The 144179-nt window shown below is 35.3% G+C and overlaps 8 protein-coding genes, 4 non-coding genes and 5 pseudogenes across 16 annotated transcripts; 9 read left to right on the top strand and 8 right to left on the bottom strand.

The window, feature by feature from the left end:
• Window positions 1–3037, bottom strand: part of LOC146947017 (uncharacterized) — a 5231-nt pseudogene extending 2194 nt beyond the window's left edge.
• Window positions 3038–4162: 1125 nt separating this feature from the next.
• On the top strand, window positions 4163–8247 carry LOC146947016 (uncharacterized). The gene is made up of 8 exons (XM_085748357.1): window positions 4163–4538; window positions 4656–4877; window positions 4927–5084; window positions 5167–5261; window positions 5374–6059; window positions 6110–6406; window positions 6767–7462; window positions 7820–8247. Exons 1-8 carry the CDS (start codon window positions 4163–4165, stop codon window positions 8245–8247), a joined length of 2958 nt encoding a protein of 985 aa, XP_085604483.1.
• Window positions 8248–17842: 9595 nt separating this feature from the next.
• LOC146947015 (transcription factor bHLH18-like) lies at window positions 17843–20917 on the top strand. The gene is made up of 4 exons (XM_085744758.1): window positions 17843–17973; window positions 19215–19781; window positions 19936–20304; window positions 20519–20917. Exons 1-4 carry the CDS (start codon window positions 17911–17913, stop codon window positions 20597–20599), a joined length of 1080 nt encoding a protein of 359 aa, XP_085600884.1. The 5' UTR covers window positions 17843–17910; the 3' UTR covers window positions 20600–20917.
• Window positions 20918–38467: 17550 nt separating this feature from the next.
• On the bottom strand, window positions 38468–39271 carry LOC146947014 (uncharacterized). Its single transcript, XM_085748356.1, has 2 exons — window positions 38970–39271; window positions 38468–38864 (listed from the first exon to the last, which is right to left on the bottom strand). Exons 1-2 carry the CDS (start codon window positions 39269–39271, stop codon window positions 38468–38470), a joined length of 699 nt encoding a protein of 232 aa, XP_085604482.1.
• Window positions 39272–43027: 3756 nt separating this feature from the next.
• On the top strand, window positions 43028–46055 carry LOC146947013 (2-alkenal reductase (NADP(+)-dependent)-like). Its single transcript, XM_085744757.1, has 5 exons — window positions 43028–43311; window positions 44541–44718; window positions 44908–45074; window positions 45162–45244; window positions 45597–46055. The coding sequence occupies exons 1-5, from the start codon at window positions 43078–43080 to the stop codon at window positions 45973–45975; spliced, it is 1041 nt and encodes a 346-aa protein (XP_085600883.1). The 5' UTR covers window positions 43028–43077; the 3' UTR covers window positions 45976–46055.
• A 3771-nt stretch (window positions 46056–49826) lies between these two features.
• LOC146947012 (pentatricopeptide repeat-containing protein At5g66520 pseudogene) lies at window positions 49827–54138 on the top strand (annotated as a pseudogene). 2 transcript variants are annotated; one of them, XR_015026886.1, is made up of 3 exons: window positions 49827–51500; window positions 51922–52476; window positions 53521–54138. The product of XR_015026886.1 is annotated as a pentatricopeptide repeat-containing protein At5g66520 pseudogene, transcript variant X2 (transcript). The 2 variants fall into 2 exon arrangements; XR_015026885.1 differs by lacking the exon at window positions 53521–54138 and having other exon boundaries at window positions 51922–52779.
• A 644-nt stretch (window positions 54139–54782) lies between these two features.
• Window positions 54783–56391, top strand: LOC146947011 (putative sugar phosphate/phosphate translocator At4g32390 pseudogene; annotated as a pseudogene).
• A 3000-nt stretch (window positions 56392–59391) lies between these two features.
• LOC146947010 (uncharacterized) lies at window positions 59392–63390 on the bottom strand. The gene is made up of 5 exons (XM_085744753.1): window positions 63325–63390; window positions 63109–63229; window positions 62846–62949; window positions 59765–59896; window positions 59392–59671 (listed from the first exon to the last, which is right to left on the bottom strand). The coding sequence occupies exons 1-5, from the start codon at window positions 63325–63327 to the stop codon at window positions 59645–59647; spliced, it is 387 nt and encodes a 128-aa protein (XP_085600879.1). The 5' UTR covers window positions 63328–63390; the 3' UTR covers window positions 59392–59644.
• Window positions 63391–79091: 15701 nt separating this feature from the next.
• LOC146947009 (uncharacterized) lies at window positions 79092–83770 on the top strand. 2 transcript variants are annotated; one of them, XM_085744756.1, is made up of 9 exons: window positions 79092–79367; window positions 79483–79595; window positions 80160–80231; window positions 81403–81438; window positions 81873–81918; window positions 82184–82271; window positions 83147–83204; window positions 83402–83439; window positions 83581–83770. In XM_085744756.1, exons 1-9 carry the CDS (start codon window positions 79289–79291, stop codon window positions 83588–83590), a joined length of 540 nt encoding a protein of 179 aa, XP_085600882.1. In that variant the 5' UTR covers window positions 79092–79288; the 3' UTR covers window positions 83591–83770. The 2 variants fall into 2 exon arrangements, with proteins under 2 accessions (XP_085600882.1, XP_085600880.1); XM_085744754.1 differs by lacking the exon at window positions 83402–83439.
• A 3767-nt stretch (window positions 83771–87537) lies between these two features.
• On the bottom strand, window positions 87538–89037 carry LOC146947008 (chaperone protein dnaJ 49 pseudogene; annotated as a pseudogene). Its single transcript, XR_015026884.1, has 2 exons — window positions 88914–89037; window positions 87538–88793 (listed from the first exon to the last, which is right to left on the bottom strand). The product of XR_015026884.1 is annotated as a chaperone protein dnaJ 49 pseudogene (transcript).
• A 1059-nt stretch (window positions 89038–90096) lies between these two features.
• On the bottom strand, window positions 90097–90708 carry LOC146947007 (uncharacterized; annotated as a pseudogene).
• A 5900-nt stretch (window positions 90709–96608) lies between these two features.
• Window positions 96609–97648, bottom strand: LOC146947005 (uncharacterized). Its single transcript, XM_085748354.1, has 2 exons — window positions 97316–97648; window positions 96609–97082 (listed from the first exon to the last, which is right to left on the bottom strand). The coding sequence occupies exons 1-2, from the start codon at window positions 97646–97648 to the stop codon at window positions 96609–96611; spliced, it is 807 nt and encodes a 268-aa protein (XP_085604480.1).
• Window positions 97180–97286, top strand: LOC146947006 (small nucleolar RNA R71). The gene has a single exon (XR_015029451.1). It is a non-coding gene; the product is annotated as a small nucleolar RNA R71 (small nucleolar RNA).
• A 2286-nt stretch (window positions 97649–99934) lies between the features above and the next one.
• LOC146947004 (small nucleolar RNA R71) lies at window positions 99935–100041 on the bottom strand. The gene has a single exon (XR_015029448.1). It is a non-coding gene; the product is annotated as a small nucleolar RNA R71 (small nucleolar RNA).
• Window positions 100042–107347: 7306 nt separating this feature from the next.
• LOC146947003 (small nucleolar RNA R71) lies at window positions 107348–107454 on the top strand. The gene has a single exon (XR_015029455.1). It is a non-coding gene; the product is annotated as a small nucleolar RNA R71 (small nucleolar RNA).
• Window positions 107455–110107: 2653 nt separating this feature from the next.
• LOC146947002 (small nucleolar RNA R71) lies at window positions 110108–110214 on the bottom strand. The gene has a single exon (XR_015029446.1). It is a non-coding gene; the product is annotated as a small nucleolar RNA R71 (small nucleolar RNA).
• Window positions 110215–139602: 29388 nt separating this feature from the next.
• Window positions 139603–141114, top strand: LOC146947001 (uncharacterized). The gene has a single exon (XM_085748353.1). The coding sequence runs from the start codon at window positions 139603–139605 to the stop codon at window positions 141112–141114; it is 1512 nt and encodes a 503-aa protein (XP_085604479.1).
• The last annotated feature ends 3065 nt before the right edge of the window (window positions 141115–144179 follow it).

Below are 144179 nucleotides of genomic sequence, written 5' to 3'. Positions count from 1 at the left end.
ATTCTTAATCTTCATCTTGAGCCTCCATGGTTTTTCTTCTTTTGTGATGTGTGTTTGTTATCATCAAAACTCAGCCAAGTCTAAGAAGGAAATCTTCTTCACAATCTCCCCCTTTTTGATGATGACAAACCATATCCTTTTGACAATGTTTGCTCAATGAAACTCTCCCTATCTTGTATATCTCCCCCTTTGTTTTGCAATTGGATAACCTGAAACAATTTAAACACAAAACACAAACATACACTTTCTCCCCCTTTTGACATCATCAAAAAGAAGAAAAAGGGTAAATTCCACAGGGTCGAAATAAAAGGAAAAAAAAAATTATGTACAAATAACTTATCTTCTTCACAATGAGCATTCAATCTTTAACATAGATTTTGCATATATGATATGAAATCGATAATAGTAATTGTATACAGATTTTCATGATATGCAATCAGTTAGTATTGGTTTCATGAAGCGTACTGAAACTTTGTCAATTGCACGTAAGTAGTACGATTATTTATTTGAGTATCTTTCATACAATTAATTGCTATACATGGTTACTAAAACCTCAACCAATTAATCACAAGTAAATGCATTTTTCCTACTATAATTTCATTGTATTGAACAACAACAAAGATAAGCAAAACATAGGAATTCTAAATGAAAAATTTCAACCATGGATTACGTGGATTTACAAGGTAACCATGAAAGAAAACAAATTCATCTAATCATGCACTAAAAAAAATCATAATATTTCTCAACTTTTTATTCATGGTATGCATCAAACAAAAATGACATAAATGCATAGGTTCTCTATGTTTGAAAATTTTAATAATGACATTTAATTTGGAAATTTTTTCTGATCTTCGGAAACTTTACTAGATGCAATATGTCATAGAGGCAATCACGTTACCAAACTAATTAAAAACAATCATAATTTCAAATCAACAACCACATGAAATATGCAACAAAATAAGTTTGATAAAAATTTGTCACTATACCATGATCATTAATCATGACGAAAATATGAAGCACATTTCATAAGCATGTCATATTTTTATCCAAATAAATCGTGTACCTTACACCGTAGTCATGAATAAATATGAACATGATAGAGTTCACATAAATTCCAAAGCATCATCAAAGCGTCAATCTTTCTCAAACCATCTTAATACTATCATATCATATGGTCTTGCATTTTGAAGAACCCAATTTAAATATGACAATTTTAGCCTATGGTCTTCAAATGCCTACAAAACAATTAATAGTACTTTCTAGGTACCCATTGTGATTTGGGTCCTTGTGGGTTAATACCTTTCTTTACCCAAATAAATTCACCATAAGGAACACCGAAGTTTCTTATGTAACAAGTATTTGGAGTATGACCTTTTATGTTGCAATAGAAACATGTTAAATTATGAACATGATGTGAATCAAAATTATTTCCTCTGGAGAAATTATTCTTAATATTTGAATTATTTTTCTTAAAGGAATTGTTAGAATAATTTCTTCCTTTAGAATTAATTCTTTGATTCACATTCTTGAAAGAATTAACAGCATGCATTTTCTTGGTTTCAATGTTGTTGGGATTTGTACTTGCTTTAACAAAAACCGTTTTATTGGTGTTTAGTTTATCAAATTTAGAAAAACCAAGCCCGGATTTGTTGTTTGAATATCTTTGTTTACTAAGCACTTCTTCCAAACCATTGTGACCTTTTTCAAAATTCTTGATCACTTGATTTAATTCAACAATTTTTGTTTCATTTTCTTTACATTTATTACATGAAGAAATTTTAACCTTTTCTAATTCTACTTGTGCATCAAAAGCTTTTCTTTCAGGAGATACAATTTGTTTCTTTTGCTTTGCACAAGTTTTAGAAAGATTAATGCATTCTTCATACAATTCATTAAATGCATTTTGCAATTCTTCATAAGAATATTTATCATTATTTTCAGAATCACTAACCTCATTTTCTTCATCATCAGAATGATGAGACGCCATTAGTGTCATGTTTGCACTTTCTTCATTTTCTGATTTTGAAGACGAACTTATATCGTTGTCCTCCCATGCAATGTAGGCCCTTCTTGGCTTGAATTCTTTCTTTCCTGTGTGGTTGTTCTTCTTTGCAAGGATCGGACAATCTGCCTTCATGTGACCTTCATTTCCTCATTCGAAACGTGTGAAATTCTGTTTTGATGTAGAAGCATCATTATTCTTGTGAAATTTTCTTTTATTAATTTTAATTTCTTTATCTTTTTGTAGAAATTTTCCAATTTTTTTTAAAAGAATAGTGATGTCTTCATCTTCATCAGTGCTATCATCTTGTTGAACAACATTGGACTCCGCCTTCAAGGAAATGTTCTTATGTTTCTTTACTACTTCTTCATGTTGTTCCAGTCTTGCAAGTTCAATTTCATGCTCTTGTAATTTTCCGAAAAGTGCTGCCAACGACATGTTTGAAAGACTTTTCGTTTCAGATATGGATGTTACTTTTGGTTGCCATTCCCTTGTTAGTGACCTGAGAATCTTCAAGTTTATTTCATTGTTGGACAAGGTTTTTCCAAGGGCTGCAAGATGATTGATAAGATGTGAAAATCTCTTCTGCATGTCTAAAATCTTTTCTCCTGGTTGCATTCTAAACATCTCGTACTCTTGAGAGAGTGTATTCAATCTGGAACATTTTACATCATCCGTTCCTTCATGTGTTGTTTCCAAAGTGTCCCAAATTTCTTTGGCCGTTTTGCAATTAGAAATTCTGAAAAACTCATCCATCCCAAGAGAGGATTGAAGAATGTTCTTTGCCTTTTTGTCAAATAACACTTTTTTCCGGTCATCATCATCCCATGATGTTTGGGGTTTGATACTAGTCACACCATTTACAGTTGTAGTGGGAACATAAGGACCATTCTGGACAGCATCCCAAATTTCTTCACCTTGGGCTTCTAGATACGTTGTCATCCTAATTTTCCAGAAATCATAATGATCTCCGGTGAAACATGGTGGTCGGTTTGAATTAGGACCTTCTCCTAAAAATGGTTTAGCGGAAGCCATTTTCGGGATCAAAGAAGCAAGTTATCTTTAGTATTGCTCTGATGCCAATTGTAAGTTCAGATTGTAACCTAAGAGGGGGTGAATTAGGTTTCTAGGAATATTGGTTAATTTTTCAGAGTTTATCGTTGTTGATAATTTTTCCGGTAAATAATGATGAAGGTATGAATGCGGAAAAATAAAAGAGTAAGGGAAGAAGAAAAGACACAAGAGAGTTTATAGTGGTTCCCCTCTAAACCTTAGGGTCAGTCCACTCCCTTCACACCCCGCGAAGGAATACAATATGTTAGAATCTCTGTTACAAGCAATCTCACCCCAAGACCCCCTAACAATCTTTCTAACATAAACACAAGAAAGAAACCCTCTCTCTTGATTACAACACAAACACCAAACACTTTTGGTGGACTTTGAATCTTCCCGAATCAAAGAACCTTTTACAACAATCACAAGATAGCACCCCACTATCTTAAACAATAATTCTCACTAACAATGACAAGAAACTTTACAACAAAGTAATTGAAGAATAACAAATGTATGGCTGTATATCTTTATTAATATCACTCTAACAAATGGACTTAGTGCTCAGAAAACTTTTTTAATAAATGTAAAATTGTATGCAAAGTTTTCCAAAAAATTTGAATGAAAGTTTGAAAGCAAGTGATATTGAAAATGTCAATTGAGATAATGAAAGTTGTTGTGTTTAAATTGCTTTGATTCTCAATTGAATTTATAGAGGCTAAAAAGATGTTTATGAAATGATACTATTTTTCAAAAAGTTACCAATGAATAGAAACATATTTAAAATGGTACCTATTCATAAAAATGAGAATGAAAAATATTTGAACCAAAAAGTGGCTGTTGGCATATCAAAAATTCTGGCCGTTGGAAAATTTCTAAAACTAGCCGTTTTCTAACTAGCAAAAAATCAACTCATTATTTGATTAAAATGTTGTATGTATAAATGATATAAATTATTCCTATTTAGAAAGATAACAACGTGAGTATGAAAATATTCACAGTGAATGAAGGGGATGGCGTGGGAGACAACTTCATCTCAGTCCAAAACAATCCTTTATTTTCTGAAAATATTGTAATGGCGGAGGCTGAAAACCAGCCCCGCCAACAGCCATGAAAATCATTAGCTGGAATTGTAGGGGATTAGGGAGCCCACGTACAATTCCTAGTTTAAAGTACCTAGTCCGTGTTTATAAACCGGACATCCTCTTTCTTTGTGAAACTCTCTCTAATGCTAATAAAACTGAGGAATTAAAATATGTCTTGGACTATGATTGTTGTTTTTCTGTTGAGCGTCAAGGAAGAAGTGGTGGTCTTGCTTTATATTGGAAGTCTTCTATCAATTGTTCTATCCTTAATTATTCCAGCAATCATATAGATGCTGAAATTCTTGATGTCAGTAAAGGCAAATGGCGAATGACTGGTTACTATGGTTTTCCTTCACATGGGCGAAGAAGAGAGGCTTGGAATTTCCTCAGACAACTTGCAAGTTCTTCCAATTTACCATGGTGCATCCTAGGCGATTTCAACGACATTCTTTCACCAAATGAAAAGAAGGGGAATAATGAAAGAGCTAATTAGCTTATCAACGGTTTCTGTAATGCAGTTACTGATGCTGGTTTGACAGATGTATTCACTGAAGGGTATTTATACACTTGGTTTAAATGCCTTGGTACTGTCAGGGCTGTGGAAGAGAGGCTGGATCGTGCTCTTGCTTCTAATTCATGGCAAGGACAATTCCCTAATGCGGTTTTAGAAAATTTACCTGCACCTTCATCAGATCATTATCCAATTATGCTTCTTTGTGAACCAGGAGTGCGGCAACACCGTAATCATTCACGGTTCAAATTTGAAAAATGCCTGGTTGATGGATCCAGAATTCAAAACCTTTGTTAATAATAAGTGGTCATCGTATGGCAATTTCCCAATCACCGAAAAGCTTGAATTGTGTGCTGAGGATTTAACTAGCTGGAGCAGTGATAACTTTCAACATCTAAAGCGTGATATTGATGATTGCCGTAAACAACTTGAGCAGGTGCGTGTTCAGGTGGACAGCGACAACATCGATTGTTTTAACAACTTGCAAAACCGCATGAACAGATTGTTAATTCAGGAAGATGCTTTCTGGAGACAAAGAGCCAAAACACACTGGTTGCGGGATGGAGACCTTAACACCAAGTTCTTTCATGCAGCGGCATCCTCAAGAAGAAAGGTTAACAGAATTACAGCCTTAGTTGATGAAGATAATATTCGAGTTATAGATGAAACCAAGCTCTGTGATGTGGCAAAAATTATTTTGATAATCTATTTATGCCGCAATTCAGTGACACCGCTCCTGTTATTGAAGCTATTCATGAAACTATCACCTTGGAGGACAATAATTTACTCGCTGCACCTTTTGCCATCGAAGAGTTTAAAACTGCGGTGTTCTCGATGAAACCTGATAAGTGTGCAGGCCCTGACGGATTTAATCCGGGATTCTTTCAAAAGTTTTGGCCAACTTGTGGGGAAGAGCTATTTAATCAATGTTGTAGCTGGTTGACGTTAGGGACCTTCCCATCATCCTTAAATTCGACAAACATTGCCCTTATTCCGAAAGGGGAATCTCAGACAACAATGAAAGATTGGAGACCAATCGCTTTGTGCAATGTGATTTACAAGATAGTTGCAAAGGTTCTAGCCAACAGGTTGAAGATTGTACTGGATAAATGCATTTCTGTTACTCAGTCTGCTTTTGTCCCGGGGAGATCTATCTTGGATAATGCTATGGCTGCAATAGAAATCATACATCATATGAAGTCGAAAGTCAAAGGAAAGATTGGAGAAGTGGCTCTGAAACTGGATATAAGCAAGGCATACGACAGAATTGAGTGGAAATATCTTAGGGAGGTAATGATAAAGATGGGTTTCTCTCAGCAATGGATCAAATGGATTATGTTATGTATGGAAACCGTTGATTATTCTGTTCTTGTCAATGGTAATGTCACTGGTCCCATTATTCCTGGAAGAGGTCTGCGGCAAGTGACCCTTTGTCACCATATCTATTTATAATTTGTGCAGAAGGGCTGTCTGCTCTCATTCAGAAAGCAGAAACTAGAGGTGATATCAATGGAGTAAAGATTTGCAATAATGCACCGATCATTTCACATCTCCTCTTTGCAGATGATTGCTTCTTATTCTTTCGTGCAACCCAGACTCAAGCATTGAAAATGCGGGATATTCTTTCTGTTTATGAGAAGGCATCAGGACAAGCTATCAATCTTCAAAAGTCCGAGATATTTTGCCGTCGCAATGTTCCAACGGCTGACCATAATAACATTGCCAATATTCTAGGAGTGCAGGCGGTTCTGGGTACAGGCAAATATTTAGGCCTTCCGTCTATGATAAGACGGAGTAAGAAAGAAACCTTCAATTTCATTAAAGACTGAATCTGGAAGAAAATAAACTCATGGAGTAGTAAGTGTCTATCGAAGGCAGGAAGAGAGGTTTTGATTAAATCTGTTCTGCAATCCATCCCAACCTATTTTATGAGTTTATTCACACTCCCATCATCTTTATGTGATGAAATTGAAAAGATGGTGAATTCTTTTTGGTGGGGTCATTCTGGTTCTAACAAGCGAGGAATACACTGGATGTCTTGGGATAGATTAGCAATGCATAAAAATGATGGCGGTATGAGTTTTAAAAGTCTATGAACATTTAATCTTGCAATGTTAGGAAAGCAAGGTTGGAGAATTTTGACAAATCCTGCCACTCTTATTGCAAAAATGTATAAAGCAAGATATTTTCCGAGGTGCAATTTTCTGGAAGCAAGTATAGGGCACAACCCAAGTTTTGTTTGGAGGAGTTTATGCAATGCTAAGTTCATTCTCAAAGCTGGAAGCAGGTGGAAAATTGGTGATGGCACATCTATTCCGGTTTGGAACAACTATTGGATGAAGGATAATGTTACTCTTTATCCTCTTGAGGATGTGGCGTCCACTCTAGCCAACCTTCGTGTCTCAGACTGTCTATTGCTGAACCAGAAATCTTGGAATCTGCCCTTTCTGTGTTCAGTTTTCAATCAGCAGGTGGTGGAGCATGTTGTCAACACACCTTTGTATCCTTCAGTGCGCGAGGATTGCTTGGTTTGGAAAAAGGAAAACAACGGAGAATATTCAGTTCGGAGTGCTTATCGTTTATGTATGAACGAGCTGCTGGACACTTCACACTTTAAAATGCAAGGCGCATGGGATTTAATATGGAAGCTCAACGTGCCACCGAATATAAAAAATTTAGTTTGGCGTATTTGCAGGAATTGTCTTCCCACGCGATGCAGGCTTCGAGATAAAGGTGTTAATTGCATAGCTAGCTGCGCCTTATGCAATTCGAGTGAAGAAGATAGTTTGCACTTGTTGTTTCAGTGCTCTAACAGTATGCATATTTGGAATAGATGGAACATATTTCCTTCTGTCAGCGCTTTCTTCAGCCAAAATCAAGATGCAAGAGGCATTATTTTTAGTTCCCTACAGGTATTAACAAGAGAAGATGCAGCTGTATTTTGTTGTATTTTATGGAGCATTTGGAAACAACGTAATAACAAAATATGGAACGAAGTGACGGACACGCAGGCTTTGGTTTTTGATCGTGCAAAGGCATTGATACAAGACTGGAATTCAGCAAAATTAATACGAGGAGTTTCATCTACCCACCAACAATCAGAGCGTATTTCCTAATGGGTGAAACCGAGTCCAGGTCGTTTTAAGTGTAATATTGATGCATCCTTTTCAGAGGCTTCAAACATGGTTAGGATAGGAATGTGTATCAGGGATGAAAATGGCACTTTTGTTCTAGCTAAACAAGAATGCTTTAGTCCTATTTGTGAGGTGCATATTGGTGAAGCGTTAGGACTTTTGTCCGCATTAGATTGGGTGCATAATTTAAATCTAGGACCTGTAGATTTTGAGCTGGATGGTAAGAGAGTGGTTGATGGTTTCAATTCCCAAAATTGCGGTGTCACTGAATTTGGGAATATTATTGAACTTTGTAAATCTCTTTGTAGCAATTTTTATGTAAACTCATATGTCGAGTTTGTACGGAGACAAGCAAACGAGGTTGCCCATACCTTAGCAAAGGCGGCCTTGTTGTCAGCTAGTTCCCAGTTGGTGGTAGAAATACCATATTGTATTGAACACATTTTGATGAATGAAATGCTATAACTTTATTTCTCGCAAAAAAAAAAAACAACGTGAGTATGAAAGATTATTCCTTCCTATCTTAATTGATTATGCCTAAGAGAAACATGCAAGACTAAAATCTCATAATCATTATGTCCAAGTAAAATGGATGCTCAAAGATATATTAATGTCAAAATAAAATATGCAATTTCCAAAACCAATTCTTGTTTCTCATGTAAAAATATTTTAATGCAGAATCATATTTAAATAAAAATCATTGTGAGTGTCTGATTTATTTTCAAGAGATATTTAGGCATTGCTTCATATGCGGACTTAGAAAAATGTTAGCGATTATTTTCTGAGCATTCTAAGTTGTTCCATAAGTTAAGAATGATAAATCAAAAAATAATTGCCATACTTACAAAGTGTATAACCAAGAAGTCTAGACACTAATCTTCATTCTTAATCTTCATCTTGAGCCTCCATGGTTTTTCTTCTTTTGTGATGTGTGTTTGTTATCATCAAAACTCAGCCAAGTCTAAGAAGGAAATCTTCTTCACAATCTCCCCCTTTTTGATGATGACAAACCATATCCTTTTGACAATGTTTGCTCAATGAAACTCTCCCTATCTTGTATATCTCCCCCTTTGTTTTGCAATTGGATAACCTGAAACAATTTAAACACAAAACACAAACATACACTTTCTCCCCCTTTTGACATCATCAAAAAGAAGAAAAAGGGTAAAATCCACAGGGTCGAAATATAAGGAAAAAAAATTTATGTACAAATAACTTATCTTCTTCACAATGAGCATTCAATCTTTAACATAGATTTTGCATATATGATATGAAATCGATAATAGTAATTGTTCACAGATTTTCATGATATGCAATCAGTTAGTATTGGTTTCATGAAGCGTACTGAAACTTTGACAATTGCACATAAGTAGTACGAATATTTATTTGAGTATCTTTCATACAAGGGTGGTGTTAACTTGTGCCCTTAGGGCACATGTTAAGAAAACCAAAATAAGAAATATTCTCTAAAATTGCGTGCATTCAATTCATTAAAAAGTTAAAGATTAAATGAAATGCACACATTCCAATAAACTATTTCTACTTTTGATTCATTAACTTTTGTCTTAAGGGCACAAGTTCACATTTCCCTTCATACAATTAATTGCTATGCATGGTTACTAAAACCTCAACCAATTAATCACAAGTAAATGCATTTTTCCTACTATAATTTCATTGTATTGAACAACAACAAAGATAAGCAAAACATAGGAATTCTAAATGAAAAATTTCAACCATGGATTACGTGGATTTACAAGGTAACCATGAAAGAAAACAAATTCATCTAATCATGCACTAAAAAAAATCATAATATTTCTCAACTTTTTATTCATGGTATGCATCAAACAAAAATGACATAAATGCATAGGTTCTCTATGTTTGAAAATTTTAATAATGACATTTAATTTGGAAATTTTTTATGATCTTCAAAAACTTTACTAGATGCAATATGTCATAGAGGCAATCACGTTACCAAACTAATTAAAAACAATCACAATTTCAAATCAACAAACACATGAAATATGCAACAAAATAAGTTTGATAAAAATTTGTCACTATACCATGATCATTAATCATGACGAAAATATGAAGCACATTTCATAAGCATGTCATATTTTTATGCAAATAAATCGTGTACCTTACACCGTAGTCATGAATAAATATGAACATGATAGAGTTCACATAAATTCCAAAGCATCATCAAAGCGTCAATCTTTCTCAAACCATCTTAATACTATCATATCATATGGTCTTGCATTTTGAAGAACCCAATTTAAATATGACAATTTTAGCCTATGGTCTTCAAATACCTACAAAACAATTAATAGTACTTTCTAGGTACCCATTGTGATTTGGGTCCTTGTGGGTTAATACCTTTCTTTACCCAAATAAATTCACCATAAGGAACACCAAAGTTTCTAACTATGCCTTTTTAGAAAGATAACAAGCATTGCCAACGTGAGTATGAAAGATTATTCCTTCCTATCTTAATTGATTATGCCTAAGAGAAACATGCAAGATTAAAATCTCATAATCATTATGTCCAAGTAAAATGGATGCTCAAAGATATTTTAATGTCAAAATAAAATATGCAATTTCCAAAACCAATTCTTTTTTCTCATGTAAAGATATTTTAATGCAGAATCATATTTAAATAAAAATCATTGTGAGTGTCTGATTTATTTTCAAGAGATATTTAGGCATTGCTTCATATGCGGACTTATAAAAATGTTAGCGATTATTTTCTGAGCATTCTAAGTTGTTCCATAAGTTAAGAATGATAAATCAAAAAATAATTGCCATACTTACAAAGTGTATAACCAAGAAGTCTAGACACTAATCTTCATTCTTAATCTTCATCTTGAGCCTCCATGGCTTTTCTTCTTTTGTGATGTGTGTTTGTTATCATCAAAACTCAGCCAAGTCTAAGAAGGAAATCTTCTTCACAGGTCCTCCGGAAGAGCTTGCTGGTTCCTTACCACTTCTCCTTGAAGCCATTGTCCTTAACCTTGAGTTGACTTTGTGTGGTTTGGTGAAGGTTAGGGTTTGGAAAGAAATTTGGTGGAAAAGGTTGGTTTTGGTTTGGGTTTGATGTTTGAGTAAGGTTTAGGAGTTTAGTTGTGGAGTTTGGTGATGAATTTGATATAGCACACCCCTAAAAAAAAAAACATCATCTCTTCCAAATTATATTTCATTTTAGCGAAACAGATTTGTCTCAAATTATACGTCATTTTACATTAATACATTTGTCTTTTACCATATAATACATTTGTCCTTTGTCTTTTTACCTTCAACACGTATATCTTCCGTTAAAAAGTGTTGGAAAAAAAATCAATAAAATTCAACCCCATGTTTTGTTGTAAAACTAGTGTAACGCCCCGTGCCAAGCACGGGTTACATTTTATTTAAAATTCTTTAACATCATCTCTTCCAAATTATATTTCATTTTAGCGAAACAGATTTGTCTCAAATTATACGTCATTTTACATTAATACATTTGTCTTTTACCATATAATACATTTGTCCTTTGTCTTTTTACCTTCAACACGTATATCTTCCGTTAAAAAGTGTTGGAAAAAAAATCAATAAAATTCAACCCCATGTTTTGTTGTAAAACTAGTGTAACGCCCCGTGCCAAGCACGGGTTACATTTTATTTAAAATTCTTTAACGGGATTTACCCATAAATAAGTTTTTTTAAATATGATATGATTTTTTTAGTTTGATTTTATTTCAGGATTTTGACATTATGTAGTACTTTATTTTCATATTTAAAATTGAAACAATAGATCAGTGTTTATTGGGACCAAAAAAGTTAAATTTTACAAAGATACAACTATTTTTGTGAGTGATAAAATAGTGGACAAAAGTACAACTATCCTTAAAATATAAAAACACTATAAATAATTAATATATTCTTAAAAATATATCTAATTAATAAGAGGTATGATTACCTCTGTTTTAATCTACCACTATGAATAAAATTATTACTTTTTTTATCTAATCACAATACTCTCGGATTTCAATTATAAAAAAATCTCTAACTTCAAAAATTTACTTATATGCAATTAGTTTTCTCAAATAACATCAAATAGAGGATAAAAAAATACTTAAAATAAAATTTACATGAATTAAAATGTATATTAGGATAAATAACATCAAATAGAGTCAAAGTAAGTTATAATTGTTTTAATTTAAGATGAAAAATATATAATTATTTATTTTTTATATCTAAGATTGGAGAGAGTCTCTACAAAAATATTGGAGAGAGTATTTTTCTCGGAAGCAAATTATCTACGGTGTGAAAAAATTGAGAAAACAATTTTCTTTAATCTCCTCCCTTCTTTTTTTTAATTAGAGATCAAGAGTAAAAAATTAAAACATTCTAACCTAATTTCATTATATTTAGTGTAAATTATGATTTCGAATTCATTGTTTCTCATTTTTCCAAGCAAACACTTACTCCTTCTTAAAGTTCCAAACCGAAACCCACAAACTAAAACCTCCACCAAACATGGGGAAGAAAGAGGTAGGAGATCTATGTCAACCCACTCAATTACATGCAAGTTTTTCAACTCCTCAATGATGATCGTAGGAGTAAGGTTAAAAAAACTCTTCTAGTATGCTAATGCAGGATAGATCAGGCAACTAAAAATAAAGGTAATTTTCTTTTACCATTTATTAGAAAATTTATTTACTAAAAGGATTGTGAAAAAAAATCTCCTCCATCAAAATAAGCATACATTTTCCTTAGTTCTTTTTTGTCTCTATAATTTAACGGTTGAATTTGATCTTAGTTGATTGAAAATAATTTTGTAACATCACTTTTCAATCTATAAAGAAACAAATAAAATGGTTCAAGTAAATGAATAGATATGTATTTTTTAATAATATTAAATAATCAAGTCGATAGCTATAAATACTTACCTAGGAATAACTTAACGCTTGCTAAAAAAATTGTCAGTCGCCTTTTTAAATTCACCGAAAGATAGAAAAAGAGTACATTCAAACTGATATCTCTTCAAAATTAAATACCATAATGTATTATATATTAAAATTAAAAAAATAAAAACAAATCAAGTTCACCCATTCGAATTCAATTCAATGTTCTTGTAATGTATCTTTGTTCTTGTAATGTATCTTTGTATTCTCCTTCAATATCCAGCACAGTTGGTTTAATTTCTTTCATTCATCAAGGCTCACATAAGTAAAATTTACTTTATTGAATCCTTATTATTTTTAGTGTGGAAGGAGTGTGGAAGCTAGGAAAGTCAATTGGGTTAAGTGAGATAAGGTGTGTTTTGGTCGATATAGTTGTCACTTGGGGGTTTGTATAGTGTAGAATTTTCACTTATCTTTGTTAAGTGAATGGTTTTGGAGGCTAATATGGATCAATGACTTTGCATCTTAAAGTTTTAGCTTCTTAGAATAGGTTTGTAACATCCCAGACTGCTTTTAGGATTGCCGACTAACCCCACAAACCAACACGAGTCTTTTCAGCGTGTTTTGTCCTCACTTGCACGCTTATCGGGAAACTTCCCAGTAGGTCACCCATCCCAAAATTGCTCCAAGTCTAGCACGCTTAACTATGGAGTTCTTTAACTATGGAGTTCTTATGGAATGAGCTACCGAAAATAAGATGCATCTTGTTGATATGGGTAGTACCTAACAATTCTTATAAGCCTTCCTTCAACCATGTAGTCTCATACCTACACGGCCTCCGGATCCCTCTTATTTCGATGTGATTCGGTTCCTTTTATTAACGTGGGGTCATCCTTACGGATAGTGCCCGTTCCAACTGGCGGGAACCTTTCGTATCCAACTGGCGGGATATCGAAAACCACGTCGTGGGTGTTACATGCCCACCAGCTTCTGCCTGGTTCGTCCCTGAACCACACCGTACTGGGAGAGGTCTGCTCTGATACCATTTTTCCCTTCTCTAAAAAAACCAAAAATAAAATAATTGATATTGAATTTTTTTTTATATGCGGGGTATTACAAGGTTGGAGGGAGTTCATGTGAAGAGTAGAGACATTTAGGCGTATGTATGGTAAAAATACTTCCATTGTGTTAAAATAGGGGCGGATATGGGGATTAGAAACTGGTTTGATGACAACTTGATGATAGTGGAGGGTAATGAGAAAAATACACATTTTTGCCATGATTCGTGGTTGTAGAGCGGTCCTTTGTGTAATATATTTAGAAGAATTTTTGAGTTATCTCAAAATAACTCTATGTCGTTTAAGGAGATACGTAGGTTGGAGTTGGATGGGATGGAGACGATGTCATAAAAATTTTCTTAGAAGGAGGTGGAGGGGATATATTGTTGTCCTTTGTTGGACATTTTTTTTAAGGCTAGCGTCTTTGATAATTTTCTTTAAAGTTGATCATGGTGAAATGTACATTGACAAAGGGGTATATCATCTGATGATGCAGGTGGAGCATGATGAACATATGGCTCTAGAAAATCTCATTAAGAACAAATTAGACCCTCTAAATGTCTCTCTCTTTCCGTGGAGGCTCTTCAATAACTGAATTCTAACAAATGATAACTTAGCTTGATGGAGTATTTTAAATATGAACTCATTTTTATGTTCTGACGGATGTGAAAAAGAGAAAAATGATCTTTTATATTTTTACTGTGAATTCTTTGGTAGCATATGACATAATATTCTAAAGTGGTTGGATAATTGTTGTGTTCTTCCCATTAATTATTGCGAGGGTACTCTTTTCATTTCGGTGGTTCTCAATTGTTCAAAAAAAAAAGTTTGTTTTAGTTTTCAGTTGATTTTGTTGACTGGCATTTGTATTATTTGGATAGACAAAGATTCTTACATTTTTGTCACAAGAACCAGTTTATGGTGTTGTTAGATAAATTTACAATTCTCGTTTAGTGGTGGCAAAATGCTAAGAAATCAGGTACGTATTTTGAGTTGAAATGTTGGTGGAATAATCCTTCTACTCTTGTTTTGGCCATTCTACCTCATGATTTGGTTCTTTTGTATATGTGTATCTTGAACTTTGTATTTTTCTTTCTTGGAAACATCTTGTGCTTGAAGGGTTTTTAATATAATTGATTTGACGTCTTCATACAAACAAAATTCACCCCAATCAAGACACCAATTGCATCAATATATAATATATTAAATGTTAAGTAACTTAAAACTAAAATTTTCATGTTGTTAGAAAGGGATGGGGGTTCAAAATTAGTTTGATGATAAAAATATGATTCAATTATATATATATATATATATATATATATATATATATATATATATATATATAAACAAACAATCACGTTGCTAGTTATAAATTGTGACCTTGAAACAATTTAACTTTTGCAAACATAATGGCAACTACAACATTTTGAGATTCACCGGAAGATAGAAAAGAGTTCAACTCTTTAACATACTCTCTAAAAAGAGTACATTTAAAGCGATACCTATTTAAAATTGTCAAAGATTATACAAATATTGTTTAAATACCATAATATTGTTTAAAGTGATAGTCACTTACCAACCATGTAGTTGTTGTTGTAAGAATCATTGAAAATCTTAGATGCAGGTGTAAACTAAGACATGTATGTAGGGACCAAAACATATTTAGATATTTTGACTTTTATGCTGATTGTGAAATTCAGTTCGTATTCGTTGCGTGGTGGTCTATACAAACCACTATTGCAAGCAACATCAAATGAGGAAATTGTGAGCACCACTCCCTCTTGGAGCTACTCCTTGAACTAGTAGATCAATTTCTTCGTACAACGCACTAATTCGGTCACCCTATATAACAAAGATTAAAACATTACACTTTAAACAAAAAAATAACAAAAACTAAAATGATATGAAAGAAAAAAAATAAACCCTCACGTCCACGATTGTTTTCTTGGCGAAACATCAGTGATGAAGTCGTGTTTCGTAGACATTTTTCTTTGCAATAGAAAAAATTACAAAAATAACTTAGAATATAGATACCAGAGAAACAGAGAACAGAAAAATAAGAACTATATTTTGTTATTGTTTTGTACTCGTACCCAAAAGCGCTACTATTTATATAGAAAAATAGTACCATAACGGTTAATATCTATTAATTATTAATTTGACCGTTTTAAAATTAATATTATCAACGTCTTTAATATTATAAAATGTTCATTAAACGATTAGATTATATTTCATGTAACCTACAAAAAATTAACTTCATAACATTTGAAATTTAATAATATCTTATTAATATTAAGTAATATCATTTTGTAATGAATAAAAATTAATTATATAACCTTAAAAACTAATTACTACAATTAAATTTTTAATTAGTTGGTTACTGTCATAGTGTAACGGACCAAAATTCAAAATATAATTTATTCAAGTTATTTATTATAATTTTGTAACCTACCAAATTTTTAATGTACCATATAAACGTTAATCGAATACTAATTATATTAATAATTATTTGATTGTAATGTACCAATTTTTTAATGTAACATATAAATTTTAATCGAAACAATAATTATATTAATAATTATTTGATTGTAACGTACCAATTTTTAAATGTAACATATAAATTTTAATTGAAACAATAATTATATTAATAATTATTTGATTGTAACGTACCAATTTTTAAATGTAACATATAAATTTTAATCGAAACAATAATTATATTAATAATTATTTGATTGTAACCAACTATGTATTTTATGTACAATTTAATGTTAAATAAAAAACGGTTTTTAATAATAATTATAATTATTAAGCTTGTATTAAAAATTAGGAGAATTTTTTGGAACAATTGCCAAGTAGGATTATGATGATGTGGACATCTTTAGAGGAGAGGATTTTGAAATAGGCTATTTCTAAAAACTCTAAATTGTTAGTATAAAGATTATGAATAAATTAACTCTATAAATAATAATATCATATAAATAAACGTATAAAAAGAATAAACACGAGGGATAACAAGTAAACTTATCTTTCTTGAAATTGCGGTGATTTGAAGTTGGCGAAATCGAAGTAAACAAAGATGAAACCATGAAAGGAGATAACCTGCCTAACAATAATCCATTTTATAACATGAGGCGTGACAAAGTCACTGTCCTTAAGGATTTATCCGCCTCATAAGCGCATATCCTCCCAGGATACAACATGTTCTTCCCTGATATGAATCACATCAGAGGTGACAGAACAGCTTGAATCTATCTCAAAGATAAGATAGCAGGAGATGTACCCAAGAAACCTAAACCTAAACTTGATTTTCGAAGGAATATGCAATTGATTTTTATGGAGGTGAATACTTCTTCTAAAAACAAAATCCTATCCGATTTTGTGCTCCTCAAGAACTATATTTGTGCTACTCAAAGCTTCACAAAGTAACGGTTCAGCAACAAAGAATAATCACAAAGGGTGGCATTAAAGTTTTCCTAATTTTAAGCATTTAAGGCACAAAATTAGGATTGTACAACAAACAAGGACGTTACGTTAACAATTAGCCGTAATAACCTTTGACTAATAAAAACCAATGGTCAAATAAAGATTAAACAAGCTTTAATAATATATGACTCACGGTTACTCTTATTTTAAATAATTGAATTAAATAATTTCTACTAAAATATTTTCTAAATAAAATTGAGGGACAAAATATTTTGAAAACTTTTGAAATATAAATAAAATTTGGGAAATGCTAACCATTGCCCTTGGGGCAATGGATAAAGTACTAAAATAAATAAGTTTGTATTGAAAAGTGGTATAATTATTGCTAAGAAAGAAGTAAAGACTTGTATTTCTAAAACAAAATTTCTATTAATGGAATCCTTAACCATTGCCCTTAGGGCACTGGTTAGCAAGACCCTTAAAATTTACAACATGTTTTTCTCACATTCAACTACTAAATGACACGGCACATTAGTGTTCACTAAAAATAGCATGTTGCCACTTGCAAGTAAATGATAGAGCACACACCTTTCAAAAATAAATCATTAACAGTAGCATGTTGCCAATAAATGATACATACCTGATTTACTACACGTGCTTAAAATCTAGTCCTATAAAAAATCCAACATTTGGAACTCTAACTCAGCTCATAGTAGCATTGCTCTTCCTTGTTTTAAATTCAGTATATAAGTGTTACTGTTGAGACTATGGAGGAAATCAACAACACAGCTATGAACGTATCATCAAGCAGCAGCTGGTTATCTGATTTGGTAAGAAAATGGTTGATTATATCTAAATTATTTCCTTAACACTTGAAATTTCCTGCAAAATATTTCAAGTTGAGTGTCATCATTCATTTAATAATAAACCATTTTGTAGTATGTTTATAACAAAATTTAAAGAGAAATTATAATTAATGACCTCACATACAAATGCCTCTCCTAATACATAATATCCCTAAGTTGACCATCTCATATTTAGGTTCTCATGTACAATATTTAGGTTCTCATGTACAATATTTCTACAATTACTAAGAATATCGACAGGTAATGATTCAAATATTGATTTAAAGATATAATTTTAATAGAATCTAATATGTGAATGTTTTCTTCTGTACTTTTTACGGTAAACAATTCATTTTTAGGTTTATTAAATAATAAAAAATGTGAAGGTCATACTCTCTAAGACACTCCAAGTATAACACTAACATGTCATCAATCTTTTTAATTTGTTGTCCTGTTACCGGATCCATTTTAAAAAAGTCTAACTATTTATTTTATGATAAAAAATAAAAAAGACTTTTAGATCTAAGTTGTTTTTTCCCCAAATATTGTCATGGACAAACTAAGTTAAATATCTTTTGTAAACAATCACCAAAAGAATGTTTATACATGTTTTTCAATTACAAAACAAAAGAGAATGTCATTGTAGATGATGTTATGCTTCTGTATATGAACGGAAAAAACTTATGCAAAAGAGAATGCCCTTTTTAAATTGAATAAATACAACAACAAAAAATGGAACCTAGCGAAAATTAAAGATGGAAATAAATTTAATATGTCATAAGAAATGGAATCCCTATCTCTAAAACAGTATAGATTACTCGCGACCAAGCCATTGATGGACACCAGAGCTTTGAGATGAGACAGATCGATGGCGGCTAAAAAAATTGATTATATGATGTTGCTGATTATTATTGAAGTGTGTTAGAGGAATGTATAAAAAAGTGACCCTGGATATCTCTTAAATAACTGATGTATCTGATCTTTAATATAGACTAAATATATCAGTTATTAATGAATCTAAGAAGTGAATATTTCCTATAAAAAAACACTTTTGAGAGTATATAAATTTTGAGAGATATAATTTAATAACAACCTTTAATTTATTAACATGTGCAAATTTGCACATGAGAGACAAACTTGCTCTTAATTGTCGTAGTTAATCACAAATAAATGGTTGATTATAAATTAATTCTTTAATATATACTTAACAGTTCCTTTTTTCCCAGGAAATGGACGAACACAATTTATTTGTTGAGGAATGCAACCTGAATTTCCTTGATACTGGTGTGGAAGATTTTCTTTCACATGACATAGCTAATGTCTTCCAAGAACAAAATAAACAACAATGTTTAACTTCGGGGTCCACTTGCACAACTCTCAGCAACACATTTAGTGATGAAACAAAGTTGGATTGTTTTGACTTCGATATTGATAAGACAATTATGGAGATGAAAACTATTGATCATAGTGACAAAATCAATGAAACCTTTACACAAAAACTTTCTTCATCTTTCCAAGTTCAAATCCCATCTTTTGACAGCCCTCCAAATTCACCTACTACTAGTTCCCAACAATTTTCTGGATTTGACCCTACCTTAAACTCAAAACAAAATGAAACAGTTTCAGTGTCTCCAACTGAATTGGAAAATAAGAATCATTCAACAAAAACCTTAAAAAGCAAAAGGTCTCGTGCTAATAATGGTGAGGATCATATCATGGCAGAGAGAAAGCGAAGAGAGAAACTCACCCAAAGCTTCATTGCTCTTGCAGCTCTTGTTCCCAACCTTAAAAAGGTACAATAAGTAATTTTTATTTACCCTCATAGCTATTAACTAGCTCTTTTAATTGATCTTTAAAATTAATAATTAAATGAACTTATTTTTTTTTCCTATTTTTTTTTTCTTCATATTACACTGCTCACTGATGGTTTGTGTAAAATTATGTTAGATGGACAAGTTTTCTGTATTAGTGGACACTATCAAATACATGAAAGAGCTTAAAAAGCGTTTGGAAGTTTTAGAAGAACAAAACAAGAGAATAAAAACAGAGTCACATGTGGTTCTGACCAAACCAGACCTCTGCAGTGATGATGATTCCTCATCATTTGATGAGCGCAATGAAAGTGTTGTTGGTTCAATATTTCAAGTGGAAGCAAAAGTGTTGGGGAAATATATGTTGATTCGGATCCAATGTAAGGATCACAGGGGACTTCTAGTTAAAATTATGGTCGAGATTCAAAGATTTCAACTATGTGTTGTCAATAGTAGTGTTTTACCCTTTGGAGATTCCATCCTTGATATTACTATCATTGCTCAGGTAGTGATTGTCTCTCTACAACCCTACCTATCTTTAAAATTGCAACAAAATACTTTTTTCACCACTTTTTAACTTTTGGTATCATCAAAATTAAAGTATTTTATTCCAGGTTTTTTCCAATATATTTGCTTGATATATTCATTTTGTTGTCTTTGAATTTTGGTGTTTTTATTATTTATCATTGTATTTAATATTAATTTTAATTATTTTATAGTTGGGTGAAGGCTATAACTTGAGCATAAAGGAGCTTGTGAAGAACATACGCAAGGAAGCATTGAAGTTTATGTCATCATAATAACATGAACATGGTTGCTGATGTACCTCATTTTCGATAAATGATATCTTTGTTCCTATAAGAAGATGCAAACCTCTATTTCTTTTTTAATTCTTAATTAAAATAATACTATGTATATGGACAAATAACAATAATCTTATTTTCTTTTTTTGGTAATTAGTGTATCTACCCGTGCGATGCAGGGATAAATTATGTTTAGGATGATTATTTTTAGTTTATTATTTTAAAAAATGAAATGGAAAAAAAAAAAATGTTTCTCGCATATTCATTTGTATTCAATAATTGAGAAGTGATAAATATTAAAAGTGGTCCTCTCAATCATAAGTGACAATAAAATTCCAAATACTAGTAGTGATTGTTTGTTTGGATTGTTTGTTTGTATGCGGTTCAGGCATCTTCGAGTTTTATATTGCTTTTCTTAGCTTGATCAAAAGAAGAAAAAAAAAGTGACAATAAAATTTTAATCAATTTTATTACAGCATAAAATCTCTTTAAGTATTAATTAATTCTGAGACAACTACTAAGGTAGTTTAGGAAATCATTTGTACCCCATGTGGGTGAACATCTTTATTGCGAGGACGATGTATAGACAACTTTTTTTTTTTTTTGAAGGAACGATGTATAGACAATATTAGTGTGCAATTATTGGTGCCCAACATATTGCTTGGTAGAGGGAAATATCAAGGTTTCTGATCCAAATGATTGATCCATCTATTAATAGCCTTTTTTCATTCTTTTTTTTTTTTTTTTTTTTACGAAGCCTACTTTTTTTTTTGAAATATTTACGAAGCCTACTTGAATAATTCATTCTTTTTTTTACGAAGCCTACTTGACATTATCATTTAACGTATGTACTTGTTTATGCAAATGAAATTATGGAACGTACTCATTAAAATAAAGTATGAATATTACTACGAAAAAAAAAGTATGAATTATTGAAATACAGCTGGAAGTTTTAACATTAGGCGCTATGATCCTTTTGTACGTACCCATGATATTCCGATAAAGATGGTTTTTCATTGTTAGTTTTGTTGGAAATAAAAACAATTAAGAACACTAAAAGGGAATGGAATGTTATTGGCAATATGGGATAGCAATATCTTTTCAATGCAAAGAAAATCTATATCGGATCACGTTTTATGGTTGGAAGGAGAGTGGGGCGAGACAAAAAATTAGTCAATGTAGTGAATGTGTATGCTCCTTATGATGGAAGAAGACAACAGGCTTTATGTTCAGACTTACCGCAGAAAATTGCAGCAAAGAATGAAGAAAGATTATGTGTGTTGGGATTTTAATGCAATCAGGGATGATTCTGAGAGAAGAGGATCCAGTGAAAACATTCGAAGGGAGGAAATGGAAGCTTTTAATGATTTTATTGTTGGGTCAGAATTGTTAGACTTACTATTATGGCCCCAACTAATTTGAAGGGGGAGAGGAGGAAGCGGTGGTGTCATCCCTCGAATCATTCTACCATAGAGGTTTACTGCAAACAACGGTTGAACGGAGCTGTGTGTTAAAGATGGGATCTCTTTGAAAAGAAATGGAAAGATTTGTTTCGAGGTTCGATCCCCAATGGAGTTGTCACTGAATGGTCTTTGAGAGGGACACTTCTGTCAGCAACATCCTTCTTATCGATCACATGTGGCCTTTGGAAAATAGAGGTGGTGTACCTGGATGTGCTCCAACACTCAAGTTAGTAAGTGTCATGGAACGATAGGTGTATGTGGTGAAATTGATGTACCGGACCCATGTCTGTGAGATGGTATTTATAATGCAGGTTTAAGGATTTAGTCATTGTACCTTTACCTAGACATATGTTCATGAAAGACAATCATAGTCCTTTAAGGAGCAACTATGTGTACCTTGTTCGTGTTGGATTTGTGTCATGCCTCAATTGATTGTTCACCTTAGATCTAATGTGTGTTATGCCATGGACCCAATGGCTCCTTCTGTGAGAAGGTCTTTGGAAATTATGTCTGGTTGGGTGTCGGCCCATACCAGAAAAGTTCTCAAATGAGCATGTCTAACGGTGATCGAGGTACGTGTAAAAGACACACTTAGTAACTATAATCTAATGTAGATGCTCTCAGTAATGGTATGTGGCCGTGAGACCTTTCATCTGTGTAAACACCATAGCATGTGGGTGTCAATCCTCCTTGTACTCGTCTGAAAAAAGTTTGGCCCCAACTCTTTGGAAATATTGATATATACATGCCTGCATCAACATATACTAATCAGTAAAAAACATAGAATATAACATGTTTAGGAATTACGTAAATAACAATGTGTTTGTTTTATCTGAAATAGTGTAAGGTAACTGATGGTGATTTTAGTGAAATTGACAAGTGCACCAAATTGTACCAAGTAATAAAGTAGTAAGTTATCGTCTGCACAAGGATTGTCGTTCAACTTGGTAGTTAGCAGAATCTATTTAGAAAAGCAAATAAAAGTGAAAATATTTAAATTGGTTGCAGGGTTTTAAATTTAATTGTCCTGCCCAATGCGAGATTAGGTTTGGTTGATTTAGATGCTTAACGGAGATTACAGAATCCATGAATCCCCCCTTTGTCTTTGTTGGAAATTAAATTAAGAAAGCATTCATTTATAACTTTGTCTTATGTTGGATTTAAGAAAGTAGAACATAACCTTATGATGAATCTATGAACGTTTATTTTGATCCCCGCAATTCTCCCGTGCAAATTGTGAGGGTCCCTAAAGATGAGTTATAGCCCTAAATTCATACTTAGATTCAATTATATTATATTATAAACTAAGCAATTCACTACTGTCTTGTTAGAATGGAGGTGAGAGTTGTCAATCCAACTATTGATCCATCTAGGATTTTGATAAAAGCGGTCATATATGAATTAAATAAAACTTTAGATTATAAACTGAATAAAAATTTTATTAATGGAATTTAACAAATAAGAAGGGGTTCATCATGGAACCCTACTCGAAGAAGTGTAGTTGCTCATGGAAACCGACATCATTACAAAATAATTGAAAAACATACCCTAGAGAGAACAAGAATATAAAGATCCTCTGCCTTACAAGCGAGACCGAACTAGAAATCTCAGGACAATTTGTTTACCGGTGTTTTCGGCAAACTATGGGCTAGTTCTGATTATTACAAGCGAGACCTAACTAGAAATCTCAGGACATGTTGTGCAAAGGTTTTGATCGAAAACGATTTGAAAAAGGCCACGAAATGCACTCAGGTTACTTAGAGAGCAGGACGGGTTTTGGAATAAAAAAGGCACTGTCTGTCGACAGGTTTGAGATTGCAAGTAAAAGCAAGATAAAATTAAAGGAAAGGGTAAAAGTTTAAACGCATAAACTTAAAGGAAATGTAAAATGCATTGCATTAAAAGTAAAGTAGTCTGCAAATCAGTTTACATACATTCTGTATAACTCGTTTCCCTAGACATCGGTAGTTTGAGTGTTGTAGAATTTCTATAAATGATTTGCGACCCATTTTCCGACTAGGAAACTCTTATTTATACATAAAGAAAATAACTGGCAAAAACCCAATCCCATGATCAGCACTTCCTCCATCTTGGACAACCGGTTGTCTCCACGTTCTCATTAAGGAAACCGCCTTTGAGCTTGAAATCATGCCTTTCCCGCCTTGACTGGTTGACTTTGACGCAACCCCACTTTTAGCCTTGTTTTATCGAACTCTTGATCATGCACGTTAAGTTTGCTATCTTGTCGAAATCCTCACATTAGAATAAGAAAGTCTTCGATCGCTGCAAAGTTAAAAGTCAACTAAATGTTGACCACATTAAATGAGCCTGTCGAAATTACAAGCTAACAAAATGCCCCTCAAAGATGCCATTTTCGACGAAACATCGTCAAGAGAGGAGAAGATTGGCATTTTTTAAGACATTTTCCTCTTTCCACTATTCTGACGTCATAGTCATCATCAATTTGGTTTGGACTCCACTACTTCACGATTTTGTGGGTCGTTACCTCAAGAGTTAAAAAAGGGTTAGTGGTACTTTTCCTTCGGTCGCCACGTGTCCAAAAATTATTTGTCCTCGACTTTCGCACGGTTTTTCACTTCTGCCATCATGGCGTCCCTCACTCATCATGGCTCGTTTTTATCAGAACTATTCAATTTCACTACTCCATGAACTTACGTGATTCCTTGACAGTTAATATCATCAAGGAAGGCGAAAGGTTCCCGTCTGCTTCCTTTGTTTATAAAGAGTTTCCTAGTCGATTTTAAATATTTGTGGTATTTTTATTTTCACACAATAGGCTTATACTCTCCAGTACGTGCCTTTTACTTCGACATATTATCAAAAGGAACTCATTCCTTTGATAAATTGTGAATGGCAAAGATTTTCAATTTTCAAGGTAATAATTGTAACAGGCCGATTTTCGCTAGATTTATTTTATTTTTATTATGTGTGCTTGTTTGTGATTAATTGTCTCTGTGCGTATTTTATTTCGGGATTAGTGGATTTTGGCTTACGAAGGGTATTTTGTCATTTTAGATTTAGGGGCATTTCGGTCATTTTGTGAGCAAGGGTAAAATAATCTTTTGCTTACGACAATTATGTTAGTGTTTTAAGTGGGAACCATTATTTTTACTAAGTCAGTAGTGGGTTGCGGTAATTAATTAAGAGCCGGTAACTATTCGTTATTTTTATCCGTAGTGAGTAGAAACTTTGAGAATTAGTTAGTTAATGAGTACTTTGAGCCCATTAAGACATTTGAGGGTTAAGCCCAATTGTGTAGAGCCTATATAAACTAAAGTCTTTGAGGAAATTAGGTCACATAGACTCATTCATTCATTTCCACAAAACTTTTAGAGAGGTAGAGAGAGAAAGAGCAAGAACAAGGGTTAGAGAGAAGAAACTTGGGAGAAGAAGAGAAGAGTAGAGATTCAAGAGGGTGGAGCTAAAGTGAAGCCTAAGCTTAGTTTGTGCTCAATTGAGGTAAGGGGGATAGTGTTCATTCATAATCTTTTAGTATAATCTCTTTTCTACTTAAACCCATAAGTGCTTAATTGTGAAAAGTGATTATTGTGAATTTAATTGGTGAAATTTGTGCTCTTATTTTGATGCAATGTTTGGGTATGTGAATTTGATGATAATTAAGTTGTTGATGTTGAAATTACATGTTTAAGATGTATATATATGTATACTTGGTGTTTTACTCAAAATTGGTGAAGTATGATATTGTTGTTGTTGGATTGTTGATGAATTCAAGGTTAATTGATGTTGTTGTTGTTATGCGATTTTGTTGTTGATGATTGATACCATGGGTATTCATAATCATGGAGTTGTAGTGTGAATTGAATTGTTTTTGAAAGTTTTATGAAAAATGGGTGAATTGATGATTTGTGATGGAATGATGTTTTGATTTCAAGTTTTATATGGTTTTGATTGCCTTTTAAAGTTCATAAACATTTAGACAAACTTTGGGGACGAATTTGGGTGTTAGGGAATCAAAATTGGGGTTTTGGAGTGAAAATGGATGTTTTTCCCGAGAGCTGAGTTGCTGTGTGCTGTCAGAACTCGCCACGGCGAGTAACAGGTGGTCATGGCGAGTTGTGTCAGTCTGTCAAACTCGCTGTGGCGAGTTGCTCAGTACAGCAACTCATGTTTTGTCATTTTAGGGTTTTGGGGTCGATCCGGATCATTTCAAACTGATTCTTTTTATTTGATTAATTGTAATTAAGCTTTATAAACCTCTGTAAACATCAATTGAATTGATTTGAACTTGGTTTGATGAATCATACCTCAAACTTTTGAATAATGTCTAAGAACGTCGATCTTTTCCGAAACTCGTTTTTCTCAAGGGAAAGGGGTAAGGTTAAGGTTGTATATTGATCATATGATTTCTAAAAATGGTTGTGAGTGTTTTCAATGAGTTTTAACTTGTTTTGCTTTGAAAATGGCATTCTTGTGAAAAATGTAAAGAGAGACAAACTTTATAAATTTTATGACTTTATCGTATTTGGCCGGTGAAACGCACATGTGTACACCACTGCACTCATATGTGATTTATGTGTGTACATAGTTGAGGCAATTGAACTTATTTACTTGGTTGTGGAGATTTAACCGTAAGGGTGTGAGTTTTACCGAAATAGACGAACTTGGCATGAATTTGTGAAATCTTAGAATTGACCTAAGATACTCATATGCCTAAGCTACTATGAACATATGTGAGTAGTGCATGTGTTTTGTTGAGGCAATTGTGTTTGTTTACTTAGTTTTGGTTGAACTCCGTAAAAGTGACTTCCCTTGAAAATGTTAACTTTGATGACTATGTTAATAATGTTGAATGTAACACCTCGTTTTCCCGACATAAGAATTTCACATATAAATCAGAGTCATTCAAAATAAACGGAATGCTACACTTCTTAAAAATCATAAATGGAATAAATAACAATTTATCTTTCATAAATTGGTCAACATAAATATTCAAAACTTCGCAGCGGATTTTAATTCAACAACATAATTAGTCTTGGCACGAAGGTCTCATCAAACATCTTGTAACACCCCGTTTTCCCAACATAAAAATTTCATTTAAAATCAGAGTATTTTGATCACAACGGAATGTCACATACTTCATTTAAATCATAAAATGGATAATAATAATAATTATCCTTCAAATTCAACATCATAAAAAAATCTTAAACTATTGCAGCGGAAAATAGTTCAACATTTTAAAGTCTTGGCACGCAGGCCTTATTGGAAAATCTCATAAATTAGTTCATAAAAGAGACACGTAAGGAATAGAAGTAAAAGCAAGCCCCCATCCCGTTACGTATCAGAGCACCTAGACACCAACTGAGGAGTCCACTCACGAACGCCTCTAATCTTTATTACCTGCACATTACCCACGGTCGAGGCAACATATACGCAGAAGGGGTGAGATTTCATAATCAATACATTAAGCATATAATCCAATAAAATGCATTTAACTTAAACATTAATAACATGTCAACAATTAACAATCAGTATATTTTTCATTTCATAACAAATACAATCATCAAATATCATTACTAATTTTCATCACAAATCATAATCAACTTAACACTCAACTTGACGACACAACTCATCTTTGACCATGCAACTCTATCAACTCAACAACAACTTGACAACACAACTCATCTTAGACCATGCAACTCTATCAACTCAACAACAACTTGACAACTTAAACATCATGAAACTTCTTGATATGCAAATGCATGTGGTACCAATCAACAACAAATGAGCATAATAGGCTCTTCAACGTGTGAGCACAAAGGCTGCCGGGCCTAAAGCCCCCAACTTTAATGAGCACAAAGGCTGCCGGGCCTAAAGCCCCCAACTTTAATGAGTATGCAATGAACTCAACTTCCAACAACTTAGACAACGACGTGTACAACTCATACGACTCATAATCATGGACGACTTCTTAAATTCCAACAACATAGACCGACTCATGCAACCTCAAGACACTAACAGTCGACAACAGAAAACAGCAGCAACATGCAACAATTAACAACGCTTGAATGTGTTAACATTCACATAAAGAATTAATTACATCAATATAAATATCATAAAACATCATTATAGCATTCATGCAGCAACACTTCTAGTTTCAGTCACCATAACAGACTTCTGGAGCTTATGAAAGCATCCTAAACAGCTCTCTAACTTACTTCTAAGGTCATCTCAAGACTACACGTGCGAAAGGATCGCATCGGGACAATTTTGGGCAACTAACAGCCTAACTCGCAGTGGCGAGTAACTTCACTCGCAATGGCGAGCAAAGTGTGCATTCTGAGTTCCTACGTATTTACTCGCAGTGGCGAGTTATTCTGCTCGCGGTTGCGAGCTCACAGGTCACTCGCAGTTGCGAGTTGCATTGCTCGCAGTTGCGAGTTCTGGGTTCTAGCTCGCAGATGCGAGTGTTCTTGCTCGCAGGTGCGAGCGATGAATGTCAGTACGGCCAGAAACCTAAAAATCACAACTTTTCACCTATATTCACGATTCCTTCATCCAAATAGCATCTAATTATCATCTTAAGTCATATCTAAGGTCTGTACACTAATTTTGCATCAATCTAACATCTGTTCTTGATTCATTCATCAAAATTGATCCTAAACCTAATTCCCAATTCTCACCAAAACTTAACCTAGTCATGCTAAATTCATCCTATAGAATTATACCCTTAATAATATTGAAAATTAGTCTCACCCTTACCTTGTAATTGCAGAATCGATAGCCTCTCCCTCTGGTTCTCCTCTTCTGACTTTTCTCCCTTTTCTCCAAAAGCGTTTCACGTAAAAACGTTTCCCACTTATGTCTGTATTATTTATTTACTCTTATTACTCCTCTCACCTATAAACTTACTCTTTCCACCTCACAGCCCAACTTCTAATATTTTTATTTTATTTCTAATATCTTATTTTATTTAATAATAAAATAAGTCACACCAACATAACAACTTCACAACATCATATACTCAACATAATTTCTTCATAAATCGTATAACTTACTCAAATCATAAATCACATAAATTACTCAAATTATAAATCATATAAGCATATATTTATAAATATATTCTAAACTTCATTGAATTAATTAAATAGTTAAGACGGGCGTTACACATCTCGTAATAATCCAAAAACTAAATCATAGTCATGTAAAATCATAAGCAATACGTAAGGAATAGAAAATAGCCACAAAAGTTCCCATCCCGTTACGTATCAGAGCACCTAAGGACACAGTGAGAGGTAGCCACTCACGACAACAATCAACAGCTACTTATTCTCGATCACCTGCAGAAGGGGTGAGATTCACAAGCAGTAAGGGGTGAGATTCACAAACAGTTACTCATACGAAGAGTAACATTTCCAAGAAGAAGGGATGAGATTCACAAACAATAATGTTAAGCATATAATTCAACAATTATATTTAACAACATAAATATCATCAACATATCATAACAATGGTCATGTAGCATCATTATCATCATCATAATCAAATTAATAACGACCATCAATATCAATTTCATAAATCAACTTAACAACTTGACTCGACAATGCAACTTAACTCGACTATGCAACTCTATTATTTTACTCATCCATGTGGTACCATTTTAGGGCATAAGCCCTCATCGCTTTTGAGCATAAATATACTCCTAGGGCATGAGCCCTCGTCGCTATTGAGCAAAAGCTCCTAGGGCATGAGTGTCGCATATTTATGGGGACGAACCTTTTTGTTAGAAGCTTGTTAGTAGTATGTGTGCTTAATGTAAATCACGCATATTTATTTTTTTGTCATTTACTTCCCGCAGACCTTAGCATGTATAGTAGGTTTAATGTAATAGTTTTAGGTACATGTGTGCGTGCGTGTGTGTATGCTCTATTCTTATGCTCCTAGTTTAGGTAGAAGGTCCTTGTGGTGGTTTAGGACCTTCGTGCCAAGACCTTCGCATTTTATCTTTTTATTTTCGTATGCTTTTTGGTAGTTTAGACCTCATATTCTGCACTTTATTATCACTCATGCATTTGCATCCGTCCTTTGTTATTCATGCATTTGTAGTCTAGTTTACCATGCATTTTAATTTAGAACATTATTTAAATATGCGACACTCATGCCCTAGGAGCTTTTGCTCAATAGCGACTTGAAATTCACGCATATTTATGCCCTAGGAGCATTCTTGACTCAGTTTTGTTAGAAGGGAATTATCTTATAATGCTCTAAATTATTCAATGAAATTTTCAATTATGATGTTTACAAATTGGCTTTTATAAGTCCTTCGATATAAAAAAAAAAGTGTCTATTTTTGCATAAGCATCATGCATCATTTTGCATTTCTTAGTCGCGATTCCGAGTCTCACAAGATGCGTCCCATCTTGCTAATGAAGAACCTTGTCCGAACCAGAAAGCCTCCTCGGGTGCCTAACGAGTTGCCGGTTGGGTATCAACCCGACTTCTCCTGTGCCTTTCATCAAGGAGCACCCGACCATGACATTGAACACTGTCTCTCTTTGAAGATTGAAGTCCAGAAGCTGATTGAAGCCAATATATTGCTCTTCGAAGATTGAATTCGGACTTGCAAGCCACATTTGGGTCGTTTTTGATGTTCCTTCTACTACTTATCTGTTCAAATAATGCGTTGGTTTGTTGTTTACTGCTTTTCAAAAAAAAACCTGTCGTTCTGCCCGAGGCGAAAGTGAACTGGTGTAGGGCTTTTTGCTTTAAGCATTTTCATCATTAATAAAAAGGTCGTTTTGATCCCGACTTTGTTTTTTATTTTGTGCTTTGTTCTGGAAAAATGGTAATACAAAAAACCAAAAAAATATAATCATTCTCAAATATCTGCATAATCATAACTTACACTTGTCAAAATCAATAATCAAATCATGCATTAATAAACCCGTTGAACACGTTAACCATGTACTCTCTTCCAACTTTGAGTTCCCTGTGTCCGAAGCTGAAGAAGGAAAATGAAGAGATTCCCGACGAGATCTCTCACATATTGGGGCATCTTAGCCATTGAAGCTGCAAACAAAATATCAAGGAGATTGTCCAGAAGATGACATTCAATTACAAAGACTGGCTCGACGTGCTACCATTCGCTTTGCTCAAATATCGTACTTCAGTACACATTTCAACAGGGGCAGCCCCCCCTCCTTCCCCAATATGCAACATGGAGGTCGTGCTTTCCGTGAAGGTCGAAGTCTCGTCAATAGGAGTTCTGCTAAAGTCCAAGCTTGATCGAATTTAAACACATGACGACGTTGTGCAAACATATCAAAAGAGGTTTGAAACAAGCTTCTAACAAAAAGGTTCGTCCCCATGAATATGCGTGAATTTCAAGTCGCTATTGAGCAAAAGCTCCTAGGGCATGAGTGTCGCATATTTAAATAATGTTCTAAATTAAAATGCATGGTAAACTAGACTACAAATGCATGAATAACAAAGGACGGATGCAAATGCATGAGTGATAATAAAGTGCAGAATATGAGGTCCAAAAAGCATACGAAAATAAAAAGATAAAATGCGAAGAAGTGCATGAAAAATAAAAATTACAGCCAGGGGGTATTAACAGGAATTAGGGGGTGCAGAAAATAAAATAAATAGAGATTGGGCCTTGAGACAGAAGGCTGGGTCGGTTCATGGGTAACTGGAGCGGGTTTGGATCCGAGCCGTCTGATTGATCGGACGGCCTTGATTTGATCAAGGTGAGAAGCCATTCAAGCCGTTAGATGGGAATCAAGAAGGTAGGGGGTGCGTGGGTGCACGCCGTTAGGGTGGTCTGGCGCACGTACGAAAAGAAGAAGCAATATATATATATATGTTTTCCAGCAAGATACACTCATTTTGAACCTTCCTTTCTCTCTCTTCAACCCCAATTCTCTCTGTTCTCTCTCATTTTCCTCTCGTCTTCTCCGATGAGAAGGTGGGGCATTCCGGCGGCTGAATTGCGGCGGCCGACCGTCGCAGGTGGCAACGCCGCCGCTGGAAAGGATCTTTTTTAATATTTTTCACTCTTTTTATTCCTTTTCTTTCCCTCCTCTCGTTCCTAACAGCAAAAATCACAAATACCAGTCCTAAACTTCTAAATCTAAAGAAATGAAAGAAAAGAACTACCTTTGTTGATTTGTTGCGTCTGTACGGTTTCGACGATTGATGCTGATTCGGTTTTGTTGTGTGGGTTGAGTCTGATTTCGATTTGCTTGACTGTGTGTCCGTTCCAATTTGGCTCGAATCCGTCTTTGTGGGGTCGCTACTGTTGTTGTGTTGGTTTGAGCGCGGCTATGTTGTGCGGTTTTGAATGACGATCGTTGCGTTGTCTGTGTCGGTTTGCTCGACGGCGGGTTTGGGTGCGTTGATGATGATTCTGGAATTGTGATAGCTTGATTGATTTGTGATGAGGGTTTTGCGTGAAACGTTCTGTTATTGCTGTTTGAATTGGGTTTGTGAATTTGTCGCAGGTTGTGAAAAATGGTTTGTGGATTGTTTGGCCTTTTCTGTGTTGAAAATTGGTTGTGTTGTGTTACCGGTGATTCGCTTCGGATTCGCTGGTTTTGGTAAAAGGCTGATGCGTTCTTGATGTACTGGTTTATGATTATGATGAGATTGTTGTGAATTTCTTGGTCGTTTGTGCGTCTTTTGCAGGTTATGATTGTGAATTTCCGCCGGGAATGGTTGTGAAAATTGGCCTCCTCTCCTTTGACTGTGCAGGCTTTCTTTTATAATGTTGTGATCAGGTTTTTTGAAAGGGAACAGAATCCCCTGGCTTGGGGAAAAAGAAACGAATTTGTTCCTGAATTTGGGATACAGATGAATCTGGAAATGGGATTGGAATGAAAAAGATGTGAAGGAACTGGATGGAGGAAAACGCGTACAGTATTGATGAGATGTGAACAGGCTGTATTTTTTTGGATTTTTAATAAATAAAGAAATAATATATAAAAAAATGAAAAAAAGGATAAATATACAGACTTGGACTTATCTAAAAAAATGAGACAATTAAATAAATAATTAAATAAAGACTCAATAGAATAAAATTAAAATTGAATGATTTTAAAAAAGGAATAAAAGATGGAAATTTCAACTAAAAATAAAAAAGTAAAATTAAAGAGAGAAGTGGGCCCGATTTGGACAAAATATGAGGTTAAAATACCTCTCTGTCGAATTTTCCATCGAAAAGTCAAAGACTTAATCAGGTCAAAGGGCGCGTGTCGGTGTATGAATGTAGGATCCTTAGGTCAAAAATTGGGGTATGACAATGAGCCCTCGTCTTTATTGAGCAAAAGCTCCTAGGGCATGAGCCCTCGTCTTTAAATGAGTACGCATGGACTCAACAACAATACTTTGACGACCAACAACTTCAACGACATTGACAGACAACTTACAACTTAAACGACATTGACAAACTACTTACAACTTTGAAGACATTGACGACAATTGTGGTAACGACAACGACAGCGACTTCACATCATAATTTCATATTCATCAATCATAAACAACGTCATATAACATCGTATTTAAACATCAACAATTCATCATATAAAATCTTTGTAAAAACATAATAAATTATACACAACAAATTTTCATGTCAAACCAAAGCAACTGGAAAAATATCACAATTATCAAGCAACTTTCATGTTTATACCATAGACCAATTCAAAACAGAAAACGTGTGAAACAGACGCAAAAACATGAAACAAAGAATGTTGTCACCGTACAATTTTGCTAAGACCTCCTTGGAGTATTTTTATCATAACTCAAAAACTAAAAGTCATTTTCACATCAAACCAAAGCCACTGGAAAGCTAACAAAATTATCTAAAACTTTCATGTTTACAGCCAAGGTCAATTCTGTACCAATCAATACCAGTTTTCATTTCAATTTCGAAAACGTTGTGCAGAAAGTCCATAAAAATTCACTGTGACCTAAGTGCAGTAATTTGACCATAACTCAAGTTCTATAAATCATTTTGACGTTAGACCAACGACATTAGAAACTAACATCCATACCTACAACTTTCGTGTTTACACCTAAGACCAATTTTGTACCGATCAATACCAGTTTCTATTTCAAAATTCGGGACAGAGATAAGAAAAAATCAGGAAAAGCAACTTATATTATTCAAACTTCACATTCATTCAAAATCATCACAATCAACAACAACAACTCAACATAATTCATACTCAATTCATAATATGACATTAATAATAACAATCATCAACAACCACAAATCAACAACAACATAACATGAATCATCAATTATCACTTTTAACCCTAATTCTCCAATTCTCAAAAACTAAACCTACAACATGTTAAATGAAATTTCAGAATCATAGACTCAAGATTATTGAATGATAGTCCCACCCTTACCTTAGATTGATTGATTGCAAAGATTCTACAGATTTCTCTTCTTTGGTTCTTCTCTTCTCTAGGTTCTTCTCTTCTCTAAATTTCTCCTCTTTCTCTAGGTTTCTCCTCTTTCTCCCAAAAACAGTTTGCACGTAATCCTTCTTTTTTAACTCTGACTCTCCTCTTTATATAAACCTTAACCTATTTATTTTCTCTTAATTCCAATTCTGCCCCAAAGCCTCATTATTCTAAATAATTATATTTCTCCACTAAATATATACTTCCACTAAATATATTCTTCCACTAAATATATTTCTCCACTAAATAATAAAATAGGGGCTACTAATAAATATCAACACATAATAATAAAAATATCACTTATCAAACATATTAATTAAATTATAACGGAAAAGACTCTAAACTCAAATAAATAAATAAGTAAAAAAAAAATGGGCGTTACATTGAACTTTATGAGGGTGTTTATGTCGTTGTTTATGTTGATGAATTATGGTATGATAGTTACATTGTTGGTGGTTAGTGTGTGGCATTTATACATGCTAAATGTTGATATTTGGATGTGGTGATTTCATGTATTGAATTATTTTGTTGAATTCGTATATGCAATTTGATGATGATAATTGTGGTGTTTGCATATATGAAAGGTGTTTGTTTTTTGTGATGGTTATTTGATGAATGATTGGTGATAAACATGTTTATGTTTTGTTGTTTGTTGAACATGTTGAATGTCGATTGTTGGTGGTGAATTCATACATGCTAATTTTGTTGGTGATATTGTTGGTGAATGCATGTATAAAAAATGAAGGAGATATAGGATATTATATCCAATGATGGTGAGTTGTTGTTGAACATGTGCATAGTGTGTCATATGTGCATGCATTCATAAGTTGTAGGATATTTATATCCAGTTTAGGTTATTATGATGTGATGTTGGCATTATGGGGTGACGGCCTAGACGTTGTTGGTGTCGGTACCGCATGCATAAAGAAGTCGTGTCTAGGTGCATAACATGTTTTGGCATGAGTCATAATTGCTTATGTGTTTGGTGGATGTTGTGAATGGTGAATTATGTGATCTAGTTTAATATATGCATGGACGTTTATGTGCATTGGTGAACTTGGTGAATTATGTACTTGATGATGTTTTGTTATACTTGTACACTTGGTGATTTTAAATGATGACGTTTATTTTGATAAAAAGATGAAGTGTGAATTATATGTGTTTGATTGGGTGATCCTTTGGTGACGTTAATTTCCTTGTTTGTAACTTTGAAATATTGAATTGTATTTGATTGAGATTAATTACGCTAAATGAGGAATACAATGAGTAATTCTTATATTGATTGATGTGTAAAGTGATAATTCTTGATAATGATTTAAGGTATGAATATGCTTGATGTGTTATGATAGAAATACGATAACATGATTAATGTTGAGCTGGTATAATATATGTGATGATAGTATTCTAGGAATGTTGAGTAGGTATATGTGTTATGCATGAATCCTTGAATGCTTATGTTTGTTTATGTTTGATTATGACGATGTGAAGCTAACCCCCAGTGGTCTGTGGTGGACCGCCTACCTATTTATATGAATGGGTAGACGACTTACAGGATTAGTTGCTTTACTTGTGAGTGCTTGAGGATAGCGGGAGCTACCTCCGTTATCTATTTTTGGAGTCTTAGTTTAGGCTCTGATTTAGGATGTCAGACTTTTCTTTTATTTGAATTCTGCATTATGTTGTTGAGATGTTCCTCATATGTTGAGTTTGGAGATTTTATTTTGGTGATGTATTTTCGATGTTTATGACATGGCTATTCGAAGATGTATGTTGTTTTCTGTTGCGACGTTTGTGAATTTTTAGTATGCATGTTTTGAGAACTATTGAAGACGTGACATCTATTTCTTGAATATTTGTATTATTCGCGTGTTTTATTGCTTTAATAGAAGTAGTGTGTTACAATAATTATTCGCAACAAAATATTATTTGCAAATAAACCAAATTTTGTAACAAAAACTTTAATAAACACAACTCCTTGCCCTCACTTTCGTTATTAACAAACCTGTCAAAAGGGGCACTAAACAGGAATCACATCTATTTTAGCTTCGATCACTTCTTTTGGCTTCTACCCAAACTTTGAATATCAAAGGCAATTAATGCCAAATTTTACCATTTGGTTTTCACTTAGGAACCATACAAATTCCTTATCATAGATACAATCAAATTTATAGCCAATTGACCAAAGTTTCAACCTAAGTATTTCGATAGTATCTTCATTAATGGTTTCTTAACCATCTTTTGTTAATTGCCAGCCACTAAGGCCTTCTTAACCTCCTGCTCCGGCTAAACAACCGTAATTTTGCTCTAAGCATTTTGCTTAGATGTGATGATCATCCTCTTCATTCCCTAAGGCTAGGGAATCTGAATTTTCCGTATTAGGCTCTGTGTCGAGAGTCTCCCTTTCCCACATGAAACCATGAGTTGGATGGAGTCTAACAGAACTTGCATCTGCTCAATTAGTGCCAACAGATTTTGCAGATGAACATGGAGCAATATTTGCTAGACTTTTGTCAAAAGTCTTTCTTGTAATCTGATTCACTTCAGCAAGAAAATAGTTTTGGTCAACCTCAATGTTTTCGACTGTACCATCATCTCTCCAAATCAAAATTCTTTGATGCATGGATGAGGGAACAACACATATCTCATGAATCCATTCTCTTCCTAACAACAAGTTGAAGTTAGCTTTCGACGGGACTACCATGAACAGAGTTGGTCTAACCACAGTTCCCACCGTTAGACTCACTTGGAGAGCACCAAGGAAATGACCAGCCGTTCCTTCATAATTTGACAGAATTACATTATGAGGCTTCAAATCTTTGTCGGTCTTACCAATCCTTTTTAGTAAGGATTGAGGCATCAAATTGACAACAGCACCACCGTCGACCAACACTTTGTTATACCAATCTCATCCACTTTGGCTTAGATGAACAAAGGTTTAATATGATTCTTCATCAAATCGTCAGGTTGTTCGAATATGGCTTTCTGTTCATCTCCAGAACCATTATGTGTTACACAGTAGCACATGGGTTTGTATTCCTCCATGTCCTTGGGATCGAACTCTTCCTCTGAATCCTCGACTTCAGACACCATATCATATTCAGCTGGCAAAATGGAAATCACATTGCATATGACGTCGAAGTCCGGTTCTGAAACCATAAACTCTGAATCCAATTCATCATCTTCATCAAGATCGTCTTTGACTAAGGGAAGAGATAACCTTTCTTTCGCTGGTCTTCTTCCTGATTCGACCATTCTTTGACTATCATTTGGGTCAATATTTTTGTCTTCGAGGATTGCAGCAACGCCTTTTTTGGACCTCTGGTACCTTCTCCATTGAGTCCTTGTCATGGGGTTCTTGCCCTTGTAATTGTTGTTGTAAGCATACTTCTTTGTCGAATACAACACTACATCTAGGGCAAAGCATTACCTCAGAATTCTTTAGTCTGCATCGATTGAGGAAGTCAATCTGTTCTTCTTCAGCTGTAGGATATGTTGCCTTAAACTTCTCGTCAAACTGAGGTTCTAGGGTAGTCTCTTCGACGTATCCTGCATCTTTAGTGATATCCACCATTTGACATTCTACAACATCAGCTCCTGTTTCAACTTCTGCTTTGACAGACAAGCCTTCGAAAGTATCAACAATTGCTTCAACCATATTGCAGCCCACAATGTCAGTGTACATCATACTCACATCTTTTAAAGGATCAGAGTCTACTTGCATTTAAGGCTTTGGCTTGTCTCCAAACTTCATCCCGCCTTCATTGAGACCTCTCTGAACTAAATCCCTAAAAAGGGAACATAGTGAGGTGTCATGTCCCAAATAATTATGGTATTTGCAAAACCTCTTTTCTTACGTTGCTCTAGTGGTGGGATTTTTAAATCCTTAAGTGCTACCACTTGACCATCAGCAACTAGGAGATCATAAATCTTGTCGCATTTGGTTACGTCGAACTTATATTTTTTTGGGAACATATCCTTCATTGTTTGGTTCGACAGGATTATTCCCATCTGAGGGCCTTAACGATTTACATGTATAAGGGGGCCCTAGTCTTAGTTCAGCAATGCCAACCTCCTTTGTTTCGACATCGCCAAAATCTATGTCGAATTCTTGGTTGCTTTCATTTGATTCAATATAAGCAACCTTTTCTCTTTTGTGATATTTTTGAGTCCTGGCTTTTTCATCCCTTAGTCCTTCGACATGTCGAATTCTATCGGCCAACTGGGCCATATCTCTCAAGTGTTGAGTGTCTAGTTTCTTTCTAATGGAATAATCTAGGCCACCAGTGGCCATTTCGTCTAACTCATGTTCAGGCACTTGAGTGAAACATCTTGCCTTTAACAACCTGAATCTATTGAGATAATCATCAATGGATTCAGTGTGATTTCACTTAACACTGGTCAATTCCTTTAGACTTATCTTATATTGGCCCATGTAGAATTGTTCATGGAATAACCTCTCTAATTGAGTCCAATTTTGGATCGAATGTGGTGTCAAAGTTGTAAACCACGTGAAGGCATTCTTTGTTAGAGAATTTGGAAAGTATTTCAACCTCAAATTCTCATCATTTTCTAGATCTCCTGTCTCTGTCAAATATCGTGTGATATGTTCGACAGTGGACTCACTGGTATCACATGCAAACTTGGTGAACTTAGGAATTTTGTAACCACTAGGAAGTTTAGAATGTAATACCAATTTCGACAAAGGAGAAACAAAGTTTGGCCTATGTAGGCCAATATTTAAACCATTTTGAGCCATTATATTCTCGACCAAATTGGCTAATTGTTATGTGATCCTATGTTTTGTTGTTGGACATTCCTAACAACTTCATCGGCATCATGATTTCTATCCACTAATACCACTTCAGGTTGACCTTGAATCACTGGTTCGAGAGGTTGGGGTTGAGGAACAGGTTGTGGCCTCTGAACCATTGGTTCGATCAACCGCAACAGTTGTTGGTTTTGGATTTGTGGAACCGGTTGGTAAACAGGTTGTGGAGGAGCAAAGAAGTCTGTTATCCTCCCTATTTGTGTGGTTAGGGCTTGGTAACTCCGATCGGTGTCCCGTATCAAAGGGTTAAACACGGTATCAATTTGTTGTGTCAACAAATTAAACATTTCGTGATTACTCTCATCCATTTGTTGTCATAACAGATTCATCGAATCTGTTGTTAAGGGTGGTAGAGTACTTCGACCGAAGATGCTAGAACTTGAGGGACTATGTATGTTATGCATTGTGAAGGGATTTGTTTGGTCTGCAAATGCGGACGCACTATTATGCACATTTGCCATCATCGAAGTTGGCATACCACATGGTTGTTCCCTGGGAAGGTTCTCACATTTGTGTTTCGACCATCAAGCCTGGGCCTGACTAAAGGAGAACTTGGGACACTGGTAGTCAAAGGAACACCAGCAGTGAATGGGGGCACAAAGGTTCCCATTTCTGGTCGTGTCATTAGAGAGGACGTCGAAACGGTTGAGGGAGCGGTTACTCCCGTTTCCATCAAAGCTGGCATAGCCATGGTTTGCCCCCACGACGGTCTACACGTTTAAATCTCCCAAAGGAGTAGTCGCTTTTAAAGATTGTGCTTGTGAAGATGGTTATGAAGAGGATGGCCTGGCACGAGCCATAGATTTACCACTTCTCAAATGCATACACAAATAATTTGGTGTTTTTAGCAATAAAGTTACCCGGAAATAGTAACAAAATTCTAAAAACGGATCTCTCAAGGAGATGAATTTTGAAAAAAGTTTTGAAAAACAGTTTTTATGAAAAAGTTTTTGAAAATCAATTGCACAAACAGGGTCCCATTGGGCGTGCCAATTTGTTTTCCGGTGTTTTCGGCAAACTATGGGGTAGTTCTGGTTATTAAAAGCAAGACCAAACTAGAAATCTCATGACATGTTGTGCAAAGGTTTTGATCGAAAACAGTTTAAAAAAGGACACGAAATGCACACAGGTCACTTAGAGAGCAGGACAGGTTTTGGAGTAAAAAAGACATTGTCTCTCGAAAGGTTTGAGATTGCAAGTAAAAGCAAGATAAAATTAAAGGAAAGGGTAAAAGTTTAAACGCATAAACTTAATGGAAATGTAAAATGCATTGCATTAAAAGTAAAGTGGTCTACAAATCAGTTTATATGCATTTTGTATAACACGTTTCCTTAGACGCCGGTAGTTTGAGTGTTGTAGACGCCGGTAGTTTGAGTGTTGTAGAATTTCTATAAATGATTTGCGATCCATTTTCCGACTAGGAAACTCTTATTTATACATAAAGAAAATAACTGACAAAAGCCCAATCCCATGATCAGCACTTCCTCCATCTTGGACAACCGCTTGTCCCCACGTTCCCACTAAGGAAACATCCTTTGAGCTTGAAATCGTGCCTTTCCCGCTTTGACTGCTTGACTTCGACGCAACCCCTCTTTTAGCCTTGTTTTATCGTACTCTTGATCATGCGCGTTAAGTTTGCTATCTTGTCGAAATCCTCACATTAGAATGAGAAAGTCTTTGATCCTTGCAAAGTTAAAAGTCAACTAAATGTTGACCACATTAAATGAGCCTGTCGAAATTACAGGCTAACACACTTGCCTTGAATCGCTAGCTTTTTGAATGAATAAAATAGTGTTCAAGGGTCTCTATTTATAGTGCATGATTACTTAGGGATTAAGAGAGTGAAAATAGGGTTTTGCCTAGTTGTGTCAATACGTGGGGAGCATGGTCTGGTGCGTAGGGGCGCATAGCTACTACCCCATGTGTAGGGGCGCATGGCTTTATGCGCAGGGGCACATGAGTCAGCCGCTCTTGCGCGAATTCAGCAGTTTTCGACCCTTTTTCGCCCGTTCTTCCGTCTCGCAATGCCTAGGAACTTGAAATGAATTTTCTTCACTTTGTATTGTCTTCAAATACCTTCTAAGAACCATTGTCTTCAATATTCATATACTCGATCCTTCACGGGATGTCTTGATTTGTTGATTTACATGATTTCTCACTACAAAACACCTTTGGAGTTGCATGATTTAGGATAAAAGTGAATTACAACGACTCGAATGAAAACAATTCAAAATGTTCCACAAACCAATGACAACTCCTCTAATTGACTTCTAATTTGCCTTCAAATTCAAAGAATTACACTAAAAACATAGCTAAAAACATCATATGTTATTCCATCATCAATAACCAGGAAGCTACCTCGTCTCATAAATGGAAGCAACGTTAAATCTCTATGTATAGATGGGATAGGGCGGCCATCCCCCAGGCAAAGTCGTGAACCATCTCTAGGTCAAGAAAGTACTACAAATAACTCAAATCAACATAGGCGGCATTTTGTCAATGAAGATAGCGATTCCCACCAAGTATAAATGGTATATTCAAACATTGTACTATTCATTCATCTATGTTTCCACCACATCACCCTCCTTCTCACCTAGCTTTGCTGCCTGCAAACGACTCGCAACTTCATTAAGTAGCTAAACCATGCAAGAGCCTCATTCATGTCATCCACTTCCTAATCTGCCTATATAGCTAATACCATGTAGCTAAAGTAATGTGTTTAAGACTTAATTAATATTATCGTACCTAAGGTTTTAAATAACGATTGTGGCTGCGTTATGGTTGTCGCAATTGCACAGTAACGCCCTGTTTTTGTAAACCTTCGTACCTTGGTGGTGAATGCTCCATCCATAGTGTAATCCATATTTTCCTCTAGTTTGAAAGTTGTTGATTCTGAAAATAAAATCTATTTTTTTGGGTTAAATATGTTTTTGATCCCTATAAAATTGAGAACTTCTAAGTTTAGTCCTTACTTAATTTTAATAGCTTTTTTAGTCCCTACAAAAAATATTTACTTATAATTTTAGTCCCTGCTAAAACAAAGTTTGTTTAATTATCCTTAAACTCTTAAATTTTTGAACAATTTTTTTTAGACAAGTTTAGAACACTATGAAATATTCATTTACTAAAATTTAGAAATTTCTAACATGAAACAAATTAAATATGAATTGTTTAAAACAAAAAAAGTTAAAGATAAAAAGTAACAAACTCTGGAGGTAGAAATCAAATTTTGCGATAATTTTTTGCGGAGGAACTTTTAGTAATGTTATAAACACGTCTGCAAAAAATTATTCAAAAACTTAAGAGTTTAAGCATAAATTAAACAAATTTGAATTGAGTAGGGACTAACACTCAGTGCAGAAAAAAAATAGGGATTAAAAAAACTATTAAAAATAAGTAAGAACTAGACTTAAAAGGTTCCAAATTTACAGGGATTAAAAACATTCGAAATTCTGAAAATAAAATATAAAAATACATAAAAGTATCAACAGTGACTGGGAGCATATAATTACCTGACGATAGTGTAATGATTTGTGTATTCCTATGATTCCACTTTTGTCTGCTATTGGAAATGTCGCTTCTTGCAGGCCACTTTTTCGCCGTCCAATTTTCATAGTCCTATCTGTTAACTTTCTTTAGTTGCTTACTCTTATTATATGACCAATTTTCAGAAAACTTAAAATTAATGAGACTATATAGCTAATACCAAAGAGTTAGCAACTAAGCAAAGTGAAATGGAAGTGACCAACAAATACATAGTAATAAAGCATCACATTGAAGATTCTCCAAAGGAGTCTCATTTTGAAGTCAAAACTGAGGCTTTTGGTCTTTCGTTGAAGCAAGGTTCTGATGAAGTGATAATAAAAAATCTATATATCTCTATTGATCCATATCTTATTAACCGCATGAAAAGCTACAGCGCTTCTCATAATGCTATTAGCTTTGCAACTCCATTAACTCCAGGCCAGGTACTCATCATTTGTTTGGTACTCAAAATTCTTGATATAGGAGAAGTAGAAGTTGATTTATTTGTTAATAATTGGCTGATTCAACTTGTTGTTGAATCAAGAACCGACCAATTCACAGGTTGGTTTGATCGTGGTCCAACAGCAGTTAATTCAACCTGTTTTCATTTTTATTTGTTTTTTAATAGTTTCTTGCTTTAATTATTTACCATCCGGTTCAATATCCGGTGGCAGGGGCGGATATGGGTTGATATTACTGATGTGGTTAATTATTTTAGCGAAGTTAATTACGTGAAAAATAAAAAAAATTGTTCATATTTTAGAGAAATTTAACCTTTTTTAATTCTAACTTAAATAACATTATAAAAAAGATAAAATATTTTAAATAAATAGTCAATTAGAAGTAAAAAATCTCACCCAAAAAATGTATCTTTTTATATATATATTTATTGATTACGTACGAGTAAGTTACAAACTTTTAATATATGACGATGTTGCAACTAATAAAACAAATCAAACACTATGGTCTAGTGGTTGATGAGTTATCATTGAAGTTTATGCCGTGTCGATTCCGTCATGTTCTTTTTTACATTAATATTATATTAATTAATTCTTATAAAAAATGACAAAAACAATAGTCTAAACTTGAACCCAAGATTATGAGTTAGAAAAACATGCACTTGAACACTAGACAAATACATCATATATAATTATATATTTATATTTCCAAATTAAAAATATATGATATAAAATTTGAGATTGAATATTAAAAAAAAATAATAATAATTGAGTTGGGGCTGGCAATAGCCACACCCAGCCTTGAAGGGATCCGTCCCTGCCCGGTGGTGTTAACTTAGAACCTTGAAGTATGCTTCTCTTCAAGGTCTCAGGTTTCATTTTTTTCGGTGATTGAAGCTGGCTGATGCCATGCCATCGCACGCAGATAGTTTGCATTTGTCGCACCGCTGCCTTTTTTTGTATTTTTATTCAACAAAAAGCTTTTGCCAAGACTTGAACCCTTTTCTAGGGTGCAATATTTAAGCAAAATTAACGACCATCCTAATTAATGATTTTTGTAAATTATTTGACACAATTTTATATATATTCTATGGATTTTTGGCAATCCCAACAAAATCACTCAAGATCCGCCATTGGTTATCTAGTATGGTTTTCAAAAGTCAAAACATTGTTGCTAAGTTTCTTCTTGTTGTCCTATTTTGGCACTTTTCCAGGCTATTGATGCTCTAGTTATTGGAAGAGTTGTGACTTCTGGGAATGCTAAGTTTGAGAAAGATGATTTGGTTATGGGAGTATTCACTTGGGCTGAGTACAGTGTAGTTAAGGAACAAAGCATCATAAAAAAATTAGAGTCCTTTGAATTTCCACTCACTTATCATCTTGGAATTCTTGGTAATTGTTTAATACTTAGCACCGAACTACACTCTCTTTTCTGGTTTTTACCTGCTGTCATAAAGTTGAAGAAAAATGTCTAGTGAATGGAATGAAATGCTTCTATATTTATTTGTCTACATTCTATATCAAGTTAATTATATGCATAAGAATTGAGAAAAGATTTTTTTTAAGATATCCTTCATGCAGGATTTAGTGGACTGTCAGCTTATGGAGGATTTTTTGAAATTTGCAAACCACAAAAGGGTGAAAAGGTATTTGTTTCAGCAGCATCTGGATCAGTTGGAAATATTGTAGGACAATATGCAAAACTTTTAGGTTGCTATGTAGTTGGTTGTGCTGGGAGCCAAAAAAAGGTGAGCTTTATTAGGATCATGCCCTTGAGTACAATGATTTTGGCTTTAAGCTGAAAATACTAATCCATGAACTTATTTTTATCTTAGGTGACATTACTCAAAGAAGAGCTAGGATTTGATGATGCCTTCAACTACAAGGAAGAAACTGATCTAAACTCCACTCTTAAAAGGTTTGTTAGAGATGTCAAATACTCCCTCCGGTCCTATTTATTTTATAGGAGAATATTGGGTCAACAAAAGTTGATATACCTAGTTCAAAATTCAGTCCAGATACATAAACTTTTGTTGACCCAACTTTCTCTTATAATTAGGACCGGAGGGAGTACTAAGAACCACATACATAGATATTTGACACGACAAAGACACAGACACATGTTTCAGACAACAAAAATTGTTTTTTATTTGAAGTGTAGATGCTACACAGCTAAATTATATCATTTAGCTAGCTTGAATAGAAGTTCATAATTAGAAATATTTAACGAGATTGAGTTCCTTTGATGTAATTTGTTTTGAATATTTCAGGTACTTTCCAGATGGAATTGACATATATTTTGACAATGTCGGGGGAGAAATGCTAGAAGCAGCAGTTGCTAACATGAAAGCATTTGGTAGAGTGTCTGTTTGTGGTGTAATTTCTGAGTATACTGATGTTGGAAAGAGAGCTTCACCAAATATGATGGATGTTGTATATAAGAGAATCACCATCAGAGGATTTTTAGCTGCAGATTATATGAATGTTTTCGGAGATTTTTCTGCTAAAACATTGGATTATCTTCGCAATGGTCAGTTGCAGGTGATTGAAGACAGGTCTTTGGGTGTAGAGAGCATCCCTTCTGCATTTGTTGGACTCTTCAATGGAGATAACGTGGGAAAGAAAGTTGTTGTTTTAGCAGATGAGTGATCATGTAATGAATACGAGGCTTAAATGCTACTATTGCATCATGAACTTGATCTTTGGAATAAGATTGATTTTAAGCAAAACTTGCGTTAAATGTTAAATCCTGTTTGACTAAACTATGATTTAAATGAAATTGAACAAACCATAGCGTGACGGATAGATTCAACTGATTAAACCAGCTGGTTTGGTCTTTAAAACACTTCTTTATCAATCATCTTAACTGCAGAATTGAATATTAATGAACTTCGTGTAAATGAAGAAAAGGAAAATTTAAATATGAAACTACACATCACATTTGTTAATACTAAATCTCCTAAATTATCTACTGAAATATTATAGCTATAGGACAACTTTTTTTTGAACAAGAGCCCATACCGCGGACCCAATCAGGGCCGGACCTAGGTCATTAGCCGGGAATACGACGGCCTAGGACCCTTGCCGGTTGGAGGCCCAAATAAAAATTATGGAGGGGGTGTAAATTGAAATATTTCGTTTATATATAGCAAAGTTCATATAAAGACCCCAAACATTGACAGGATGAACGGCTGGGCTCAAGTCTGTTAATGTTTTTGGTCCTTTTGGCGCAATTAGCTTTATGTACCCCCTATAGCACAAAGATTCCTATATACACCCTCCAAATAAAAAAAGTTGGTTGTTATTAATAATGTGCCAAAAAATTAGTATCAAAGAAGTTGGTGATATTTTTTGGGCCCTTTGTTGCTTCACTAATATTAAAAATATTGATGTTATTCATTATCCAATAATTTGGGATAATTTTCGTAACAAAACAAATTATATTTTGGTTGAAAATGGACCTACTAGAGAAATTAATCTTAATCTTTTTTTTCAAAGGTTTCAAAAAAATAAATTACATCAACATAGTAATGTCATTTTTCTTGAATCAATTGAAAGGATTGCATAGTTAAATTTGATAATGCAAGATCATGCGAGACACATTCATGTGTCATCGTAATGAACTTGTTAGAGATATCTATAGCATATATAAATAGGAATGATGTACTTCTAGTATACAAAAGAGTTCTTGTATCTATGATTCCTCTAAAAAGTCTAACACTAATTTTGTATCATGTATTATTGTTGTTATGAGTTTAACATTGGAGAATTTTGCATCCAAAAGTTTAAAATTTAGTTAATTACGTGTTGATATACTTTTACTTTTTATATGTTATTATTCTTAGGTGCTAAAATTTCAGTCAACTTCGTATGTACTACTATTGTTCTATACTTCTACGATATTTTATTTTGTTTTGATGTCTATGGAGTATATGATTAATTTTCAGATGTTGCCTAAAAAAACATTATTTGGTAGTGGAAAGCGGGAAAAAAATGAAATAAAGAGTTAATTAAATCACAACAATAACCTAACAAATTTTATGATGTATTATGTAAGGGGCCATTTTCTCATATTATGCCTAAGGCCCCAAAAACTCTAGGAACGGCCCTGGACCCAATACATGGAGGCTCGTTAACCTATAATCCTCTCCGGATTGGAGTAACAGAAATGATCTTCTATGAGCCTAATCGCATAATAACTCGTCTTGCGCTAATCTCCAACGGCCTCCCGCGCCCTGCATTGGATTTAACGGAGATACATACAACCGATCTCCACTATATATGTGTCACTTTGCATGAACATTTCCACAGATCATCCAAAGTTTTGGTCTACTCAAGATCATTAGCGCTAGAAGAAGGGGAAACGTTTCATTGATTCCTCCAGATTTCCTCAAATCCACCACTGTAACAGTTTTATGTTACACTTTTTTATGGTTGGATCTCGACACCCTAAGAACATCACCACTGATACTTCTAGTTCCACAACCACTCTTCGTTCTGCAATTCAAACTTCGCAAAATGACATTGATGTTGTCCTTTCTAAATCAACCTCTCAATCTCCCTCTTGAGATGGATGCAGTCGTATGTGGTATGCCTTTTGACTTTGTGGTATTTAAACCAATTTTCTTGATTGGATCCCATCATCCCTAAGCGTGGTCTTGGAGGTTCTGTGATGATTTTGGTGTGTTAAACCTCCTAAAAGACTTGTTCTCTCCACGAATTGAAAGGTGTGAAAGTTTCTACAACCTTCAGACCATTCTGAAATTCCCCAACAAACATCTCTTGGTTCAAGCTCACCACCTTGAATGTAGCGGCGTTAAATTGGGAGAGGTATTCTCACAACGATTCATTATGTCCCTAGCGCACGTTGAAGAGGTTGGTGGTGGATACTTTGCAATGTTATACTAGCAGAGAACTGGTGGATCAATTTATGTGACATGTCCTAGTATGCTATGATGAAGAAGTTGGGTAGGTTCATGTGCCATCATATGGCAGCTTCCTTTAGGGTTCTAGACATTAGCTTGCATTTGAGCGATTACTTCGCTCCAAATGATCATTTCTTCACTTGAAAAGGGACAGTAATGACAGCTTAAAATTATCTGGGACTGGGCATTCCAAATTTCAGCGGATAATGGTTGGGGGTTGATTCCTTTGTTCCCTCCGGGTGGTCCTTTCAATTGTTGTTATTGTTGGATTGTGGTCACGGAGGCCTGTAGGGCTTCTTTTTGTTGTCGCGGTTGCTCTGGTTAAAGCTACATCTCTTCTACAGTGCCTGAATCGATATTTGTTATAGTTTCACCATCCATCGTTCTGAGATAGACTGTGAATTTTGGATTTGATGAGTGTGACCCATGTTAGTTTTATCAGGCCTCACGGTGGGCGTCAAATGTACTTGCAAAGAGTACAATATAGGAACCTATCCTACGATATGCTAAGCTGAAGTTCTCATGGTTTCTGTATTTGTTTAGGTCTTGTCCTATGAATGATCTCAAGGGTCTTACTTATTGTGTTTTTGGCCCCTTTTAGCCACAACAACCTGAGAGCCCATTTCTGAGCTTTAGCCCATTAGTTCGTATAAGGAGGGGCCCGTAAGGCTTATATATATCCAGGTATCTCGCCCGAGAATCTTAGCTTTATCTGTTATGCTTGGATTAAGAGATAGGCGTGCCCACTCGCTAGTCTTGTGGCACCCTTATCCTTAATATTTGTTCTTATCCTAAATGTTTCGTCTTTGGAGTCTATATAGACACTGGTACGACAGATGACAAAGTGTTTTGAAGGACAAATGACGGTCAAACAGAAAATGATATGATATAGTAAGTACTTATAGACACTAATATGACAATAAATAAATATGCATATTGAGAAACTAATATGACAGTATTAGCCCGAGCATTTTAACATCATAAACTATTTTAATCAACATAATGAAACTATCGTCGTGACACCTCATCACTGGTTATGTGAGAATTAATTGTTATAGGTTCGATCCTCGGTGTCCGAAGTTTTGAACACAACTATTTTAAAATGGAAAATTCTATGGTGAAGTTATGAGAATGACTTTTCCGGTGAAGTTAACACTATAGAATCAAAAGTGTAGTGAGTAAGACCCCACTGTTTGTACGGTGGCATCAAAAGTTCAGTCCCCACAGTATCATCAATTCATCAGATTAACAAGACTACACTTAATCTAATTTTATCCTACCTTGTTTTAAGTGTAACACCCCACAAAGTGTAACACTTAAAACTATCACATAATATCATCAACTATGTTTGAATGTTAAAGATGCCAACGATAAAATAGTACATGTAAGTCCAAGATGTTGCAAGCATTACTATATGAATTATTATTGATCATTAATTAGTAATCAACAATTTAAAAATGAATCAAACATTAAGATCAAAATTAACTTTTTCAAAATAGTCAGTTTCCTGACTGCACCGTAGAAGCTCCCTTTTAAAATTAGTTGTTATAAATGATCGCAAAAACAAACAATTTTGTAAGTGCTTTGTCGGGTGAAGTACATAAGAGAACCCAAAAAATGCTCCACCACAGTTCTTCAATATTCACATGACTCAAAAACCATTCCTCACAACCCTTGCACAAAATTGCAACACCCTAACCCAACTCAAACAACTACACGCTCACATCCTCCGATGTTGCATCCAACACTCTCCCTACGCCCTCGCCCCTATCCTCTCCGTCGCAGCAACCTCAAACGACCCGTCGTTTTTCCTTTACGCTCGTTACATTTTCCATAACCTCACTCACCGCAACTGCAACACTTTCATTCACAACACCATGATCAGAGCCTATCTTCAAAACCATTCCCCTACACACGCAGTTTCATGCTACACGACAATGTTGCAAAACGGCATTGCCGTTAATAACTATACATTCCCACCTTTGATCAAATCCTGCACTGCACTTATACCTTCTTCTTCGAAGTGCGCTTCGAGTGTTATGATTGGTCGTTTAGTGCATTGTCATGTCGTTCTATTGGGGCTAACGAATGATCCTTACGTTGTGAGTGCGTTTATCGAGTTTTACTCGGCTTTGGGTGAGTTACAAAAGGCGAGGGTGTTGTTTGATGAAATGGGGAGGAAAGATGTTGTTTTGTGGACGGCGATGATTGATGGTTATGGTAAAATAGGGGATGTTGAAAGTGCGAGAGAGATGTTTGATGAAATGCCCGAGAGAAATGTTGTGTCGTGGAGTGCTATGATGGCAGCGTATTCTCGTGTTAGTGAGTTTAGAGAAGTGTTGGATTTGTTTTTAGAGATGCAGAGTGAAGGCGTGAGGCCGAATGATTCTGTACTTGTTACTGTGCTAACTGCGTGTGCGCACCTGGGTGCGCTCACGCAGGGAATGTGGGTGCATTCTTATGCTAGGAGATTCGACCGGGTGACCTCGAATCCTATCTTGGCAACGGCTTTGGTGGACATGTATTCGAAATGTGGGTGTGTGGAATCAGCTTTATCTGTTTTTGATGGTATTTCTGATAAGGATGTTGGAGCTTGGAATGCTATGATTTCTGGTGTGGCCTTGAACGGTGATGCGAGGAAATCGTTGGAGTTGTTTCAACAAATGGTTGTTTGTGGGAATAAGCCTAATGAGACTACCTTTGTGGCTGTCCTTACTGCTTGTACACACGCGAGGATGGTTCGCGAAGGTCTTTGGTTATTTCAAGAGATGAATGGTACTTATGGAGTTGAGCCATGTGCGGAGCATTACGCGTGTGTTGTGGATCTTCTGTCTAGGTCTGGAATGGTGGAGGAAGCCGAGAGGTTTATCGAGGAGAAAATGGGTGGATTTGCAGCTAGTGATGCTAATGTTTGGGGTGCAATACTCAATGCGTGTAGAATTTATAAGAATATTAATGTTGGGAATAGAGTGTGGAAAAAGCTGATAGATATGGGCGTAGCTGATTGTGGTACTCATGTTCTTACATATAACATATATAGAGAAGCTGGGTGGGATGCAGAGGCAAACAGAGTCAGGAGTATGATTTCGGAAGCAGGGATGAAGAAGAAACCTGGATGCAGTATAATCGAGGTAGGTAATGAAGTTGAAGAATTTCTTGCTGGTGATCAATCTCATCCACAAGCACAGGAAATGTGCAGGTTGCTGGATTCAATACTCAAGATGGTGAATATAGACAACTTCTAATTGGGTATAAAGTTAATTTTTGCGTCCAAATTATCTTATTGCTTTGTAGTCATTTACCAGGGCCTATAGTATTCATAAAAGAAATCGTATACAAATTGTTACTCATTTATTCATATAACTAGAGCATGTCCTTGTATAAAGAATTTGGAGAATATATACACTGGCTTATTTAAGCTCAAGCCTGGTGCATCTTGCTCTCAGGTTTTATTAATTGAATCTCTTAATTTTTTTTTCTCCGATTATAGAGAGTACAACAATTGCATTGATGATTTGTCATGCAATAAACTATAGTAACTGTATGAACTGACCAATACATTTTGTCTACAAATTTGGGATTACATTACAGATTTTGATAAAATATTCTGTCAGTAGTAGCCATTTCTGCTTTCCCTTCTGTTAATCATCTTTTATTTTTTATCTCTCAGAAACCTCTTGCCGCTCATCTGTTTGGTGTTGGAAAAATGGTTTTTTCAAACATGGGTGTTAAGAACACTCATTTGCGTGAAAATCTTTTGCCGATAATAAACCATCAATACGATGTTTGAGCCTTTCTCACAGCATAATACTGTTCAGTGACGCTTGAATTTGCTTGACTAAACCACATATTAGGCATGCAACCATCTGCACTTTGTCCCAAGAGTTCGGCGTCAATCTTATCAAAGACAGGTACATTCCTGACAAATTTTCTAGCAAAAGGAGCATTGCTGGCTGTTGTTTTGGAGGGTTGTTCCATAAAATGGTGGTCATGGTTCATAGTGGTCTTGCAAAACTCCTCGGTATTACAGATAATTGTGTAAAAGTATCCTTCAGGGGAAGACAGAAAGTTTGCATAATACACCAAGACAGTTCTAGGCTAGTTATCTCCACCCCATAGACAGTATTCAGTAAAAGGGTGGGAGCGCATCTTCCTTGCAGAACCTGAGCTAAATCAAGAATCAAAGTTTAAGAACTTGGACAATCAAGAACTGGAATTATCACTTGTGAGTTTCTTTCTCTAGATTTCCTATAGTTCGGATTTATCTCAGCGTTATGTAAACCCCTAATCTTTAAAAAAAACAATTGGAGAAGGGGAATTTATTATAAAATACAGTTTTACTGATGATCATTTAACAATTCTCTCCAAGGGGATTTAAACTTGCTTCTTTTGATGTAACAATTCTAAACTACCACTGAGCTAAGACCATACAGATGTAAACTTCTGATCTCGTGCATTAGATTAGTGGCAAATGGTTGTGTTTAGGCAAACTTAAAGTGAAAATAAATGAGAAATTACACCAGTGGAACATATAACCTAATTACCAATGAAATGAATGTGTGTGGAATGGTTACACAGCTAATCTCAGATGCTTGACATAGGATGTAGTAAGATTACCACAAGCAACATAAACATCTGTGGTACAGAGACAGAAAAAGAAATTCCCAGTAATCATACTACTACATCTACGGACTATTTGAATAGATTTTATAATTCACAACACTATCATGTTTTCTTTCTCATCCTTTTGACTCTTAATGTTTGACTTCATTCCAGATTTTCTTTTACTGTTCTGCTAATTATATGTATCTTGTCACCTGGATATACACATAAGTAGCTTACTTGGAATGCAAGACTATTGTATCTGCTTGTCTTGACAAAATATATTAAGCTCTCACTTGAGAGAATTTACAATTATACTTTGGTGTTTGCACATAGCTCTCTCATAAAAAGATAATAGTGAATTAAGCTTATGTCAAAACGATATGCATTTTCATCAGTTTTGACGCATGGAGATTTCTATACAGCTATGAAGCACATGCTCCTTGGATTAGGCGTGTCCCGTTATCGGATACGTATCATGTCCGACATGACACCGACACATATGATTACATTGAACTATACTATTTTCTCAAATTATTATAGGTGTCAACATGTCTGTGTCATGTCCGGTGTCCGTGTCTGAGTTTGTGCTTTATAGCTATACAGACAATCGACTTACAATCTCTTGCTTCTGATTTTGGGGGATTGCTGTTGCCGCCCTGTGCAGGGAGTGTTGGTGGCAATAAGATGTGGCCATGTCATCAGATGGAGAAGGACGGTCCTGGATATTAGAGGATGCTTGTGTATTTGACTTGATATAGGTGTTTATTTTGTAGTGTGTGGCATATTATGTGTGACTATTTTACTTGAGACTTTCTTACATATTGCATCCAATCAAAACATGCCAAGTAATTATTTATAGAGATATTTTAGAAATTAACACAAAAAAGTGGTATCATTGAGTGCAGTGTATACAAATTAAATCCATTTTACTTTGCTTTCACATTTATGGTTATTAGAGTTAGGCTTCACACTCTTATCGGCTTCACACATGGAATTTGCTGTATTGTTCTATTTTATGTCTCTATCTAACTAAGGTGCTAAAATTTTACCAAAACTGAGACTCGGAAGATTGCAAAATGAGCAAAGTGCAAGTCGTATTCTATATTGGTAAAGTGTCTCACAAGTCAGCTATCCCATGTGAAATAAATCATCCAAAACCCCATATTTTTCGAGTGTTCAACCCAAAATTCAAACGCAGCCCCTTAGATAATAAGCCACCATCCACTTTGCTGGACAGTACTTCTATTATACACAAGTTACAGCATGATCCCACATGATCTATGTACCCAAAAATACAACAAAATGAGCCTCACGTGATCTTTCACGATGTGCTCCTCATTCACGATTTACTTTAAATTACCAGTTTGGTTTTGGCAATCTTATGAATTTGATTTCTGAAATTAGTAATTATGCCTTTTGACATTGTAGTGAATTAATGTATAATTCATATTATATCAAAAATATATAAGAATTTTCGGATAATTCCATCAAGTTTAGGTTGCTATAGTCTATAGGACTACTATATATTATTATAGAGCTTAGCCAATGGTTTGGTAGAAGGTAATGGACGGTTCCCGGCAGTGGTTTGGCAGAAGGTAGGCTTGGAAGAATACACATTTTTGTGAAATCATTAAATAAAAAAAAATTATATTATAGAAATAAACATAATCGATCCGAAAACTATTGTATTTTTTTACTCAATTACTTTATTGATGATTTGCAAATTTTACGTCCATTATTAGAAGAAAATTAAATATGTTTTAATATGAGGATTTGACCAGAATTAATGTTTTATTTGGAATAAATTAATATGATTTAAAAGTATGTTGATGTTCGAGGTAAAAGTTAAAAATTGTCAGGAAAAAAAACGTTAGAAAAAAGCCACATTTTCCGGCTGGAAACAATGAATGAAACACCAAAATATGGCAATTTACCAAACAAAAACGTCAACGATAATCACTCAAAAGAAGTCGTACGTTTTTTGCGTAGACTACAGAAAAAGAAAGCTCAACAAACGTTAAATAGTCCAAATCTCATTCCACACTACCAAACAGCACAATTAACTTATCAAATCAAAACTTGATTCTTCAAATTTTCAATGCTTACCTTCCTCCTCAAATTCAAACTCTCAAATCCCAAATAATCCAAAAAAATCCCTTCAATTCAATCCTCATCATATCTCAAATCTCCTTCATAATCATATAACTTCATCCCCAAACCTAATTCTCAACAACAAACATGGCAGTATCAGAGGGTGTTATGAAAAAAGTGCTTCTATCATACACATATGTCGCCATATGGATTTTCTTAAGTTTCTCAGTAATTGTCTACAACAAATACATCCTAGACCAAAAAATGTACAATTGGCCATTCCCAATATCACTAACAATGATCCACATGGCCTTTTGTTCCTCCCTTGCTTACATCCTTGTAAACATCTTCAAAGTAGTTGACCCAATTTCAATGTCTTTAGACACATACCTTAAATCAGTGGTCCCTATTGGTGCACTTTACTCTCTCTCCCTTTGGTTCTCAAACTCTGCTTATATTTATTTGTCAGTTTCATTCATTCAAATGCTAAAAGCTCTTATGCCCGTGGCCGTTTACTCCATCGGGGTTTCTTTTAAAAAAGAGTCGTTTAAAAAAGAAACCATGATCAACATGGTTTCTATTTCACTTGGCGTCGCTGTAGCTGCCTATGGCGAAGCCAAGTTTGATGTCTTTGGTGTTACGCTGCAGCTCATGGCTGTAGCGTTTGAAGCCACGAGGTTGGTTTTAATTCAAATTCTTTTGAACTCGAAAGGGATTAAGTTGAATCCTATAACCTCGCTTTACTACATTGCTCCTTGTTGTTTGGTTTTCTTGTCATTTCCTTGGTTCGTCATGGAGTATCCTTTGTTGAGGGATAAAGCAAGTTTGAGTTTTGATTTTTGGGTTTTCGGAAGTAATTCGTTGTGTGCTTTTGCTTTGAACCTTGCTGTGTTTTTGCTTGTTGGGAAGACTTCGGCTTTGACGATGAATGTTGCTGGTGTTGTGAAGGATTGGTTGCTTATTGCTTTTTCTTGGTCTGTGATTAAGGATACTGTTACACCGCTCAATTTGATTGGTTACGGACTTGCATTTTTGGGGGTTGCTTATTATAATCACTGTAAGTTGGTGGCACTTAAGGCTTCTGAGGCACAAAAGATCAGGGTTCAGCAGGAAGAAGATTCTGAGGCTGGGAAATTGTTGGAAGAGAGAGATGGGAAAGATGATGAAGAAAGTACAAGGAAGAATGAGAATAGGAATTGAAATGATTGTTGATCTGATTTTTGGATACTGAAATTATTCTTATTTACATTATTATGTATGTTTGTTTGTCTTTGCATATCTGGTGATGTAGTCCATGTTTGGGGCTGAGACTGATGTTGTGTCCCTTTTAAATTTTATTGAGTATGAATAGAGAATGAATTAGGCATTATGGATATTTACCAAACAAATTGTATGGTCAAACAATCTTATGGATGCTGAGCATAATTGATGGTTGCTATCTTCATATTCTTGTTAGTTACTTTATTTATATGTTGGAACGTGAGTTTAATCCGCAATTTTCTACTTTCATACTCTATTGTGTGCTGGTTTTTCTGCCTAAGTTCTTTGGAAACGATTTTGCAAGACTTTTATTTTATGTTTTCCGTCCACGATTTGACCCACTTAGGCCGTTCTTGGTAGTTTAGCAATCGAAATTATATAATGATTGCAGAGACTGTTGTTTCTACATCACGATTGAAATAAGTTTCGTCGAACACATTTGTCTGCAATTTTATATAATATTGAGTACCGTAACACGTAACCTGTTAGAATTTTTTTTTTTTTTTTTTATAAGAACCTGTTAGAAATCTAAAACCTTAATATGGTCTCTTTCACTAATTTGTTTTCAAATTTATGATGTTTTGGGTTGAGAGTGATTATCATCAAAATAACTTTGATGACTACCTTATTCACAAGCTATACTCTAAATCATTATTACTCTCTCGTTTTGGCATGATGAGTATTCTTTTCAAAATACATGGGGTTGGCATGATGAGTATTCTTTTCAAAATATGATGTTGGGGTTGGAAGCGTGTTTTCAAATTTTTTATGCGTTCTAAACCTAGAGCAATCTCTCATTTAACTATCGAAATAACATAATGATTGTGAAGATTGTCCTCTCTACTTATTGAATTTTTCATCGATCAGGTATCGTCAAAATAAGATTCGATAAGTATCCTCTCACAGGTTGTACTTTACATCATCGTTACTTCACTCATTCATTTGGAAATACTTTGCTCGTTTTGGTACCATGAGTACACGAATAGGTCACGTTATTTTTTTTTCAAACCAGAAGCATAATAGTTTGCTTTTTCATATTCTATTTCTTCATTGTTGCACATGAACTTTGCTCTGCTCTTTTGTAATTAGTTGAGTGTATTTGAGATTAAAAAAAACCCAAAAGCTCTACCTTTTGATCACCTATTAATCTAATGCATTTTCTCACGCCTTTCTAACAGCCACTTTTGATTGAACGTGGTCGATGCAGAGTCATCATCGTGGAATCAATTTTTAATGTATACCACTAATAATCATGTTACAAGAGGATTTATTTATATAACAGTACAAAGTCTTCATTTAAAATAAATATTGGTTGTTATCCATTAAATTATGAGTTACTTAAGGAGAGCGTATTCATTGCTTTTTGAATCTATGAATGAAGGTTGGTGCAATTGTAAGCAAGTCACAAAAGTGATTGGTCAACCATTAGTGTGATTTCGGTTTTGAACCCTTTTTTCTCCTTCGCAATCTAAACCCAAAAGTTTGTGATTTTCAACCATTTTTTCCCTTCATACAGTAACCTTTTTCCAAAAATTTGTTCATTGTTTAAACATGTCGACAACTAATGATATAGTTAATCTGATGCTTATATACACAAATTTATTTAACTCTGTGGTTTAAATCTTAAGAGAACAACACATTTCAAAATTATCTCAAATGCATTTTATTTTAAAGGTTTTAATGTTCTTTTTTAGTTTGTTTCAATTAAATACTCACTAAGTATAACTTTCTTAGTCATTTCTTTGTTATTTTTCAGAAATTAGTTGCTCAAATTTTCAGAGAAGCCTAATAAAAAGTTTAAGTAGAGCACAAATCTATGTACCCTTCATTGATTATTGTTGCTCCTACAACAGCCACACAATGTGTTATATTGAGAGGTTCAAGCGACAATTGTGGTAAAGGAGCATTCGGTTGCAATGGTATGGTAATGTCTTCTGACTGAATGTGTAAGTAGGATTATGTTAATAGTTTTTAGGCCTTCTGTGCTGCTGTTTTGGTCTGTTATGACAACATTGTGCGGCTGTGCTATTTTGGTGCGGTTTTGGGTACTGCTAAGGTATTCAGTTTTACTGATTTTCTGTCCTGCTTTTCCAGTTTTTAGGGGCTGTTGCAATTGTATGGTGCTGTTTTTTATTTATGGCTCTGTCAACCGCCTTTGTACATGATGATTACACTACCTTATTTTTATCTCATTGTTTATTACATCTACACTGGTATCACCACTTCGTATCCATTAAGTATAACTAATTTCCTAAATCTCTGTGAAGAACAGGACGCTATTTGACATCTTAGTATTGTAAATTGCTGACTGATCTCTATTATGTTATCATTCCGAGCAATCTTCTATGAACAACGTACCTTATTATAATCTCATTGCTTATGACATCATTACCATCAATCATAACCTCATATCTGTTACATATAGCTAATATTCTAATTTTTCAAGAAGTAAGAACTGATGCAATTATTCACTGCAAGATAATCTAAGAAACCATGTTATCTTATCCATCAGTGCATCTAACATCTTAAATTGCGATGACTGTTAAACCAAGATTGCAGTTACAAGCACAAAATGCATTCAAATAAATTTTGCCTTTTTTCTCCTGGAAAGGAAATTTCTCAAGTTAGTTATTATTCAAATCATAATTCTATGTTTCCCTATGTAGCAGCGAGTATCCAAAATGATTAAGATATTCGTTTCAAACACCTATTCGAAAACTAATCTTTGTGGACAAACTACCATATATTTAATGTCAGATTCAACAAATGAAACACCTGTATCTGTTAGTATATGGTGGAGATGGTTCTCATATTTTATATTGCGGCGAATTTTTGAATCATTCAAATCATCCTAAATACAATGTTGTTTACAAGGAAATTTTTCGTAATGTACCAGCATGATTTGTTCCCTTTGTTTAAGTTGTATTATTATTTTTAACATTGTATTTGCACAAATAGATTATGAATTAACAGTATAATTGAATATTTTGTTTGCCATCAATATGACCCGTGCGGCAGCACGGGTGCAAGGTCTAGTTAAGTGTAATTACACTAAATCACATAATTATCCGACACCGGGACACGCTAATCCGAGGAGTGTCCGTGCTAAAAGAGAATAATATACTCTTCTTTTTGACAAAACTAAATATATCCTCGACTTATCCAAAATAACAAGAGTGAAAAATTCGCACACAATTTAAATTTACTCAGCACCCAATAGAATAACATTAATCCATTTATAGTGTACACAAGTTTAAGACATTACACGAGCACACCAACTTAAAATTGCACTTTCAATCCTCAAACAGTGGATATAAATATTAATGTATGTTTACATCTAAAGCACCTTTTCGAGTTGAACACAACTCGTCCAGTCAAAGCCTCAAAAGGAGAGCATTCAGCAAACTCAAGAAGCCCATCATACCGAAATCAATCTTTCAGATCAACAGCTTCTCAATAGCATCCTGCATATCAAGAATGTCCAAATGTGTTGGCATTATAACAGCTAATAAAGTTGGTGACTACATGAATAATATCAAGCAAAACATGGTGCATACCTTTAGTTGTTGTATTTGAGATTTAAGTTGACTTCCCTCATTGGTTGTCACAGAACATGCAATCACTGGCCGGGTCACACCACATGCTCGTCCAAGTGCTTGTTTTGATGGGACAAATACATAAGGAACATTCTGAAAATTCAAATAATTACATGGTTATTAGCCTTTTCAACTGTCATAAATTAAAATGCCAAGAACATGAATGAATAGAAATAGCTGTGGCTGTAGTCTGGAAAAAACAAAACAGGGGAATATCAGTCAATTTGGCATATATTGGTAATAGGTCGGATCTCAGGACGAAATTAACATACATAGCTATTGAAAAACTTTAGATTTGTCTTGGTACCCAGCTTACAGTTGACCGCAGAGTAATCCTAGCCACAATTTTAAAAAGACATGGAAATCAATTACTCCCTCCGTCCCGAATTAACTGAGCCATTTTCTCATTTCACACATATTAAGAAAAATGTATAAATAAATGAGAGAGAAAAGTGGTTTTAAGTGCTCTTGATAAGTATTTGGTGCAAAGTGGAATATATTGAATTGGGAATGATGAAAGTAGTATTAATTAGAGTTATAAAGGGGAAAAAGTTATTTTGGGACACTTTTTTTTTGATAAATGGCTCAGTTATTAAGGGACGGGGGGAGTATATGTATAAGACAATGCGGAGCAATGTGTGATCGTTGAAAATTTAAGGATCAAACTAGACACTGTATCACTAAGCTTCACCGCTACTGGCAAAAAGATTGGTTTTGGGGCTTGTTCATAGTGAAATACAACTTAAGCTCAACACAGAAAGAAACTTGATAAAAAGCCATTACACATATTACTTGATAAGAAATTTGATAAGGTAAGGAGCCGCAAAGAAACTTGATAAAAAGCCACTACACATATTACTTTAACCGTTACCAACTTACCAATAAAACAATTTCCATTAAATAATCCCTCCCAAAGTTCACAAAGTGGGAAGGCATTACATAATGTCAACATGGCATACATGCAGGTAATCAATGCAAATCAAACTCTAATGCATACCGCTTGGGAAGTCATGTGATCACATGTTTGAACAAAGACTTCCTTTTCCTTTTGTGGTTCGCTAACCGCACAGTGGGAAGTCATGTGTCGTGATTGCAAACATGTTGGAAAACAAGCCACTTTCCACAAGAAACGAATCTAAACTATATATATACAAATAACTAATTCCTCATTTTTAAATCCCTCAAATGCATTAACATCAGGGTCAGACGCGCATCAAAATTTGAAACATTTCCCATTGTAATATAAAATTGATATCGACAGTAACCCAAAGAACCAAAGTTATACAGTAACCCAAAGGTATAGAGCTCCACCAATTTTTCAATTAAAATAATAAAAAAAAAAACAAAGGACAACAGTAGCAGCAGCAGCAGCAACAAGGGCCACGTTTGAGAGGAGAAAAGCTTGCTACTTCAACACTGGGGTGATGGTGGTGGATCTGGTGAAGTGGCGGAAAAAAAGGGTACATGGAGAGGATTGAAAGGTGGATGGAGATTCATAAGGTAGAAAGGATTTACGAGTTTGGATCTCTGCCACTACATCTATTGGTTTTTGCAAGACACGTGGCGGCGATTGAGCACCGGTGGAACCAACATGGTTTGGGCAGTGACAATGTCAAGGGTAGTTGTAGACATTTGCGTGCTGCTCGTGTTAGTTTACTGCATTTTGGTCTGGTAGTGGTAAACCATGGCAGAGACTTGATTCAAGAAACCCTTGTCATCTTGATGCTCTTTGGGAACCTTTTGATTTGTATGGACATCGACGTAGACATGAATCATACTTCCTTGAATTATGATTATTTTTGTTGTTTAATTTTCTATGTTCCACTTTAGTGTTGATGATATTAGATTATTAACCAGATTGTAATGGCTCGTTTTTCTGCCAAATTTCTAAGCTCTTTACTATTATTTCATTGAATTTCTAATTTTTTTGGTTAATGTTTTTTGTTCCACTAATGTGTTGATAAGATGAGAGATTATTAATCAGATAGTAATGTTATTAATCAGATAGTAATGTTTCGTCATAGTTTTCTAGTATTTGTTCATATATAAGCCCTTTGGTCTGTTTTGTTTGTATAATATTGAATATGATTTGAATTAATTTGTTCTTCATCCAAACTATTTTTTCATACAGAAATTAAACCAAACTAATTAAATAGAATACAAACGAAACAGACACAAGAAAGGGCTTGTAATAAATTAATTAAATACTGAAAAGTCGTGAATAAATATTACTATATGATTATTAATTGCATATCATCAACATATAAGTAGAACAAAAAAAAATCAACCAAAATAATCAGAGTTCAATGATAAAAGAGAGTACTGAGCTTAGAAATTTGGCCAAAACATAAATCATTTTAATAATCACGTCTCATCAAACATGTAAGTGGTTCAAAAATTGACCAAAATAATCAGAATTCAATTAAATAAAAGTACAGAACTTAAAAAATTAGCATAAACATGAACTTATTGCCCTAGTAGTGTCTTTCCATAGTGATTATGTCTACGTTAAAGTCTAAACAAATCAAAGGGTGCCCAAAGAGCATCAAGAGGACAGGGGTTTCCTAAACCAATTCTCAACCATGGTTTACCACTAACAGACCAACGCAATAATCTAACCAGACCAGCGTGCAAATTTCTTCCTACCCGTGACATTGTTACCGCCCAAACCATATTGGTTCGACCGGTGATTAACCGCCTCCACATGTCCTTCGAAAAACCAACAGAAGGAATGGCAAGAGACCCAAGCTCATAAATACTTTCTACCTTCTAAATCTCTATCCACATTTCAATCCTCTCCCCTGTACCCTTTTTTCCGCCACTTCACAAGATCCATCACTGTCACCCCAGTGTCGAGGTAACACGCTTTTCACCTACCTCTCAAACATTGCCCCATAAAAAATAATAAATAAAACAAAGGATAGCAGCAATAACAGTAACAATGGAAACATGACCACAATCACACATGACACGCCCTTCAAAAACACAGACATATTTAAAAAAAATAAAAAAATAGGCAATTAACATTTGTTGGAAATTAACCTTATCCTCAGCGAGTAAAGGAAGATGAAGAAGAATCTCAAGTGGTTCAGTGTCTGCAGCCATCACAACAAACTCAGAAATGCCTCTGTTAAGTGTCTTTGTAGCTGAAAAACATATAAAATAAATCAACACAAAATCATAACCATTCAATCCAGTTGCACTAGTCATAAATCAAACATAACCCTAATACCACTTTTTCTTTTTAACCATAGAAACTGAAAATAAAAATCGTAACAAAAAACAGAAATAAATCAAAAGCACACCTTCATTGGCACCCTTTTTGAGTTGCTTGTAATTAGCAGCTTGTTGAACAAGATCCATTATCGTTATCGTAAGTTGTGCATCAGCCAAAGGGTAAGCTTTTGGATTCACTGTTTCTCCTGTCTGCAACAAACAAAAAAAGATTGAATGAAGAAAATTGAGAAACGGAACGATAAAAATAATTCAAAAAAATGAATAGGAGAAAGGAAACAAGGTACCATTTTTGGGGCGGCGGCGATTGATGTAAGAAGAGAAGAGGCTTAGGGTTTTGGCGTGAAGGAGACGAGAAGAAATGTGCGCGCAGTAGGGTTTATAAGAGGAAATCTGCTCTTCACCCAAACAGTATTGCTCAGTCCCAAAGTAAATTACTTATATACCCTTACGCATGTTAACTCACGCCACGCAAGTTAACATGCGCCAGTTATAACGGTAACGCAACTTAAGTTGCGCAGCGTGACTTAAGTTGCGTTACGTTACTTAAGTTGGTTATCAGCAACAGAGCAACACAGTTCCCTCATTTTCCAACTTTGCCAAACAAGAGAATTGCACCCCAAAATTCGAATTTCATCAATCTTGCGCCATTCAAAGCAAATTTCGTCCACAACATCAAGTAAGTGATGATAATCCTAATTCTTTGCATTATTTTGGTTGAAATTTTCGAATTTGTGTAGAAATTGAACATTTTTAGGTATTTTTAAATTTTGCTTGCATGTTAGTTTTGATGATTGTTAGTGATGATTTAACTTAGGAATTGTTGTTTAGATGTTGTTTAGGGTACAATGTGGTGGTTTAGGGTTTTGAAAATGGTAGATTACATAGTTGTTTGAATCAATGAATGCATGTACTGTAAACAGAGAACGAAGGAACAAGACAGTAGCTAGTGCCACTGCCATTCTGTTCTGGTGCCACTGCCAGTCTGTTCTGCTGCGAGCAGTGCACCAGCAGCAGCGTGAGTTAAGTCACGTTAGTGTTAATACTATCGTGAGTTAAGTTGTGCTAGTGTTAAAACTAGCGTGAGTTAAGTCACACAACAGATCCTAGGCATGGGCTTCCTCTGAAACAGTGTTTACACTAGCGTGACTAAAGACACGCTACGTGACTTAAGTCACGTGATGCTTTGTACTAGCGAAACTTAAGTCACGCTACGTGACTTAAGTTACGTACAGTTTGTACTTGCGCAAGTTAAGTTGCGTAGTGTTATATATGTAATTTATTTTGGGACTGAGCAAAACTGTTTGGGTAAAGAGCAGAATTCTTATAAGAGACGAGAAGAAATAGCTAGAACCATCAGGCTTGTGTCTGACTAGGTCTGCTTTACATGTAAAGCCCATTAAAATATTTGATTAAATGAAATTTTATAAAATGAATTTTTTTATAAATTTTTTTTTAAGTAATTCAATGGCTATAATGAAAACCTAAAATTTTATTTAATTCTATTATATAAAATTTTAGGTTTTCATTATTACTGGACTATTTTCCTAAAAAAAAAAAATTATTACTAGATTATTTGACAACAAAAAATATGAATTTTATAGGAAAAAAATAAAAAATGTTTGAACCGACACATGCAATGGTAAAAGGATAATCTCTTAAACTATTTCATATTATATGGTAGAAATACAATAGATCGCAAACTATTTCATATTTTTTGGAGCACGCTATTGAATTTATGTATGTAAATAGTAGTATTTTTAAATTTATTTCATTTATAGACTTTTAAAATAACATCATTAGATTAATTCTACGTAAATTACTTGTACGCACGCAAAGTAAAAAAACGGGGAAAATGCTTAAGTGTACAAAAAAAATTGTTTGTCGCGATGGCGCAAAATGTTCATGGTTGGTTGATTTTATTTCTCTATTCATGTTAAATTGACTCTGAATGGTAAGTTTAGTCATGCAGGTGTGTTTGTTTATGAAAAATGTACAAAAATTGTAAGCAAGCACATATTAACAGAGAGGCTCATTGCTTGTAAGTCCCGTTGTTGATGTTTATAGTCCTTAATTTATAGTGGTTCACCCAGCATGGGTTAATCCACTCATCACAATCAAGTGAAAAGTTTCACTATGATGCTTAAGATACCCTCTCAAATCATGTACCTTACGATCTTGTTCACATGAACATGTACAACCTGTATTCTCTAAGCTTCGGTAGACTTACAACCTTCTTTGCTAAGTCACACTTAGACTTTACAACTTTCTGTTCAAACTAACACTTTAGTACCCTTAAAGCTAGATGAGACATTTCTTTACAATTGATTTGAAGTTTGAATGAAATCAGACAAGATGAAGAAGAAGAATGAAGGGGGAAGATTATCTTTGAAAAGATAAGAAAGAAGTTTGATTCACACTCTTAGAGATTTTAATAATCTTTAGAGTTGATTTGTGAAATCAAGTTGATATGAAGCTTTTAAACACTTTTAATAAGTTGTTTTTGTATACTTGTTAGTTGTTCTTCAATGTTGAGCCTGAAGTGAAAATAATAGTCACAGGGAAGGGGGGTTTGAATTGTGACCCTTTTAAAATTAAACTTGTAACTTAAAACTGATTCTCAAGTTGTAAACATGGAATGGTTAAGTTAGGAGACTAACTTCAGAACGTTATGAAGTGTTAGTGCAAAAACAGTTTAATAAATAAATGTGTTTGTGTGTGTTGTGTATACTATAAATAAAGAGTATAGGGAAGAGAAGAAGAACACACATAGATTTATAGTGGTTCACCCAATGTGGGCTAGTCCACTCCTCACAATCTTGTGAGAATTTCCACTATGATGCTTGAGATAACCTCTCAAATCATGCACCTTACAATATTGTTCACCTGAACAATTACAACAACTGTATTCTCTAAGCCTCAGCAGGCTTACACCTTCTTGCTAAGTTACCCACTTAGACTTTTACACCTTCTGCTCAAACTAACACTTTTTTTTGGTAGATAGACGAAATGGCAAAGCCATTATAAACTCACACACACAAGTGGAGGTACCGGGGTTCTAACCCCGATCATGGCATCCGGCCTAACAATTTCGGCATTTTTGCCAGTTGAGCTAGGACTTGCGGATCTCAAACTAACACTTTAGTACCCCTAAAGTTAGATGAGACTCACTTTACAATTTGTATGGAGTTTGAATTTTTGAAAACAAACAAGAGGAGAATGGAGGAAGAAATTATCTTTAACAAGATAACAGAGAGAATTGATTTACATTACAAGAAGATATAAAAATCTCAGTGATGATCAATTCAAAATGCTAAAGCTTCACAACAATGTTCTTGTTGTTTTTCTTGATGCTTTGCAATTTGTATGGAGTTTGAATGATTGAAATCAGACAAGAGAAGAATGATGGAGGGAGGAGTTTATCTTTGAAAAGATAAGAGAAAGAAAATTGATTTACACTTAGAAAGACTTCTTGGAATCTTTGTGTTGATCAATTCGAATGCTAAAGCTTCAAACAATCTTTGTTGTTTTCTTGTATGCTTCGCAATGGTGCAAGTAATGACGAGTCTTTGATCTCTATTTATAGAGTTTTTGGGCTCTTGTAGCCGTTAGAGGGTGACCAATGGTCTTTTGCCATGTGTCATGGGCCTTACTAACTTTTACTTGAAAATCTGGGTGAACATTCTGACCATCAGAATGTTGTTGTGTTTTCCAGGATGAACATCAGAATATTGTTGTGTTCTTCATCAGAATGTTGATGTTCATCAAGATCTTCATATGGGGTCATCATATATGAATATATGATGAGCTTCTGGGTTTATCCAATGCATGTCATTTAACTTTTTGGGTTTTATTCATGTGTTGTGTCTTTTACACAAACATCAGAATGTTACATGGATAAAGTTGTTTCCAGATCTGCATTGGATTGTGTCCTGGAGAGAGAGTAGTGGATCTGATCATCAGAATGTTCCTTTTGTTTCACTTAGGATGATTTGTAAAACTACCATTTGATGTAATCAGATCCTAATAGTGAAACAACAATGAAGAGCAGTGATTGAAACATCTAGGATTATATTCTCCTTGGAATATTTCTAGTACTTCAATGTCCATAGTCTTTAATGAACATTGAATATCCTTTTTGACATTAATCTTGTAAATGCCTTTATTGCTTGATTGATCCATGCCAATGTACTTTACTGGACATTTATTCATGTCGCGTGTACCTTGCATGTTCTTGATAATGTTCTTGAGATTCTGGGCTTGTATAAGAACAACTTTCTAAACTCTATTTGAACATTCTGAGCAACATTTTGAACTAACTTTCTGAACTCATAGTTAGTTCATGAATTCAAATGTACTTTGATTTCTTGTATCTTGGTATGATTTAAACTTTGTTTGTGTCTTGGTTAATCACTCAAGAACGCATAAATACCAAGAACTATCAAAGTCCATTAATCCTTTAATCATCATAGATGCCTTTAATAATTTCTTGATCCAAAGTAAAAATCCTTTTCTGCATTCTTGGTGTGGACATTGAGTTTTGAGTTTGCTCTAACGAACCTTCTGAGCAACCTTCTAAACAACCTTCTGAACTCCTTCTGGGTTCATACATATGAACTTCAGAATGTTTCTTCCGGGTTCCTTCCTTTTTGACGGTTGTACTTTATGCTGAACATTCTGATGTTCTTAAACATTCTAATCTTCTTCAACACTTTGAACCTTATGAAGGTTGTTTATTTATTTTCTTCAAAAACTACTTGAAGCATATAAATGAGAGATCATTTGTTTTGACAAACAAGATGATTCTTTCTTTGAAGTCCAGAAGAATATTTCTTTGCATCTAGTTCATCATTGCTTGTAACCGATGACTTTAAATATTCTTGTTTATCCATGAAGTAATCCTTTATTATTTCTGGATATATTCAGGGTTAATTTCATGGTCATTATGAACTCCATTCATATGAACATTCTGAACTGTGTTCATATGAACATTATGAACTCTGAACTTCTTATCTTTAGAAGCTTTGGAAGTGTGATACTTTTGAGTAGATTATGAAAATCTTCCTAACTTGTATGCATATTTCCTTTTATCTTGTTTACCCATGGAGAATCTTCAAATCATATAACATAAAACTCAATGTGAGTTTTGTCACATAACTTCAAGCACATTCTTGTGTAGTTTGTGATGTAAGTTCTTCCATCATGATTCAAGTTCTTCCATCATGATTCTTGAGCTAGGAATCTTCATGGAAATATGATATTGTTGTTTCAACTAATGATATACTCATTCTTTCATTGTTAAGTAGATATAACAAAAAAAAACTCAAGCGCAAACGTCAGTAGATCCATTCATAAAACTTATCATTTATTCCACGAGGTTTGTTATCATTAAAACATTCATCAAAAAGATTTTTGCTTCAATAAAGCCTTCCACTCTTGGGACCCACTGTAACGCCATACTTCTATTAAAGCGATAAAACACACGAATAATATAATTATTCAAGAAATAGATGTTACGTTTTCAACAGATTCCAAACAACATGCATATAAAAATTCCTCAAAAGTCGCAGCGGATATAAAGCATACATGTCATAAACTCCAATACATCAATACATAAAATCTCTAAATCCTGACATAGGGGTAAAAATCTCAACAACGTCAATAACAATCCAAAATAAAGATAACAACGGACATCCTAGATCAGAGCCTAATTTAAGACACCGAAACAGATAAAATAAAGGAAGCTCCCGCTATCCTCGAGCAACTCACCGAACAAGCAAAACTACTCTTGCACTCTGTCTACCCATTCATACAAACATGTAGGCGGTAAAAACCACTGGGGGTTAGCTTCACATCAATCATAATTAATTAAACATGCATTCATCAAATTAAACTTCATATAATTCAAAGAAATGAATAATTCAACTTCAACATTATTCATTAACACAAGCAAATTCACCTTATCACAATTACATAGGTCACCTATCACATCAACACAAAGCACAAACACAACTAGGACTCATGCAAAGATATGTTATGCGCCTAGATGTGACTTCTACATGTACATGGTACCATCAACTACGACAAAGTTGTCAACTCATGATGCAACAAAAACATCATCAACGTCACCAACACGGATATAAAATCCATCAACTTCAACCATGTATGCATGAATATATGACTCATCACCAAAACATATATTCACACAACTCATCATCATTATCAACATATATGCACTCATCAACACTATCATCATCATTTAGCATATATGCAATTAATCAACATCACAACATTATTACAACTCAACATCTTCATACAATTTCTCACAATTCAAGTAAAGGAGAAGATACATCACACTATGATAAACATCATATTCAACACCTATCAATCATTCATACATCTTCATATAATTACATAAAGCTATTCACAAAAGATTTGCAAAGCATTCTGCCATAAAGATCATTTTCGACAAAGTTCGTCTATCATTTCACAACTTTAAAATAATTGAAGCAATTCAATCAAAACTAAGCAAACAAGCTCTAATGCCTCAACTATGTATACACTTAGATCACATATAAGTGCAGTTGAGTATACATGTGCGTTTCACCAGCCAAACACGACGAAATCATAAAAATCACATAGTTCGTCTCTCTTTATCATTTTTTAAAAGAATTTCATTTTCAAAGCAAAACAAGTCAAAAGTTAATGAAATCAATCACAACCAATTTTAGAAATCATGTATTGAATAAATAACCTTAACTCCACCCCTTTCCTTTGAGAAAAACAAGTTTCGGAAAAATCGATGTTCTTGACGTTTTCGAAAGTTTGTGGATTAATTCATCAAACCAAGTTCAAATCAATTCAATTGATGTTTACAGAGGTTTAAAAAGTTTGATTACATTTAATTACATCAAAAGAATCAGTTTAGAATGGTTCGAATCGACCCAGAGCCCTAAAACGACAAAATATGAGTTGCTGCACTGTGCAACTCGCCATGGCCACCAAATCACTCGCCATGGCGAGCTGGACAGTTTCTTCACTCGCCATGGCCACCAGATTGCTCGCCATGGCGATCTTAGACAGTCAGCTCTCGGGTAAAACTCCATTTTCACCCCAAAACCCCAATTTTTGATTCCCTAATGCCCAAATTCATCCCAGAGTTTGTCTAAACGTTTATAAACATGAAAAGACACTCAAATCCATATAAAACTTGAATCAAAACATCATTCTAACACAAATCACCATTTAACCCATTTTTTGTAAAACTTTCAAAAACCACACAAATTCAGACCACAACTCTATGATTATGAACACCACAAATAAGCACTTATGGGTTTAAGTAGAAAAAGAGATTATACAAAGATTATGAGAGAATACTAGCCCCCTTACCTCAATTGGATCACAAACCTAGCTAATGCTTCACTTTAGCTCTAATCCCTTGAGTCTCTACCCTCTTCTTGCTCCCAAGTTCTTCTCTCTTCAAAACCCTCTTTCTAGCTCTTTCTCTCTCTCATAGTTTTGAAACTCGGCTCGAACCAGCCGGTTGGACCGGTCGAACCGTGAACCGGTGGATAGGCCGGTTCGAGCAGGCCTTTGGATCAGCCATGTAATTAGCTCGGCGAGAACCGGTCAAAACCGGCGAAAACCGGTGACTCGGCCGAGTAGTTGGTCAGACCGGTTCTTGTTTTTTTTATTTTTTTAGGCTTTTAAGTTAAACCTCATAATTAATTCATTTAAGCACGTTTACTGCTAATTAATAGCAATTAACGCCAATTAGCTATAGTAAACGTGTGCTTTGACTTCTAATTAATAGCAATTAACGCCAATTAGCTATAGTAAACGCGTGCTTTGACTTTTAATTTTTAATATTTGAAGAAAATATCAGAATTTAAAAAAAACTAGAAGTTATGAGAATCGAACCGAAGACATTAAAATGATTCAATTGAACCTCAACCACTATAGCAGCTACTTTTTTGTGGTATTTAATGAAATTGATTATATTTGTAAACATATTGCATATTCATTTTTTCTATGCAAAAAACACATAGTTTTATTTTTACTTTCAAAACGAGCACGTCATTTTTTAAATATAATATTTACACAATAATAATAATAATAATAATAATAATATCATCTCTCCACTAAAAAATAATATGCATATCTTTTTTTTTTAGAAAATCAACAAATTATATTGATATTAATGGATATGCAAAATAAAATATATTTTCTGCTAACAAAATATATACCTTTTTTTAAAAAATATAGCTTTAACATATATTAATATACATATTAGATGTCATTTTTTAAGTTTTTAAGTGTCCGAGTCATCGATTCGATCCGATCTAACTTGATTCAATACTTATAAAAATTTAATCTTAAGACCGAGTCATCTAACCGAGTTATTCGGTTTGATCCGGTTCAGTCATACGGTTCAACCATTGACTAAGTGGTTCAACCATTAACCTAGCGACCAAGTACCCCTGCCGAGTCGTTGACCGAGCCGAGTTTTAAAACTATGCTCTCTCTACCTCTCTTGAAATGTTTTGTGAAAATGAACAAATGATTTTATGTGACCTAATTTTCCTCAATGACTAAGGTTTAAATAGGCTCCTCACTATTGGGCTTAACCCTTAATGTCTTAATGAGGTCAACACACTCATTAATCAATTCAAAATGTTCATACTCACTTAACGGTTAAAAATAAAGAATAGTTACCGGTTCTAAATTAATTACCCCACTTTCTAGTAACTCAGTAAAAATAACTATTCCTACTCAAAACACTACTAAAATAATTTACACGGTGGAATTACTAATTTACCCTTGCTCACAAAATAACCAAAATACCCCTACGTCCAAAATGACTAAAATACCCTTCTAACACGGAAACCCATCAAAATGCACCCAAAGACAGATAATCACATACGAGCATAAATAAACACACATAAAAACAATTAAAATAAATCTAACGAAAATCGGGTTGTTACACCCACCAACCTTTGCTTGAAAATCTAGATGAACATTCGAATGTTGTTGTGTTCTTGAGATGACTTCAGAATGTTATTGTGTTCATCAGGATATTGTTTCTGGGTTCATGTGGATGAAGGTCAGATGTGTTTCTGGGTTTCATCATATGAATATTACATGAATTATTGGGTTGTATCATGAAGATTGTTCTTTGTACGAACTTCATAATGTTCCTGGATCATATCTCTTTCAAATCTATCTTGGAACTAGTGCAGGAGAGATAAAGTGGAACTGTCACTTCAAGCTCATTCTTTAGGGGATTTGGTTTGCGTTGTACAGGACCAACTCCCTTATGTGTCGAATCCTTATTGAATCAGCTAGATCTTGCTTTTTTACTTTGCTTTTTTCTTTTAACCAACTGTATTGTTTATGTCAGAAAAAACATGTGGTTGTAATGAACTTTCCGAACTTGAGAAACTTCAGAATGTTCCTTTTGTTTCACTTAGGATGATTTGTAAGACTCCTATTTGATGTAATCAAATCCTAATAGTGAAACATCAATGAAGTGCATTAGGAAAAACATCTAGGATGATATTCTTAATGGAATATTCCTAATGTTTTGTACTTCAAATGTTCATAATCTTGAATGAACATTGAAGATCCCTTTTTGAACTTAATCCAATAAATATCTTTATTCCTTGATTGATCCAAGTCAATGTACTTTACTGGGCTTTTATTTATTTCACGTGAACCTTGCATGTTCTTCATTTTGTTCATGAATTTTTGGGCTTTGTTCTCGATGTTCATAAGAACAACCTTCTGAACTCTGTCCAATCTTCAGAACTCAGTTTAACTTTCTGAACTCTGACTGAGTTCATAAGTCTTTATGTCTTTTAATTTCTTGTATCTTGGTATGATTTAAACTTTGTTCCTGTCTTAGTTAAACACTCAAGAGCACAAATTCAATCCCAAGAAATTAATCAAAGTCCATTAATTCCTTAATCATCAAGGTTTGTTATCTTTAAAATTTAATTAGGAATTTTGCCTCATTAAAAGGTTTAATGGGTAAAAAAAATAACTTGTCATTTATGTTAGCATCAAAATGATTTTTTTCCCTTTCATACAGTGACTCGTTGATTTAATTTTTTTTTCGCGATTTTTTTTATGAAATTATTCAGTCTTCACTTTGCAGAAAGATCATTATGCTTGATCTTTGTTTTTTGCTAACTTCTACGTGATTTCCTCAAGTTCTTTTTTTTGTATTGTTTCTCTGAATCTTGATTAAGATTCTTCCTCAGTATTACATTTTCTCCTAATTTTGATTCTACATTCACCACAATGCCTCCACATCAAGTTATAGTTCATATTCTTCAATCTTCATAGCAAGATTCTAATTCGATCTTGAGCAATGCTAGGGACAGTCTCTCTCACACTCTCTCTTAGACACTCTTCCAACCATTGGTCCACGTCATTAATTTTTATAAACCATTTACCGTATAACTGGTTCTTCTGGTTTACAAACATTAATCATTATTATTTTTTTATTCCAAGCTTTAAAGAACAGAAAGTGACGCTAATCATCTTCTTCCCCATGACTACTGAATGGTGACCCACTTCTAATAATCAATCATAAACATACATTTTTAACATTATTCCTCAACAAGTTAAACACATGATTCCTTTTTACATGTTAAAAATGGGTTATACCTCTATCAAAAACGTGGATTACGTGGATTATGTGATTTCTCAAACAATGATTCTTTCACTTTCTATTTGACTTCTCCATCAGCAACAACCCAATGTTCAACCAGGTAAAATTTGCCCAGATCTATCTTTTTTTGTCCCAACCTATATGTTCTTCAAATTCAACGATGTAACGATTTTCGGTGTGCTGCTCCGAAACAGTATACAAACGGTGGTTCCTCGTATGGGAAATCAATTACGTCGTCGTAGTCTTCAAATTCTTGTTCATGTTCATGCTCTTTTGTTGTGTCGTTTTGAGGTGTGTTGTTTTTTTGTTGCGCCGTTTTAAGGTTTGGGATTGTGTTTCTGTTGTGGAGGCTTTGAGGTTGCTGTGTTTGATTTAGAAAGTGTTGTTTTGGGTTTTTGAAGTGAGGTTTTTGGAGAGTGAAAGAGAGGAAGAAGGAGAGGATTATGGTAACGGTTTTTGGACGATTCACGTGCTATCGTCATCTCTTCTTTAAGTTCAACAGATCTGGACGAAGAAAACTTGCGCAGAGGTGATGAACTAGATATTTATAAATTAATGGTCTTTTGATTTTAAAATAAATAAATTAAATCTATATATCATTAGCCGGTTGCCAGTTGAAACTTTTGTTTTAAGTGGTGATGTGGACCAATAGTGGAGAAGGTGTCCAAAAGCGATTGAGAGAGCGATTGCATTTAGCATTCCTCTTCGATCTTTTATGTGCATTTAAGTGAAGGATGAAATTTTGTTGTTGTCGCTTCTAAGTTCAATGGATTTGATTATCTTGCATGGAGTCGTTCACTACAAACGATGTTGGTCCCAAGAACAAGCTTGCTTTTATCAATGGATCAATTCTAATTCTAGATCGCACTGCTTTCAATAGAGTTGCTTGAGAAAGGTGTAATCACCTCATTCATTCATGACTAGTCAACTATCTATTAGACCTATTTCACAAATCATTGTTTTTCATGATTATGCAATTGATGTTTGGAAAGACCTCAGATAGAGATTTTCCAAATTTGATAGAATTAGAATTGCTTCTTTATGTTTGTCTATCAACAGTCTTAAGTAAGGTTCCAAATACGTGTTAGAATACGTCACTAAAATGCAATCTTTATGGTTGAAATTGAATTCACATAGACATATGCCAAATTGTACTTGTCCACGTGCATCTAGACGTGGAGCTCTACATGTTGTTCGCAACTATAGAAATGAAGACCAAGGGCGTGTTTGATATCCTTTTCAAAAACAGTTTTTAAATTTTTAAAAATTAAAAAAGAGTAAAACTTGCTTGATAAATATTTTTGTAACAGTTCCGCTTTTTCAGTTTTCAAAACAGGTCCGCATTTTCAGTTTTTAAAAACAGAAAAAGGGAAACACATTTTATATGTTTTCTTGTTTTTTATTCCGGTTTTCTCTCTAACAAAACACGGGAATCATTTTTTAATGGCAATTTCGTAAATAGCCTGACTGAATAATCACTACAAAATCGTTGGCAGTTTCCATCATCAAGCGGATTTTGTTTTAATTTTTTTTCTTAAAAACAGTTTTTAAATATTGGTTTGTAAAATAGTTTTTAAAAACAAAAAAGCAAAAGCCAACCAAACAGGCCCCAAGTAGGGGTGGGAATAGGCCAGGCCAGGCCAGGCTTTGATAGGCCTGAGCCTGGCCTACGAAAAAATTTACAGGCCTGAGCCTGGCCTATGGCCTATCATAGGCTGTTTTTCTTGGCCTGGCCTGGCCTATTTAAAAGCCTGGACTGGCCTGAAAGCCTACTTACAAGCCTACTTTATATTAAGGCCATCAAATAGTTCATTTAGCCTACTAAATAAGCTAAACAAGCCTTAAAGTCTACTTAAAAGCCTATTTAACTACAAGTAAATTTTAACTAGATTAAAGCCTACTTAAAAGCCTATAACAACAAAGCCTATTAAGGGACTAATAGATAGAGAAAAAGATATTTATATTTTTAATGTATGCAATTATTTTAATATAAAAAAAACATTTTTTAATAAATATTATTAATAGGCCAGCCTATTAGGCTTAACAGGCTTTTCTGGAAGCCTAAGCCTGGCCTATTTAACTAAACATGCTTTTTAAAAAGCCTAAGCCTAGGCCTATCTACTAAACAGGCCAGGCCAGGCCAGGCCAAAACAGGCCAGGCCGTAGGCCCCTGTAGGCCGGCCTGGCCTATTCCCAACCCTAGCCCCAAGTCATTCAATTTTCAATTGAATTGAATGATCAATTAATTGTGGTCATGCATGACTTAAGTGTTGCGTATGAATTGTCTTCCTTCTATCAACAAGGTATATTCACTTGACATTTAAGAGGAAATTAACAATGCTTCTTTTTAATATGTGTCCAATGGTTACTTTGATGGTTCTTCACATGAATCTGATTCAAGGTTTTGCACGCAATCGAAATGGACACACTGTTGAATTTTGTCATAAAAACATGGTCATCCTAGTTTCAATAAGCAACACTTTTCTTTTTTTTTTTTTTGACGGTAAACACCAGCTTAACATTTCATAACATAGAGAACATTACAAGCAGATATCGTTAACATTGAAGGGACATTCCCCAACAATTTTGAAGATCCAGTACAAAAGAAAAACCTTACAAGAACATGATTTGCAAAACACATAAACTTTGCAGACAAATATGAGAAATTAAACCAAATTTCATAACCTAACAACCCATTCATCAAAAGCTTCCATCTTCTAATGCCGACAAAGGAGATGTGAGAATCCAAAGTCTTTTTTCCTATCCAGTTACGGATCATTTTTTTTGCTTCATCACGCGCGTTTCGACTAAACTTGGTCTCGGATTTGTTCACTTTATCATGCTGGACAAAAACCAGTTGATAAAAGGCAAAGGTATTGAAGTGGGGAGCATCCTCATAAATAACTACACAGCTGATGTGCTTTTTAGCATCAAAACTCAGTTGTGATACACTTTTAATAACTAAACCTGAACATAAAACACTTAACACAATACTACACACATATAACGTAAAATCAACAACAAACACACAAACACTTAAGCATAAAACAAACAACACAAAGTAGACTAAACTGCAAATCAACCATGGAGGCTTTGGTGGCAGGCGACATAGATCTGGATCCGGCAGCACAAATACGTTCATGGAAGTGGAGGAAGTGGGTGGAGGTTCAGGTGGCGGCCGCTCAGATGGGGTCAGATCTGTTATGGATGAGGTTATGTGGGTGTTGGTGGTGGTTGGGATGGTGGTGAGTCTCGGTAGCAGATCCGGGGAACCAAGGCAGGAGATCTGTTGAACATTAGGCGGTGGCTCCGGTGGAGGGCGTTGGATTGAGACATAGAGCATGGTCTTGTGGATCTGGGTTGGTGACAGCAAGAGGGGTGATGGTGGTGATGTGTAAGGTGACATCAGGTAACAAAGAGAGCTTTCACAGGGGAGGAGGGAGCCACTATTACAGAGGGGAAACAACCCTCCATTGTGGAGGGGGAAGGTCTCCAATAAAATGGAGGAGCAACACATAGCTGTAAGAAAAATTCTAGAGAGAAGGCAGAGCCTCTCTCTCTAACTTTTCCTTACCATGTGAGTGTTAACTACACATGAAGCAACACTTTTCTGATATTGCATCTTCCTGTGAATTTATGAGTCTGCTTCAACTATTGATAACATTGATGGGTTTGCAACTAGTTCTAGTACTAGTTTATCTCGGGAGAAATTTGATCAACTTGTATCCTTATTACAACAAGAAAATTTGATTTTTCAAGCTTCCACTTCAAGTGGTCCTGTTTTAAATCATGTTAATGTCTTAATTGTTTCAATTTTTTTCGTAGATATAAATACAAAACACCGGCAACGAGGGCAATGTAAATATTTTACATTTTTTTTGCATATAAAATGAACAAATATGTATAAAACCACTACATTTTGAAAACACTCATGTTGTCCTTGCTAGAACAACATGATTCTCTCCATTATGTTCGGTTTATTTAGGCGAAGCAATGATACTTTCTCAAGTGTTGCAGTTGGTCGCTGAATTGGGTTTTGATGGTATGGATTTATCGCTTGATTCTAAAATAGTAGTAGACGTTTTCAATGGTGGAAGCATTCACAATAGTGAGTTTGGTAGCATTACAGGCAATTTATTAAACAATTCTTTTCACAACTTCATGGTTGAGTTTAACCGGAGGTAAGCAAATGAAGTCGCTCATGAATTAACACATACAACCCTATTGAACGCTAGCTCTCAAACTATTTATTGATGTATCGCCATGTATCAATGATTTATTATTTAATGATATTATAAGAACTTCTTCCATTCAATTTTTTTTTATCTTATCGACTTTCTCATATTGGGATAGTAAAATTTGTTTATCCATATATAAACACATAAAATCCGCAATGGGCACACTACAAATATTAAACTGTTTTTTCATATAAAATAAACAAATATTTAATAAAATTACTACATTACTTTTTGTATTTTCAAAATACTAACGAGTTTTCAAAATTTTATAATATCATCATAGTGAAAGCAAATATTTGTTTTTAAAATATAAACACAAATCTGCAACATTTAACATATTTTTTTCATATATAATAAACAAATATTTATTAAAAACACCATATTAATGTTGATAATTTCATGGGTTAAATATGTTTTTAGTCCATATAAACATGTCAGCTTTTTGTTTCAGTCCCTCTAATAAATTTCTTCAATTTTTAGTCCTTAAGAAATTTTCCATCTTAACTTTTGGTCTCTCCTTTATAATAAACTCATATGTAGAATTCATATTTTTTAATAAAGTTTTGCAGAAATATTCATAATATTATAAGAATCTCTCCAAAAAAAATTAGAATTTTTTAACAAAAGATGAATTTAATATGGATTTTTATATTTTTTACGGTTAAAAATTCATATTTAAATTGTGTTTTGTTAAAAAATTCTAATTTTTTATTGGAATTTTTTTTACAATATTGAACATATTTCTGCATAATTTCATAAAAAATACAAAATATAACTTAAAAATAGGGAACAAAATTAGTAATTGAAAATTTCATAGGAATTAAAAGTTGGAGGAAAATTTTAGAGGGACTAAAATGAAAAATTGGTATATTTGTAGGGACAAAAAACATATTTAACCCTAATTTTATTTAATATCTTTTAACATTTATAATATTAATACAATTTTTTTTATACATAATACGCTCCACAGATTTTAATAGTTTTTTTTTTAATCTTTATTTTCCGTCTATTTTTTCTTTCGATACATCACTGTGTTTTTCATGATTTTCTCAAAAAAGACGCGTGTCACATAATCATTGGGTGGTCCACGTATGTTTGAAAAACAAGAAGAATGTGCTCTGAAACTCAATATCCCAAACGAGACTAAAACCCGTAAACAGGGATCCACAGCACTGTCTCCCTTTAACTAACTCACCTATAAATATATTGCAAATTTAATACTAATATCCTATATATCACACATTGCATTAGTAAGATACATAATCTCAATTCTATAAAATACCTTGTCGATTTTTGATTTATTTCTCAAACTATACCTCGTTTGATTTCAATTCCGCAATGGGTTGGGTTTCAGACACTGTTGACTCCGTCAAGTCAATTAAACTCAGAGAAGCTTTGCACCAAGTCATCACTCTTGGTATGTCTTCTTCAATTCATTATACATCGGTAATTCAACATTAATTGATTAATTAATTTAATTAAGTATTTGTGTGTGGCTAATCGTTGTTTTTTTTTTATTTAATTTGTTTCAGGGATGATTGTAACATCGGCATTAATAATATGGAAAGGGTTAATGTGTATAACTGGAACTGAATCGCCGGTTGTTGTTGTTCTTTCTGGAAGCATGGAACCTGGTTTCCAAAGAGTAAGCATTATTTTATAAATATTATTATTGTATTGATCCAGAGTGGAACTTGACCTTGATTGAAGGCTTGAGAGATGGGAGATTAGCCGAGGACGGAAGCGCCTCCACGAAACACTCCGACGATCAAGTTTGTGAACCGTCGTGAGTGAGAGGTTTTATGGTTTAGAAAATGTGTACTCTACTTGAGTCACGAGTTAGCTTTTATAGGAGAATTAGGGTTTTTCAGAGTTAGCCTTTATAGGAGAATTAGAGTTTTTCAAGTAGAAACCCTAATTGGACGGCTTTCATGATGTGATCATGATCACACGGCCCTAATTGTATCTTCGAACTTGCTTGGGCGTGCCTCTAGGGTATGTCCATAGCGGTAGTCTCTAGTGGGTCACTACCTTCGCGGAAGACCAGTTGGTCTCTTGTTGATTGGGTTTCGCCCAATCCAAAACATATAAATAAATTAAATTATAATATATGCATATTATTATTTTGATTTTTGAGATTTAAGTTATGTAGGTTTTATGGTTTTTGTTTAATGTTTAATAAAAACTTGTGGTTGATTTGGTCTTACAGGGTGACATTTTGTTCTTGACCATGAGCAAGGATCCAATTCGTTCAGGAGACATTGTGGTTTTCAATATCGATGTATGTGCTATTCCATTAATTGATGAATCTTCTGTTATGTTTTTTTTGTACAATTTTAAGTTGCTTAGAAATATTTTATGATTATTTGGGGTCGTTTTATTTCATAGATGTAGATAAAGTAATGAAAAGATAAATGCCAACAACATACATTTTGACAACACTTTTGTTATTGTTGAAATCTCATGTTATATTGACTAATGGAATGCCGGTCTAGGTTGTTTATGGGTCTGAGTCTTCTCAAGAGCTGATGATCAGCTGTCTACAATCAATGTTGTCCAATTCCGCTACGCCACAGTGATATAGCACTGATGTAGCTGCTATTTGTACCCAACAGTGTGTCACGGGACAATATCAATTTGTTCAAAATTTTCTACACTATAGTCCTCTAGCGTCACTACTGCCGCTATTTGACAACAAGTTTAGCTTGTACTATAAATCAATACATTTCAAGAATTTTGGTGACATCGCTAGGCCCTTATACTTCCAATTTCATAGTAACGTAGCTCTTTGTTACTTTTCATGATTGCAGACAATCTCTCTACTTGTTGTTTAGAGCCTTACTGAGGCTAGCGTGATATATTTCACTCCAGTAAAGAAAATGTTTAAAAAAAGTGAAAAGATTTTGCTGATAGCATCAATCTTTTAACCTATAACACAACCACTACCTGGAAATACCTTTGCTTTCAATTTGGTTGACTAATGGAAAAATTTGATACTGCGAGTCTTGTCAATATTGACAACATAAAACATAATATCTCCATTTTATCGAGAGATATAAGTACAAGCTACTGGTGTTAGAATCACATGTAACTGTATCTATTTTAATCATTTTGCAAAGCGAACTTTTAAAAAAGATATACCTTTTCCCTTATATTTAGCAGCATAGGTGTAATTTCCCCCCCTTATCTTTAGTAAGTCTGAGGAACCATCATGTATTGAATTATGATCCTATTTCTCCCTGTCTTGTACTTCAAAGAATTGAGGGATCTATAATAATGTATTGTTGTTTGGTCTTGAATAACTTTATATACTATATAATTTTTATTTTTATAAACCAGAAAAGGCCATTCAATGTGTTTATGAAATGTGCGCGTTGGTTTTGGTAGATTTATTTATCTTTGATGTGCTTGCATCTATATATTTTGCTCATAAATATCCACTCATTGTACAGGGACGTGATATTCCAATTGTTCACCGTGTGATTAAGGTATGTATGACACATATTTTCTGTTCCAAATTATTTTAACATGTTGACACTATCTGATAAGTCATATATCTTCGAAGAGGTGTTATGCACATAAATGGTAATTCTAAAGATTCTCAATATTTTGGTAATCATTTTCCCCCATGGTTCATTGAATCAGTAAAGCTGAAGCCTTTAATAAATGGAACTCATAATCTTCAGAACATAGAGAATAATGGTTTAATCATAATATCACACAAGTGTGCATGTTGTACTTGGTAACAAACTATACTCATCGTTTAATCAGATTGATAATTGCAGAACCGAAGGCTCACTACATGAACTTCTAGATTATTCAAATAGTATACATATTGATCTGCTGGCTGAATCTGTCTTTCAAAGTATAATGTTGCTTGTCTTCGTATATCACCTAATTTGTGGATGTTATTTTATTTTAGGTCCACGAAGGTCAAGATACGGAAGATACTTATTACCTTACTAAAGGTATAACCAATGTTTGCGCAAATTATAATATCTCTATTATATTTCAATTGTCAGCTGATGGTTATCGCAATATACGGAAAGCAATATCTTACCATTTTGCTTTTTCTTTTCTTATATTTTATAGTCACCATTACATTCAGTACTATTGGTTTCTGGTTTGTAATTGGTTTTCTGTAAATTGATTGTTTTTTACTTTGATAAGTCCTCCTTAACATCCAATGATCGAACATACTCGTTTCCTTATATGCACGGTTATGTATTTCAGGAGACAATAATCCTACAGATGACAGGGTTTTGTACAATTATAACCAGGATTGGTTGCAGAAAAAGCATATTATGGGAAGAGCTGTCGGGTAAATGTTTTTCTTTGTTGTGGAATATCATCATTTATATGTGTTCATGCTGAACATTAGCACTTAGCTTGACCTATCACTTATTTATTGTGTACACAAGGATGATTACTTTTGTTATGTAACCCTCATTAGTTGAATCGTTTATTAAGAAGAGAATCCATTAAAAGCTAGAGGATCTTGTCTTGGCTATTGAAAATGAAATTAGAGAGGGAGATTTTCATGTCTCCTGAATACCTGGAGATTGATTAATCTTCTTTCTGTTTGTATTCTCTTCTTAATCAATGGTTGGGATGTTGGCTAACCTCATTGGTACGGTAACGAGAGCTGATTCTATTAACATTTTATTGAGCAGATGAAGGTCTATAACTGTTAAGTAGATTTTATCATACACATACCTCCCTTTTTCTGGAGATTAGCATTATCTGCCAGTCAGCAGGGTTTCAACCAATTGATCAGTGTAATCTTTTTGTAGTTAGTTAATTAAATTTAGTCCTGTTTGTACTCTGTTGGGTTTGAAACATTATTTACAATGTATGTTTCGTATTCTTCCCATTTAGCTATCCTGGTGCAAAATCCATTATTCCACAATGTAAATGGTTGTTTGCTTATGGAGATAAATCAAGGAAAGAGTAAAACTTATTTTACAACAGATATATAACGATTGAAAAATGAGAAGAAACTTAATTAATTCAATTTTCTAGGGATAGGAATGAGGAGCTAGTTAATATCTGGAATGTCATATAAATTTTCTACTTGACATTATTTCACTACTAAATCCATTTCTTTTTGCTTCTGATGTGATCATATGTTTCTGACTTACAGAACAATTTATTTTATTTTGTCTAATATGTTCAACTACATTGATATTTATTCAGGTTCTTACCTTATGCTGGTTGGGCTACAATAATCATGTCTGAAAAACCTATTATCAAGGTTTGTTCTTTTATCTAAACTATTTGAAGAAATCATTGCTGGTTCTAAATCATGTTGTTTTCTATACAAAAAAGGACGTAGTTTTATTTATATTGTGAAAGTTGCACATACACCCTCTTTAGTATCTTGTTGAAGTCATTAACCTTCTCTCAATTACACATACATTCCTTCTAATTCTATTATGTGTAAAACTATAGGGGATGTTTGTTTCATTTAAACAGAGAATTAAGAGGAGGTGTGTGCATTTTTCCTTTTTCAATCGCATTCTCCTTCTTCTTTTTCGACTATTTTCTCTCTTTGGTTCTCAAATTCACATATGCTAATCCTATATCAAAACTAACATTTAAAATTTTAATTTGTCATTATTTCCTTGCAGTATGTACTAGTAGGAGCACTGGGGCTGCTGGTTTTGACATCAAAGGAATAGGCTAAGAAACAATCACATACAGTACAATGTAAAAGAATCTCAGAATATTTTTGATGTTATTGATGAAAATAAATGACATTTTCATCATTGCCTCCTTATTGGAATAAAGCCAATTCAATATATAAGAATTATTGTTTGATGGCGTTGGCCAAGGATTAGTAATGAGGAAACTGCTTTTGTTGCCATGGTTTTTAAAAATCAATTTTATGATTTCTTCTTAAAACCAACTGTCATTTTGAATTTAAATAGTGAACGTATAAAATTTGATAATTATTATAAGAGAAAAATTGACAATCAGGGGAATGGAGGAGGCACTTCAAGGCTACCTCATTGGTTTTCTAAGCAAAGATCATGCTATCATTTTATTTATTTTTTGATGAAAACTTTATTACCCATTAACAAAAACGTGGACAAAGTTACTTATACTGAGTTGACATCAATTAAAATCATTTATTTGTCTTTCACTATTTATGTTATACTGAAAGACAAATTAATGATTTTGATTGGTGTTAACTCAGAATGGGTAACTCAATTGACCTTTTGTTGATGGGTAAGTACGAATTTGCCTTTTTATTTATTTATTGTTTTTGGTTTTTTTATGATAAAAAAAACTTCCATTCATAGTTGAAAAATCTACCACTATTAAGTGTCCAGATATAACTGATCAAGATCAAATCAAAGAAAATAATTTATAAAAAACAGAGATAAGAAGGTATAAACGCGTCAAGTGAGTAGTAGAAGAGAGGGTTGAATTTGTAGTCTATATGAATCGATCTTTGGCACCAGATACGTGTATGTTTGCAGAAATACTTCAAATGCTCAATCTTGCAGCACCCTATCATCTGGGCTCAACAACAAGAACAACCAATTGATGTTTCTCTTCTTTGTAATCAGTGGATACATTACTTTCTCTTTTCCGTAACTTTCACAGTTTGGTACCACAAGATACATCCATCCATTCATCTGGTGCACGATCATGCTCATGCATTTTGCGCATATTCTCCTCCATGAACTTTGTCACTTTCTTTAACTTTTCAACCAAATCAATTTGAATGCCTTGTTGAAACTTACAGATTTTGCATTGAAGAGTTCCAGAGATAGTCTTGAGTTTCTATACGATAACAATTGATGAGTGTGTACACTATGGCATGTTTGGAGGTCACCCACAGGAATGTTGGTGGTACTGTCGCACTCTTAACTAGTCGTCTCTTTGCAACGGGTTGATGCTTTGGTAGAATACACTGACGTCGTCCCAGCACCTTGCTAGTGGTGGTAGAAGAAAGAGAAACATCTTGTTCTTGTTCTGGATGATAATCTTTATGGAATAATTTGGAGATTAGGTTAGGATTATCAGGGTCAGAGTCAAAATTAGGAAGAGTAGTGATGAGTTGGGAAGAGAAGAATGTTTGTGGATTAATAGGGAGGCACATGGGAGGTGTTAATGGTGTGTATTCAAAAGATAAATGGCCTAGGGGGTGATGATGATGAAGATGGTTGTGAGTGTCAGCCATGACGCATTCATAGTTTAATCACATGGAAGTGCAGCAGCACCATAGTTCATCATCTTTGTATTAACAGAAAGGCACGTTAATGGTGTGTATTGATATGGTAAAGGCGAAGGGGACAATGATGATGTTGATGATGGAGATGGATGTGAGAGTGTAAGCCATAATGCATCTATACTTTCATGATATAGGGCATCATCATCACATGAAAGCACAGAATGATGACCATGGTTCATCATCTTTGAGAACCGATGAGTTGTTTCTTCTTTCTTTGAGGCAGGGGACGGCAAGAAAGTGAAACAAGAGAATGTATGATTTTCTCAAAGAAAAAGCAATTTTGTATGGAAAGAATTGGGAAAGGTGGTGCATTCAAATGGGTCATATTTGAATTTAAAGATGTCCTTGACATGGTGAACGGAAGCACGGAACCCTAAAATTAGAGTGACTCACTCCCATCAACACCCTCAACAGTCTCTTTTCCATGTGCTCGATAACCATTCTCTAACAAATATCACAGTTGGACATCATCTCCTCACAACCTCACTCTCATCAGCCATGATCTCTACCTCAATGGAGCCATTACACACTTCACATAGAGGACTCTTGGAGCAGAAACCCTCCCTCCATTATGAAACAAGCTAGGTTTTCCCTCCACTGCTGGATCTCGGTCTCAAATGGCCTCCTTGGAAGCTCCTGAATGAAGATATAAATGTCTATTGTGTTTGTTTGCTGTTCGGGTTGAAAATTTGCACTATGAGTGTTTATTGTACTGCCCCGAAAGAGAAGGGCTGTTTTAGATGACATGATTTGGACAGGACCACTTGGTGGTGGCACCAATTCCTTCAACCCCTCCAAGTTTAACCTGTCTTCAAATCAAGGGACTATTTTGGACACTCATGAGACCACCTACAATCGAAATGTGTCTGCATTAACCCAAAATTCTTTATTGTCATTGATCGTGGGTGGAAGATTCTGCTAAGCTGGAGGTTCAATTTTATATGTTGGTTTAGTCGTACTTGACTCTTTTATACTTACTTCCAAACATAATGAATGGTTCATTATCTAACAATTATTTTAATGCTGTCAATAATTAAAAAAAAAAAAATCAGGAAATTAAGTTATAGAGTAATGTGTCTGACATTTCCCAAATTCACAACATCCAGAAAAAAAACATTTCAGACTCAACATATGAAATCTTATCACTATAAGCATGTCTATTAGCATTGTCCAAAGTAAAAACAATTAACTAGTTACTAGAAGGAGCAACAAAGAAAACTGAGTTGCATTAGGCAAACACTAATGAAACAGATATATTTTAAAATATACATCCACGCTAAGTTTCAAACTACATAATCAAACTAGACAGATTATGACATAAAATCTGATGTTACCACATACATCAAATGCAACACAAAATCTGATGCTACCACAACAGAAGTCAAATGCAACTCGAAAAGGACATTCATCAGATTCATCGAAAGCATCTAGAAAAGTATCAGGCTACTAATTTATTTATCAACACGGAGGTGCCACTCACTGAATGAAAATGTAGGAGAGAAAAATCAGCCTTCTTTCAGCCTGATAAATTACACAAATACTCGACCCACACAGAAACAGAGACAAATATTTCACTCGGCAGTTCTGTTTCTAATCGATCTCCATCACAACGAAGGTCCACCCCAAAGGCCATGGCAAAGCAACTCAAACCAGAAATCATCATGGCATTCTTCTAACGAAATTCATGCTACAAATGAAAACTATATACATGTATTATAGATAAGGTAGATGATCATGCAACATCCAATGGCTACGGATATTTGTTTTTTGATCATAACAGAAACTTATTGCCATCCAAATATGCGTCCACACCTCTTGGTAAGAGATCCAGCTTATAAAAAGGAATTCAAATGACTAGCAAACTATTTTGAACTGTAAACTTCCATCATGTGATCACTAATGACATTAGTTACTCCAGGTCTGCATAATCACACTATTATACACCGCATCAATAGATGTAGTAAACTTCCTGATGATAACAGACATGAATGGATGCATTGAGCTGACCCTTCTATCTTTCTTTCCCTAGTTCAATCCATAAACGCATTAACCTAGAGTTCATCCACATTTTGTTCTTCTATTCATGCTATATTAGAGCTAAAAGTTATAACTCAAAGCACATAAGTCACCAATTTGCAGCAATAAAACCAACAGAATTACCAAGGCAACATAACTAACTACAATAGGTAGGTAATCACTAATACACTCTACCATGCGGAACCACGTGTTGCTGTTGAATATAAACACATACACAGCCAAAAGGCACATTTGGGAACTTAAGTGAGGCAATGCAATCATATATATCTCACATAAGTAATGACTTATAAAATTTGAGTGCTAATAATTCCAACAAAGTGATTTATTTGTAATTGCTTCACTAATTACTGAGTGAAAAAATAAGTTGTACATTCTATAATATTATCACACGCAGTTTAGCTCTGCATCTACATCAAAAAGACCAAAAAGCAAGACAATAATAAAATTAAACCTTGTTTCAAACTCATATCAACGGACTGAATCAAACTTCCGAAGCATATCACAGTGAGGCGTTTCCCTGATATATCCCCACTGGCGCCGCTGCATCTCAAACTGACAATTCTGGCGAAGAATACCAAAATATTCCCTCTCAACCCTTTCCTCAATCGTAGCTCGTTCGCGGCTTCCCAACGGATAATCTTGTTCAAACTTCGTAGACTTAACATAGTAGTTAACATTCTTAGGTGTAGTAAGCCGGTGTTCATAAGGATAGTTCTGCGAAAGAACATACACCGGATCCGACGAAGGCAAAAAGTTAATAAGCAAAATGAGAAGCACCGGAAGTAACTGAATCAAAGCACGAACATTGAATCCACCGGAGCCATTATCAGCAGCGGCCTGTCTATGTGCCATCCCTGGTCCACCAAAACTAAACCCACCGAAATTCGCAGCAGGCGCCATTCCTCCCATTCCTCCAAAGAAGAAATTCCTAAATATCTCTTCAGCATCAACATCAGCCTCATAGTAACCATTAAATCCCCTAGCCGGTCTCGCAGCAGCACGCCTTTCATAAACCACTTCATCTTCACCAGAAACATCATACTTCCTCTTACTTTCCTCATTACTAAGACACTGAAAAGCCTTAGACACCGACTTAAACGCTTCCTCGGCTCCAGGAGCTTTGTTCTTATCCGGATGAACCTTCAAAGACAGCTTCCTATAAGATTTTCGCACATCATCGACAGTACAACTCTTCTCCACCCCTAAAATATCATAATAATTCTTCTTCCTCTTAATTTCCCTTATAATTGAAACTTGCTCCTCAGTATAAGACACTGATGACGACGACGAAGGCCCTGGCACCGGAGCGGAGCCAGTCCTTCGACGAATTGAAGGCTGATCGGATGAATTCTTCGCCGGCTCCTCAGCTGATGTGGTATGATCAGCTGCATCGCTGTTTACGGTGGACAGCAGATCATCGATCGGAAGAGTCGGGTCGAGGCGGCGAGCTTTGTTGAGAAACTTCAAAGCGCGATTACGATCGCCTTTTTCCAAAGCTTCTTTACCAATTTTCAATGATTTCAATGCATCGTCTTTGTTCCCATCCATTTTGCAATAACGGATCTGTAATTAAAAAGTGATTTTGATTTGATAATTTAAGCGATTAAAAAGTGAAGAAAAAATAGTTGTAAAATGTGAAATTGAATTGGTTAAATCGAAGGGAAAGAGGGGAATTGAACTTACAGATCGAGAAAGGAGTGAATCAGGGTTTCAAGTGGATGAGATAATAATAATATTATAGAAATTGTTATTCATGTTGTTTCTGCCGATGCGGTTGATCTTCTTCGTCTTCTACTGTGTCTATGATAACATTTTACTACTTTTATTCTCGTTTTTATATAAGTCGTATCTTCTCACTCACAACGCGTATTTTATCTTCTATAGCCTATAGCAAAGCTCTTAAATTTTTTTTTTTTTTTTTTTTTTGAGGAAATATTTATTTTATACTCGTCCGTCCAATTCTTATAAATAAAAAAAGTCATGATAATCTGAATTCCGGATTTTAGTTGGAGGTAAATAAAAAAAAATGGGGATCAAGAATTTAGTCAAAAACATAATTCATCGATGAATTAATTGTACATTTTTAAGATAAATTTATCTTTCTTTAAAAAAAGATAAATTTATCTTATCTTTAATACTCAATTCATTTTTAAATTTAAATCTAAAATATAATTCATAACATTTTTTTTTGACAAGATATAATTCATAACATAATTCCTTAAAAAAAAAAAAAATTCATAACATAATATACTAGAAAAACAAATGAATCAAAAAAATAAAAGACACTAAAGTTAATTAATTATCGTAAACTAATAATTTTGGACAAGCATTTTACTTTATGAAATTTATCTTTAACTAGTGTGAGATAGAAAATTTGTGTTAATTGTTTTTATACACTGTGATCAGTCTTTGCTCCCATTTTCAATCCTTTTTTTTTTTTTTGGGTGTTTTGATCGTCTCTATTTGCATCTTCTCTACTCAAGCTTCTTTGTCGCGATTTTGTCAATTTTGCGGAAGATTTTTGGATTATGAGCTGATTCTTGGATTCTGGCAAATACTTCCCATTTATTCTACAGTGTTCTTTGATTCTTGGCTGGATTTTTTGATGGGTTTCAATACTAAAGAACAGAAAAAGAAATGAAGAATGATAAAAATGGTGATAATATTTGTAATTGATAATCTGAGATCCACAAGTACAGGAATAACAAAGAAGGAAAATAAGTGATAACAATTGGTGGTAGCACTACCGATCCCAAAAGCACACAGGTTTCCCCAAATCACTCTAGGTGACCCCACAAATTCATATCAGAAATAATGAATTCATAATCCTTCTATTCTCTCTATTTAAATAGCCAGCTTGTGACTCTTATGCACTCCTTGCCACGTCACCCTCCTTAGCTGCTTTTGTCTTCTTCCTACTATAAACCTTCCATACTCTTGGTTTAGGCCCATACTCAAGGCCCACTTCAGTAGTCACATTTCTATCAATTCCACCCTCCTTAGAAGCAGCCTTGTCCTCAAGGCCAAATTCAAGAAATTGGCCCTTCAGAAACTCATTGTCCCCCCATGTGACATCTTATAGTGACTTATGCTTCCATTTGATCAAGCTCTGATGCACTTCAGTATCCCCTTGTCTGATAATTCTGGAGCCCAATACCTGCTCCGGGTACACATCCTCATTACCATCAATTTCCAGTTCCTCAGGTAATTGACCCTTCACCTGGTAGTTCCCAACAGCCTTTTTGAGCAGTGATACATGAAATACTGAGTGTATTTTTTATTCATCAGACAACTTTAATTTATAAGCTACTTCCCCAATCCTTTCCTCAATCTGAAAAGGGCCATAATACCTAGCAACAAGCTTTTGATTTATCCTTCTTACTACAAACTGTTGCCTGTGGGGTCTAAGCTTGAGAAAAACCCACCCTCCCACTTTAAAACATAAGTCCCTCCTGTTTTTTTTAGCATAACTGGCCATCTTCTCCCGAGCCTTCAGCATATGCTTTTTCAACTGACTCACTGCCTCATCCCTTTCCTACAGTTCTAAGGCTACAACAGCCACTTTAGTTTCATTAGTAAATGATAGGCCAAACCGCAAGTGCACGGTCTATCGAAGTAGTAGTAAAAGAGAGTATCGTTCCGCTAGGGAGTTGTTCAATTTAATTAACTTTTAGAGAATGATTAGGGGAGAAGAAAGATTATAAAGTAGGAGGTTCAGCTGATTGAAAAGAAATACAATAATAAAAAGAGAGCCTTGGGATTATTGGTTCATCCTAATGACGAATCCTTCACAAACAAACACTTAAACTTATAATTTTACGTTAGTCCTAATTTCTAAAGACAAGTTTCTCTTTAGCGTATCAAAGTGTAACACCCCGTTTTACAGCACCAAAAATTGTGTCTGTTTTTTTTTTTTATATTAGGAACGAAAGAATAACGTGTTAATTCTTTTTTAAACACAAGTTATAGAGTTATATTCACAAAATAAAATAAAGGTTCCTTTTCAAAATGAACGTCAGAGTTATATAGCGCTTTGTATGACGACTGATCAATTTATATAAACAAGATTACATCCCTACACAGAGGGTGGATTTCCTATCAAAAGTACTATCCAAAAATTAAAAGACTACTAAGCTGATCTTTCACTCTAACACAAAGAAAGTTGGGTACTAGACCCTCTAATGACATTATATTATATTATTAATATTAATTTATTTTCAAAATTACGGGTCTTACACAAAGCTTCTCTCGAAGTCAGTGAGTGTGTTCCTCCAACAACCACACCTATTCTCATGGGTGATTGCCTTTGGAATCCTTGAAGATCGAAACTTTATATGTCTCAAGGTTTGCTAGACTATTCTCATGTTTCGCAATCCTTGTCTAAATTCACTTGTTTGAATATCAAAGTTCCGCGTTCAATTTATGAATTGATATTTGAGATGATGAATTAACAATTATCAAACCCTCCGCGTTCGCTTCCACAGTTTGATAATGATTAATTCATGTTAAAACGATGAATTTAGATTAGAAATTAGGGTTACATAGAATTAAGGTTTAATGCTTGGTTTGATTCGGATTACGTCATTAGACTTATCCAACAATCCCAAGACAAAGAAGTCTACTCGCTCATGCTCATCATAGACATAGAGAAGAAGAGAGAAAGCATAAAATAAATAACAAGAAAGTAAAGAAATAAAAGAACTTTATTAAGAAAACAATTGTCACTATTGAATTCCAAGAAATAAAGATGAATATTTGTGATGGGAGACTACTCTATTTATAGTTTACATTCGACTTAAAATCTAAGCAACTGCATGAGCTTTTTGGTAAAACTAAAACAGAGTAGCTTGAGTCCTAAGCAAAAAGCAGCAAAAGAGCATTCTGTGAGGTGGCACGGCCGTGCCACATGTTGGCACGGGCCGTGCCAAGCTTCTGACTTGGGGGAAACTTATTTTTGTTCCCGAATCTTCGTATTTTCGCTCCAAATCAGCTCCAGACTCCTTTCTTTTGCTCCAAGACTCAATCCATCCAATATTCATTCCTGAAATATAAAAATATGCAATTGAAGTAAAATAATTCAAAAAGGAAATAATATTGCAATAAAATAAAACCAAATCTAAATAAAACAAAACTAAATATTATCCTAAAACTAGCTAATTAATGACTCATCAAACTCCCCCACACTTGAATCTTTGCTTGTCCTCAAGCAAAAGGCAATAGACATAGTAGCAACAAAAAGATTTAACATGGCAACACAATTGAAAACTCATGTCTCCCTTAAGGTCTTGTTCCAATGTACACTAATCACAATTTCAAGTATTCCTTGTGAACCTATTCAACCCAACAACAAGTCTCAAGTGAGTGTGTGTGTGTGCAGTCCAACCCTTTTCTTGCTCCTGTATAAGACAGATATTATGAGGAACAGGTTCTATCCTTAATACTAAAGTAACCGAGAAAAGTCCTTTCTTTATTTCGTATAAGAGAGGTGGGAATTTAGTTAGAATTAAATTAACAAATTAAGCACAAGGGGCTGCATATTGCTTAGGGGCTATCTATCCTCATAGGAAGTCTTTATGGAGAGGGTGTCCTTTCCCCCTAGATTCAAAATCACCCTAAGTAGTGCTGCACATTTTTTTTATCATCTCCTCGTAGGAAGTCTTTATGGAGAGGGTGTCCTTTCCCCCTAGCTTTGATGAATTTATTTCCTCTTTTGAGGGATTTGGAACTTAGGTTCAATTTAGGGAGTCACCACCACATTTAGGAAGTCAGAGAGAGGGTGTCATTTCCTCCACATGTTGGTGTCATTCTCCGACCCCATTATAACAATAAAGCACATTATTTCCCATACAAACTTATACTACTTTTACTCTAAAGACTTTTAAGGGTCTAAGTTACCATTAAAGTTAGAACGTGTTCCTTAAAATACTTACTCATACACTTACTCAAGGATTGCAACTGAGTGCTTTTCTCATTGGAGAATTTTTCACAATAAAACAAGATGTGGGTATAGCAAGAACACTAAAAACACAAGAAATCACTTTCATGTACAAGAAACGATCATTTAAGAGAACACAACAAAAAATTTATGCCATAATTTTCAATAAAAACAAGCTACTTAATCATGCCTTTCACTATAAAAACAAAACAAAAGAGTAAAGTTCAAGGGAGTTTGGAAACACTACGACTCTAGACACTTTATTAGGCTCCCCTCACACTTAGGAGAAGCATTGTCCTCAATGATTCAAAAGAAAAGCGAAATTAAAAGAAAAGAGAAGGAGAAGAAGAAGAAGAAGGAGTAGAAGAAGGAGAAGAAGAAGGAGAGAAGAGATAAGGGAAGAGAGGAAGAGGAAAGCTCACAATTGATCATTGAGGTCCATAAGGAAGACCTTGGAGATGGAAGTGGTGCATCATCCTCCGGAGCATCTCATTGTTTTCTTCCATCATGCGGTTGCCCCTTTGGACATCATTTCTTAGCCCCAAAAGTTCAACACCTTGCCTTTGTTGCTCGGTGCTTATCCTCTCAACCTCGGTTTGCATCCATGCCCATCTTTCATTATCATTTAGCTCTCCAGCTTCTTGGTCATGGCGCTCCCCCTCATGGTGCAAGTTAGCACCTTCTCCTTCATCAAGATTTTGCTCTTCATGTACCTGGTCATCATCAACATACAACAAATTTGTTTCCACCTCGATGCTAGTTCGAGATGGGTTAGGAAGTAGTAACAAAATAGGTACATTGAGCTTGAGTTGGTATTGCATGGGTGGACGATGTTTTATGAAATTCATAGCAATGAGGGTGTCTATGTTCAGCCTATTGTTTCCCTCAATTGGTTTTATCCCCTCATCTTCACCCATTCCAAATTGCCTAGCTATGTAAGTGATGATTCCCCCCACCACTATCTCTCCCTTACCGGCAGGCCTAGTACCTACATCGGCAAGATAATCAAGCAAATAGAAACAAGTGTTCACGGGGTGGTTATAAAGCATTGCCCACAACATGAAAAGCTCATCGGTTCTAGTGTTCCCTAACTCGGTTCTACCCCAAATAGTGCAAGCCATAACCCTCTGAAGGTACCTAAGCACGGGGTTGTGAATGTTACTAGCTTTGTTGGCTCTAGAGACAAATTCCCTACGGCCGATTATACGTTCCCAAAAGGCGGCGAGATGATAGTCATCCGGCTTCAAACTTTGATCCCAAGAATCATGGATATACCCCTCGTTTGCAAAGCCTAATGTATCACAAAAGTGCTGAAGAGACATATCATAATCAATATTCATTAGCCGGAAAACAACTTTATGGTTAGGGTTATCAAAATTCAATCTATCCTTAGCGAAAGTAATAGAACTTAGAAATTCATAGGTGAAATTCTCATAACCTCTCATAGGTCTCAGCATATCAATCAACCTAGGTTTCCTAGCAACTTGTAAACATCATCTCTAATGCCAAGCACATTCATACTATGAAAATTAGGATATCGAGAAGGATGCAAGGGTTTAGATATTAGAATTTTATACCTATCCCTTTGCTTGTTGTCTTTATGAACTTGATTCCATGATTATTTTCTTGTGCTTGCCTCTTTGATGGAGGTCCTCCGGAAGAGCTTGCTGGTTCTTTCCCACTTCTCCTTGAAGCCATTGTCCTTGACCTTGGTTTGACTTTGTGTTTTGGTGAAGGTTAGGGTTTGGAAAGAATTTTGGTGGAAAAGGTTTGTTTAGGTTTGGGGTTGATGTTTTAGTAAGGTTTATGAGTTTAGGTGTGGAGATTGGTTAAGAATTTGTGATTTTTGGGTTAGGTTTATGGGGGATAAGGGTATGGTGAATTATGGGGTTGGGTGGATGAAAGTTGTTTTTTATTGTTGGGTTTTTTTGTAGAATGATGTTTTGAATTGATTTGGGGAAGAAATTGATTGATTTAGTGAAGATTTGATGGAGATATGAAGGTTTGAAGGTTGATGGTTATGGAGGTTTTAGAGAGAAGTTGGAAGGTAGAGAGATGTTTGTGTGTGAGAATGAGGAAGAAGAAAGAAAAATTTTGAGGTTATAGTGTGTTAGGGATCAGGCACGGCCGTGCCACATATTGGCACGGGCCGTGCCAACCTTCTAGAAATTGGCATGGTTTGGCTTGTTTTATCTGGCACGGCCGTGCCAACCTTCTGGACATAGGGGGCTTCAAAATTTTCAATTTTCTCGAATCAAACTTGGACAATTACCTACAAAACAACTTAAAACAACGGAAAATAAACAAAACAAAAGCAATTAAATGCGTGGGTTGCCTCCCACGAAGCGCTCTTTTAGAGTCATTAGCTTGACGGTTAGAAAGAGTCCTTAGAATGGATCAAAGAGATCATGTTGTGTAGATGACGCTATAAATCGTTCTTTCATATCATGGTCTTCAAGCATGCAACAAGAATAAAGAGCGGGACCTTTCATAACATTCTCCAACTCAAAGCCTACCATTTTATCACTCACTTGAAAGACAATCCTACCATTTTGAACATCAACAAGAGCTCTCGCAGTCGCGAGGAAAGGTCTACCGAGAATTATAAGGACGTCATCATCCTCTTCAATGTCAACTACCACAAAATCAGCCGGGATGTATATCCCTTCTATCTTAACAGGTAAGTCTTCAACAAAACCGACTAAATTAATAGTAGAACGATCAGCTAACTTTAAGACCAACTCGGTAGGTTTCAACTCTCCTATCCCCATCCTCTTAAAGAGGGACAAGGGCAATAGACTAACACTAGCTCCTAAGTCGCACAAGGCTTTGTCAGCGTTCTCACTCCCAATCATACAAGGTATGGCAAAACTACCTGGATCTTTGAGCTTAGGGGGTGTCTTTTGGATAATTGTACTAGTTTCCTTAGTTAAAGCTATCGTCTCACTATGCTCTATAGCCCTTTTCTTTGAAAAAATTTCTTTTAAAAACTTAGTATATAGAGGCATCAGAGACAAAGCTTCCGCAAAAGGGATTTTAATGCAAATTTTCTTAAGGATGTTGACAAATTTATTAAATTGACCCTCCAAGTTGAGCTTAACATGTTTTAAAAGGGAAGGAGCTTGGGTCTTGTCAAGCGGTTGCTCACTTTCTATCACAGTTTTCTCACCTAAAAGCTTGACACTTTCTTTCTCAATGTTTTTAACATTAGCAACAATTTCTCCTAACTTACTACCCTCAACAGAAATAGCATTAACGTGGGCTTTGGGATTGGCTTCGGTTTGACCAGGAAAGACTCCCGGTGTTTGAGAAAGGGTAGCCACCTGTTGGGCTATTTGGGAGATTTGGGTTTCAAGCATTTTAGAATGAGTAGCAATAGAATCAACTTTGATATTGAGTTTGGAAAGAGAATCGGTCAGAAGTCCAGTTTGGTTTTTAAGTTCTTAAAGTTGTTTAGATTGATCAGCAATGGAGTTTTCCAATAAAATTTCCAAATTAGATTTCTGAGCGACTCTCTGGTTGATTGCATAGCCAGGTGGTGCTACTTGTCCATAGGGATTTTGAGGATTTTTATAAAAGTTTTGGTTTTGCCTCATCCCTTGGTTGTATTGAGCGTAGTTCATTTGCTCAACACCATTAATAGCACTACCTAGTTGGCAATCAACACCAACATGACCAGATATACCACAGATTTCATAAGAAGGAGATGCAGAAGTAGAAGTGATGGCACTAACATTTAGTTTTTCAAATTTTTGAGTAAGTGCATCAAGCTTAGCAGCAAGGTGATCATAGTTAGAGACTTCGTACATACCTGCCTCCTTTTTGGAGGGTGAAGAGCTGGTGATGGCTCTCTCGTCGGTCCATTTGTAATGATTTTGAGCCATATCTTCAATCAAGGCATATGCCTCCGTGTAGTTCTTGTTCATTAGAGCTCCACCTGAAGCTGCATCAACAGACATCTTAGTGGTATAAGACAAGACATTATAAAAAGTGTGGACTATGAGCCACTTCTCTAAACCATGGTGGGGACAAAGTCTAAGCATTTCCTTGAAATGCTCCCACACATCATAAAGAGATTCCCCATCTTTTTGATCGAACCGTGTAATTTGGCCCCTTAGTTTAGCAGTTTTAGAGGGGGAAAGAATCGGGCAAGGAATGCTTGCCTCATTTGATCCCATGAAGTAATGGAACCGACTTCAAGGGAATGGAACCAAGCGCTAGCTCTATCCCTTAAGGAAAAGGGAAAGAGACGGAGTCTTACGACCTCTTGGTTCTCTTTTATGGTTCCACTAATTCTTAGGAAAACAGAAATGTGAAGATTAGGATCCTCGGTGGGGGATCTCGAAAACTGATTTTGCTGCACCGAGTTAAGTAAGGCAGGCTTGATTTCAAAGTTGTCATCCTCAACCGTTGGGTACACAATAATAGCTTGTGGCTCGGCCGTAGACGGTGTTGCATACTCTTTGAGAGTGCGATTAGCCATGGCGGTATTATTTCGTGCGTCTCTCTTTCTTTTATGTAAAAACCTTTTGATCTTGGGAATGAATACCACTCGATTTCTGGTTTTTTGCATAAAAAATTGAGAACCCAAGAAGTTAATGATAACAGAAAGAAAAGAGTAAAAGAAGAAAAAGAAAAAGAAAAGAATCCTAATCAAAAAGAAAAAGTTAATTAAATTAGTCAACTCCCCGGCAACGGCGCCAAAAACTTGATAGGCCAAATCGCAAGTGTACAGTCTATCGAAGTAGTAGTAAAAGAGAGTATCGTTCCGCTAGGGAGTTGTTCAATTTAATTAACTTTTAGAGAATGATTAGAGGAGAAGAAAGATTATAAAGTAGGAGGTTCAACTGATTGAAAAGAAATACAATAATAAAAAGAGAGCCATGAGATTATTGGTTCATCGTAATGACGAATCCTTCACAAACAACCCCTTAAACTTATAATTTTACGTTAGTCCTTGATGAGTCTATATTTAGTCTATTTTTATGCATTATTTACTTTAGTTTTATTTAAGATTTGATTTGATTTTATTGCAATTTTATTTCCTTTTTGAATCTTTTTACTACAATTGCATATTTTATATTTCAGGAACGAATATATGATGGAAGGTGTCTTGGAGCAAAAGAAAGGAGTCTGGAGCAAATTCGAAACAAAAATACGAAGATACGGAGACAAAAATATGTCTCCCACAAGTCAGAAGCTTGGCACGGCCCGTGCCAACATGTGGCACGGTCGTGCCACCCTCCAGATGCCCTTTTACTGCTTTTCTTCAAGCCCAAGTTACTCTATTTTAGTTTTACCGAATAGCCCTTGTAGTTGCTTAGATTTTAAGTCAATTGTAAAGCTATAAATAGAGTAGCTCTCCATCATAAACATTCATCTTTATTCTTGGAATCAAATAGTGACAATTGTTTTCATAGTAAAGTTCATCTTTTATTTTATTTACTTTCTTGTTATTTTATTGCTTTCTCTCTTCTTCCCCCATGTCTACGATGAACATGAGTGAGTAGACTTCTCTTGTCTTGGGATTGTTGGATAAGTCTAATGACGTAATCCAGATTAAACCAAGCCTTAAACCTTAATCTTATGTAACCTTAATTTCTAATCTAGATTCACCGTTTTAACATGAATTAACCATTATCAAACTGTGGAAACGAAAGTGGAGGGTTTGATAATTGTTAATTCATTATTCCAAATATCAATTCATAAAACGAAAGTGGAGTTTTGATATTCGAACAAGTGAATCTAGACAAGGATTGCGAAACATGAAAATAGTCTAGCAAACCTTGAGACATATAAAGTTTCGAGCTTCAAGGATTCCAAAGGCAATCACCCATGAAAATAGGTGTGGTTGTTGGAGGAACACACTCACTGAGACCGAAAGGAGATGTGATAGGCTAAAGAGAAACTTGTCTTTAGAAATTAAGACCAACGTAAGGTTATAAGTTTAAGGCTTGTTTGTGAAAGATTCGTTATTACGATGAACCAATGATCCCAAGGCTCATTTTTATTATTGTTATTTACTTCAACCAACTGAACCTCCTCTTTTATAAACTTTCTTCTCCTCTAATCATTCTCCTAAAGTTAGTTAAATTAAACAACTCCCTAGCGGAACGATACTCTCTTTTACTACTACTTCGATAGACCGTGCACTTGCTGTTTGGCCTATCAAGTTTTTGGCGCCGTTGTCGGGGAGTTAACTAATTTAATTAACTTTTTCTTAGTGATTAGAATTCTCTTCTTTTTCTTTTCTTTTTCTTCTTTTACTCTTTTCTTTTCTTTTCGTTATCGTTAGCTTCTTGGGTTCTCAATTTTTTATGCGAAGAACCAGAAATCGAGTGATACTCATTCCCGAGATCAAAAGGTTTTTGCATAAAAGAAAGAGAGACGCACGAAATAACACCGCCATGGTTGATCACACTCTCAAAGAGTGTGCAACGCCCTCTACGGCTGAGCCACAAGCTGTTATTGTGTACCCAACGGTTGAGGATGACAACTTTGAAATCAAGCCTGCCTTACTTAACCTGGTGCAGCAAAATCAGTTTTCGGGATCCCCCACCGAGGATCCTAATCTTCACATCTCTGTTTTCCTACGAATTAGTGGAACCCTAAAGGAGAACCAAGAGGCCGTAAGACTTCATCTCTTTCCCTTTTCCTTAAGGGATAGAGCTAGCGCTTGGTTCCATTCCCTTGAAGTCGGTTCCATTACTTCATGGGATCAAATGAGGCAAGCATTCCTTGCCTGATTCTTCCCCCCTCTAAAACTGCTAAACAAAGGGACCAAATTACACGGTTCAATCAAAAAGATGGGGAATCTCTCTATGATACGTGGGAGCGGTTCAAGGAATTGCTTAGACTTTGTCCCCACCATGGTTTAGAGAAGTGGCTCATAATCCACACCTTTTATAATGGCTTGTCTTATACCACTAAGATGTTTGTTGATGCAGCTGCAGGTGGAGCTCTAATGAACAAGAACTACACGGAGGCATATGCCTTGATTGAAAACATGGCTCAAAATCATTACAAATGGACCGACTAGAGAGCCATCGCTAGTTCTTCATCCTCCAAAAAGGAGGCAGGTATGTACGAAGTCTCTAACTATGATCACCTTGCTTCTAAGATTGATGCACTAACCCGATGTTTTATCTTGGTTTTCGGGTGTCAAACATTGATTACGTTTGAACCTTTTAAACCGGTGATATCTTAATTTTTCTTGGGAAGGGAAAAAATAAGCAAAACCCTTGAGAATCGAGGTCCGGGAGTTGTTTTCGCTACGGGAAGGTGTTAGGCACCCATAACGACTATAGTATCCTATAGGAACCGTCTTTAATTTCTACGCGCGCGCTTTATTTTTAAATGCTATTTTGAAATGATATTTACACCTAAAGGTTTTCTAAATGAAAAATTGGAGGGAGAAGAATGTGTTTGAATTTTTATTTTATTTGAATTGAAGGAATTTTGTTCCTTGCCTACGTACCCGTTTAAGGGATCAAATCCACCGTAGTTCTCTCTCAAAAATGTTTTTGTTTTTGTTGGTTGATTTTAAGTTTGAAAATTGGATTTTGAAGAATAGAAAGAGGCCTCAAGGGCATGAGGTTGGGAAATTGTGAGGTTGAATTAGTCATTTGCAAAATGTGGTCTAAGTTTGATTATTTTCATTGAAATTTGATTAAGAAAATGAAAAAGAAAATTCAATGGGATTTTGGATCCCAAGGTTTATTAAGAAAGTAGTTTGAGTGATGTTGTTCACATTTTTTGGAAAATTGGTTTTTTCTAAGTCTAAGGCCTAAACATACATCTAAACATACAATCCTAAACATACATCTAAACATGCATACTCTAGCTATATAGTGATGTGTGTGCATGTGTCGGTGCTTGTGTCGGTGTACATCATTAGAGTCCATTGTCCTTTACATCATACCCTAGATACATTCTATGGCCTCTTTGCCAAGAAAATTAAAAGTGCATAAAAGTAAAATATTACAAGAACTCCTAAGTATTTACATTCTAACTTTGGTACAAATTAATATTGCAAGAAAAATGAAGACGAATATGGGATGAAATGGAGATGCTTATGATGAATATGAAACATGAAGTGAGAAGGTTAGTAACATGAGGCAATATCAAAGGGAATAAAGCAAGAGAAATACTAGAACATAAAAGATTAGAAAATAAAGGCAAAATGAGTGCAAATATGGCTAAAATTTGCTCATAAAATGCAAGAACCAAGTGACCTATAATTCTCACATTCCAATACATTTTAAAGGTTTAGAATCAAGTCTTGGAATGGGGATTAAGGCAACATGATTTACTTGGCACTTTAAAACAAACTTTGAACATACTTGCATTATTTAACTATTCAACTAACTTGTAAGCTAAGTAACTAATCAAGATTCATACTCATGCATTAATATCAACACAAACAGTAGTTAAAACCCTTTGAAATCAAGTGGTATAGGTCATCAACATTCATCAAGCAATTTGGATTAAAGCCAAGCAAATTTTCATTCATTTTTAGCACAAAATATCACAAAAATGACAAGAAAATTAAACATATTATTTTTACCAATTTTATTATGCAAAATTATCACAAGAACATCACAAAATTGTCAAGAAATATGTATGAAAATCTTTAGAATTTTTCAAGGCATTTTTAGACACAAAACTATATAAAATTTCACAATTTTTAACTAAAACTAGCATTCAAAACACAAAAATGTTTTCACACAATCTAATCAAGATTTAATATGCAAGCAGCATCAAAAATTCAACCAAGATGATAAGAAAGGCACTCACGATTTTTTTGGAATCTTTTCATGCAATTTTAAGCCAACAGTGGTGCAAACATCAATTACCAGTGTCAAAATAGCAAGAAACAAGAACAAAACGAAAGCTGCAGGAAAAAGTGGCCCAAGCCCAAAGGGGGAAATGGATTTGGATCTCAGGAAGCAACAGAGGCCGTAGGATTGATCCAGATGGATCAAACCCTGGGTCCAACGGCCAGGATGCGAATACAGATGAACCAAAGCTGAACCGAACCGGTCCAACTATCTACATAAAGGCTTATGGTCCGGTTCAACTCATTTGTTAACAATCTTTCTCTCTCTACACTTCCTCCTTCTCTCTCTAAGACTCAACGGCGCTCTCTTCTTCCTTGCCGGTTTCTGGAGGAAACGGCCGGAGAAGATGAAGATCGGCCGGAATCTTCATGATTCCGCCGGAAACTTCATCGACTCCGCCGTTGAATCCAGATTCCGGCGAAGCCTAACCCTAACGTCCTAAACACAAATCATACCAAAACTTTCGTATTTCAACCCTAAATTCGAAAATCCAACTCGTTTTTCAAAATAAGCTTTGGATCGGCGTAGATCGGGGAGAAGAGCTTACGGTGTTCAAATCTTTATCGTTTTCTCAAAATTTTTAGAAGAAAAGGTTCTACGACCTTCGATCTACGCCGTTCACATGCTCAACAGAGAACTTTGAATACACTAAGCAGTGATGAAAGAGGAAGATGAATCAGGAATTTACCTCGTCGAAATCGGAGGGTCTGGTAAGAATATTGACCGAAAAACCTTGTACTCTCTTCGTCTTCTTCTTCTTTGCTCCTCTGTGTTGATTCTTTGATCTTCAAGTTACCTGAGTTAGTTACGATCCTGTAACAAACTCAAATCGTAGCTTGTGATTTGAATTTGTATTCTGAGACCTTCGTGATGATTTGACGATCGGATTTGATGGATTTGTGTTGAGAATTGGTTGGATTGGTGATAAATTGCGATGAATTTGGCACACTGGTGTTGATTTGGGGCAATTCTGGAAACGGTTAGGGTTGTTGGATGATGAAGTTCTTCATGAACTTCATCATGTTCTTGATGAAAATGTGACTTTGATCCACTTTTTGAGAGAGAGAAAGAAAGGGTTGTGTTTGCGTGATTTTTTTGTGATGTGGCAGTGAATCCTTGATTCTGTGATGATTTGGCCCCTTTTATAGACTGACACTTGGACAGGCTGGGCCAATAGAATAGTGACACATGGCACTGGACTAATGACTTGGACCAATGCAAAATTAACACGTGGACTGGACTTGTAACTGACTGGACCAATGAAAAATTGACACATGGCACTGGACTAATGACTTGGACAGAAAAGGATTATAATGCAATTTTTAGAATTTTGGGGACTTAAAGTAAAAAAAAAAATAAAATAAAATGAATTAAAATTGGTAACTGGAAAATAACGTAAAGTGAAACGACTAAAATTGACAAAACGGACTAAAACGAACCAATGGCCTAAATGAGGTACTTTAAAGTAACCTCTCTCTGCCGAAATTTCGTGTGAAATGACCAAAATGCCCCTAGGGCTAAAACGACTAAAAACGACTCAAATGCAACCTTAAAAAAGATTTTTAACAGAGAATTGAAACAAAAGTTTATTTAAACCAACTTGAAAGACTCAGAGACAATTTTTAAAATTTAAACAGGGTTTTAACACGTGAAAAGACTAAAATGCCCCTAGGGGCATAACTGACTCAAAATGACTTCAAATGCAATTTTTGGAATGGATTTTGACATAGAATGAAACAGAGACTTATTCTAGCCAAATGAAAAGACTCAAACAAATTTTTAAAAGACTGAAAGAAATTTTGACATAGGAAATGACTAAAATACCCTTGCATGTGAATTTGCAAATAACATTGAAATAGAATGCAGAGAAAGATGCAGTTGATCAGAGACAGTTCAAATAGCTTGAAATGCAAGAAAGGAAAGATTGATTAGTATTTTTAGGTCCAAAATTAGGGTATAACACCCGACAATTTGAAAAATTAAATGTTAGTGCTGTTACTTCTGCTTCTACATCTTCTTCTTGTGAAATTTGTGGTATAACTGGTCATGTTGGTGTTGATTGCCAACTAGGTAGTGCTATTAGTGGTGTTGAGCAAATGAACTACGCTCAATACAACCAAGGGATGAGACAAAATCAAAACTTTTACAAAAATCAAGATCCCTATGGACAAGTAGCACCACCTGGCTATGCAATCAACCAGAGAGTCGCTCAGAAATCTAATTTGGAAATTTTGTTGGAAAATTCTATTGCCAACCAAAATAAACAACTTCAAGAACTTAAAAACCAAACCGGATTTCTAAACGATTCTCTTTCCAAACTCACCACCAAAGCTGATTCTATTGCTACTCACTCTAAGATGCTTGAAACCCAAATTTCCCAAGTGGCCCAACAAGTGGCCACCCTTTCTCAAACACCGGGAGTCTTTCCTGGTCAAACCGAAGCCAACCCTAAAGCCCATGTCAATGCTATTTCTTTCGGGGGTAGTAAGTTAGGTGAAACTATTGCTAAGGTTAAAAACATGGGGAAAGAAAGTGTCAAGCTTTTAGGTGATGAAACTGTGAAACCATTTGATGAGAACAAAACTTCATCCCCTTTAAATCTTGCTAAGCTTAACTTGGAGGGTAAATTTAAAAAATTTGTGAATATACTTAGGAAGATTTGCCTATAACCATAATTTTTCTCTTCTTCTTTATTCATTCTCAAACACAAACCTCTCTCTACCTTCATACTTCTCTCTAAAACCTCCATAACCATCACACCACAAACCTTCATATCTCCATCAAAACTCCACCAAATTAATCCAATTCTTCCACTAATCAATCCCAAACTCCATTCAAAACACAAACCACCAATCGAAAACAACTTTCATCCACCCAAACCCATAATTCACCAAAACCCTATTCACTCAAAACCTAACCCAAAAACCACAAATCCTTAACCAAACTCCACAAATAAACTCATAAACCTTACTCAAACATAAACCCCAACCCTAAACCAATCCTTTCTACCATAAATCTTCCAAAACCCTAACCTTCAACCCATCCACACAAAAGTCAACCTAAGGTCAATGGCTTCAAGAAGAAGTGGCAAGGAACCAGCAAGATCTTCCGGAGGACCCCCTCCAAAGAGGCAAGCACAAGTCAAGAATCATGGAATACAGTTCAAAGACAACAAGCAAAGGGACAGGTACAAAACTCTAATCTCTAAACCTTTGCATCCTTCTAGATATCCTGATTCTCATACTTTGAATGTGCTAGAGCTTAGAGATGATGTTTATAGGCTGATAGGGAAGCTAGGTTGGACCGATATGTTGAAACCTATGAGGGGTTATGAGAATTTTACCTATGAGTTTTTGAGTTCCATTGTTTTTACTAAAGATAGGTTGAATTTTGATAACCCTAATCATAGAGTTTCTTTTAGGCTAATGAATATTGATTATGATATGTCTCTACAGCACTTTTATGATGCCTTAGGCTTTGCAAACGAGGGGTATATCCATGATCATTGGGATCCTAGTCTAAAGCCGGATGCCTATCATCCCACTTCCTTTTGGGAACGTATCACCAACCTTACAACCTTCGTCACTAGAGCCAATAAAGCTAGCAACATTCATAACCCCGTACTTAGGTACCTTCAAAGGGTAATGACTTGCACTATTTGGGGTAGAACCGAGTAGAACCGATGAGCTCTTCATGTTGTGGGCAATGCTCTATAACCACCCCGTCAACACTTGTTTCTATTTGATTGACTACCTAGACTTCGTAGGTACTAGACCAGCCGGTAAAGGAGACATAGTGGTGGGTGGCATCATTACATACATAGCTAGGTGTTTTGGAGTGGGTGAGGATGAAGGGATCAAACCGATTGAGAGAAATAATAGACTTAACATGGACACCCTCATTGCTATGAATTTCATCAAACCTCGTCCACCCATCCATTACCAACTCAAGCTAAATGTGCCTATCTTGTTTTTACTTCCTAACCCATTCGGACTACCACCGAGGTGGAAGAAAATTTGTTGTATGTTGATGATGTGCAGGTTCTTGAGGAGCAAGATCATGACGTGGGAGAAGGTGTTAACTTGCACCATGATGAAGAATAAGGTGCTAACTTGCACCATGAGGGAGAGCACCATGGCCATGAAGCCGGAGAGCTTAATGACAATGAAAGATGGGCATGGATGCGCACCGAGGTTGAGAGGATAAGCACCGAGCAACAAAGGCAAGGCGTTGAAATCTCCGGACTAAGGAATGATGTCCAAAGGGGCAACCGCTTAACACAAGAAAACAATGAGATGCTCCGCCGGATGATGCAACACCTTCATCTCCAAGGTCCTCCTTATGGACCTCAATAAATTGTGAGCTTTCCTCTTCCTCTCTTCCCTTATCTCTTCTTCTCCTTCTTCTTCCCCTTCTACTCTTTCTTCTTCTTCTTTTCTTTTGAATCATTAAGGACAATGCTTCCCCTAAGTGTGTGTGTGTGTGTGGGGGGGGGGGGGGGGGGCTTATAAAGTGTCTAGAGCCGTAGTGTTCCAAACTCCCTTGAACTTTATTCTTTTGTTTTGTTTTTATAGCGAAAGGCATGGTTAAGTAGCTTGTTTTTAATGTAAATCATGGCATAAATTTTTTTGTTGTCTTCTCTTAAAAAGGTTGTTTCTTGTACATGAAAGTGGTTTCTTGTGTTTTTTGTGTTCTTGCTATACCCACATCTCGTTTTATTGTGAAAAATTCTCCAATGAGAAAAGCACTCAGTTGCAATCTTTGAGTAAGTGTATGAGTAGGTATTTTAAGGAGCACGTTCTATCTTTAGGGTTAACTTAGACCCTTAAAAGTCTTCAGAGTAAAAGTAGTATAAGTTTGTGTGGGAAATAATTAATGTGCCATATTGTTTTATTCTTTTATAAAAGTTTTGGTTTTGCCTCATCCCTTAGTTGTATTGAGCGTAGTTCATTTGCTCAACACCATTAATAGCACTACCTAGTTGGCAATCAACACCAACATGACCAGATATACCACAGATTTCATAAGAAGGAGATGTAAAAGTAGAAGTGATGGCACTAACATTTAGTTTTTCAAATTTTTGAGTTAGTGCATCAAGCTTAGCAACAAGGTGATCATAGTTAGAGACTTCGTACATACCTGCCTCCGTTTTGGAGGGTGAAGAGTTGGTGATGGCTCTCTCGTCGGTCCATTTGTAATGATTTTGAGCCATATCTTCAATCAAGGCATATGCCTCCGTGTAGTTCTTGTTCATTAGAGCTCCACCTGAAGCTGCATCAACAGACATCTTAGTGGTATAAGACAAGACATTATAAAAAGTGTGGACTGTGAGCCACTTCTCTAAACCATGGTGGGGACAAAGTCTAAGCATTTTCTTGAAATGCTCCCACGCATCATAAAGAGATTCCCCATCTTTTTGATCGAACCGTGTAATTTGGCCCCTTAGTTTAGCAGTTTTAGAGGGGGAAAGAATCGGGCAAGGAATGCTTGCCTCATTTGATCCCATGAAGTAATGGAACCGACTTCAAGGGAATGGAACCAAACGCTAGCTCTATCCCTTAAGGAAAAGGGAAAGAGACGGAGTCTTACAGCCTCTTGGTTCTCTTTTATGGTTCCACTAATTCTTAGGAAAACAGAAATGTGAAGATTGGGATCCTCGGTGGGGGATCTCGAAAACTGATTTTGCTGCACCGAGTTAAGTAGGGCAGGCTTGATTTCAAAGTTGTCATCCTCAACCGTTGGGTACACAATAATAGCTTGTGGCTCGGCCCTAGACTGTGTTGCATACTCTTTGAGAGTGCGATTAGCCATGGCGGTATTATTTCGTGCGTCTCTCTTTCTTTTATGTAAAAACCTTTTGATCTTGGGAATGAATACCACTCGATTTCTGGTTTTTTGCATAAAAAATTGAGAACCCAAGAAGTTAATGATAACAGAAAGAAAAGAAAAGAGTAAAAGAAGAAAAAGAAAAATAAAAGAATCCTAATCAAAAAGAAAAAGTTAATTAAATTAGTTAACTCCCCGACAACGGCGCCAAAAACTTGATAGGCCAAATCACAAGTGCACAGTCTATCGAAGTAGTAGTAAAAGAGAGTATCGTTCCGCTAGGGAGTTGTTCAATTTAATTAACTTTTAGAGAATGATTAGAGGAGAAGAAAGATTATAAAGTAGGAGGTTCAGCTGATTGAAAAGAAATACAATAATAAAAAGAGAGCCATGAGATTATTGGTTCATCGTAATGACGAATCCTTCACAAACAAACCCTTAAACTTATAATTTTACGTTAGTCCTTGATGAGTCTATATTTAGTCTATTTTTATGCATTATTTAGTTTACTTTTATTTAAGATTTGATTTGATTTTATTGCAATTTTATTTTCTTTTTGAATCTTTTTACTACAATTGCATATTTTATATTTCAGGAACGAATATATGATGGAAGGTGTCTTGGAGCACAAGAAAGGAGTCTGGAGCAAATTCGAAACAAAAATACGAAGATACGGAGACAAAAATATGTCTCCCACAAGTCAGAAGCTTGGCACGGCCCGTGCCAACATGTGGCACGATCATGCCACCCTCAAGATGCCCTTTTACTGCTTTTCTTCAAGCCCAAGTTACTCTGTTTTAGTTTTATCGAATAGCCCTTGTAGTTGCTTAGATTTTAAGTCAATTGTAAAGCTATAAATAGAGTAGCTCTCCATCATAAACATTCATCTTTATTCTTGGAATCAAATAGTGACAATTGTTTTCATAGTAAAGTTCATCTTTTATTTTATTTACTTTCTTGTTATTTTATTGCTTTCTCTCTTCTTCCCCCATGTCTACGATGAACATGAGTGAGTAGACTTCTCTTGTCTTGGGATTGTTGGATAAGTCTAATGACGTAATCCAGATCAAACCAAGCCTTAAACCTTAATCTTATGTAACCTTAATTTCTAATCTAGATTCACCGTTTTAACATGAATTAACCATTATCAAAATGTGGAAACGAAAGTGGAGGGTTTGATAATTGTTAATTCATTATTCCAAATATCAATTCATAAAACGAAAGTGGAGTTTTGATATTCGAACAAGTGAATCTAGACAAGGATTGCGAAACATGAAAATAGTCTAGCAAACCTTGAGACATATAAAGTTTCGAGCTTCAAGGATTCCAAAGGCAATCACCCATGAAAATAGGTGTGGTTGTTGGAGGAACACACTCACTGAGACCGAAAGGAGATGTGATAGGCTAAAGAGAAACTTGTCTTTAGAAATTAAGACCAACGTAAGGTTATAAGTTTAAGGCTTGTTTGTGAAAGATTCGTTATTACGATGAACCAATGATCCCAAGGCTCCTTTTTATTATTGTTATTTACTTCAACCAACTGAACCTCCTCTTTTATAAACTTTCTTCTCCTCTAATCATTCTCCTAAAGTTAGTTAAATTAAACAACTCCCTAGCGGAACGATACTCTCTTTTACTACTACTTCGATAGACCGTGCACTTGCGGTTTGGCCTATCAAGTTTTTGGCGCCGTTGTCGGGGAGTTAACTAATTTAATTAACTTTTTCTTAGTGATTAGAATTCTCTTCTTTTTCTTTTCTTTTTCTTCTTTTACTCTTTTCTTTTCTTTTTGTTATCGTTAGCTTCTTGGGTTCTCAATTTTTTATGCGAAGAACCAGAAATCGAGTGATACTCATTCCCGAGATCAAAAGGTTTTTGCATAAAAGAAAGAGAGACGCACGAAATAACACCGCCATGGTTGATCACACTCTCAAAGAGTGTGCAACGCCCTCTACGGCTGAGCCACAAGCTGTTATTGTGTACCCAACGGTTGAGGATGACAACTTTGAAATCAAGCCTGCCTTACTTAACCTGGTGCAGCAAAATCAGTTTTCGGGATCCCCCACCGAGGATCCCAATCTTCACATCTCTGTTTTCCTACGAATTAGTGGAACCCTAAAGGAGAACCAAGAGGCCGTAAGACTTCATCTCTTTCCCTTTTCCTTAAGGGATAGAGCTAGCGCTTGGTTCCATTCCCTTGAAGTCGGTTCCATTACTTCATGGGGTCAAATGAGGCAAGCATTCCTTGCCCGATTCTTCCCCCCTCTAAAATTGCTAAACAAAGGGACCAAATTACACGGTTCAATCAAAAAGATGGGGAATCTCTCTATGATACGTGGGAGCGGTTCAAGGAATTACTTAGACTTTGTCCCCACCATGGTTTAGAGAAGTGGCTCATAATCCACACCTTTTATAATGGCTTGTCTTATACCACTAAGATATTTGTTGATGCAGCTACAGGTGGAGCTCTAATGAACAAGAACTACACGGAGGCATATGCCTTGATTGAAAACATGGCTCAAAATCAGTACAAATGGACCGACGAGAGAGCCATCGCTAGTTCTTCATCCTCCAAAAAGGAGGCAGGTATGTACGAAGTCTCTAACTATGATCACCTTGCTTCTAAGATTGATGCACTAACCTGAAAATTTGAAAAATTAAATGTTAGTGCTGTTACTTCTGCTTCTACATCTCCTTCTTGTGAAATTTGTGGTATAACTGGTCATGTTGGTGTTGATTGCCAACTAGGTAGTGCTATTAGTGGTGTTGAGCAAATGAACTACGCTCAATACAACCAAGGGATGAGACAAAATCAAAACTTTTACAAAAATCAAGATCCCTATGGACAAGTAGCACCACCTGGCTATGCAATCAACCAGAGAGTCGCTCAGAAATCTAATTTGGAAATTTTGTTGGAAAATTCTATTGCCAACCAAAATAAACAACTTCAAGAACTTAAAAACCAAACCGGATTTCTAAACGATTCTCTTTCCAAACTCACCACCAAAGCTGATTCTATTGCTACTCACTCTAAGATGCTTGAAACCCAAATTTCCCAAGTGGCCCAACAAGTGGCCACCCTTTCTCAAACACCGGGAGTCTTTCCTGGTCAAACCGAAGCCAACCCTAAAGCCCATGTCAATGCTATTTCTTTCGGGGGTAGTAAGTTAGGTGAAACTATTGCTAAGGTTAAAAACATGGGGAAAGAAAGTGTCAATCTTTTAGGTGATGAAACTGTGAAACCATTTGATGAGAACAAAACTCCATCCCCTTTAAATCTTGCTAAGCTTAACTTGGAGGGTAAATTTAAAAAATTTGTGAATATACTTAGGAAGATTTGCATTAAACTTCCCTTTGCAGAAGTTTTGTCTCGGATGCCTCTATATGCTAAGTTTTTAAAGAAATTTTTTTCAAAGAAAGAGACTATAGAGCATAATGAGACAATAGCCTTGGCTAAGGACGCTAGTGCAATCATTCAGAAGACACCCCTAAGCTTAGAGATCCAGGTAGCTTTGCCATACCTTGTGAAATTGGGAATGAAACCATAAACAAAGCCTTGTGTGACTTCGGAGCTAGTGTTAGTTTGCTGCCTTTGTCCCTCTTTAAGAGGATGGGAATAGGAGAGTTGAAACCTACCGAGATAGTGTTAAAGTTAGCTGATCGTTCTACCATGAAACTAGCCGGATTCGTTGAGGACATACCTGTTAAGATAGAATGGATATACATCCCAACTGATTTTGTGGTCATTGACATTGAAGAGGACGAAGACGTCCCCATAATCCTAGGTAGACCTTTCCTCGCCACTGCGGGAGCTCTTGTTGATGTTAAAAATGGTAGGATTGTCTTTCAAGTGGGTGATAAAATGGCAGGCTTTGAGTTGGAAAATGTTATGAAAGGTCCTGCTCTTTACTCTTGTTGCGTGCTTAAAGATCCTGATGTGAAAGAACGTTTCATAGCGTCATCTACACAACATGATCTCTTTGATCCATTCTAAGGACTCTTTCTAACCGTCAAGCTAATGACTTTAAACGAGCGCTTCGTGGGAGGCAACCGACACATTTATTTGCTTTATTTTGTTTGTTTTTCTTTATTTTAAGTGTTTTGTAGGTAATTGTCCGAGTATGATTCGAGAAAGTTGAAAAATTTTGAAGCCCCTGTGTCCAGAAGGTTGGCACGGCCCGTGCTAAGGCTGGCACGACCGTGCCAGATTTTTACAACACAAAAAGCCAACCAAAGTCAGTATGTTGGCACGGCCCGTGCCAAGGGTGGCACAGCCGTGCCCGACTTCTTGTTGCCTATAACCATAATTTTTCTCTTCTTCTTTATTCATTCTCAAACACAAACCTCTCTCTACCTTCATACTTCTCTCTAAAACCTCCATAACCATCACACCACAAACCTTCATATCTCCATCAAAACTCCACCAAATTAATCCAATTCTTCCACTAATCAATCCCAAACTCCATTCAAAACACAAACCACCAATCGAAAACAACTTTCATCCACCCAAACCCATAATTCACCAAAACCCTATTCACTCAAAACCTAACCCAAAAACCACAAATCCTTAACCAAACTCCACAAATAAACTCATAAACCTTACTCAAACATAAACCCCAACCCTAAACCAATCCTTTCTACCATAAATCTTCCAAAACCCTAGCCTTCAACCCATCCACACAAAAGTCAACCTAAGGTCAATGGCTTCAAGAAGAAGTGGCAAGGAACTAGCAAGATCTTCCGGAGGACCCCCTCCAAAGAGGCAAGCACAAGTCAAGAATCATGGAATACCGTTCAAAGACAACAAGCAAAGGGACAGGTACAAAACTCTAATCTCTAAACCTTTGCATCCTTCTAGATATCATGATTCTCATACTTTGAATGTGATAGAGCTTATAGATGATGTTTATAGGCTGATAGGGAAGCTAGGTTGGACCGATATGTTGAAACCTATGAGGGGTTATGAGAATTTTACCTATGAGTTTTTGAGTTCCATTGTTTTTACTAAAGATAGGTTGAATTTTGATAACCCTAATCATAGAGTTTCTTTTAGGCTAATGAATATTGATTATGATATGTCTCTACAGCACTTTTATGATGCCTTAGGCTTTGCAAACGAGGGGTATATCCATGATCATTGGGATCCTAGTCTAAAGCCGGATGCCTATCATCCCACTTCCTTTTGGGAACGTATCACCAACCTTACAACCTTCGTCACTAGAGCCAATAAAGCTAGCAACATTCACAACCCCGTACTTAGGTACCTTCAAAGGGTAATGACTTGCACTATTTGGGGTAGAACCGAGTAGAACCGATGAGCTCTTCATGTTGTGGGCAATGCTCTATAACCACCCCGTCAACACTTGTTTCTATTTGATTGACTACCTAGACTTCGTAGGTACTAGACCAGCCGGTAAAGGAGACATAGTGGTGGGTGGCATCATTACATACATAGCTAGGTGTTTTGGAGTGGGTGAGGATGAAGGGATCAAACCGATTGAGAGAAATAATAGACTTAACATGGACACCCTCATTGCTATGAATTTCATCAAACCTCGTCCACCCATCCATTACCAACTCAAGCTAAATGTGCCTATCTTGTTTTTACTTCCTAACCCATTCGGACTACCACCGAGGTGGAAGAAAATTTGTTGTATGTTGATGATGTGCAGGTTCTTGAGGAGCAAGATCATGACGTGGGAGAAGGAGTTAACTTGCACCATGATGAAGAATAAGGTGCTATCTTGCACCATGAGGGAGAGCACCATGGCCATGAAGCCGGAGAGCTTAATGACAATGAAAGATGGGCATGGATGCGCACCGAGGTTGAGAGGATAAGCACCGAGCAACAAAGGCAAGGTGTTGAAATCTCCGGACTAAGGAATGATGTCCAAAGGGGCAACTGCTTAACACAAGAAAACAATGAGATGCTTCGCCGGATGATGCAACACCTTCATCTCCAAGGTCCTCCTTATGGACCTCAATATTCCTCTTCCTCTCTTCCCTTATCTCTTCTTCTCCTTCTTCTTCCCCTTCTACTCTTTCTTCTTCTTCCTCTACTTCTTCTTTTCTTTTGAATCATTAAGGACAATGCTTCCCCTAAGTGTGGGGGGGGGGGGGGGGGGGGGCTTATAAAGTGTCTAGAGCCGTAGTGTTCCAAACTCCCTTGAACCTTATTCTTTTGTTTTGTTTTTATAGCGAAAGGCATGGTTAAGTAGCTTGTTTTTAATGTAAATCATGGCATAAATTTTTTTGTTGTCTTCTCTTAAAAAGGTTGTTTCTTGTACATGAAAGTGGTTTCTTGTGTTTTTTGTGTTCTTGCTATACCCACATCTCGTTTTATTGTGAAAAATTCTCCAATGAGAAAAGCACCCAGTTGCAATCTTTGAGTACGTGTATGAGTAGGTATTTTAAGGAGCACGTTCTATCTTTAGGGTTAACTTAGACCCTTAAAAGTCTTCAGAGTAAAAGTAGTATAAGTTTGTGTGGGAAATAATTAATGTGCCTTATTGTTTTATTCTTTTATAATGTGTTAAAATGGGGCGGGAGAATGGCACCAACATGTGGGGGAAAGGACAATCCCTAACTTCCTAATTGTGGTGGTGACTCCCTAATTGAGCTTAAGTTCCAAATCCCTCAAAAGAGGAAATAAATTCGTCAAAGCTAGGGGGAAAGGACACCCTCTCCAAAAAGACTTCCTACGCGGAGATGAATAAAAAAAATTTTGCAGCACTACTTAGGGTGATCTTGAATCTAGGGGGAAAGGACATCCCCTCCAAAAAGACTTCCTACGAGGATAGATAGCCCCTAAGCAATCTGCAGCCCCTTGTGCTTAAATTGTTAATCTAATTTAATTTTAAAATTCCCATCTCTCTTATATGAAATGAAGAAAGAACTTTTTTCGGTTACTTTAGCATTAAGGATAGAACCTGTTCCTCATAATATCTGTCTTATACAGGAGCAAGAAAAGGGTTGGACTGCACACACACACTCACTTAAGACTTGTTGTTGGGTTGAATAGGTTCACAAGGAATGCTTGAGGTCGTGATTAGTGTACTTGAAATAAAACCTTATGAGAGGCATGAGTTTTTCAATTGTGTTGCCATCTTTAATCTTTCTTGTTGCTGCCATGTCTATTGCCTTTTGTTTGAGGACAAGCAAAGATTCAAGTGTGGGGGAGTTTGATGAGTCTATATTTAGTCTATTTTTATGCATTATTTAGTTTAGTTTTATTTCAGATTAGATTTTATTTTATTGCAATTTTATTTCCTTTTTGAATCTTTTTACTACAATTGCATATTTTATATTTCAGGAACGAATATATGATGGAAGGTGTCTTGGAGCAAAAGAAAGGAGTCTGGAGCAAATTCAGAACAAAAATACGAAGATACGGAGACAAAAATATGTCTCCCACAAGTCAGAAGCTTGGCACGGCCGGTGCTGACATGTGGCACGGCCGTGCCACCCTCCAGATGCCCTTTTGCTGCTTTTCTTCAAGCCCAAGTTACTCTGTTTTAGTTTTACCGAATAGCCCTTGTAGTTGCTTAGATTTTAAGTCAATTGTAAAGCTATAAATAGAGTAGCTCTCCATCATAAACATTCATCTTTATTCTTGGAATCAAATAGTGACAATTGTGAAGGTGAGAAAAACACAAGAAGGGGGGTTGAATTGTGTTTTGAAAAATTCTTCGTTTCTCCTAAAACTGAACACACTGAACAGAAGCTAAGTGAAACAACTTCTGAAGTGATAATCATAATCTGAACGCAGCGGAATAAAACAGAGAGAGAGAAGAAGAACGACACAAAGCAATTATACTGGTTCCTTCCACAATCCAGAAGTAGTCCAGTCCCCCTTGCACTTCCAAGGAGATTTCACTAAAATGTAATATCTGATTACAATTGCTCAAGCACACCTCCAAGAGACTTCCTTTGCTTAAGCACACTTTGCAAGAGTCTTCCTTTGCTCAAGAACACAATCAAGAGACTTCCCTGCTCAAGCACAACTGCAAGAGACTTCTAACTAAACAAAATTACACAGAAAATTGTTTAAGGTTGAACACTTGATATACAATCAGAGGTGCTCACAATACAAATCAGATACAGACTCAATAACTTTGGAATTTCTAAGATGAAACTTTGAGACACAGAAATTCTAAGTGAATGCAGAACAATTTCAGCAGAGGTTTGGCACTTGTAAAGATATTGTGAGTCTTTCATTCAGCATTACCAAATCTCTAAGTATTCACTCCCTTATATAGAGGTGTGAAAGAGAGGTTGTGAAATTGCCAGCACATCAAAGAGTCGTTGTTGAAGCTTAATCTTTCACCAATGATCTTTTGCCTGATTTGGTTGTTATCCTATGAAGAACCAATTTGAAATCCATTCCTTATCCAAAGGAACATCTATGCAGGCGAAGCCGTATTCTGGAGCTGTTTTCTTGTCTTGTAGTGTGGACACAAAACAGAGTAGTGGAGAAGGTGGTTGTACAGTTCGTACAATGTCAACGATTTTGTCCAAAATTGCAAGCACATGTCTTCAAATACCTTTGAAATGACCGTTGCAAAATTCCACTGATCTTTTGTTGTCCTTTGATGAATTTTGATCCATGACACAGCTCTTAAATCCTTAAATTTCTCAAATTCAGTTGATCTTCAGCTTCTGGTGAAATGGCTTATGATGAGGCAGCTTCTGATAACGCAGCTTCTGATGATGCAGCTTCTGATAACGCAGCTTCTGATAATGCAGCTTCTGATGATGCAGCTTCTGGACCTCTTGTCTTCAGGAGCACTATTCTTCAGGAGCACTTTACTGACTTCAGGAGCGGCTTTACTTCAGGAGTGCTTATTCTCTTCAGAAGCAAGTTGCCTTCAGGAGCGTCTAAGCTTCAATTTTGTTGATTCCTTTTGCTCTTTATTTGCTCATTCAGAACCAATAAATGATGTAAATTTTAATTATGGTCCTGTACACTTGAACAAATATTAGCTAGTCCAATTTACAATTTTTAATACCTTGTTATCATCAAAACTCTTTAAGGTTCATTGTCAAACACATTTTGTTCCAACAATCTCCCCCTTTTTGATGATGACAAACAATAGTATTTAAAATTGATCAATTGTTGTTAATCTAATTAACAAGTTGACTTTGGGGTTCTGAGGTTTGTAAGCTCAGAATCTGAGGTTTGTAAGCTCAAACTCCCCGTGAGTCTGATAGTCTTTAAGGTGAGGTTTGTAAGCTCCCCCTAAGTTCTATCCAGGTTAATTAAATTCATTTAACGCACAATAATAACATCAGAGCTTTAAATGAAATGAATTATAGATGAGAAGAGTGGTCCAATTAATTTTTATTTGAAATTTGATACTCCCTCATTTTTGATGCACCCCTCTTTAGGTAAAACAAAAAAAAAGAAGTTTTTCAAAATTTTCAAATATCATTGATGGGGCTCAGAGCCTTTAAATACTATCATATATACTCCCCCTTTTGCATTAGCAAAAAGCAAATAAAGCAATAACAACAAAAAGATTTGAGAAAAACTCAAACAAGAAGAGAGTATAACTAAAATGAGAACCTATAATCTCATCAAAAATATAATCAGAGTATGAAAAAAAACTAAGTAAAATTAAAAAAAATATCCAGACATTGCATGAATCAGAATCAACTAAGCATCAGAAGTAGTAAAAAGATAAAACAAGGAATGTTCAGAAGCAAGAACTAAAGTAACTAAAACAAACAACAAACAAAATATTAACACTAAGGTGTGCAACTAAGGGTTGGTTTGTTGTTGTTTCTTCATCTTCTCTAATTCTTCTGCTTGCTTCTTCACCAGTTCTTCAAGAGCTTGTTGCCTCTGAAGAAGTTCTAGTTCCCTTGCTTTAGCTTCCTGCTGTTGTTGTGCCATCCTCTGCCTGAGCAGCTTGAACATCCTTGCCTCTCTGGTCAAGTAATCAGCTTCTGAGAAGAATGGCTTGTTTGCCAGAAGCAGTCTAGGACCTCCAACTCTAAGCCTTTGCTTCAGATCCTTTAGCAATCTTCTGACAGTAGCTCCCTTAATTCTGATGCATTTGTTCTTTATCGCCTCTATCATCTCAGTAGCTTTCTTCTGAAGTGATGCCCATCTTTCTTCATATGCATTGGTGAGATCAATTGTCCTTCTTTGGTCCACCAGATCATGCATTTCAGAGAGGATCTTGAGTAGCTCTACATCCATATAATCAGATTCCAGGATGTCTATGGGTGGTTGTTACAGGGTTTCAAGGTCAGAATCACTAAGGATAAGGTCTTGAGCAGGATGGGATTCTGAAATGGTGATTTGTTGAGATGGAGTTGAAGATGATGGTTGGTCAGAAGCAATGTGTGAGGTTGAGGTTGAGGTTTGGAGATTGACTTGATGATTGTCAATATCCATGGGAGTGGGTTTGGGTAAAGCTTGTTCTTCTTGTGGTTCAGTATGCTCTGGTTGTGGGTTAGATTGAGGTGGTTGTTGTGGTGATGTTTGTTGAGTTTGAATGTTAGGTTGGGGTTCAATGTAAGCTATGGGTGAATGTTGTTGTGGGGGTGATGTGGGTTTGTGTGGTTCAGGTGTTTGTTGACGGGGGCTTTCTAAAACAACTTTTTCAGAAGCAGCTGCTTCTGGAGTTGTCTCAGAGGATTTCTCTGAGGTAGGTTCAACATTTTCTGGTATGATCATGTTGAGCGGTTGAATGTTAATAGGTTGAGGGTTATGGCGGAGGATAGTATCAATGACTCTGTCTCTCTGCTCAGCCATTTCTCCTAACTTCTGACTGATTATATGACCAACTGGTTCATAAGAGCTTGATTGAGAGGGCTTTTTGTTGGTCTTGGTTGATGTTGAATGGCTTTTTACTGATTTTCGAAAAAGGAGTCCTATGGGTATATCATCATCAGAATCTGATGATGATGAGGATGCGGAATCAGATGATATATTGACTACCTCTTCTAGTTCAGGATCAGAATCCTTCTGAGCAGTCTCACTTGCCATCAACATCAAGTGCTTAGCTTCTGAAACTACAGACTCTTGTAGCTCAGATGCAATTTCCAAGACTTTTTCAGCTTCTGCCTTCTTCCTTTGTAAATCCTTCAAAGCCAAATCAGAAGCAGCTTCAGCTTTCTTGGTAACATGAGGAAAATCCTTGGTCCTCCTCAAGGCTGGTTTCCTCTTCCTTTTTGGTATAGCAGGCTATTCAGGAGCAATACCAATACTCAGGATCACACTTGAATTGATGTGTTCAGCTACTTCTTCAACTGATGGCATTGCAAAACCACCAATCTTAAGCTTATCAGAAGTGACCTTTGCCTTCTTTGCAGATTTTTCAACTTCCATGTACTCTTCTGCAGTCATTTTTCTTTTTGATCTTCTGCCTTTTGCTAGAGGCACCGCACCACCATACATTTCCTCAGGTACCTCATCCAACCTAATGACCTTGTTGGTTGCCTCATAGTGATCTTTGATGTAGTACATCTGTACCTCAATAGGATCCTTCTTGCAGATGGGTGGAAAATCTCTCATAAGATCAGACCTGACATGGGATTCACTTAAATCAGTTTGAAGCTTGGTGACTCACCGATTAGCTTCATATGCACGAGTGTATTAGCATTGATGAACTTCCCAGTCTTAGTGTCAATCATCTTATCTGTGAAGGCTTCAACACTGCTTAGCCTGTCCAAAACTCCTCCTTGATAGAATATTTCTGATAAGAGTCTTCCATAAGGAACCCAAGGACTGTTCTGTAGTTGACTCTTTTTCAGACATTCTATCAAATATTTGAACATGTATTTTGGCACATTCACCTTTTCCTGTTTGATGAAGTGCTGGAGAAAGACTTTTTGAGCCAAATTGGGTTTCTCATTTCCACCACATGGAAGTAAATCTTCATTCTGAATCTTCAGAAGCATCTTCTTTTCCATGTTTAAGTCAGCATATTTTCCTTCCTTCGTGGAATTATATATGACCAAATTAGCTTTTTCTTTCTAAATGCGTTCTTCAGCAGCATTTGAAAGATCAATTCCAGAATATTTTCCAGAAGCTTCTATACCAAGTACAACTTCTAACTGCCATTCAGCAATCCTTACTGGAATTCCACAGATACTGGACCTGATTTCAACACCGGTAAAAGGCTCAAGTCCCATTTCTTCTCTCGTCTTCCCATCCAGTTCTGGATAAATCAAAACCATTTGACTTTCTTCAGCTAGAGATGCTATTTTGTCATAGATTTTCGCTCTTACCCAGAAGTGCCTAACCAATGCTTCATATGTTGGTCCATTCAACATCTTGAAGTATTACATGAGTCCTTGCTTTTCATAGTAGCTTCTGATCCAACACTCATGAAAGGCTAGTGATTCGAAATCCATTGGATTTTCTATCTGAACCTTTAGTTCCCATTCTTCTAGTTTCATGCTTCTTCCTCTATAGTCATACTCAGGAATCTTTCGTGCAGTAGATTCTGAAACTTTTGAGCTTGATGATGCCATTGATTGATTGAAGAAGATTTGAAGAAGATGATGATTTTAGGGTTCTAAGGTTGAGAGAATGCGCTTACTTCACAAGTACAGGTTTGAAAACAAAGTGTTTGTTTGTGAAGTGAGTAGTGTGTGAATTGTCAAAGTGTTAAGAGTAAAACGATTGCAATTCAAAAGAGACAAACAAACATAACATTAATGACAAATTGGGGGCGCATGAAAGTACTTTTCAAAGCTATTAAATCATCATTGCCCTTTTTAGTTATACACCAATACAGACAGGCCACGTCAGAAACTTTAAGAGTAACTACCAAGTTAGTGGGCCAGAAGTTACCATAAAAAGTAACTCCCAACGTTTCCACTAACTCTACTATTCAGAAGCATAAAATCCAGCTTCTGGATTTCAGATGCTGACGTCATCATCAGAAGCGAGTTTTCCTCAGAATCTCACTAACGAGCTTTTGATGAACTACTGCTTCTGAACTAACTTCAGAACCTAAAATCCTATTCAGGAGCAAGCAAACATTTAATCAGACACAAAGTGCATGTTCAAATTTTTCTTTATAAAATCAAACCTTTCAACAGTTAGAGGCTTAGTAAATATATCAGCCCATTGATTTTTAGTATCAATGAATTGTATATCTAAAATTCCTTTTTGAACATAGTCTCTGATAAAATGGTGTTTGATTTCAATGTGCTTAGCTCTTGAATGCAAAATTGGATTTTTAGACAAACAAATAGCAGCAGTATTATCACAATAAATGGGAATACTGTTAGCAATTATCTGATAGTCTTCCAACTGATGTTTCATCCAAAGTAGTTGTGTACAACAACTTGCAGCTGAAATGTATTCTGCTTCTGCTGTAGACATAGCAATAGTTGTTCGTCTTTTGCTAGCCCAGGATATAAGATTATCACCCAGAAATTGACAATTGCCACTGGTTGACTTTCTTTCAATCCTATCACCAGCATAATCAGCATCACAGAATCCAATTAGCTTATAATCTAAGAATTTCCTATAAAGGAGTCCAAGATTAGTTGTTCCTTTCAAATACCTGAAGATTCTCTTGACAGCAGTCATATGAGATTCTCTAGGATCTGATTGGTATCTTGCACACAAGCATACACTGAATAAAATATCTGGCCTAGATGCAGTGAGGTATAACAAAGAACCAATCATACCTCTGTACAGCTTCTGATCTACTTTAGCTCCTTCATCTTCTTTGCTTAAGGTGCACGTAGGGTGCATTGGAGTGTTCATCACTTTACAATCTTCAAGCGTGAACTTCTTCAGAAGCTCCTTTGTACACTTTGATTGATGAACATAGACTCCATCTTTGCATTGATTAATTTGAATGCCCAGGAAGAACTTCAGCTCTCCCATCATGCTCATTTCAAATTCATCATGCATTAACTTAGAAAATTCCTTGCAAAGAGATGCATTAGTAGAACCAAATATTATATCATCAACATATATTTGCACAACAAGAATATCTTTCCCAAGGGTCCTTCTGAAGAGTGTTGTATCAACCTGTCCTCTTTTAAAATCATTTTTGATTAAGAAATTACTTAGTCTATCATACCAAGCTCTGGGAGCTTGTTTCAAGCCATATAGTGATTTCTTCAGTTTAAAAACATGGTCAGGATATTTAATATCCTCAAATCCAGGAGGTTGCTTGACATACACTTCTTCTTCAATGACACCATTAAGAAATGCACTCTTGACATCCATCTGATATAATATTATGCCATGATTAACTGCATAGGACAGAAGTAACCTGATTGCTTCCAATCTTGCAACTGGAGCAAATGTTTCAGTGTAATCAATGCCTTCTTGTTGACTATACCCTTGTGCAACGAGTCTGGCTTTATTTCTTGTTACTTCTCCTTGCTCATTCAACTTGTTTCTGAATACCCATTTTGTTCCAATAATGTTCTTGTGCTGAGGTTTGGGTACCAGATCCCACACATCATTCCTTTGAAATTGATTCAACTCTTCTTGCATAGCTAAGATCCATCCATCATCTGAAAGTGCTTCATCAACTGTTGTAGGTTCAATCATTGAGATCAGTCCAATCATTGATTCTTCTTGTCTGAAGTATGATCTTGTTCTTCTTAGACTATCTTTGCTTCCAATGATTAATTCCTCAGGATGTGAAGACTTGTGCTTGAATGTGTTTCTGGGAGGATCTGCTTGATGTGAGTCATCTTGTGCTTCATCAGAAGCAGCTTCATCTTGAGCTTCTGATGTGGGTTCAGCTTCTGGACTTTCTTCAGATTCAGCTATCTGATCAGGTTCTGGAGTAGCTTCAGGAACCTGTATCTCTGCAACACTTTCACCTTGCTTTGAAGTTTTATCTTCAAGCTCTTTGTCATCAAATTTAACGTGCATAGATTCTTCAACACAAAGTGTTTCTGAATTATACACTCTGTATGTCTTTGACCTAAGAAGATTCCTCTTTGGGCTTTGGCATCAAATTTCTTTAGGTAGAGCTTGTTATTAAGAATGTAACATGTACATCCAAATTGATGAAAGTAAGAGATTTTGGGTTTTCTTCCTTTAAAGAGTTCATATGCTGTTTTCTCCAAAATAGGTCTGATATAGATCCTGTTCTGGACATAACATGCTGTATTCACTGCTTCTGCCCAAAAATGTTTTGGTAAATTGTTTTCATGAATCATGGTTATGGCCATTTCTTGTAAAGTTCTATTCTTTCTCTCTACAACCCCATTTTGTTGTGGAGTTCTAGGTGAAGAGAATTCATGGACAATTCCATGTTTTTCACAAAAAGCTTCAAATGGCTCATTTTCAAACTCTCCACCATGATCACTTCTGACTTTCAAAATCTTTGATTCTTTTTCAGATTGAATTTGAGTGCAGAAACTACTGAATACATCACAAGCAACATCTTTACTCTTTATGAATTTAACCCAAGTCCATCTGCTATAATCATCAACAATGACTAATCCATATTTACTTCCATGTAAGGATGCAGTACTAACTGGTCCAAATAAATCAATATGGAATAGTTCTAAGGGTCTGGAGGTTGAAATAATGTCTTTGGTTTTAAAAGATGATTTCACAATTTTCCTTACTAAGCTTAGAGATTAATCTCCAGTTAGCATGTCCCAACCTTCTGTGCCACATCCATTTCTTATCATTCACTGATAGAAGGAAAATCACCTTCTGATCAGCCAGTTCAGAAAAATTGATTTTGTAGACATTATCAACTCTCTTTCCCTTGAACACAATGGATTTGTCTTCCTTGTTGATTACAGTACAGTTGGTTTTCTCAAAAAGCACATCATAACCATTATCACAAAATTGACTAATGCTCAAAAGGTTATGTTCAAGACCATCTACCAACCATACATTATTAATTGAGGTAGAGGAATTACCAATAGTTCCTGTACCTATGATCTTGCCAGTTTAGTTGCCTCCAAATTTCACACTTCCTCCTTCCTTCATTGTTAGGCTGAGGAAGCTGGACTTTTCTCCTGTCATGTGTCTTGAGCAACCGCTGTCTAGGTACCATGATCTTTGCTTTGGTGCTGCTCTTAGACATACCTGCATCATTGACATTTTCAGATTTAGGTACCCATTGTCCTATGGGTCCTGAAAGGTTAGTACTTGAGGTTTTACTCTTCACTTCCTGTACCTTGTGCTGTGAGTTGAATTGCTTCTGATTAACCATCACCTTAGGTTTTGGTACTTCAGAAGCAGTAACTGTCTTCTTCTGAACTTTAGACTTCAGAACCTCAGATTTTGGTTTCACCAGACTCTGAGGAACAGGTTCTGATCATTTCATGATCCTGATCTTTGAAGTCTTGGATTCAGATTTGATCATAGCCTTTGGCTTAGAGTTCTTTGGCTTTAAAGTAATCTTAACCTTAGAGCCAGAAGCTTCAGGTTCTGATTGAACAGCAGTTTCCAACTCAGCACCTTCAGGTACAAAGAAGGTTTTCAGACCTTCCTTGATGCATTCACAACAATATTTAAGATTGGTTTTCTCAAGTTTCACTTCTGGAAAACCAATTCCTCTGCCATTGTTCTTGTAAATGCTATAAATCATAGAAGCCACTCTGCTTCTGTCAATGCCAGATATGATAAAATCTTCAAGAGCAATTTCATGGTTGCTTAAAGGTTTTTCATTACACTTTTCTTGTAGCTTCTGACATAAGAACCTGAGCTGATCTTCATAAGTTTTACACATGAAGTCAAAACCCCTAAGTCCTTGTTCAGAAGCTTTCAGATCCAATAGAGTTGATTTTTGCTGTTTTACCAAATCAGCATATTTTTCTTCTAAATCCTTCAACTCATTGGTTCTTACTTCAAAATGTGTAAGAATTTCTTTAAGTGACTCAACAAGTTCATCTCTGGGAATCTTAGAATATACCTCATTTTCATCTTCAAAATCTGATTCTGATCCAGCTTCTGAAGTTACTGTGGCAACTAACCCAACTGCTACCTTTGCATCTTCATCAGCTTCCTCTTTATCAGATCCAGATTCACTTCCCAAATCATCCCAGGTTGCCATTAAACTCTGCTTGATCTGCTTCTTGAATTTGCTTGGTCTGAACGTTGACTTCTTTGACTTGTCCTTTGACTTCTCCTTCTGAAGATCAGGGCATTCAGCAATAAAGTGTACAGGCTTCTTACAGTTGAAGCATCCCTTCTGATCTTCTTTCCTTGAGCTTCTGGAGTTACTCCTTCTAGCTAGAAACTTTCTGTTCTTCTTGGCCAGATACTGAAGTCTGTTGGAGAGCATGGCCATTTCAGCAGCATCTGGTTCAGAATCTGAACTTGATTGTTCTTCCTCTTCAGATTCAACCACTTTGAGAGCTCTTGATGACTTGCCTTTGGATGGAAGAGCTATTGATTTACTCTTCTTAGTAGACTCATGTTCATTAAGACTTAACTCATGAACTTTGAGAGAACTAACAAGATCTTCGACACTTAAAGTGTTTAAATCTTTAGCTTCCTCAATGGCAGTCACCTTTGGTCTCCATCTTGCAGGCAAGCTTCTGAGTATCTTGCTCACATGGTCAGAAGCAACATAGCTCTTCTTTAGAATTTGTAGCCCAGAGACTAAGGTTTGAAACCTTGAGTACATCTCCTCAATAGTTTCTTCATCCTTCATCTTGAATAACTCGTATTGATGTACAAGCATGAGAGCTTTAGCTTCTTTGACCTTCTTGTTGCCTTCGTAGTTTGAACAGAGAGAAGCAAACATAGCTTTAGCAGTGGATTTGTCACTCATCTTCATGTACTCTGCTTTGGGTATGGCAGTGACAAGGGCTCCTCTGATAATATGATGCTTCTTATAGAGTTTCTTCAACTCAGGAGTATGTTTCTTTCTATCCACAGCAGCTCATTCTTCATCAAGGTCTAAGCCACTGACACCATCTTCTAGAATATCCCATAGTTTTTCATCTAAGCTCATGATATAACTATAGAAGTTGGTTTTCCACCAAGAAAATTTTTCAGCATCTCCGTTGAACTTTGGAATCTTTCCAACACTGGATTTCTTGTCAACACTGTAATCATATGCAACACTTTTGTTGTTGTTACCAGATCCATTTCCAGAAACAGATTCATCAGACATGTTTTTCTCTGATCTTGGACTGTTACACTGTTAGGTGTTATCAACAGAACCAAGGCTCTAGATACCAATTGAAGGTGAGAAAAACACAAGAAGGGGGTTGAATTGTGTTTTGAAAAATTCTTCGTTTCTCCTAAAACTGAACACACTGAACAGAAGCTAAGTGAAACAGCTTCTGAAGTGATAATCAGAATCTGAACGCAGCGGAATAAAACAGAGAGAGAGAAGAAGAACGACACAAAGCAATTATACTGGTTCCTTCCACAATCCGGAAGTAGTCCAGTCCCCCTTGCACTTCCAAGGAGATTTCACTAAAATGTAATATCTGATTACAATTGCTCAAGCACACCTGCTAGAGACTTCCTTTGCTCAAGCACACTTTGCAAGAGTCTTCCTTTGCTCAAGAACACAATCAAGAGACTTCCCTGCTCAAGCACAACTGCAAGAGACTTCTAACTAAACAAAATTACACAGAAAATTGTTTAAGGTTGAACATTTGATATACAATCAGAGGTGCTCACAATACAAATCAGATACAGACTCAATAACTTAGAAATTTCTAAGATGAAACTTTGAGACACAGAAATTCTAAGTGAATGCAGAACAATTTTAGCAGAGGTTTGGCACTTGTAAAGATATTGTGAGTCTTTCGTTCAGCATTACCAAATCTCTAAGTCTTCACTCCCTTATATAAAGGTGTGAAAGAGACGTTGTGAAATTGCCAGCACATCAAAGAGTCGTTGTTGAAGCTTAATCTTTCACCAATGTTCTTTTGCCTGATTTGGTTGTTGTCCTATGAAGAACCAATTTGAAATCCATTCCTTATCCAAAGGAACATCTATGCAGGCGAAGCCGTATTCTGGAGCTGTTTTCTTGTCTTATAGCGTGGACACAAAACAGAGTAGTGGAGAAGGTGGTTGTACAGTTCGTACAATGTCAACACTTTCGTCCAAAATTGCAAGCACATGTCTTCAAATACCTTTGAAATGACCGTTGCAAAATTCCACTGATCTTTTGTTGTCCTTTGATGAATTTCGATCCATGACACAGCTCTTGAATCCTTAAATTTCTCAAATTCAGTTGATCTTCAGCTTCTGGTGAAATGGCTTCTGATGAGGCAGCTTCTGGTGAAATGGCTTCTGATGATGCACCTTCTGATAACGCAGCTTCTGATAATGCAGCTTCTGATGATGCAGCTTCTAGACCTCTTGTCTTCAGGAGCACTATTCTTCAGGAGCACTTTACTGACTTCAGGAGCGGCTTTACTTCAGGAGCGCTTATTCTCTTCAGAAGCAAGGTGCCTTCAGGAGCGTCTAAGCTTCAATTTTGTTGATTCCTTTTGCTCTTTATTTGCTCATTCAGAACCAATAAATGATGTAACTTTTAATTATGGTCCTGTACACTTGAACAAATATTAGCTAGTCCAATTAACAATTTTTAATACCTTGTTATCATCAAAACTCTTTAAGGTTCATTGTTAAACACATTTTGTTCCAACAAATTGTTTTCATAATAAAGTTCATCTTTTATTTTATTTACTTTCTTGTTATTTTATTACTTTCTCTCTTCTTCCCCCATGTCTACGATGAACATGAGTGAGTAGACTTCTCTTGTCTTGGGATTGTTGGATAAGTCTAATGACGTAATCCAGATCAAACCAAGCCTTAAACCTTAATCTTATGTAACCTTAATTTCTAATCTAGATTCACCGTTTTAACATGAATTAACCATTATCAAAATGTGGAAACGAAAGTGGAGGGTTTGATAATTGTTAATTCATTATTCCAAATATCAATTCATAAAAAGAAAGTGGAGTTTTGATATTCGAACAAGTGAATCTAGACAAGGATTGCGAAACATGAAAATAGTCTAGCAAACCTTGAGACATATAAAGTTTCGAGCTTCAAGGATTCCAAAGGCAATCACCCATGAAAATAGGTGTGGTTGTTGGAGGAACACACTCACTGAGACCGAAAGGAGATGTGATAGGCTAAAGAGAAACTTGTCTTTAGAAATTAAGACCAACGTAAGGTTATAAGTTTAAGGCTTGTTTGTGAAAGATTCGTTATTACAATGAACCAATGATCCCAAGGCTCCTTTTTATTATTGTTATTTACTTCAACCAACTGAACCTCCTCTTTTATAAACTTTATTCTCCTCTAATCATTCTCCTAAAGTTAGTTAAATTAAACAACTCCCTAGCGGAATGATACTCTCTTTTACTACTACTTCTATAGACCGTGCACTTGCGGTTTGGCCTATCAGTCCTAATTTCTAAAGACAAGTTTCTCTTTAGCGTATCAAAGCTTCTCTCGAAGTCAGTGAGTGTGTTCCTCCAACAACCACACCTATTCTCATGGGTGATTGCCTTTGGAATCCTTGAAGATCGAAACTATATATGTCTCAAGGTTTGTTAGACTATTCTCATGTTTCGCAATCCTTGTCTAAATTCACTTGTTCGAATATCAAAGCTCCGCGTTCGCTTTATGAATTGATATTTGAGATGATGAATTAACAATTATCAAACCCTCTGCGTTCGCTTCCACAGTTTGATAATGGTTAATTCATGTTAAAACGGTGAATTTAGATTAGAAATTAGGGTTACATAGAATTAAGGTTTAAGGCTTGGTTTGATTCGGATTACGTCATTAGACTTATCCAACAATCCCAAGACAAAGAAGTCTACTCGCTCATGCTCATCGTAGACATAGAGAAGAAGAGAGAAAGCATAAAATAAATAACAAGAAAGTAAAGAAATAAAAGAACTTTATTAAGAAAACAATTGTCACTATTGAATTCTAAGAAATAAAGATGAATATTTGTGATGGGAGACTACTCTATTTATAATTTACATTCGACTTAAAATCTAAGCAACTACATGGGCTTTTTGGTAAAACTAAAACAGAGTAGCTTGAGTCCTAAGCAAAAAGCAGCAAAAGGGCATTCTGTGAGGTGGCACGGCCGTGCCACATGTTGGCACGGGCCGTGCCAAGCTTCTGACTTGGGGGAAACTTATTTTTGTTCCCGAATCTTCGTATTTTCGCTCCAAATCTGCTCCAGACTCCTTTCTTTTGCTCCAAGACTCAATCCAACCAATATTCATTCCTGAAATATAAAAATATGCAATTGAAGTAAAATAATTCAAAAAGGAAATAATATTGCAATAAAATAAAACCAAATCTAAATAAAACGAAACTAAATATTATCCTAAAACTAGCTAATTAACTCATTAGTCAAGAACTTAACTATTGGAGGAGCATGCCTCCCATACACCACCTTAAAAGGAGTTTTCCCAATAGAGACATGAAACATAATATTGTACCAGAATTCAACTCAAGTCAGTCAAATGGACCAAGTTTTAGGATTGTCAGAAGCAAAACACCTAAAATAACTTTCTAAGCATCTGTTTATAACCTCAGTCTGCCCATCAGTTTCAGGGTGATAAACAGAGCTCATTTTCAACTTAGTTCCCTGTAACTTAAATAACTCCAACAAGAAATGACTGACAAATATGGGGTCCCTATCACTGACCACTGAGTTAGGAATTCCATGCAGCCTCACCACTTCTCTGACAAATACCTCAACAATAGATTTTGCAGTATATGGATGTTTTAACAAAATAAAGTGACTATATTTTGATAACATATCCACTACTACTAAAATAGCCTCATAACCCTTAGATTTAGGCAATCCAGTAATAAAATCTAATGACAGATCCTCCCATACCGCATTAGGGATATGCAAGGGTTGAAGGAGGCTCCTTTGGGTTGTAGCACTATACTTCTGCCTTTGACACACATCATAGGCTCTGACAAAATATGTGGTTAGGCTGTTAAACACCCTAGGTTGGGTTGAGTTGCTGAGACCTATGAGGGGGTTTGAAAATTTCACCTATGAGTTCTTGAGCTCACTTGCCTTCACTAAGGATAGGTCGAGGTTGGATAACCCCGATCATAGGGTCTCTTTCTGGCTTTTAAATGAGGATTATGAGATGTCTTTGGAAAACTTTTGTGAAACAATGGGCTTCGCGAATGCGGGGTTCATTCATGACTCTTGGGATCTGAATTTAAAACCGGCAGATTATGACCCTGTTGCCTTCTGGAAGACTATCACCGGGCTAGAGCAGTATAATTCCCGTTCCAATAAGGCTAGTAATATCCATAACCCCGTGCTTAGGTACCTTCAAAGGGTTATGGCTTACACTATCTGGGGGAGGAAGGAAGTATGACCAACTAGGACAGATGAGTTGTTTATGTTGTGGGCTATGCTTAAAGAGCAGCCTGTGAACACTTGCTACTATTTGCTTGATCATCTTATTTATGTTGCCAGAAAGAAACCAGATGATAAAGGTGAAATAGTGGTGGGTGGTATCATCACCTTCATTGCTAGGATGTTTGGTGTAGGTGAGGAGAGATGGCTGAATAAGATTGAGGGCAACAATAGGATGGATTTAGATACCCTCACCACTTTGTTCTTTATTAAGCCTTATGGCTTGCCTTAAAATTACACCTATGAGCTGAAAGTCAATAGGGCTCAGTGTTTGATTATTCTGCGTAACCCGGCTAGGACTGATACGGAGGTGAAAGAAAATTTACTTTATGCTGGCACTAACCCACAAGTACAAGAAGACCATGGTGATGATGAGGAGGAGGAAGCTGAGCACTTGCAGGATGATCCGGTGCACCATGACCAAGAAGTCAGTGGGCAGTATGACAATGATCAGTGGGCATGGATGCAAATCGAAATTCAACGGATAAGCACCGACCAACAAAGACAAGGTGATGAAATCTCAGGGCTGCGTGGTGATGTCCAAAGAGGCAATCGCATGCACGAGCAAAATAACTGCATGTTCTTGAGAATGATGCAGCACTTCAACCTCCAGGATCCTCCACAGGGTCCCCAATTAATTGTGAGCTTTCCCTTTTCCTTTTTCTTTTATTTTTTTAATTTTCTTTTATTAAATCATTGAGGACAATGTTTTACCCAAGTATGGGGGGAGTCAATAAAGTGTATAGTTTAGTTAAGTGTCATAGTGTTTCAAACTCCCTTGAATTTTAATTTTTTGTTTTGTTTTGTTGCGAAAGTGATGAGAACCTAATATTCTCACCTTATACAAGAGATAATTTAATAATGGAATAAAATTAACCAAGTTAATTTTGGTTCCAAGTGTTATTTTCGTAGGCAATTATATAGCTGTCTTGTTTTTCTCATATCTAGAGTTCTGAATGTCCGATTGAGGTGATCTTTAATGCGTTGAAAAGCTTAGAATATTCTCTACATTTCGTCTGTTGGACTCAAGAGCAAATTCGGAATATTTCTTGGTGTAAAATGAGCATGAATTGGATGACGTGATTTTGATGAATGGGCTGATGTAAGAGAAGAAACAACACATTAAAGAAGCACAATGGAGGTTAGATGGAGCTGAATTATGAAAGTGTAACGTCTCTAAACTATTCAGCAATGATGATTAAAGAAGCAAATGAATGTATAACATCTCCATGCATTGATGCAGCCACCCCCACCTTAAAGTCATTTTGTAACCTTTTGTTTGCATTAATCAGCCACCAAAACATTATTGTAATTAGTGGCTGCATTTCCTTTCATTTTCTAAGAGTTTTAGAGTCAAAATCATCATGTAATAAGCTCATATAAATAGAGCACGAAAATGATATGTAAAGATAGAGAATTTTGATAAAAAAAGTCACTTTATGTGAATTTGGAAGCTTTGCTTCTTTTTGGTTCTGGATTGAACCATGCATTGATCATATCAAGAATCCTTTCTTGTGGTGATCCTCAATCCCATAGACTTATCACTTTCTTGGATTAGAAAGTGTGGCGTCCCTTTCTTTCCATTCCATTTCTCCATTTTATCCACAAAATCTGTTTTGGTCAAAATTCTGCCATTTATCCATTTTAGCCCAAATTTCCATTTTTTTTCATTCTGTTTTATTATCATATTTTATCCAAAATTCACAAAAATACAAAACTAAAATCACTACCCCTTTTTGTCCTTTATCTTTCAAAGCTAGGTTCCGTTGGAGATTGATAAGCCAGGAAGAAAAAAATGGAAATTTGGGCTAAAATGGATAAATGGCAGAATTTTGACCAAAACAGATTTTGTGGATAAAATGGAGAAATGGAATGGAAAGAAAGGGACGCCACACTTTCTAATCCAAGAAAGTGATAAGTCTATGGGATTGAGGATCACCACAAGAAAGGATTCTTGATATGATCAATGCATGGTTCAATCCAGAACCAAAAAGAAGCAAAGCTTCCAAATTCACATAAAGTGACTTTTTTTATCAAAATTCTCTATCTTTACATATCATTTTCGTGCTCTATTTATATGAGCTTATTACATGATGATTTTGACTCTAAAACTCTTAGAAAATGAAAGGAAATGCAGCCACTAATTACAATAATGTTTTGGTGGCTGATTAATGCAAACAAAAGGTTACAAAATGACTTTAAGGTGGGGGTGGCTGCATCAATGCATGGAGATGTTATACATTCATTTGCTTCTTTAATCATCATTGCTGAATAGTTTAGAGACGTTACACTTTCATAATTCAGCTCCATCTAACCTCCATTGTGCTTCTTTAATGTGTTGTTTCTTCTCTTACATCAGCCCATTCATCAAAATCACGTCATCCAATTCATGCTCATTTTACACCAAGAAATATTCCGAATTTGCTCTTGAGTCCAACAGACGAAATGTAGAGAATATTCTAAGCTTTCCAACGCATTAAAGATCACCTCAATCGGATATTCAGAACTCTAGATATGAGAAAAACAAGACAGCTATATAATTGCCTACGAAAATAACACTTGGAACCAAAATTAACTTGGTTAATTTTATTCCATTATTAAATTATCTCTTGTATAAGGTGAGAATATTAGGTTCTCATCATACTCCCCCTCTTCAAGAGAATTCGACCTCGAATTTGTAGATTGATTACCTCCCCGGGGTCAAAAATAACTCTATAGAATTCATCACATGGAATTTCCACTTTAGAAAATTCCTCATTTTGATTGATAGAATTTGTTGGATTTTCTCCCCCTTGTGATTTGTGGACATGATCATCTTTCCAAAGCACATAATTTCCTTCCACCTGTTGAGAAAAAGTTTCTTCATTCTCATTGTTTCCTTCATGACATAAAGAAATGTTAGACAATTGAATAATATTATAAGAAGAATCCCAACATTTGAAAACACAAACCAACTTAGAAGAAGGTACTAATGTAATATTAGGCCAAAACTTCCCAACATTTTTTTCTTCCTTTTCCTTCTCATTCTCCTTTTCTTCTCCTTTTTCCTCTACTTCTTTTCCATCACTTTCTTTTGTCTCTTCTCTTTCCTTTTCACATTCTTCTTCGTGAGTTTCATTTATAATGAGACTCTCTTTTTCTTCAACATTTATTTTAGGCTCTATATAATGATTTTGGATTTGAAGGAGATTTTCCTCTAGTATTTTAGAGATATCAGCCATTCCTCTATCAATTATTGCCATCATTTCCTCTCTCCTATTTCTCTGTGACTCTCTAAGAGCAGAAGAAGGACTTGATCTTCTCTTGATATTCTCAAGAATTTTTCCTCTACATACTTTATCAAAATATTCAATTGAAGCTTGAATTTCATGAGCCATATTTTTTTGTTTAATACTTCAAAAAGAAACTGAGATGAAGAAATTTCAAGAATAATATGCAAATGAAAAAGATTTTGAAATTGAAAAATAAAAATCAGTCCCAACGGAACCTAGCTTTGATACCAAATGATAAAGGCTAAAAAGGGTTGTAATTTTGGTTTTGTATTTTTTTGTGAATGTGGAATAAAATATGATAATAAAAAGTGAAGAATGGTGGAAATAGACAGAAATGGTAATCAAACAAATTCCCAATCCAAGGAAGATGGTTAATTTGGTAGAGGATCGCCACAAGAAACGTGGTTTCTTGATAAGATCAATGCATGGTTCAATCCAGAACCAAAAAGAAGCAAAGCTTCACAACACACAATGTGTATTTTTTTTTAATCAAAATTCTCTATTTTATTCATAATTTTCGTGTCCTATATATAGGTAGGAGGGACACTTGCTGAATTACAAAGGAAAAGGCAAATAACTCTTAAAATTCCTTCAGCCAAATTAATCTATCATTATTTCCTATGGCTGAAGTAAATTAACATGAATATAAGAAATGGTTACAAGACAAATCAATAAATGAGGGTGGCTGCTCTTGATGTTCATGATTATGGACGTGATTTTGATGATGATGGTGGTTTCATATGCTGAAATGAAATGCCTTCATTGTCTCATTGAAGTCTTGTCTCTTTCTTTTTCAATTCTGCCTTCTTTCCTCCATCAGATTAAATGCTCTTAATGCTTTGTTTTTCTTTTGTCTTCAGCACTCCTTTGCACGAAATAAACACACAAAACACTCCATTTAAAGCTTTGGAAGCTTTAAAATGGATTAAACACACAAAATAACCATACTTAGTGTTTTTGGGCCAATTTTTATTCATTTTTTTCATGTATTTTTTTATATGTTTCCTTCCACATGCTTAATGAGCTCTTGATCTCATCAGAAAGGCATGTAAAGCAGCTTGTTTTTATTGTGTAATATGACATATTTTTTTTTTGAAGTCTCTTCCAAAATGGTTGTTTTTGTACATGAAAGTGATTTATTGTGTTTTGAGTGTTCTTGCTATACCCACATCATGTTTTATTGTGAAAATTCTCTTTGAGAAAATCACAAAGTTGCAGTCTTTGAGTAAGTGTGTAGGTAGGTATTTTAAGGAACACGTTCTAACTTTAGTGGTAAATTGACCCTTAAAAGTTTTCAGAGTAAAAGTAGTATAAGTTAGTGTGGGGAATAAAAAGATCAAATCAAGAGGGTCGGAAGCAAAAATATTGTTTAGGGAACATCATTGACTTTGGGGGGGAAGGAGCCGCATTACCTGACACGTGAAGATATTGTTATCCTGAAAACTAAAAGTAACTTCTGTAATTCCTTCTCACTTATCAAAAAGGGGTCAAAACAAATACATATATAGGGGGCACCATTGACTCTGGGGGGGGGGGGGGGGGGGGGCAGGAGCCGCACTACCTGACTTCCCACGTGAAGATGTTGTCTCCAAACATCAATAAAAATTCTGCAGTTCCCCAAAAGTGCTTAAATGTCAAATGATCAAAAGGATTCCCACCTCTCTTAAATGAAATGAAGAAAGGAATTTTCTCGGTTGGTTTAGTGTTAAGGTTAGAACCTGTTCCTCATAATATCTCTTACACAAGAGCAAGAAAAAGCTGGACTACACACTCATACACACACACACACTCACTTGAGACTTGTTGTTAGGTTGAATAGGTTCATGAGAATTACTTGAAGTTGTGATTAGTGTACATTGAGAACAAAGCCTTGGAGGAGACAAAGTTTTTAATTGTGTTGTCATATGTTAATTTTGTTTATGCTGCTAAAGTTTATGCCTTTTGCTTGAGGACAAGCAAAGATTCAAGTATGGGGGAGTTTGATAAGTCAATCATTAGTGTTTTTAAGTGTTTATTTTATTTAGATTTTATGTGTTTTTATTCACTTTCTAGAGCTTTGTTACTTCAATTGCTTGTTATTTAATTTCAGGAACAAATATATGAAAGATTGAGTTTTGGAGCAAAAGAAAAGGATTTGAAGCTGATTGAGGCAAAAAAATATGAAGATCTTGTGCAAAAATATCAGGCATGACCGTGCCTGACAATGGCATGGTCGTGCCTCCAATTATATGAAAGCATGCCAAAACCAGAAGGACAGGCACGAGCCGTGCCTCTAGGCGCACGACCGTGCGCGATGTGCTCCTCCCCTTTTACTGCTTTTGCCAGATTGACTGGCACGGACCGTGCCTCCACCAGCACGGCCGTGCCATGTCCCCATCTGTCTTTTTTGTGATATTTCTAACCTAAAGCCCATGGGTTGCCTTGTGGAACATTCTAGTGATTTATTTCTTAGGGCTTAAGTTAGTTTTAGGCTATAAAAAGAGCAGCTAGCATACTTGTATCTCCATCTTTTGTTCTTGGGAATTATATGTGACAATTATTTTCATTAATCAAAGTTCTTCTTTTATTTCTTTTTATTATTCTTGCTATTTACTTTCATGTTCTTCTTCTTCTTCTTCTTAATCTCCATGTCTATAATGAACATGAGTGAGTAGAATTCTTTGTCTTGAGATTGTTGGATGAGTCTAATGACCTAATCCTATTCAAACCAAGCCCAGAACCCTAATTTTATGTAACCCTATTTTCTAATCTAATCTCACCGTTTTCAAACTTAGTAACAAGTATTAAACGAAGGACCGAAAGGTGAAGTTTAATAGCTGTTATTTCGTCATCTCAAATACTAACCGAAGGATCAAAAGATGAAGGCTAGTATTGGACATGTGAGATTAGACAAGGTTTCCGAAACATGAGAATAGTCTAGAAAACCTTGAGACCTTAAAGTTTCGTTCTTAAAAGGTTTTAATAACAATCAACCATGAGAATAGACGTGGTTGTTATTGAAATACATTCATTGAGACCGAAAGGAGATATGAAAAGCCTCAGAGAAACTTGTCTTTAGAAAATAGATCCAACATAAGATTTAGGTTTAGGGATTGGTTTGTGAAAGATTTGTTATTAAGATGAACCAATAATCCCAAGGTGCTTTTATTATTATTATTATTATTATTAATTTCAATCAATAAAAATCCCAACTTTTAACCTTTAAACTTTCAGCTAATCTGTTCGAAAACAAAATCAAATACACAACTTCCTGTCGGAACGATACTCTTTTTACTACTTCGGTAAAGACGTGCACATGCGGATTTATGACATCAAGAAGCCAATAACTTAATACTCACATATCCATCACTTGATCTCTTATCAACAAAGGTTTGTGACCCCTTCCTGGTGTGACATTTTTTGAACAGTTCTCCCTTGTGTGGAATTCTTCCTAACCTTTTGTTCTGCACTTGTTTAGAGACAAACAAACTGTAAGTCTATTAAAAGAAAACAAGTTAAGATATTATCATAATTAAAATAGAAATTACCAGTTCAAGTTCATGATTTAGTTGATTCTTAGATCCTTGGGTGTGCAATGAACCACCGACATCTGAATCACGATTACTAGCTGCCACACATCTATTTGTAATGTAACGATCATCTCCCCACATTGCAAGCAGTTGTGCCCACACAGCTACAGTAATCCATTTGGGTTTTTGTCGCGGTGATTTTTGGAGATCAAGCTATTAGGTTAGCATTGACTCACTAATTTTTATTCACCACTGAACTTTTAATTTCACTACCAAAAAAAGAACTTTTAATTTTTCAAAAGAAAGGGAAAAAAGTTCTAAATTACCACATTTTAAAAGATTTAGGGTTTGGGGGTTAGTTACGTTTAGGGAAGGTGCTAGCACCCTAAACGTCCGTAGTATCCTACGAGAACCTTTTGATTTTATTTATCTTTTTGGCTATAACTTACTTGCTTTTAAAATTGGAATTTAAAGTAATGATTAAAAAAGAAAAGAAAAATTGTTTTTTACATTTTTTGATTTGGAAGGATAAGGTTCTTTGCCTACGTACCCGTGAGGGATCAAAACCTTGTAGTTCCGGGTAAAAGAACCGATTGATTTGTTTTTGTGTATTAGTTTTGAAAAAGAAGGTTTTAAAAAGTAAAAGCCAAAGTGGCAAAATAAATTTGTTTGTATTTTTTATGTTAAAAGAAAATGACTCAAATATAATTAAGGTAAATTGAAATTTTGTTTAAGAAAAAAAAGGTAAAAAAGGGAAATCTCTTGATTGAAAATCAAGGTTTATTATGAAAGGATTTTTTTTGAATTTTTGGTTATTTGTAATGTTTTTGTTCTTTTTAATTACTAATTAAAACCAGAAAGAAAAAAAAACTAACGTGACAATAAAAATAAAACTTGAAGATTTCGTCGTGACGTTGGATCACCACAAAAACCCTTAATCTAACCTAATTTTTTTTGCATTTTTTCAATATATAAAATCAGAAGAAATAAAAGGACACATGCATGATTCTTCTCATTTATAGTTTACATTGGACCTAAATACATTCTAAATCTATGAAAAAATTAAAAAAAAATGACAAAAATAAAAAAAATGCAAAATGATAAACTTAAACTAATAAAGAAATAAAAATGCAAGAAAAAAAGAAAATAAAAATGCAAAAGGAATTAAAAAGGCATAAAAGAAATAAAAATCAAATGCATGGGGTGCAAACAGTAATATGGGGATGCAGGAAATAATAAAAAAGAAAGGTTGGGCCTAATAAACAGCAAGGGGCGCAGATGGGCCAAAGATTAGGTCTGGGATGTTTGATCAAGATCATACGGCCTAAATCTAATATGAAATGAGACATCAGGGGCCAATGGGTTGAAATCTAAGAGCCTGGGATGCGAGGGTGCACGTTAGTGTGAATATATGCCTTGACAGGAACACTTTGGTTTTGATGATTGACAAATGAAGTCCTAGAAGAACAAAGATGCAAAAAGCGGAAAAGAAGATTCAAGCTTTCAAGTTTTGGGTTTTATTTTTATTTGTATTAGGACTTTATGTAAGTAGTAGAAAAAGCTCTCATTAAAATAAATCACACACTCACAATGATTTTCATTAAAATGTGATTTTACATGAAAATGTTTTTACATGAAAACACCGAATTTATTTTACAAATTGCATAATTATTTTTGGACATTAAAAATATTTTTAGCATAGTCAACTATGTAATTGATTATGGAATGGCTACACTTCAAAACAGATACGCATGTAATTATTTTTCTAAGAGGTATAATTGAATTTATATATTGCATGCATCTTTGATTTCAATGCTATTTTGTGCCTTCCAAATTGAGAACATTACCGTTGACATATACAAATTCTGTTTCATATAATTGATTTCCAACGGCTATTTCTCACATAAATTGTCCAACGGCTACAATTATTTTAATAGCACCTCATACTAGTTTTTGCATATAAATAGGTGCATTGTCGTAGCTCATTAACACAGAACTCATATTTGCACTAAACATTGTCAAAAATATTTTTGCATCACTCTCATTATTCTTACACTTGCTAATTTATTATCTTGAGAGCTATTTTATACTACATAGTTTATCTTGTAGTTCTTATGCTTCAATTTGTTATATCTACACATTTGGTGTATTATTTAATTATTGTAACTCTTATTTGTATTGGGTGCTATCCCAAGGTTTCAAGAGAGGTGATATCTCTTGGTTTTAGAGACTCTTCTACAAAGGATTGTTTTGTTTGGAGAGTGCTCGTTATTTGTAAAGGTTACCAGCTTATCCTAATTAAAAGCTAGAGCAGTGAAAATCTCAAGGGGCTTTTCCTTGGGGACTAGACTAGGCCTTGTTGTTTTAGGCCGAACTAGTATAAACTTCTTGTGTCTTTTCTCTCATCCCTTTATCTCTTTTACTTTTTTTGTCATTTATTTTATCTCACCATATCTATATTTATTTAAACCTTTTATAAGCACTTTATTTTAATTGGTTAAAACAATTTTTTTAAGTGCTTATTTTAAATCGTTTTTTAAAGAACACAATTCACCCCCCCCTCTTGTGTGTTTGAAGTCACTTGTTTAACAAGTGGCATCAGAGCTTGAACTCTTGTTAAGGACTAATCGTCTCAAGAGGCAATATGACTTCAAACAACAATTCCATAAATTGTCCCCCGTCTTTCAATGGTGAAGGGTATGGTTATTGGAAAGAGAGAATGAAAATTTTCATTGAGGGAATTGATTGTGATATTTGGGATGCTATTGAAAATGGTCCATTTATTCCCACTCATTTAGTCAATAATGTTGTGGTGAATAAACCAAGATCCCTTTGGACCAAAGATGAAAAGAAAAAGGTTCAATATAATTTGAAAGCTAAGAACATTATCACCGCTTCATTAAGCATTGATGAGTTCTATCGTGTATCAAATTGTACAACAGCCAAGGAAATGTGGGATACCCTTAAATTGACCCATGAAGGTACTACCGAGGTCAAAAGGGCTAGAATGAACACATTGACTCATGAGTATGAATTATTTAGGATGGAATCGGGAGAAAGCATCCAAGATATGCATAAACGATTTATCCATATTATAAATCATCTTGGAGCTCTTGGAAAATCTTTTGACAATGAGGATTTAATTAATAAAGTTCTTAGATGCTTGAGTCGAAGTTGGCTACCGAAAGTGACCGCTATTTGTGAATCTAAAGATTTATCTTTTATGTCTTTGGCAACTTTGTTTGGAAAATTGCAGGAACATGAGCTTGAATTGAATCGTCTCATTGATAGTGAAAAAGGTGAAAAGAAAAAGAAAGACCTTGCTCTCAAAGCTAGAATCAATGAAAGAACTTCCTTCAATCCAAAATGCTACAAGTGTGGTGAAAAGGGTCACATAAAATCCAATTGTCCTATAAATCAAAAGAGATATACAAAAGGAAAGAGGGCTTATATCTCTTGGGATGACAAAGACCGAAACTCATCCAATGGATCGGAAAATGAAGTAGCATATTCATGTTTCATGGCAAACCATGAGGAAGATGAGGTAAATTCTATTGAATCTGAATATGACTTAACTTATGATGAGTTATTTACTATTTGTAAAGAATTAAATGATGAATCAACTAAGCTTAGAAAAATTGTTTCTTGCTCTAAGAAAACTATTTCCACTCTTGAATCAAAAATTGCTATTTTAAACAAGGAAATAGAAATTCTTAAAGAGAAACAAATTTTTGTTAGCGAAGTTTCTTCTTGCACCTCTTGTGAAAATAAAAAGGAAAATAAGTGTGATGATTGCAATATTTTGAAAATTGAAATTGATGATTGGCAAAACACACTTGCAAAATTCACAAAGGGGAGAGAAAACTTGAACATCATTTTGGGAAATCAAAAGGGAACTTATAATAAAGCCGGTTTAGGCTATCGTCCAAAAAATCATGAAAAACTTTTTAGAAAATTCTTTCTCCCAAACAAAACCTCAAGTTCCCCTTTTGTTAAATGTTTTTATTGTGGAAGAGAAGGTCATACATCTTCTATTTGTAATATTAGAAAGAACAATGGTATGAATGAGAAAGTGAAGTGGATTTCAAATGGCAAGTTGCCTAAAACTAACTCACAAGGACCCAAAATGATTTGGGTACCAAAAGTCAAAACTTGATTTTGTTTTGTAGGTGTGCTTGAAGGCCAAGAATTAAAAATTGGTACAATTATAAAGGTTATTCAAAGCACATGGAGGGGAGAGATAAAGAAGTTCTCCTATTATTACAAGAATATTGGCTATGCATCATATGGTGACATTATCAAAAGTTCTTCTCTAAAATGAAATGAAAATTTCAAGAAAAGCAAAAATGGTTCACTATTTTTAATTAATTATTTTTATTTTTTTTGCTTAATATTTTCCTGAATATATGCCTTGTCATGATTGTTTCTTTCCCGCTTTTTGATAATGCCAAAAGGGGGAGAGTTATGTGATTTGCATGTTTCAAGGGGAGTGGATTTTAGTTGTTTGCATTTAGTGAGGGGGAGTTAAATCTGCGCTTATCTCTGTCATATATTTTATTATTGATTATTATTGATCTAACCCTTTCATTGAGCAAATCACTCCAAGAGATGTTTGTCATCATCAAAAAGGGGGAGAATGTGAATATATGCCTTGACAGGAACACTTTGGTTTTGATGATTGACAAATGAAGTCCTAGAAGAACAAAGATGCAAAAAGCGGAAAAGAAGATTCAAGCTTTCAAGTTTTGGGTTTTATTTTTATTTGTATTAGGACTTTATGTAAGTAGTAGAAAAAGCTCTCATTAAAATAAATCACACACTCACAATGATTTTCATTAAAATGTGATTTTACATGAAAATGTTTTTACATGAAAACACCGAATTTATTTTACAAATTGCATAATTATTTTTGGACATTAAAAATATTTTTAGCATAGTCAACTATGTAATTGATTATGGAATGGCTACACTTCAAAACAGATACGCATGTAATTATTTTTCTAAGAGGTATAATTGAATTTATATATTGCATGCATCTTTGATTTCAATGCTATTTTGTGCCTTCCAAATTGAGAACATTACCGTTGACATATACAAATTCTGTTTCATATAATTGATTTCCAACGGCTATTTCTCACATAAATTGTCCAACGGCTACAATTATTTTAATAGCACCTCATACTAGTTTTTGCATATAAATAGGTGCATTGTCGTAGCTCATTAACACAGAACTCATATTTGCACTAAACATTGTCAAAAATATTTTTGCATCACTCTCATTATTCTTACACTTGCTAATTTATTATCTTGAGAGCTATTTTATACTACATAGTTTATCTTGTAGTTCTTATGCTTCAATTTGTTATATCTACACATTTGGTGTATTATTTAATTATTGTAACTCTTATTTGTATTGGGTGCTATCCCAAGGTTTCAAGAGAGGTGATATCTCTTGGTTTTAGAGACTCTTCTACAAAGGATTGTTTTGTTTGGAGAGTGCTCGTTATTTGTAAAGGTTACCAGCTTATCCTAATTAAAAGCTAGAGCAGTGAAAATCTCAAGGGGCTTTTCCTTGGGGACTAGACTAGGCCTTGTTGTTTTAGGCCGAACTAGTATAAACTTCTTGTGTCTTTTCTCTCATCCCTTTATCTCTTTTACTTTTTTTGTCATTTATTTTATCTCACCATATCTATTTTTATATTTATTTAAACCTTTTATAAGCACTTTATTTTAATTGGTTAAAACAATTTTTTTAAGTGCTTATTTTAAATCGTTTTTTAAAGAACACAATTCACCCCCCCCCCCCCCCCCCCCCCTCTTGTGTGTTTGAAGTCACTTGTTTAACAGTTAGTGCGTGAACCCTTGCACATAGAACCGGAGCGGCTTATAAATATGGGTTCACAACTTTCTTTCTCATTTTCTTTCAATTTTTCTCTCTCATCTACTCTTACTCTCCGTTCTCTCTCTGTGTCACCCTTTCCAGATTCCGGTCAGGTTATGAGTTTTCCGGCGGTGGTTGGGCGGCCAAGGGTGGCGGCACCACCGCGGGAAACCTAAAAAAATTTCCTTTTTCTTAATTTTTCCGTCTTTCTTTCTCTTTCCTTCTCCTCTACACTTTCTTACCCTAAAAAACCTAAAACAAACAAAATATACGCCTAGATCTAAGAAAAAGAATAACTACCTTTCGTTTTTTAAAATCGAACCGATTCGGTTTTGAGGGGTTTGAAGGCTTGGGTACGGGTTTGAAGGTTTGCGTACAGGTTTGAAGGTTTGGGTGTTTGTGGGTGGTTTGTGACGGTTGTCTGTTGGTCCGTTTCTGTTGGTAGTTTGTGACTGGAATGTGTGGTCTTACGATGGTGGTCGTGTTTTGAGTTTGCGATTTTGGTTAAGACTGTTTCGGTTGTGATATTAGGGTTTTGTGGGGACTGACTACATTTGGTAGTGATGGTTATGATGTGGTTTATGTGTGGTGATTGCTGGTGTTATGATGGTTTTCGTGTTTTCTATGTTGGTTTTTTTTTTTTGCGTGTTGTACCTTGCAGGTTTATGATGTGATTTTTCGTGCAGGTTTTTGTGATATTTTGTGCGTGTACCATTCATGTTTGCAAGTTCCTGATGAAGTTGTTTTTTCTTTCTATTGATCCTTCTAACCTTTTTAAACAAAAATTGCAATTCTATTTTCGGATAGAAATTCAATTTTATTAAAAAGGTTTAAAGGGTTTGAATGGGATTGATTGAGACTTGATGAAACGCGTTTATTGTTTGGAACTTGAAAGGAAAGAAAAAGTTGACCTAAGACATTTCTTGCCATTGATTGTGGTGTGGAGAAAAGAAAAATTTGGACCCTGGACTGGTTAATTTCGGACTCATTGACTTATTAAAAGAAAATGTTAATAATAAAAAAAGAAAATAAAAATAAAAACCTAATAAAATAAAAAAATAAAAAGATGGAAATAAAAGAGAAAGATAAAAAACTAAAGATAAAAATAAAAAAGACTAATAATAATTAAATAAAATAAAAGAGAGAAGAGGGCCCGCAATCGGAACAAAAAATGAGGTATTTTAAAATACCTCTCTGCCAAAATTTCAAAAGTCAAAGACTATTCAAGATCAAAAGGCATATGAATGTAGGATCTTAGATCAAAAAATGAGGTATGACAGTTTTTCTGACACTTTTTCACGTACTCTCGCCATTATTTTTCTTAGTAGATCCTTATCTTT

This window comes from Medicago sativa, chromosome 2 (assembly GCF_051527215.1).
Source record: "Medicago sativa cultivar Bolivia chromosome 2, Bolivia_mono, whole genome shotgun sequence".
NCBI lineage: Eukaryota > Viridiplantae > Streptophyta > Magnoliopsida > Fabales > Fabaceae > Medicago > Medicago sativa.
The sequence above is the reverse complement of the archived record's forward strand: the minus strand, read 5'-3'. Positions and strand labels throughout refer to the sequence as shown.

Coding starts and splice junctions, on each gene's coding strand:
- LOC146947016 (XM_085748357.1), top strand. CDS start 4,163: ATGAAAATCATTAGCTGGAATTGTAGGGGATTAGGGAGCCCACGTACA. Junction 4,539..4,655: donor TTTCCTCAGACAACTTGCAA/GTTCTTCCAATT, acceptor TCTGTAATGCAG/TTACTGATGCTGGTTTGACA. Junction 5,262..5,373: donor CGGCATCCTCAAGAAGAAAG/GTTAACAGAATT, acceptor GCCGCAATTCAG/TGACACCGCTCCTGTTATTG.
- LOC146947015 (XM_085744758.1), top strand. CDS start 17,911: ATGGAGGAAATCAACAACACAGCTATGAACGTATCATCAAGCAGCAGC. Junction 19,782..19,935: donor TTGTTCCCAACCTTAAAAAG/GTACAATAAGTA, acceptor AAATTATGTTAG/ATGGACAAGTTTTCTGTATT. Junction 20,305..20,518: donor ATATTACTATCATTGCTCAG/GTAGTGATTGTC, acceptor ATTATTTTATAG/TTGGGTGAAGGCTATAACTT.
- LOC146947014 (XM_085748356.1), bottom strand. CDS start 39,271: ATGGCTCAAAATGGTTTAAATATTGGCCTACATAGGCCAAACTTTGTT. Junction 38,865..38,969: donor AATTGGACTCAATTAGAGAG/GTTATTCCATGA, acceptor TTATCTCAATAG/ATTCAGGTTGTTAAAGGCAA.
- LOC146947013 (XM_085744757.1), top strand. CDS start 43,078: ATGGAAGTGACCAACAAATACATAGTAATAAAGCATCACATTGAAGAT. Junction 44,719..44,907: donor TTATCATCTTGGAATTCTTG/GTAATTGTTTAA, acceptor TCCTTCATGCAG/GATTTAGTGGACTGTCAGCT. Junction 45,245..45,596: donor CTAAACTCCACTCTTAAAAG/GTTTGTTAGAGA, acceptor TGAATATTTCAG/GTACTTTCCAGATGGAATTG.
- LOC146947010 (XM_085744753.1), bottom strand. Junction 59,897..62,845: donor CTTTACTCGCTGAGGATAAG/GTTAATTTCCAA, acceptor TTGAATTTTCAG/AATGTTCCTTATGTATTTGT. Junction 59,672..59,764: donor CTCAAATACAACAACTAAAG/GTATGCACCATG, acceptor CTTGATATGCAG/GATGCTATTGAGAAGCTGTT.
- LOC146947009 (XM_085744754.1), top strand. CDS start 79,289: ATGGGTTGGGTTTCAGACACTGTTGACTCCGTCAAGTCAATTAAACTC. Junction 80,232..81,402: donor TTGTGGTTTTCAATATCGAT/GTATGTGCTATT, acceptor CTCATTGTACAG/GGACGTGATATTCCAATTGT. Junction 81,919..82,183: donor TACTTATTACCTTACTAAAG/GTATAACCAATG, acceptor TATGTATTTCAG/GAGACAATAATCCTACAGAT.
- LOC146947005 (XM_085748354.1), bottom strand. CDS start 97,648: ATGGCTAATCGCACTCTCAAAGAGTATGCAACACCGTCTACGGCCGAG. Junction 97,083..97,315: donor AAATGAGGCAAGCATTCCTT/GCCCGATTCTTT, acceptor CTAATGAACAAG/AACTACACGGAGGCATATGC.
- LOC146947001 (XM_085748353.1), top strand. CDS start 139,603: ATGACTTCAAACAACAATTCCATAAATTGTCCCCCGTCTTTCAATGGT.